The 120,209-nt window shown below is 38.7% G+C and overlaps 3 protein-coding genes across 18 annotated transcripts in view; 2 read left to right on the top strand and 1 right to left on the bottom strand.

Annotated features, from left to right (window-relative positions):
* The window catches only part of acap2b (ArfGAP with coiled-coil, ankyrin repeat and PH domains 2b), a 65,450-nt gene extending 37,608 nt beyond the window's left edge, over nt 1-27,842 (top strand). For 2 of the 11 annotated variants that reach the window (XM_087302124.1, XM_087302128.1), the window contains 14 exons: nt 4,057-4,169; nt 4,501-4,552; nt 4,636-4,736; nt 6,381-6,486; nt 6,658-6,872; nt 8,015-8,084; nt 8,340-8,434; nt 8,645-8,829; nt 17,432-17,524; nt 19,864-20,060; nt 20,302-20,411; nt 20,637-20,747; nt 21,204-21,265; nt 25,106-27,842. In XM_087302124.1, the coding sequence (XP_087158250.1) occupies nt 4,057-4,169; nt 4,501-4,552; nt 4,636-4,736; nt 6,381-6,486; nt 6,658-6,872; nt 8,015-8,084; nt 8,340-8,434; nt 8,645-8,829; nt 17,432-17,524; nt 19,864-20,060; nt 20,302-20,411; nt 20,637-20,747; nt 21,204-21,265; nt 25,106-25,185 (1,590 nt within the window). In that variant the 3' untranslated portion in view covers nt 25,186-27,842. Of the gene's footprint in view, nt 1-4,056; nt 4,170-4,500; nt 4,553-4,635; nt 4,737-6,380; nt 6,487-6,657; nt 6,873-8,014; nt 8,085-8,339; nt 8,435-8,644; nt 9,502-10,770; nt 10,852-17,431; nt 17,525-19,863; nt 20,061-20,301; nt 20,412-20,636; nt 20,748-21,203; nt 21,622-24,576; nt 24,914-25,105 lie in introns of those variants that run through there. The other 9 variants (XM_087302120.1, XM_087302125.1, XM_087302122.1 and 6 more) reach the window with 6 other exon arrangements.
* Nucleotides 27,843-41,133: 13,291 nt separating this feature from the next.
* On the bottom strand, nt 41,134-117,436 carry psmd1 (proteasome 26S subunit, non-ATPase 1). Of its 5 annotated transcripts, none has more exon segments than NM_201184.2 (25): nt 41,134-41,306; nt 42,865-43,028; nt 45,144-45,320; nt 47,540-47,626; nt 47,714-47,806; nt 49,493-49,662; nt 58,260-58,362; nt 60,384-60,500; nt 65,564-65,678; nt 92,937-93,001; nt 94,941-95,036; nt 97,165-97,361; nt 97,859-97,970; nt 99,163-99,336; nt 100,424-100,502; nt 101,044-101,132; nt 103,063-103,191; nt 103,269-103,329; nt 104,738-104,964; nt 107,071-107,214; nt 108,649-108,857; nt 110,997-111,166; nt 113,351-113,424; nt 113,506-113,549; nt 117,238-117,436. In NM_201184.2, coding segments are annotated over 24 exon segments (2,895 nt in total). In that variant the 5' UTR covers nt 117,254-117,436; the 3' UTR covers nt 41,134-41,306; nt 42,865-42,881.
* htr2b (5-hydroxytryptamine (serotonin) receptor 2B, G protein-coupled) lies at nt 69,332-87,069 on the top strand. 2 transcript variants are annotated; one of them, XM_087303241.1, is made up of 4 exons: nt 69,332-69,836; nt 70,381-70,816; nt 79,892-80,092; nt 83,963-87,069. In XM_087303241.1, exons 2-4 carry the CDS (start codon nt 70,585-70,587, stop codon nt 84,859-84,861), a joined length of 1,332 nt encoding a protein of 443 aa, XP_087159367.1. In that variant the 5' UTR covers nt 69,332-69,836; nt 70,381-70,584; the 3' UTR covers nt 84,862-87,069.
* Nucleotides 117,437-120,209: the final 2,773 nt, after the last annotated feature.

The following is a 120,209-nucleotide window of genomic DNA, read 5'->3' as shown; positions in this document are numbered from 1 at the left end:
TGTTAAACAGAAGTTGGAGCTGCGATTTAAGTGTCATTTAATATTGGGTCAAATAATTGTGATAATAAATTGGCAAAGAAAGTAACTGGTGCTGTTCAATTTATTTATTATATTTATTTATTTACTTAATATTGGGTAAAACAATGATAATTATAAGTTGGCAAAAAAAGAACTGATGCCGTTTATGTGAATATTTATTTATTTATTTATTATTTGTTTTTTAATTATTATGATTATTTTTAAAATTATTTAATATTGGGTAAAACAATGATTATTATCAGTTTGCCAAAAAAAGTAACTGATGCCGTTTACGAAAATATTTATTTATTTATTTATTTACTTAATATTAGGTAAAACAATGATAATTATAAGTTGGCAAAAAAAAAGTAAATGTTGCTATTCACGACGTGAATATTTATTTCTTTATTTACTAATTTATTTATTTATTTATTTACTAATTATTAGGTAAAACAATGATAATTATAAGTTGGTAAAAAAGTAACTGGTGCTGTTCATGTGAATATTTATTTATTTAATATTGGGTAAAACAATGCTAATTATCAGTTTGCAGAAAATAACTGGTGCTGTTCACATGAATATTTATTTATTTATTTATTTATTTATTTATTTATTTATTTACTAATTATTAGGTAAAACATTCATAATTATAAGTTGGCAAAAAAGTAACTGGTGCTGTTCATGTGAATATTTATTTATTTAATATTGGGTAAAACAATGTTAATTATCAGTTTGCAAAAAAAGGAACTGGTGCAGTTCACATGAATATTTATTTATTTATTTATTTATTTATTTATTTATTTATTTATTTAATATTTGGTAAAACAATGTTAATTAACAGTTTGCAAAAAAGTAACTGGTGCTGTTCACGTCAATATTTATTTATTTATTTATTTATTTTCAATATTTAAATTCAATTATTATTGATATTAGGATGCTCTACAATAATTTATGCCCATATATACATTAGATTGATTGATAGATTGATAGAATTAATTTAAATTTAAATGTATGTTTAGTGACCAAAAAAGAGGTTTAGTGAGCAAAATGCTACTCTATAACTGTTTAATAAAATGGTTTTGTTCAAATGCAGCACTATAAATGATCTATATTCACTGTGAAATGCATACTAATATTCATTTTCAAAAGGAGGGGTGTACTCATTTTTGCTGAGCGTTGTATTTGTGTGTGTGTGTGACCTTCACCTACAGCTCTTATAGTTGTAATTGCTAATCTAATGGCACTGTTCTCTAGTTTTGTTAGCAGCTGTAGCTCAATCATTTTTTTCCTGGCACCCTAAATATATGTAGTGTGTGACGAGGCTCACATAGCAACTCATGGATGCTTGATCGGGTTACAGAGAAACCAAATCTTCTTTTTAATAACAGTTGGTGCTGTCATGTCTGTCCTGCTCATCCTACTGTAAACAAACAAACAAAGGTCACAGAGACTGTAGTACTTCACTATTGTGGGTGGATCAGTAGCCAAAAAGAGCAGCGTCAGCATTTATACAAGCTATTACTATGCTCAGTTTTACAGTATCGCAAATTAAATGAGTAACAGAAATGCCAAGATGTGCATAGATTTTTAAAATGTGCATGAAAAGGTATGAGTAGGCTACACTTTTAATCCAAAAAGACAAAGTGATGATGGATAAACTATGATGGAAATGCATTTAGTGCATAAACTCTTTCTACGTGATGCTATTTTTCAGATCATGGTCTGATTTAAATGTGTGTTTCAGGGACTTTGGATTACAGGAGTTCGCTTTCTATTGTTGCAGATCTGAAATGTTGTTGTGCTGATTGTAAACAGCTGTCAGTCTGTCATCACAGTGCTTCAGTATTATTATTGTTATTCTCTCCAGAACTGTCTTGAGCATCTGTCTGCGCTTCCAAAGAGCGTCTCACGTCTCTTAAAGCCATCGCAGTCTCTGCGTTCATTGCGTTTCGTCTTCCTCTTCTGAGGCACAGCTCATTGATTAGAGAAGAAATGACACCACAGTGGCAAATCCAAACAGTGCAGCAAAATACACTTCTCTGGCTGATATTTGCTCCAGTTTATTAGGATTAGGATCCTTATTAGATAGAAACGTTGCTTCATTCGCGAGTGTTTTACGCAATATTTCATCTAGTTTGAGTTCACTTCAGGCAAAACTCTCGTTAACCACTTTCAAAGCCCTGAAATGAAACACAACTCTCCTATTACGTGCTCTCCGAGTACCTGGAATGAAGTGTCCGCTAAATGGGTTAAATGGATAATTGGGTCATTTCCAATTCATGGGTAGATTTCTCCTCTGTGAACTGGAGATGATGTTAGACGAAGTCCGTTAAACAGAAAGTGGGGGAAGAAGCGTATAATTCAGGGCTTATACGCTGCAAACAGGCTTTTCTTACTTAGATTTTATGTCTTGTTTGGTGTCTAATTATCTAAACTTTCTTAGACAAGCAAAAGAAAAAAAATAAGCCAAAATAAAGTGAGTTTTCCCTTAAAACAAGCTAAAAAATCCCGGCATTAATAATAATAATAATAATAATAATATAAAATCATTATATTAGATCAAGTCATTACATTAAGTCTTGAATATTTTACTTACGCCTAGCAAAAATCATGTAGTTTTAGTAGGAAAAATGGGTGATGTGTGGTTTAGAGCAGTTTACAGAGTAAACCATCCTCATCTACTAGTGTGTCGCTCTTATCAGTCTTCAATTGTTTGGGGTTTCACTCCAGGGTGAAGCGCCGCAGGATCCAGTGACAGCTCAGCTCTAGTGTTACCAGGACTCTGCTAGTCTGAGCTCAGCTGAGCTGAACTAAACTAGTCTGAGCTCAGCCGCTCTCACATCACATCTACAGGAAGCTGGAATTAGGCAAAGCGTTTACAATGCAAAGCTTTTTGTGGAACCTATAGACTGTAAATATATGGACGTGGTATCCGTGACGTCACCCATAGGTTTCTGAAGAACGCAAAAGAAGCCGTCGCCATTTTGTTCGCGCATCATCACACTAACCGGGGGATACCAAACAAAGGCAAAGAGGCGAAGCTTAAGCGGAGCTACAGACGCCTGCTAGCATTTTGCTTAGACAGGCTTTTCTTTGGGAGAATGCTTAGTACTTCATCACCTGCGACTCGTTTGTGTTCTGACCACATGTGCTTGGTTGTGCACTATATTAATAAAGATTTGCAATGCACTAAGCCACTAAGCATTGTTCTGGAGATATTTTATACAGGAGGAAAAGGCAAATGACTTCCAAACACTTCAGATATAGTCTGTGTTAGTAAATGCTGGGCTTATTATGAAATCCAGGCATAACACTGTATTAAAATGGTTCAGATGACAGTTCTAGAGCCCACAGCTAATCAATCTGACAGATTCTGGAGTGCTTTACAGCTCTAAAAACATTATTAATGATAAATTATCCTAAATAAAACAAATACATGTATAGAGATGGTGTATAAGTATATAATTTCACTCACCTTGGAAAAGGAGGCCACAGGAATGGTTTGTGAGCACAATTAAGTGCACACCGCATGCCATATCATCTGATAATTGTAGGAAATAATCCCAAAAGGCAACTGACTGTGTAAATCGACATAAAACAACACAGAAATATGATGCATATATGCCGAGTTCAGCAGCTAATCAGCCGGAATCAGCTGAGGTGACGTGACAGTAAACAGCAAGGCCTAGCTGTCACTCAAGTGGCCACGCCCTTAATTATGCAACGTAATATAACCTAATATAAAGAAAACAGATGAGTTGTCACAGTTGTCATAAAGGCTAATTTTAGCTATATACACCAAAACCATCTTTTGTACATGTTTTTATCAGCTGTAATGGCCAGTTTAGCATTGCAGTCAGTAAACATCTGAAGTTCCTGAAGCCAGTCCCCAAAGGCCGGTCGATGAATTACAGTTTCAGTTACTTACATCTTCTATTATGAACTAATAATTCTTGCCTCTCCTTTCTGTATAATCAATATAAATAGAGATCGAGCTTCAAAGTGTTCAAATGACTAATAAATGTTTGTTCTGTTCAGGACTTTTCAAATGACGACACCAAGCTGGAGTATAATGTGGATGCGGAGAACGGGATCGTCATGGAGGGATATCTGTTCAAGAGGGCCAGCAACGCCTTCAAAACCTGGAACAGGTCAGTCACTGAACATCTGCAGCTGCAGCGACACAAACACAGTCAAACCAAAAGTAATTCAGACACCAGATATCATTGTGTTTATATTTGCGACCCTGGACCACAAAACCAGTCATCAGCGTTTGTTTTTGTTAATTTAGCTTCATATACAATATATAGAGTAGTGGAAGTAAGTATTGACCACAAATTGTTGATTAATTTGTTTATTTCATATATTATAATTCTTTTTTTAAAATATCGATAATATGGGAAACGTTGAAGGTGTCTGATTACATTTTGATGAATAAATTGCAGTGGTTTAGCTTGTTTCTCGTCTTGTTTTCCTTCGCAGGCGGTGGTTTTCCATTCAGAACAATCAGCTGGTGTACCAAAAGAAGTTTAAGGTAAAAGAGAAATCAAATAAAACAGCAATCAACGTTTCAAAAATGTCAAAATATGTCGAGCAATGCTCTTTCTTTGTTTTCAGGATAACCCTACAGTGGTGGTGGAGGATCTGAGGTTGTGTACTGTCAAACACTGCGAGGACATCGAGCGCAGATTCTGTTTCGAAGTTGTTTCTCCGACAAAGTGAGTGAAAGCACGTCCGGTTCAGTGTTTTTATTTATTATTCTTCCTCTTTACTTTCATGCGAAGTGCAGATGCCATTGTTTATCCAGAGACTGATTAGTATTATTATTATTATCTTTTAAACCCACTGCAACAAACTCTGAATACCTTGGCTAATATGAATATTGACAGTAACAATAATAACAATAGGAAGGACATGAGAAAAAAAACATAATAATAAAACGTAAAAATTTAATTGAATATAAAAACAAACAGCAAAATTGAATAAAATAAGATTCAATTAAATAAATAGACAACAATAAAGGGTGTGAGGGATATCGGGGATAGTATATATTACTTGGAATTAGTTCTGGGCCTGTTTCAGTAAGGAGGTTCAACCAACTCAGAGTTTAAACTTGAACTCTGAGTTTATTTACAGAGAGATTAAGGCATTCGCTGTGTCCGAAACCGCATACTTCCATACTATATAGTACGCTAAAATCAGTATGTGAGCCGAGTAGTATGTCCGAATTCATAGAATTCGAAAATCAGTATGCGAGAAGTGCCCGGATGACTTACTACTTCCGGCGAGATTCTAGAGTGCGCATCCCATGCACGCTGTGCTATCCCATGATGCCCTGTGTGCGAATTCATGAATGGGAGTAAAGCGACGCAATTGACGCAGGTAGGTCACGTGACCATGACAAAATGGCGGATGTAGTACGTCCGAATTCCATTCATACTTTTCACATTCATACTGTATAGAACGTAGTTTTCTAACGACCAAGTAGTACGTTTAAATTCAAATGCAGTACCTACTGAGTAGTAGGCGGTTTCGGACGCAGCCATTGTGTTTTATCAGGAGTTCATTCACATTTAGACACATCGCCGTGCTGCTGTGTTCGCCTAAATCCTCCAGATTACCAGCAGAGCTAATGGTTAAAATAGACAGGGCAAGAGACCTGCTGCACTGAGTCTGCATTCAGACCCGGAGATTGACGGGGAAGTCCTCATTTATAGTGTTTATATGAACACACTTATCTTTATAATGATATAAATTATGGTTATCTGTGTATGAAAATTACGAATAACAAATGTAGCAGGGCATTAAATTACTGTTTATCTTTGCATTTTACCTTTGTAAACTATAACATCATGCATCTGCTTACGGTTTGTGTCTTATTTTGTGAGCCGACTGACAACAGTTGTTCGCTCTCCTCCTCCTCCTTCTCCCCTGCTCTGCTGGCCACGCCCACTCCTGCCTCTGATCGCGGAGCTCCGCCCATTATCCTGCATCTTTTGAAAAAATTCTGAGGTAGACCTGAACCGAAAGAGGAGGCTGTCATGGCCCTTTTAATCAGTGACATCGTTTACAAACTTAAAAATTAAACAGTCAAAATCCTGGATTTTTTTGTTTTATTATTATCAGAATTGAAGTTGATTTTTTACAGGAAATATTTATCTGACGCATTTTTAAAGGTTTAACTTAGTGGATGTTTTCATCCTGAATGTAATGAAAGGGTTGTAGATGGGTTAAATAAAAACCCCCAGGCAGGAAAAGCCCCTAATAAGGCTACTGCCACATTTAAATAAATGCAGCATTGTTGAACAGTGTGACGGTATAATGACAGACTGTACTGAAAGCTGGTTTCGTCTCCACTACAGGAGCTGCATGATGCAGGCAGACTCGGAGAAACTTCGACAGGCCTGGATTAAAGCCGTCCAGAACAGCATCGCCACAGCGTTCAGAGACAAAGCAGATGATGCAGAGGTACACTTCACTCTCTAGATCCCATGCTTAAAACTAGGACCCGTCTTCTCTCACTCTACCACACCACAGCCATTATACTGTATATACTAGGGGTTGATAGATTTGTAAGTCATTTGAATAAAGTGTGTGTGTGTGTGTGTGTGTGTGTGTGTGTGTGTGTGTGTGTGGCAGAAGATGGACAGAAAGTCATCTACATCTACAGGCAGTCTGGACTCAGCTGGAGATGTGAAGGAGAAGGAGAAGTGTGTGAAGGGTGAGAACGCTCTGCAGAGGGTCATGGCCATCTCTGGGAACAGCAGCTGCTGTGACTGTGGCCAGCCGGAGCCCCGCTGGGCCAGCATCAACCTGGGCATCACGCTCTGCATACAGTGCTCCGGCATACACAGGTAATCAGCCGCTCACTGATTGGTGGATATTCCCTCTATCCTGACTAGTCTTCCAGTTCCTGCTGCTGCTGCATCCCCACAGCATGATGCCAACACCACCATGCTTCACTGTAGGGATGCTGTTAGCCTGCTGATGAGCGCTGCCTGCTTTTCTTCAAACGTAACGCCTGGCGTTCACTCCAAACAGTTCAGTTTGAGTCTCATCAGAGCAGAGAGTTTAGTTTCTGATGCTCTGAGAGTCCTCCTTTGGTAAACTCCAGGCGGGGAGTGTCTTCCGTCTGGCCGCTCTACCATACAGATGCCTGATTGGTGGATTGCTGCACAGATGGTTGTCCTTCTGTAAGGTTCTCCTCTCTCCACAGAAGAGCGCTGGAGCTCAGACAGGGTGACCATCGGGTTATTGATCACCTCCCTGACTAAGGCTCTTCTCCCCCGATCGCTCAGCTTAGATGGCCAGCCAGCTCTAGGAAGAGTCCTGGTGGTTAAACATCTTCCACTTACGGATGATGGAGGACGCTGTGCTGAACTTTCAGAGCAGCAGAAATGTTTCTGTAAGCTTCCCCAGCCTTGTGCCTCCACAATTCTGTCTCTGAGGTCTACAGACAGTTCCTTTGTCTTCATGCTTGGTTTGTGCTTCAACCCTGGGCTCTTATATAGACAGGTGCCTTTTCAGATCATGTCCAATCAGCTGAATTGAGCACAAGTGAACTCCTATGAAGCTGCTTAAACATCTCAAGAATGATCAGTGGAAACAGAATGGACCTGAGCTCAATTTAGAGCTTCCAAAGGCTGTCAATACTGATGTACATTAGATTTCTCAGTTTTTTTATTTATTATTACATTGTCATAATGGGGGATTGTGTGTAGAATGTTGAGGAAATCAATGAATTTAATCCATTTTGGAATAAGGCTGTAGCATAAAAAATGTGGAAAAGCTCTGTGAATACTTTCCAGATGCACTGTAAGTGCTTATAAACAGTTAATATTTTAATAACAAGTCGCTAGTTAATAGTATAGTCCCTACACTACAGTATTTAAATAACTAATATGACCATAGCTGATATATCGGTTTCCCTCTTTTTGAATATATTGTGCACTTAATAATCAAGGACTTATATTTAATTTTGGTTTTGTGTTTGTAGGAGTCTTGGCGTTCATTTCTCGAAGGTCAGATCTCTGACTCTGGACACTTGGGAGCCTGAACTGCTGAAGGTGAGTCTGATATACACGAGACTTCACTTCTGATATCGTCAACATCTGGATATGAATCGACAGATGCTCGTTTACGTATGTGAAGATGGGTCCAGATGTCTCCGAGAACAGCATCTCTTTCATCGTATACACCTGCTCATCCTCACATGTGCATTGAGAGATCATGTCCAGGCCTCATCTGTTCAAACCCAGTGAACGTGTTGTTATTAAAGTTGTTATTTGTGGACTGATTCAGTCTTATTTGGTGCTGTTTAGCTGATGTGTGAGCTGGGAAATGGGGTCATAAATCAAATCTACGAGGCCCGACGAGAAGAACTAGGAGCCAGGAAACCAAACGCAGGAGATCCCAGGTACTCTTAACTAGACTGGACTATTACTAACACTTATTAACGAGACTTTAATCTGAAGTGTTACCTACTGTACTTTAAAATCCTTTCGCAGTTTATTCTGAACATGTATTGCATTAGGTTAACCTGAGACTCCTTTCCACCTCTATTACTGTACATCAGCCTTTTCAAGAGTAGTTGTTTCATTTTGTGTGTGTGTGTTGTGGTGCGCAGGCATGAAGTGGAGGCCTACATCAAAGCCAAGTACGTGGAGCGAAGGTTTGTGCAAAGACGGTCCGAAGACGAGATCAGACAGAAGGTTTTATTACTGAGTAAGGAAGATAAACATCCCAGTGGCTGCTCGGACACACAGACGACAAGATCAGTGTCCAAATGCCGGCTAGCCTCCAGTTCCTCAGGTGAGCAGTTCTTCATCAGGTGTCAGGTCTGATCTTTCCTGCTATTAAACCCTTTTGACCTTTGCTCATCTTTCCGTGACTCTGTTTACTTGCTATTAGAGTGCTCCATTATGCTTTTTTATAGATATTAGTATTAGTTTATTTTCAAATATTGCCTATTGTGATATAATCTTCAGTATTTAATCTTAAACTGAGACCAGCCAGTCCCATCTGATCAATCAGAGTATGTCAGTGTATGGTCATGTGACCAGTCATAACAGAATAGAGCCATTTAACCAATCAGGACATGAGGAATTTGTCTAGTCCCAATTGAACAATCTGATCAGATTAGAGTAGGGTCATTTAACCAATCATAACAGAGTAGAGCTATCTGACCAATCAGGACGGAGCAATTTGACCAGTTCCATCTGACCAATCAGAGCATATTAGAATTATTTGACCAATCATAGCAGAGTAGACCCATCTACACAGTCTGAGCTAAATAGAGCAATTAGACTAGTCTGACCCATCCAAGAAAACTAGAGTTGGGTCATGTGACCGGTCAAAACAGTAGATTTACCCGGCCAATCAGAACAGAATAAAGCAGTCTAACCTGTCCCTACTAACCAATGTGAGCAGAATAGAGCAATCCGACCAGGCCCGAATATGAGTCATGTGACCAATCATAATAGAGTAGATTCATCTGACCAATCGGAACGGAATACAGTAATCTGACCAGTCCCAGCTGACCAATCAAAGCAGAATAGAGTCATGTGACCAATCACAACAGAGTAGATTCATCTGACCAATCAGAACAGAATAAAGCAATTAGACCAGTCCCATCTGACCAATCAGAGCATGTTAGAATTATTAGACCATTCAGAGCAAAATAGAGCAATTCGACCAATCCAAGGAGACTAGAGTTGGGTCATGTGACCAGTCATACCAGAGCAGATTTATCTGACTAATCAGAACAGAATAAAGCAATGTAACCTGTCCCTATTGACCAGAATAGTGAGCAGAATAGAGCCATTTAACCAGTTATAACTTTGTAGATTTGTCTGACCAATCATATAGAGCAATCTGACCAGTCCCTACTGATCAGTCAGAGCAGATTAGAGTAGGGTCATGTGACCAATCAGAACAGAGCAGCAGTTTGACCAGTCCAATCGGAGCATATTATTGTTATATGACCAATCGTAGAGTAGACCAATCTGACCAGTCAGAATAGAGATGGGTCATGTGACCAATAACACAGCAGACTCATCTGACCAATCAGAACAGAACGGAGCAACAATCCAGCCGTTCCAATCTGACCAATCAGAGCATATTAGTGTCGTGTGGCCAATGGTAGAGTAGACCCATCTGACCAGTCAGAGTAGAATAGAGTCATGTGAGCAGTGAATACAGAGTAACCATATCTGACCAATCAGTAGTCTTACCAGTCCCAACTGACCAATCAGAGCAGATTAAAGTAGGGTCATTTGACCAATCATAACAGTAGACCAATCAGAGCAGAATACGGAAATTCACCCAGTCCCATTTGACCAATCAGAGCATATTAGAGTGTGGTCATGTGACAAGTCATATCGAAGTAGACCCGTATGACCAATCAGAACATAAAAGAGCAATTCATCCAGTTCCAACTAACCAATCTGATCAGATTATAATTATGTGACCAATCATAACAGAGTAGACCTATCTGACCAATCAGAGCAGTATAGATCAATCCGACCAGTCCCATTTAGCCAATCAGAGTAGAGTTCAATCAAAATGAAAGTGTTTTTGACCTAGTATGGATGTGAACCTCCTGTAGGAGAGCGACAAAACAAAAAGAGAAGCTTTTAAAGCAGGCAATCAGAGACACTTGAGCAAGCGTCCTCACACACAGATGGATGTTGTTGTAGTCAGTGTGTGTTTGCGATGCTGTTAACCTGCTCCTGCTGTTGTGTTGTGTTGAAGTGCACCTCGAGTCTCTCTTCTGTGTAGATGAGCTTGACTCTCTCTTCTCCTACTTTACCTCCTCCGGCCAGACGCGCTGCTGTAAGTACTGCTGTGTGTGTCTGCAGCTGTGTTTCCATCCACCTCTTTATGCGCATTTTGGATTATTGCATATGAATGCTTGATGGAAATCCCAAAGTGTTCATCAATTTCCTTTCATCAAATAACCTGTGCGCACAATTGAGAAGGAGAAACTTATTATCTGATAAAAAATGCACATAAACTCTGATGTGAACACATGTAGTGAATAAACTCTGCGCATGCGCATCATCAGTTTCTGTGATGTGATTTAGTTATTGACAGATGTAAATGTGCATGATGGTCAGGGCCGGATTAAGAACACATTGGGCCCTGGGGCTATCCAAATCCAAGATTAACCTCACAAAAGTACAGATACAGGGTGGGTCATTTATATTGATACACCTTTAATAAAATGGGAATGGTTGGTGATGTTAGCTTCCTGTTTGTGGCACATTAGTATATGTGAGGGGGCAAACTTTTCAAGATGGATGGTGGCCATTTTGAAATCAGCCATCTTGGATCCAACTTTAGTTTTTTCAATAGGAAGAGGGTCATGTGACACTATAAAATCATGCGTCTGCTCACGGTTTGTGTCTCATTTTGTGAGTTGACTGACAACAGTTTTTCGCTCCCCTCCTTCTCCCCTGCTCTGCTGGCCACGCCCACTCCTGCTCATTGCTCGTGGAGCTCCACGCCCACTATGATGCATCTTTTGAAAAAATTCTAAGGTAGACCTGAACCGAAAGTGAGCAACAAAACTATCGCGACACTGCTGCTTCAGAGACGCTCTTGCGCTGCTGTGCTGCTTTTGCGTGCAGTATGAAAGCTCTAATGCTGCATTCACACCAGATGCGAAACGCACATCAAGCGCGAGTGATTTACATGTTAAGTCAATGCAAATGCGCAAATAGACATCCTGCGGCGCGATACGCGCAAATGGTGCGGCACGAATGACGAATTACACGAATGGTGCTGTGCGTATCGTGCGATACATGCGAATGCCGTGGCGCGAATTGAGCGTTTTGCGCGTTTGACACGCTTAACACGTTTCGCGCGAATCACTCGAGATCGAAAATCTAAACTTCAGTGGACATTCGCGCCGTGTCAACCAATCAGGAGCTTGCTCTTGTCGGGGCGTGATTGTGACGTAGAACCTGTTAATGGTGTTCCAGGGGAAATCCTCCAGCCGACACCGACAACAGTTCATCTAACTGGCAGGGGTGATAGCGTTCCGGCACCACGCCGGATTTCCGGCGTACTGTGGCTGCGGGAAAAAAAAAATCAGGTTCACGCATATTGATCTGTCATTTCTCTAGATTCACAGAATTCACTCACTGCTGAAAGCGCCGGATTGGTTTTTATTAAGTGCCATTTTGTGTGCTCGTGAATCATCTTTTGAGTGTAGACGCCATGTAAATAAAAGATTAATTGTGTAATTTAGAGAGCTTTATAAATTATAACGGATCTTTGTGAGATCTCTATAAACTAAGATTAGTGACGCTTTTTAGTGATAATAAGAGGAGCGTGCTTTGCACTTTCCAGGCTATAATCCATTCAGAATTTGTATGAAACTTTCGTTTTCGGCACATATACGCTGATATGTTTTGGGAATGACATCTGCATATTTACGCTGGGTTTATTCTCGAAATAACGGTGAAGCAATAGACGGGACAAAAATATATTTCCCCTTCTCCTTAAACAACTTAGTGTTTCAGCTATGAAATAGTTCAGTTTTTGTATGTAGCCTAATGGCAAAGTGTTTATCCTTAGTTTCGTTTTTTATTCAGCTTATTTAGAAATACGTTTGGAGCAGTTTTTATTCGTTAAAAATAAGTTTTTTTTAACGAACAGCGCCCAGCGGAAGACCATCATTGTCTGTTTGATCAGTTTGCCTTCTCAGATCATCACGACTTGCCTAAAATAAAAGATATAAAACAGTTCAAGTATAAAACAATGGTAGCTTAAACGTTAAAGAATGTGTGCTATTAGGCGCATAGTTTGCTTATAAAAAGCTTGCAGGACATCGAGGCGCCAGAGCAATCACTTGCATTTTTTCAGTGGGAGCAATTTAAAGTTATCCGTCATTTTTGCTCACAAAGTACGAGTAATACATCAAAAAACGTTACAGCGATTTTTATAAAATAAAGAAAACCAAAATTATGCGCTTTCTGACGTCTGGTTTTTGAACAGGAGCGCTTAACAAAATGAAGCAAAATGTATATGCCTCACAGACATAATAAATATATTTATAGAAAGCTTTAAATTATTACTTAACGAAATAAAGCAAATCGAAAACAAAAAAACTCCTTCATGTAATCCGTAAAGATGAATTTCTAAAGGCGAGTCCAAGAGGAGATTGCCAGTCAGGATCTTTGCGACACTGACTCAGAATAAGTTTATTAATAAATAATAAGATATGTCCTTACTCCTTCCTCGACACATTCATTGTTATTTGTTTTTGCCGGTGCTTGGGGCGAGTTTTAGCTTATTGTGTGCGCTTGAACGCGGATTCACAGTAGCAGTTTTAACATGGAGTGACACGACATCTGACGTACAGATGACACTGGCACATGCCACTGAGTGTAGTGACACTTCCGGTGGCACGTCCGGGTTTCCACTGTCATGTGTCACTCGCTAGTGGCATGTGTAGTGACCTGTGTCACTCAGAGTGTCGCGCTGCATGTCACTGCAGTGACATCGACACCCGGCGAAGCTTATGACATTAATTAACACGAGCAAAACCATATTTAATCATTACGCGACTTTTAACCTAATTTATCGCGTCGCAAGTTAGTTTATTTGCTGAGCTACTCCACGATGTTTTAATTTAAACGCATTTATTTTATGCATTCGTAGTCATACTTCCGTACGTAATATAGTCATTTGACAGTACATGTCAGTCAAATTTATTGTGGCATGCTTATGTATGGGAGGGGTTACACTTATCTGTTGTACTGTATATTATTGCATCCTGGCAGTTCCTTTGTTCCCTACAATATGGACTTTTCTATGTTTTTAATTCATTCATTTATTTTATTATTTAACTTATTTTCATTTAAAGGTATTTTAAATAATATCCTTTAAAAAGTTATAATAAAATGCATGTTGAAAACTCATAACATATATGCATGTAAGATAACAGGTGTCATTTGCCTAATGATTTTTAAATATTAAAGCAAAGAGACTTATAAGATTAATGTGCTTATAACGTGCTTATACTGACACCTACTGGCACATGTCACAAGATCACTGACACTGGCATGTGTCACTGACATTACTGGCATGTGTCTAAAAAGAGCCACTTGACAATAATGATGATCAGGGTTACACATAGGCTGTTAATATATTTGGGCCCAGGGGCCCACAAGTTATGTGTTAAAAGTGCGTTGCATACATAGTACCCCCACCCCTACTCACCTCAGGGGCAAGGAAAAAAAGTTCAGGCTCAGGAATTTTTTCCGCTATCAGCCCTGAACTGGGCTTGGCTCAGTCAGAAGCACCCCTGAAAGCCTCCGTCATCCAGGTTCAGTTTCTGGAGGAGTTTATGAGCTCTTAGAGCTGGATGCACCTCTGAATAGATTTAGTGGACTCAGACACGACCCTAAACGTATCGAAGCTGTCTTTCAGCCTTTATAAAGCACATAAACAGTTATTGTCTTCATAAAATCCATGTTAGCCATTTAGCAATAAAGCTAAAGTCACCGGGCAGACAGAAGCCCTGCCCATCATGCGAAACCGCGTCTGTTCTGAAGTGAATTTGATTTGCGAATGAAGCGGGGTTTGACGCGCGAATGAAGCAAGTAAAGTCAAATGTTCATGCGGCTATTTTACGTGCGAATATCGCAATTTATCTGCACGTTCTGCGTGTGGTGTGAACGCAGCATAATCTGTTAACATGGACGCTGAAAAAACATGCACGACTCACACTCTGCTTACACTTGTGGTGTGAAACAGGCTTCAGATGGAAATTATGTTTATTCGCAAATATTTATGTGATATTACGTTTTAGACATGCGCATAAAAAATCAGGTGATGGAAACATCATGATGCACATCAATTTTAAACGTAAGCGCATTACTGAGTAGGATAAACGTATTATTCGATAAGAACAGATGCGCTTAAGCTACGATGGTAACACTTTTACCGCACAAATTTCAGTATGCGCATTAAAACAGGTCATGTGATTTTGTTATGAGAGATCATGTGATGATAAAAATGTATGTTAATGGACAAACCAGCAGGCTGAGCACTCTGTAAACCATCTGAAATGTTGTTTTGGTCATTCTGAAATGCCTTACCGTATCAGTTTTAGTGTTATTATATTATTAATGACCTCCAGAACTGTCAAAAGCGTCTGTGCTCTGCATGTCATGGCTTCAAACGCCACCATGCGTTCATTGTCCATCAGCATACTGTCTTCTGAGGTGAAAGTCATTTATTAAAGAAAGAAAAGATTGACGCAGCTTTAAAAAGTGAGGTTTTTGTTCTCTTTGACTCGTTGGTTGGAAACGCTGCCTTATTCGCACATCTATCATGCAATAATCCAGTTTTGCGCATAAATTGAATTCACATTTTTGGATGGAAACACAGCTACTGTCATGCTGGAGCTCAATTCAGAACTCGCTCACTTTGGCCCCGTTTACACTACAAATGTGACCCAATTCTGATTTTTTTGCTCATGTGACACTGATCGGATCTGTTCTATGAGCGTGTAAACACGAAAAAAATGCATGCATTCGGATATTCAGAGATGGGTTTCAGGCCTCCTTCATATGTGGAAATAAATAAGATGGGATTTGTGACAATGCGACTGTCATGTAAACAGGCAGATCGGATTTATTGAGGCGTTTCGTTCTGTTCATCAATAAACTCGCAACAATGTGCTGCTTCTCCGCGGTTTAATGACGTAGAAGGAAGAGCGTGAGTGGAGATACAGACACGGTAAACAACAATAACAGAGGAAACAAGTGGTCAGTCAACACAATTTGCTTCCACCAGACCTGAGATCTCTCTCGTACCCACACTTTCCTCTGAATGGTGGAGGACATCATACAGCACATAAACCATAAGCGCAAGCTGCGATGACGTCTCTTTCCCTCCCCTGTCTCAAAATCATTTTAAAGTTGGGCGAACTTCGTGTTGTAACTTTTGCTTTTTGTCGCCAAACATAGACCAACTTTAATCTCTCCAACAGCAGTGCGCACACAGGCAAAGGCCACATCTTCCAACCACACACACATCAGGGCCATACCATTACATAAACTGCGTGGGGGTAAATCTGGACTAAACCATTCACTGCTTATACTACACTTCGTATATTTCGCAGAGCTAAAAACAAGACAATTTCTTCCATCGTGGCTAGTGTGGCACTGATGCTAAAACCCGCCTTTACGCTTGCGCGACATCGTTAATTGTATAGGAAGTGTAAACGCATGAATTTGATATGGGTCACAATCAGGGCCGGCACGTCCATAGAGGCGACCTAGGCAGCCGCCTAGGGTGGCAGTATAGAGAAGGCGGCGTCTGCGACACCTCCCTTACCACCTGCATCCTCGGTTATGTCCGCGACACATATTCACGCATAAGCGACAGAATAGAGAGGGTGGCGTCAGCGACACCTCTATCAGCATCCGCGTGTCCTCAGTTATATCAGCGCATAGGGCGGCAATATAGAGGTCCGCCACACCCGTGCGTCCTCATTTATATCCGCGCATAGGGCGGCAGAATAGAGAGGGTGGTGTCCGCGACACCCCCCTTAGCACCCGCGCATCCTCAGTTATAGAGGTCTGTGACACCTCACTTCATTTTCATAACCGGTCACTTTCGTTTTCACATTGGGGTTGAGGGCGGCGTGATCGTCCTCTGCCTAGAGCGGCAGTTCAGCTTGCTCCGGCCCTGGTCACAATTAAAACAATGTGTAAACAGACAGGCAAACAAATCAGATATAGGCAACAAATCGGAATTGGGCATCAACACCTGAAAGTGTAGACAGGGCCTTTACCTCATTCCAGCAGTGTGAGCTGAACTGGTCTCTGATTCTGCAGGATGAGGCAGGTTTGGCCTGAACAGTAATGATCGTGCCCAGCAGAGCCTAGTTCCTCTCGAGGTTTTTTTTTCTCTCTTCACTTTGTCAATTGGGGAATTGAATTTCTGTTTCTCGCCAGTCACCAGTCAGGACTCGTGGAGCTGGGCATGGATGGATTTGCTCTTCAGTGTTTGGACTTTCAGCAGTGAAATTAAACCACAATGAGCTGAACTAAACTGAACTGAACTCTGAAAATTGAACTTCACTAGAACTATGATAAGCTGCTTTGACACAATTGTGAAAAGCGCTATATAAATAAACATGAATTAAATTAAATTGATGACTCGAGCTGCCTCAGTCTCTATTTTGACCAAACATGTCTTGAATTGAATGAAAGTTCTGAAATTGGCTCCAGTCCGCACCATGTGGGCTTTTGCATCTCTCCGTCACTCTGCATGTCTCTCGCACCCTCATGCTCTTCTTCTGCCGTGGAGGTTTTGCTCTGTTTTCTGCTGGCGTTTGTGTTTCCTGAGTGAGTCTGAGATCTGCTCTACTGTGTGTGTGTGTGTTTGGCAGTGAGGAGTTCAGATGGAGAAGCTCAGACTCTCACAGAGGAGAGCAGAGAAACGGTCAACGCCAGCGCATCGACCAGCACAGTCAACCACACCGGTCAGTCTGACACACAGCACATCTTTTTGTTGCGGTTTCTGTTCTTGTTGCTGTTTTGTTGTTCTGTTGTCACCATTGTTGAGGAGTATTACACAAAAGTGGAATTAAGAAAGCCAGGTTAACAGCAAAGCACATCTTGACCTAGCTTAATCGGGTACTTATGAAATATTTAATGTTTCACAGACCTGTTTTTTTAGTCTGAAATGCATTTTACTGAAATGCAATAGTACTGAAGTGCCTTTCATTGGCATATTAAGCACACTGGTGATATTTTTCATGAGACATGTTGAATTAATCATAGTTTAATATAAGCTCCAGAGCCTGCATCTCAAATGTAAGGAACAGACTGAAGGGAATAATACAGTTTGTGTTTGGGTATTAACATTAACCCAGTATTTGTTGCCTCCGTTTTATGTTATACTCCGTTCATGTATACTTAGACTTTAAAAGGCTATCTAAGGGGATAGACCTTCATCTCTAAACTTATAATACTATTTAAATCATATAGTGATTGCTCAAAGTTACTAATAGTTTAAGTAAGATTGGTCTGCTTAATTCTATAGTAACGATCATGGAATGATGAAATAGTTTTGTTCTGATTTAGGAGATAGCAGCTCTATGGGGACTAATCTGAGTAAGCAGAGTTCTGCCTTTTTAGGGTAGCGGTTAATCGCCACTCTTTAGTGACCAAAACTGACACGCTTGTGTTTAAGTGATTGTATATACTCGGCTGGTGCAAGACTCAGGATGTTATTGACCGTTTTCTTGGAACGCAAAATTACCCATGATGCTTTGCGTGTATGCGCAAGGAGAATGCGAAGACCTTCCGGTCGGCAGCTGATGCGTGTAAACAGTCACATTTGGACAGCTTTGAAACGATAGTTTTAGTCTATTTTACCTGCTTTTATCCTCTTTGAACTAATCCTGTTGTCCATCAGCAGCATCTCCTGGACTGATCATTTAAAGAAATGCGATCTAATAGGATGGAAATCAGCTGCTGTGAGGCGTTTTCCCCTCGTTGTCAGACGGCATCTTCTGCAGTTTAAATGAAGCCTCGTCATCGCTAAAGTCAACATTTTCTCTTTATTTCAAATATATAACCAGCTCAAACACATGTAATTCACCAAAATGTTTGACACACACACATAGCCTGTACTGTGCCACTGACACACTGATTAAATAACTGTGACAAAGTGAAAATATAGGCTAGTGTCATTTCAAAATGACAGAAAACACAAACAGTGGTGAAAACAACACACCAAATAAAACACAAACGGCTCATTTTTGTAAATTGCACGACTTTCATTCCAGTTAAGTTTCATGCTAGAACTCTGGTTTGCTCTCTCTCTCTCTCTCTCTCTCTGTGTGTGTGTGCGCGTGTGTTAAAGAGCCACTGAGCTAACAGCTGACAGGCCGGGAACGCACACACACACTGTATTTCTGACGGCAGACATGTGAACTAGGAGAACGTTTTTCTCCTATTTCTGACGTGCTTGAACCACATGTAACCGATTATAACGGCTTTAACAGACACAAGTTGTGTGTCACAAAAACACTCTGTTATCCATTAAAAACGTTATTGAAACCCATTTTCGGAGTGCAAATTACCAGTTGTAAACGCTGTAAACGGAAGTTTTTAGCCTTCTACCGGAAGACGCTGGTCACTATGGCGCCCTCCATGCAGCAGCCATGAAAAAGGAATCCAAATAAACGAGAATAACAAACTGAAGAGAATAATCTTAAGTAATAATAAAAGAAACAAAATAATCTTATCAATGTTTTATAATTGGAGTCAGATAAAACGAGGATAAATATATTAATATTCTAAACCACCTCATACTAAAAGTAAATCAACATTGTGCACCTTCATCCACCAGTAGACACCGTCATTGGACTAACTGGCTGGACCTTACAAGGCCAGCAGCCATCCGTCCTGCCGCTAGAGTTGCTGTTTGTTGAACAGAGTTTTGTTGCTGTTCCAGCTGTTGTTGCTGTTTTTTTCTGTTCTATAGTTGTTACTTTTGTTTCTGTCGTTGTTGATGTTGTGGTTGTTTACACTGTTGTTTCTGTTAATGTTGTTCTGTTGTTGTCACTGTTGTTGGTGCTGCTCCTGTTGTGGTTGTTTTCACTGTTGTTTCTGTTTTTGTCGCTGTTATTGCTGCTGTTGGCACTTGTTTGTGTGGTTGTCACTGTTGTTTCTGTTGTTGTGGTTGGTGTTTCTGTTGTCTGCTGCTGCTGTTGTTGTTGCTGTTGCAGTGGTTCAGATGCAGCTGAGCTCTGATGTGTGTTCGTCTCTGTGTGTGTGTGTGTGTTCCTGACTGATCTCTGCTGTGTTTCAGATGAGGAGAGCTGCTGTGGGAAGGCTGTGGTGGTTTTCTGCAAGCCTCAGCAGGCGACTGCGGGTCTGCAGCTCTACTGGGCGTCCTTCAGCCGCAGTCTGCCTGATATGGCTGAAGCTCTGGCTCACGGGGCGCAGGTCAACTGGACCAACACAGAGCAAGACAACAGGACGCCGCTTATCATGGCCGTCCATGGGGTCAGAGACTCAAACACGTCACACCACATATCAGAAGCTCACTTCCACAATGCTTTACTGTACAAGCATTTCTATATATATATATGCAGAAAAGTTTTGTATTTCTGTATTCTAATTAGCATTTTTAAGACATATAAGCAAAGTTTGGCTTAAAATGAACATGTTCACTAAGAAGATCCTGTTAAATATCTCTCTATGTGTGCGTTGTGTGTGTGTGTGTGTGTGTGTGTGTGTGTTACAGGGCTCTCTGGTGACCTGTGAGTTTCTGCTCCAGAACTCAGCCAGTGTGAACCAGCTGGACAGTTGGGGTCGAGGGCCGCTTCACCACGCCACCATCCTGGGCCACACCGGGTCAGTCTCACTGCTTTATTACAATAATATCTCCACACTCTGCTAGATTTACCAATTAATTAATCAGCTAGAATTGATTGTTGATTTAGCCTGATCATCCAAGATGTATGATCATATATTTCGATGATCATATCATTTTGCAAACTTTGCCAAATCATGTTGAATGTTTTAAGTGAGATACGAAGCTTGTGGGTCTAATGTCACCATTGTGTGTTTGCCCCTCAGGCAGGTGTGCTTATTTCTGAAACGAGGAGCCAATCAGAACGCAGCAGACGTGGAGAATCAGACACCGCTTTCCATCGCAGTGGAGGCCGCCAACGCTGATATCGTCACTCTGTAAGATCATCTCGGTTCACATTGAGCAGGATAAAGATAATGATAATGGCGTCGTTCTGAATGTAAAAAGAAGTTCAGAGCCCAGCTATAATTGTTAAGATGTAGAGAATTAATATATATTTCAGAGTAATTGTTCTACGGCTCATAAACAATACAAATCTGCTGAAATATAAAGGGCTCTCGCAGTTTAAAGCTGCGGCTGACATTGTGGAGACTTTCTGCCCTTTTGCCATAGATTAATAAAAAACAATGACTGTCTAGAAAACTCTTGGTTTCACTCAGTGTTGGGGAAGATGTGCTAGAAAGACACTGAGGACACCTGATGAATACCTCGGGTTAATGCGAACAGAAAAGCATAATCAGAGTGGAGACAAATATATTGATCGTTATATTGAGAGTTATGGTGCTTGGTGTGAGCAGGCCTTGATATGTTTGTATTCTGTTTTGTGTCTGCAGACTCCGGCTGGCCAAGATGAACGAGGAGATGCGTGAATCTGAGGGTCCGTACAGTCAGTCAGGTCAATATCACTCCAACAGCCCCACTGAACTGCAGTACCGCAAGTGCATGGAGGAGTTCATTACTTTACAGCTCAGAGACTCCTAGTGTTTACATCTGTCCTGCTGCACATCCACACACACACTGATCAACACACACACACTGATCAACACACACACACTGATCAACACACACACTGATCAACACACACACTGATCAACACACACACTGATCAACACACACACTGATCAACACACACTGATCAACACACACTGGACTTCTGCAATAACCCAGCCTTTTATATACACACACATATTCGTATCTGTATTAACCTGACTGAACACAGTTTTTATCAACACATTCCTATCTATCTATCTATCTATCTATCTATCTATCTATCTATCTATCTATCTATCTATCTATCTATCTATCTATCTATCTATCTATCTATCTATCTATCTATCTATCTATCTATCTATCTATCTATCTATCTATCTATCCATCATCCATCCATCCATCCATCCATCCATTGTTCTTTCCATCCATCCATCCATCCATCCATCCATCCATCCATCCATCCATCAATCAGTCTATCCATCCATCCATCTATTGTTCTGTCCATCCATCCATCCATCCATTCATCAGTCTATCCATCCATCCATCCATCCATCCATCCATCCATCCATCCATCCATCCATCCATCTATTGTTCTGTCCATCCACCCACCCATCCATCCCTTGTTTTATCCACCCATCCGTCTATCCATCCATCCATACAATCATCCATACATCAATTGTTCTGTCCATCCATCTATCCATCCATCCACCCACCCATCCATCCCTTGTTTTATCCACCCATCAGTCTATCCATCCATCCATCCATCTATTGTTCTGTCCATCCATCCATCCATCCATCCATCCATCCATCCATCCATCCATCCATCCATCCATCCATCCATCTATCTATCGATCCATCCATCCATCCCCCCACCCACCCACCCACCCCTTGTTTTATCCACCCATCAGTATATCCATCCATCCATCCATCCATCTATCCATCCATCCATCCATCCATCCATCCATCCATCCATCCATCCATCCATCCATCCATCCATCCATCCATCCATCCATCCATCCATCCATCCATCCATCCATCCATCCATCCATCCATCCATCCATCTAACGATACACAAGTACCACTATTAACTATATATCTAATTGTTTTAATGGTACTTGTGTTTAATTTAAATTGTTAACTATCTTAACAGTTTTATTAATATACATTATTATACAGTATATTATATATAAACTGTGTAAATGTCTGTAAATGTGCGGTGCAGTGAAATGTTTTCGGGATATTTTTAGCTATTTATCATTAGTGCAATAGACATGTTCATTCTGACAGTCTGAATGTAGTGATGGATGTATTTTGTGATATATATTATTTATTTATCAGCTGATATATTGCGAGTGTGCACTGTGAACATTATGTATTGTTGCAGTGTCGTTCTCAGCCACACAGCGGCGCAGTAGAGCTGGCCTTCACTGCTCCACAAACACACACTCTTCTGCTTCTCTTTCCTCCTCCACCTCTTATGTCCTCTCTGTTTACATCATCTCATATAAACAAGTCTTATTTTTATCTCTTATGCAGACGCTCAGGTTTATGCATATGCAAATCAGAGGTTTATATAGGCGTTATGAAGACTGTTTTGTGTTATGTATGTTGATTGTGCTCTTCTTTTACTCTGTTGCTCTCCTTTACTGCACTGAGGGGTCTGAATGCTTGTTTTAGCTGGGGGATTGAAATTACAATTCTGACCTCTGTGTCTTCTTTTTCTATTATTGAAGACAGAATTATTCACCCTTATGTGATATTTTTAACTGAGGTTTATTTCAACACGTTTCTAAACAAAATAGTTTTAATAGCTCTTTTATTTTGTCTGCCATGATGACTGTGCTTCATTTTACTAGATACTAGTATTCAGTTTAAATTGCAATTTAAAGAGGAAAATCACTTTGTTTAAACACTGATGTGTGGCCGCAGTGTTTGAGTATAAGGCCCTGTTTACACTAGTGCGTTTTAGTTTGAAAATGGCGTTTTATATCAAAAACGATCCGCGTCCACACTAGCGTTTCTGAACATATCTCCGTCCACACTACGCCACCAAAAATGTATATCACGTGACCATTCGCGCACTCTGGGCATGCGCGTTCTAGTATAAACAGGAAGCATGCGCCTCGCTCTGCATTTGGTTATTGTTAGTCAACAAACATCGGTTGAACAATGAACGCGATGGCAAAGAAAGCAAGAGAGGTATTTTTGTGGACAGATGACGAGGTCGAGTTGTTATTAACGTAACAAATCAATAACTGCACAATGGTGCCTAAAACAGACAATAGTGCAAACAACGCTCCCATTTCTGTGTCCATGTTGTTGTTTACAGTGAAGGCTGGTCTGCTGTCTTCCGGTAGCGTTAAAGTCATGTGTTATAGTCATGTGATAGAGCATTGACCAATAAGGGAAGGATACGCAATGACACAAAAGCCCCAATCAGGTAGCGAATCTCAGCAGCCCCGCCTCCGTTTTCAGATGTCTCCGTCTTCCCCCATCCACACAATCGCTGCGTCCAAAACCGCATACTTTCATACTATATAGTACGCCTAAATCAGTATGTGAGCAGAGTAGTATGTCCGAATTCATAGAATTCGAAAATCAGTATGCGAGAAGTACCCGGATGACTTACTACTTCCGGTGAGATTCTGGAGTGCGCATCCCATGCACGCTGCGCTATCCCATGATGCCCCGCGAGAGAATTCATGAATGGGAGTGAAGCGACGCAATTGACGCAGGTAGGTCACGTGACCATGACAAAATGCCGGATGTAGTATGTCCGAATTCCATTCATACTTTTCACATTCAAACTGTATAGAACGTATTTTTCTAACGGGCCAGTAGTACGTTTAAATTCAAATGCAGTACCTACTGAGTAGTAGGCAGTTTCGGACGCAGCCAGACGGAGCAGCAGCATTTCAGAATGAAAACAGCTTCTCTAGCCTTTCTAAAACACTCCGTTTTCGGTGCTCGAAAACTCCGGAATAGTGTGGACGGATAGCGTAACCGTAGCAAAACTTATGTGTTTTCAAACTAAAATGCGTTTGCACTATTGTCTGTTTTAGGCGCCATTGTGCAGTTATTCATTTGTTACGTTTAGTAACAACTCGACCTTGTCGTCTGTCCACAAAAATACATCTCTTGCTTTCTTTGCCATCGCGTTCATTAACCGAATGCCGAGCAAGACACACATAGACACAGTAGAACGCGCATGCCCAGAGTGCGCGAATGGTCACGTGATTTACGTTTTTGGTGGCGTAGTGTGGACGGAGATATGTTCAGAAACGCTAGGTGAAATGCTAGTGTGGACGCAGATCGTTTTTGATCTATAATGCCGTTTTAAAACTGAAACGCACTCGTGTAAACGCGGCCTCAGTGCCGAAAACGAACTTCATGTTTGCTGTTATACTGATAGAAATCGACCTATTTTCTGTAAGAATCATGCACCAGATGCCGTCTCTAAAGCTCTGTATTCATTTATACGCACAACTATTATTCACAATCTTCCGAGTTTGTATAGTTATGATGTAAATGTGAATAAAATCAGTGCATCTGCTGTGATTGTGTGTGTGTGTGTGTGTGTGTGTGTGTGTGTGTGCGCGCGCGCTGTTCTTCAGCTCTTGCTCTTTCGCTTTTCTGCTGCTCAGTCTCTGCTGCAGGTATGAAGCTCTTCTCTTCTTCTGATCGCAGCTAAATAGAGCTCCATGTTTAACACCATAACCAAGCTGGATTTATTTCTCTTTTCCAGGAGACGAAACCTACCAGGACATTTTCCAGGACTTCACCCAGATGGCATCGAACGACCCAGACAAACTCAACCGCTACTGAGAAACGCCCATGTGGAAATCTGATATATGCAAATATATGCAAATTACATGCATCACATAGAAGTTTATTTTTGGATTTATATAAAATACATATAAAAACATGTGTGTTTGTGTATAAATGTATGTACATATATGTATGCATCTATATATATATATGCATGTATATACGTACATACAAATATATATATATATATATATATATATATATATATATATATATATATATATATATATATGCATACATATGCACGTTTTATATATATATATATATATATATATATAACCACAAATATATACACACATACATACATATTAGTAATTTCAGTGGTTAAAAATTCTATTTTTGCAATAAGACCCATGTTGCATATATGAGATATTCTATATATATGAAGATCAAATATGCATGTCAAATATATAATTTGCATATATCAGATTTCTACATGGCGATGGACCAGGTTATGGACGTTTTTTGGCACGCTGACCTCCTTATTACTGGGATGTTTTTCATTAGATTATGTGTTTATATTATACCAGATGTTTTCATAATTGATTATATGATAAGGATTTTTATGAAATCAGAATTTCTGCCCACGTAATAATCTGGGTGACTTGAATTGTATTGCAGTTTTGACCTTTTTTATTGTAAATGTGCACACAATCATTTCATGTAGAGTTGAACTGATGAGGATTGATTGAGTTTCTGTGTCAGTAAACGTGCTCGGATATAAAAAAAGAGGAATGTTTAAGCGATGGCGCTCATTTCTAAAATGTCCAACATTGTAAATGCCAATTATTTAGCAGTAATTTAAGCGTGCTCTTGCAGATTTACTTCTGATAGGCGCAGGATCCTAATGAGAGATCAAAATGAGAGCAAAAGTATACAGGGTGGGTCATTTATATTGATACACCTTAATAAACTGGGAATGGTTGGTGATGTTAACGTCCTGCTTGTGCCACATTAGTATATGTGAGGGGGCAAACTTTTCAAGATGGGCGGTGACCATGGTGGCCATTTTGAAGTCGGCCATCTTGGATCTAACTTTTTGTTTTTTCAATAGGAAGAGGGTCATGTGACATGTCAAACTTACTGGGAATTTCACAAGAAAAGCAATGCTGTGCTTGGTTTTAACGTAACTTTATTCTTTCATGAGTTCTTACAAGTTTCTGACCACTTTCTGTTCATTGTGCTGCCCATTGTGTTGGATTGTCAGTGCAACCTTCTTCTCGCACTCTTCACACACTGATAGCAACACCACAGGAGAAATGCCAGCACAGGCTTCCAGTATCCGTAGTTTCAGGTGCTGCACATCTTGTATCTTCATACCATAGACAATTGCCTTCACATGACCCCAAATATAAAAGTCTAAGGGGTTCAGATCGGAAGATCTTTGGGACCAGTCTTGGGGGCCATTCAACTGGCCTACGACCACCAATCCACTTTTCAGGAAACTCTTCATCTAGGAATGCTTGGACCTGACACCCATAATGTGGTGATGGAAAAACTCAGGGAACGTGCCAGAGGGAAACATCATCATGTAGCAATGTCAAATATCCAGTGGCATTGAGGTTTCCACTGATGAAGAATGGCCCCACTGTCTTTGTTGTCTATGGTGTGAAGATGTGCAGCACCTGAAACTACGGATACTGGAAGCCTGTGCTGGCATTTCTCCTGCGGTGTTGCTATCAGTGTGTGAAGAGCGGGAGAAGAGGTTTGCATTGACAATCCAACACAATGGGCAGCACATTCAACACATTTTATAACTTGTAAATAACTCATGTAAGAATAAAGTTACGTTAAAACCAAGCACACCATTGCTTTACTTGTGAAATTCCCAATAAGTTTGATGTGTCACATGACCCTCTTGTTATTGAAAAAACAAAAGTTAGATCCAAGATGGCCGACTTTAAAATGGCCACCACCCATGTTTGCCGCCTCACATTTACTTATGTGCCACAAACAGGACGCTAACATCACCAACCATTCCCATTTTATAAAGGTGTATCAATATAAATGGCTCACCCTGTGGATCATTTCCTTTAAAGACAGATGTGATGTTTTTAATTGTTTCACTGATTGCATTATTGACGTTTTTATACTTATCATCATTTCGATTTTTATCCTACAATTCAGACTATGTGAGATATCAACCATTGGGAATAAAGGAAACCATTTACGTTTTTTTTTTTAATATCGTGACTTACAGTCGTTCGCTGCGTTTCAAAGATGAGGCCTGATTTTTAGCGAGTCATACTTTTTATTGAGTTGTTTTGTTGGCATGTGGAGCGAAACTATTCAAGTTTACAAAACAAACACACACACACACAAACGTCCAATGTATTTTCTGACTTGATATGTTCTTAATCATGTTTGAAAGAGGAAAACCGTATGTTATCCCATCTTTATATGCTCAAACATTATTATATATACAAGCGAAACAATTTCCACTGCGGTGTAAAGGGTGTAAATTGTGTATATTCTGTACATACATCATCATCTTCGTCATCGTGGGCTGGGTGGGATTCATTTGTGGTACTTTAAATGTTTGTAATTAGCATCACTGTAATCATCTCTCTCCATTTTTAAAGATTGTTTTATCCTCTTGCGAATGTCTGACTGAAAATATCTGGAGTGATGGTATAAATTGTTTTCTCTAGAAACCTTTTGTTTGTTTTACTTGACGATTTACAGCGCCTGTATTGTCTCTCCAGTGCCAGTCTAAGCCTGTTTTAAACCGCCTCATTTCTGCTGTACACTATCAGATCGTGTGCAGAGATCTGTGATCTGTGATCTGTGATGTGTGTGTGTGTGTGTGTGTTGAGCAGGATCTGATGTAAACACTGCTGCTGTCGTGTCTGGTGAAGGGATGAGCTCATGACACATCACACACACACAGTTTCAGGAGATTTATTTATAGACCTGACCAAGCGAGAGTCCTCAAGTCTTACATAATGACATCTCAAGCCAAACTAGGTAACATACACACACAGACACACATTTGTTTTTGTGAATTGTTTCAATTGTTTTAGACTGTGTCTTCATTTGGCCTAACCCCACCCTAGAAGCTTTTGGAGCATGACTTGCCTAATTACCATAACTTTACCCTAATTACCCTAGTGAAGCCTTTAAATGTCACTTTAAGCTGAATACTAGTGTCTTGAAGAATATCTATTCAAGTATTATTTACTGTCATCATGACAAAGAGAAAATAAATCAGTTATTAGAGATGAGATCAAGCGGCAAAGTAACTAAAACTGCAATTTATCTGAAATTCCGCTAGTCCTGGCCGCTCCTGACTCCAAAACAGAGCAAATTTCAATTGAGGCCACTGTTAGAATGGCCAACTCTACAGCAGAGGTGTTTACAGCCTGATACAAAAAAAGGTTTTGGTTAATACAGCTAATATTACCCTTCATGACAACTGTGAGGGGTGATTTTTTTTTTATAACTCTTCCGTTTCCTTTATATTAAGTTATATTAAGTTTGCATAATTAAGGGCGTGGCCACTTGAGTGACAGCTAGGTCTCGCTGGTCGCCGTCACCTCAGCTGAATCCTGCAGATTAGCCACTGAACTCGGCATATTTATCGTATTTCTGTGTTGTTTTATGTGGCTTTACACAGTCGACTGCCTTTTGGACTTGTTTCCTACAATTATTAGATGGCATGGCATGCTGAGTGCACTTAATTGTGCTCACAAACCATTCACGTGGCCTCCGTTTCCCATGTGAGTAAAGTTATATACTTATATACCATCTCTATACGTGTATTTGTTTTATTTAAGATCATTTATCGTTTATATTTAGAGCTGTAATGCACTCCAGAATATGACGAATTGGTTAGCTGTGACATCTGAAGTGTTGTCATACAGTGTTATGCTGATTTCATCAATAGTTTTACATTAACTAACACAGACTATATCTGAAGAGTTTGGAAGTCATTCGCGTTTCCTCCTGTTGACAAACGTCATAAGTACAATGTTTAGTGGCTCAATGTATTTAGCAGTGTTTTTAATAGTCTAAACACTTTATTGATATAGTGAACAACCAAGCACAAGTGGTCAGAACACAAACGAGTCGCAGGTGATAAAGTATTAAGCGTTCTCCCAAAGTAAAGTGTGTCTGAACCAGGTCCAAGCTAAATGCCAGCAGGTGTCTGAAGCTCCGCCCACTCTCCGCCTCTTTGCCCTTGTTTGGTATCCCGTCGTGGGTGTGATGACGTGCGAACAAAATGGCCACGGTTTGCCGCGCCTACTTGTGGCTTCTTTTGCGCTCTTTAGAAACCTATGGGTGACGTCACGGACACTACGTCCATATATTTTACAGTCTATGGATGAGATATTATAAAACTATTATGATTAGAAATGTGTTAAAGGAAAAATTCTTTCTTCCGCTAAGAAGAAGTTGTATTTGTGTAAGTTTGAGACCCTTCTTCAGCTCTGAGAAACAGAGACTCATCTGTGCAGGACTGCAGGTCGTGTCCTTCTAGATGCACCGGCCAAAACACTGCACTGAACGCTTCATAAAACTGAACCGTACCCGTGGCCTGGGATGGCTGAGCGTATAAAACAAATCCAGCAATGTGAAAGAGCTTCAGCGGCGAGAGACTTCAGTAAAATACTGCCGTGTCATCTTTTCCATGTGCATTCCCGTCGTCCATCTTGGCTCTGCGGTGGAGGAAATCTGCGGTTGGCTTCCCACAGAGAAACGGAGAGCCACCGCTTGAGTCCTTCTCCCTTCATAAAAAAGGAACGTTTGCACAAAAACAGAGAGGTCGAGCTCTGTTAATAAAGTCTGTTTGATTATTGCGTCCAACCCTCGGAGTTCCTGTTATTTTAGAAGTCTTGTAAAAATGTGAGCAGCCAAGGTCTGCTAATGCTAGCATCAGCAGCGCTTCCATCGCCTCTTAGAGTTCTCTATACACGATTCACCCTTTAGGTCAAAATGTCCAATGGCACAGTCGACTTCTCTGGGCTCGTAGTCATCTGGGATGGACCATCACACAGTGGAAACGTGTACTGTGCTCAGATGAATCAGTATTTTGAGGAGAAATGGACACTTTGTGCTCTGGACCAAAAAAGAAAAGGATCATCCAGACTGTTTCCAGCAACAAGACCAAAACCCAGTCTAGAGATCTGCGCAGGACTCATTTTTTAATCTCGCCCGCTCCTGCCAGGTTATATTCCGCACCTGTCTGATTTCTCGCCGACCTTTCCTGCTAAATATAGATCATATTTCAACAAGACAAGGCAAATCCACATTCTGCACACATTACAAAGTCCTGGTTGCAGAGGAGGAGGAGGAGGAGGATACAGGTATTGACTGGCCTGTCTGCAGTCCCGACCTGTCTCCAATACAGAATGTGTGGCATATTTTGAAGCACAAATGCAACAACCAAGACCCCGTACTGTTGCCCACCTTTAGACTTGTTTGCAGGACGAATGGGACAAAATGACACCAGAAACACTTGATCACTTGCTGTCTTCGATCCCTAAATGTCTCTTAAGTGTTGTGAAAAGGACCGGCAACATTACAAAGTGCTTAACGCTTTACGGATACAACTGCGTTAAAAAGTGTAGCAAGAACTAAAATGGGGATACCTGATTATTTTGAAAACATCAAATAATCATTAGGAGCACGTTAAATAATGTTTGTAGTATTGGGCCCTATCATATACCCGACGCAAGGCGAGACGTAATTGTTGTTTGCTAGTTTGCATGCACATATGTGCACCCATAGGCGTTCTGGTTTAAAAAAAAAAAAAAAAAGAGGCGTGTTGCTATTTCAGTAACTTAAGTAGACGCTTCAATAGACCAGATCAAAGCACGTCTATAGTCCAGCGCAGAGCGCGTTAGTTGTGTGCCTCGCCGGTCCATTTTTTTGGTCGCGAGGGCCTGTGTCCCTAGCTGCTTGCACTCCTAGCAGTCACACTTTTTTGGTTAATTTATTTGACCATAGCCTCACTCCTGTTTAGGGTAATGATGATGTAACTATCAATCAACCCCAAACAGCGGCACCTTAGTGAATATAAGAATTAGAATAATTAATATTATTGAATATTACACCTGCTCAATGAAAATCAGATGATTCACTACATTAATAAGTCTGACGTAACTTAATCAGAAATCTAAAAAGGGGAGGAAAAGACTAAGCCATCAAGAGAAAGTAATACTGGGGTCAGCACGTTGTCGACCCGAGTTCGAACGTCAACCGAGTAATATTAATTATTATTATTTGTATTGTTAAGACATATAACACTGTTAGGGTTGTTGAACATTTGAAGTTCTAAAACAGCTGTGTCCTTGAAAAAGACGTGACAGTGTCATTAGAAACTGAATTGAAAATGACCTTATTTTAATATAGTCAGTCGTGAAGCGTGAAGGCTTGAAACTCCAGGGCTGAAAAGGAGTCCCACTCCGGCCATGGGATGTACAGCAATATGCAAAATCTTTAAAAATGAAAAAGAATTAAAGGATTAAAATATTACAAAAATGATTATTTTCTAGCCTACATTAATTTAAACACCACCGCCTCCATGCCTTCTTCATCTTGGGAGGCTTTTTCAGTTCTTTCATTTCGTATAATATTATTATTAGCAGTATTATTTATTATATCCATATTTATATTTGTTTTATTAAAATCAAGCTTAGATTTGTCCACCTGTCAGGTTTTAGGCCATATGGGGCACAGCATGTGTATTAGTATAACTCAGTGTTTTGAGCACACTTCATTATTATTGTTCATTTATTCTTTTGCTGGAGATTAGAACTGAATTTAGAAATAGTTTTGAAGCAAATTTTTGTGCTTCACAAACAAAATTATGTATAGGCTAATGGATATCTGCGGTACAACACGTTTCCCTATCCATCAGAGTGAAAGTAGATAATAAGGAGGCTCAACTCTCATTCTCCCGCTGCAGATGCTCTGTTTAACTGATTTCTCTCTAGTGAAGTGTTCAGTTTTTCCACGTACGAAGTCGCCATGTAAATAGCAAATGCACTTATGGTGTGATGCAACTGACTCTTAAAGGGAATGGGAGATGACACTCTGATTGGTTTATTCTCAAAACACACCTATAACTCATTAAGAGAATAAGCTCAACCCTGTTAGACCATGCGCCACGGTGGATTTTTCCGTCCTTAAATTAGCAGAAGTGGATTCAGACAGGCCCTTAATGCGTTTGCGCCCTGCGCTTTAGACTTTGCGCATGGATCATCAAAATAAAGCCCTTTGTCTGCAGTGAAATATAGTACAATTAGACATCACAACTTAAAGTGTCAGATTACTGTCAACAGTTTTGTGATTTTATAGTGACATAAATTTGACCCGAAGGGCAGCTGTTGTAATCTAAATGTGTTCAGCCCTCATGACAATAGAAAATGATTCACTTTTTTTTAAATCTAATGTTAGTGTCATCTTATTAAAAGTCATTACATTTCAAGATGGAAAAAACATTGTGTGGTCACTTTATTTTGATGGTCTGTTTGTTGAGTTTAAGTTGCATTGCATCTACACGCCAACTAATTCTCATTAGATTATAAGTAGACTGTTAGGTTGGTTAATGTACTTGTAAAGTTTCTTATAGTCAGTTAAATGTCTGTTTATCAGCAGATATAAAGCAGACAGTCTACTAATACTCAAATGCACCATCAAATACAGTGTTCCCCTCCATGAGGTCGTGAGCTGTTTTTACAGCCAGCAGTTGCTCTAGCTCCTCTAATTGAGGACTCGTTTTCCAAATGAAGTGAGCTGCTCTGAGTTTGAGCGTTCAGAATTGACTCGTGAGTTCACCTTCAGAGAATGAGCAGCAGGCAAGCATGGAGAATCCAAACAGTCCATGTGGGATTACTCCTCCGACAGTCCTGATGAATATAGAAGGAAGCCAAGACTGCCAGGGAGACATCATGGCTGGAAGACTGTGGATGTTTGTTGTCCTGTAGCACGCGTTTACCCGACCCGCTCGCTGATGTTCATCTCACTTCCCAGAATACGGAGGCCCCTGTGCTTTTCTCTGTGGAGACGCTTTTAAGAGCAGAAGCCCAAGGGTCTCATCATCTACACTTCAATGCCTCGCCAGCGGACGATCAGCTGGAAAATCCACTGACAGAAAATCTGGCTTCCAGCTGTGCTCAGACGGGTTATCCCAGACCCTGACCAACACAAGGAGTCTCTGTCCTCGAGGTCAGCTCAATCTGCAGCCCGAATATCAGCATTACCAAACGACTGTGGTAGATCTGCTGTGGTGGTTCTTCAGCATCGCTTCACTTTACCTTTGTGCTGTCGAGCACTTCCAGCATCATGGATGTGAGGAAAAACTTTACGTTTTATTTATGGTGCACTTTTCTTAGTGCGAAGGCAAAGAGTAACAAAGCAAAACAATTAAAGAACAGTAAAAACCCCACAATAAAATATGAACAATAAAACTTCATGATTAATTTGACAAAAATAACCCCACCGAAATCTTGAGATGCGGCGTTCCTGATGCGGATGGGTAGCACCACTCGCTGTATGAAGAAGCTCCACCACCCATGGTCTTCAATTTACAGCGTGGCTACGGCAGGGTTTCATTCTCCATCAGCTTATCAGCCACAGTGGGATGAACCACCAACTATTCTAGCATATGTTTTACACAGCGGACGCCCTTCCAGCTGCAACCCAATACTGGAAAACACCCAATACACTCACATTCATACACATACACTGTGTGAAGTTTCACAAACTACTTTCAAAAGGAGCACGTGATCTGATTGACCGCAGCTGGTCTCTCATCTACAATCATAAGTCAGCCAATCAGATTAATCTAAACGTACTAAGGTGCCCAGCTAAAACTACTCCCTTTGTTTTCCGAAGAAAACCCCCCCCTTCCACCCCATCTCCCCCTTTCTTTTACCAGGGGGAGCTCTTGAGGACTGCCTGATCTTGGACTTCCCTTACAGGCTTATCTACCAGGCGGGATCAAAATCTCCAAGCTCAGGGTTCTCCCCCAGGACAGTATGCCAAACCTGCTATCATTATCAAACAGTAAGTGTGAACTCATGAATGCACAGAAATGACAACAGGCCCAGCCGAGACTCAAACCAGTGACCTTCTTTTTAAAATGTTTGGCCTTTATTAGACAGGACAGTTGTGAGACAGGACACAAAGCGGGAGAGAGAGAAGGGGGTAGAGTTGGGAAACGTCCTCGAGCTGGGATTCGAACTCAGGACGCCCTGATGTGCTACTGCACAATATGTCGCTACTTGGCCATTGAGCTGACACCAGTGACCTTCTTGCTGTGAGGATTTTCTCTAAAGAAGTAGTTCCTCCATCCCGTTTAGTGCATCATTATGGACGTTTTACGTTATAACCAGGGCCAGACGGAATCTGCGGACGTTTTTTGCTGTTTCTGCGGAGAATTTTGGTAAAAATCTGCAAATTTCTGTGGAATTATTTTGGGAGTTTCCAGCGGAGTATCATAACTAAAACCTTAATATATTAAATAAAAAGTAATAAATTACTGAATAAAAACTGGGTAAATTCAGATTTACACATTTACTCAAGTAAATAAACAGAATTAATAATGGGCTAAAAATCTGCAAAATTCTGTGGAAAATCTGCGGAATTCTGTGGAAAATCTACGGAATTCTGTGGAAAATCTGCGGAATTCTGTGGAAATTCTGCGGAATTCTGTGGAAATTCTGCGGAATTCTGTGGAAAATCTGCGGAATTCTGTGGAAATTCTGCGGAATTCTGTGGAAAATCTGCGGAATTCTGCGTGCGCAGATTCCGTGTGGTCCTAGTTATAACTAACGTGACTCAAGCGATGGATCTGCGACAGAGAAACCACGAGTTTTGGGAAACACTCGTCACCGCATCGCTCATTTCCCAAACGATTGTACCATTGTAGTTCAGCCTTAAGTTGCGTCTTTGTTTGGGAAACGCACCCCGTTTGGTGATGAGCTTGGCTTTACCTTAAAAACCCTGAGAGAGAACTGAGAGCTCCGTTATTAACAGTTAAAGGCATTTATTCTGGAGCGTCTCGATTAGGACAGTTGTTTGACAGTAAACTGTTTGTTCCTCTGATTGCATATCTTTAGTGTCCACATCCAGGAACTACGCAGGAGGAATTGGGTTTATATAAGAGATGAACCCATCAGATAAGCTTCTATCAGCACAAACATGACCCAGTTCCTTTCGGTTTCTACGGTATTTTTGGAAATATTACGGAGCTCCTTGAAACACAAGATACACCAGAGAGCGTCATCTTTCAGGTTTAGCCCCTCTGTAATTTACAACAGTGTTTCCAAAAGTGGGGATCGTGAGTTAATGTCGATTGATGGTTGATTTTCAAACTGAAATATCATACATAAAATATCATTATCAAAGTATACATTCCAACATGGTCGAAAAACCTTTACCTCTTGTAACATAAACCCCCCCCCCACCCCCCCACCCCCCAAAAAAAAACAAACAAACAAACAAACAAAAACAAACATAGTTTTGCAAATATCCATTAAATAACATTTCATCATACCTTTCTTATTTAATCCTTTTTCAATCACCGTCATCATTATATTCATTTAGTAATATATTTATGCAACTTTTTAAATTGATTATTATACTGAGATTGTTTTAAGAGCAGCTATAGTGAACAATCTACTTCAAGCTGTTTGGACAGACATGTGTGTAGGTATAGTGTATAGAGCGTCATATTGGGGCGATATAAACGCACCCAGTCCTTTTTTTTATTATTTAACAACATAAAAACGGTGGACCAATTGGAGCGGTTTTCAGACCAACCGTAACTTGAGGTAGGAGTGTTTTCCCTCCGCCCACCAATATTGATTGACAGCTGCGTATTAACATGTCCCGGTAGTCACGTGTATAATCATATCAACAAGAGAAGCCGAGCGCAATCACTATCTGTTCACTAGCTACTACAGCAGTGGAGCTCTCTAGATCTAGCAGAGCTCAAACTCCCCTCTCGCCTTGCAAATGGGAGGGAGCCCCGGGCTCAAGGGTCTTATGAGCTCAGGGCTCTCTCCTGCACTAACTTACTACTCTCACTAGGAGCAGCAATACTCTGTGCTTCTTTAATCCACTCATCCTCATCCCTAATCCAACACATACAAAAGGCAGCAGGCTCTCGCCCCCACCCCTCCAGAGTCGGGACCCCCATCATAAACCTCTCTCCAGCACCAGTCTGACCAGTCCGCTGAATGACCAGAGCAAAAGAAGAAGAAGAATCTGTCATCAATAGTTACTCAGTAGGGCAGCAGCAGCAGACTGTGACTCCACGGCAGAACGGCATGCAGGTATTTATCCACCAACGGGTCAAAAACAAACACCCCATCATTCTACAAGTATTCACTTTGACCCTTCAGGGCCACAATAAGAGCCGTCTTTAGATAATGATCACCTTCTATGGTCATCTGAAGGAAGGATTTGCGGAGATATCAACACATAATAAAGCTCAATGACATACAGTCGTGATCTCATGCGCAAATCTTCTGCTTTACCACCGTCCAGGACTGGAGATCTTTCAAATTCTGTTCACAAGGTCACGGCCCATTAGGAGAGGTCGATGATGGCTGTGTTTTAGCAGAGACTGTAAAGCATTTCTTTGTTTTCTTCGTCTCCTATTATGCTGTAAAAAGTCGTTTTGCATTTACATGCAGTTTGTGCAGGATGTGTAAACGTAACATTCTGTAGATCACAGGTGTCAAACTCAGTTCCTGGAGGGCCGCAGCTCTGCAGTTTAGTTCCAACCCTAATTAAACACACCTGATCAAACTAATTGAATCCTTCAGGCTTGTTTGAAACCTACAGGTAAGTGTGTTGGAGCAGGGTTGGAACTAAACTGTGCAGGGCTTCGGTCCTCCAGGAATTGAGTTTGACACCCCTGCTGTAGTGCATTTAATTATCTTCCTATATTTGATCCTTCCAACTTTCTTCCATTCTTTTTTGTGTCCTTTATGCATTTGTCCATTCCTTCCTTCATTTGTTCGCTCATTCATTCATAATTTTCTTCCTTCCCTCATTAGGTCCTTTGTTCGTTCCTTCCTTCCTTTCTTAGTTCAAGTCCTTCCTTGAATCCTTCCTTCATTCATTTGGTCCTTCCTTTCTTCATTAGTAAGTTCTTCGTTCAGTCCTTCCTCTCATTTTTCATTTGTTCCATTTAGTAATTGTTTAAGGCTGTTTGGTGATTTTTTTTAAATACAGTTGACATCTATTTTCTCATCAGTGACATCCAGTTTATTAAAAGTCTGCATCGATGTGTGTAAAGATTTTTAATGCTTCTGAAAGGTTTGCTGTATTTGATAAGACAGGACTGATTGTTATACTTTAGCCAATCACCATTGTTAGATTTTGCTGTATTTGGCTTAAGCGTTCTTGGGTGGCTCGCCAATGTATTAGATTACTCTAATACATAAAATAAGTAAGCTGACCAAAGTCCTTATGGAGAGAAGACTTTATTGAAGACAATAGTGCAGTTCCTCAGCAGTGATGTTAACTCGTCGGTCTTCAAGTAACTTAACCCAGAGTACTGTCTGTGAGCCAGAACATTATACTAGCATCAAACAAACCTTTCTGTTTACGAGGCTCAGCAGGACCCTCTTCAGATGTTTCAGCTGTTGTTTTGCTAACACCCTTTGAGATTGTAAAAGGGTCGCTTAGTTCACACCTATCAGTTTGTGGCGGTCGAGGCACAGGTCACCCTATCATATCACATTAGAGTTTAATCAATGTAAATGCAACTGAACTAAAATAATAGTAATCTTTCACTATAAACAAGGGGAAAATGAAGTAGTGACAGCAGGTTGCAGGACAGGAGTGGAGTACAAGTGCAGATACAGCACTAAACATGTACTCAAGGGAGAGTAAAAGTGCACATGTTTAAAACTACTTAGTAAATTACAATTGCTGAGAAAAATGACTCAATTACTGTCATTTGAGTATTTGTAATTAGTTACTTTACACCACTGCTGTTACCACAGGTGTCAAACTCAGTTCCTGGAGGGCTGCAGCTCTGCAGTTTAGTTTCAGCCCTAATTAGCTAGGGTTGGAACTAAACTCTACAGGGCTCCGGCCCTCCAGAACAGAAATGACAACCCTGCTGTAATCACTTTATCCTCCACATACGATCAGGCGCAGCCATTTGACTCGAGACTTCCGGTCTCATTCACTTCCATTCATTTGTAGATGTTTCAAACAGCTCGCTCTGCTGCTTGATGTTGCACACTGATATTCTCCTTATTATATTATTCTGCTTGGGCGTCACGGTGGCGTAGTGGGTACCACGATCTCCTCACAGCAAGAAGGTTGCTGGTTCGAGCCTCGGCTGGGCCAGTTGGCATTTTTGTGCATTTTCTTTTTGGCTAATCTGGGGTCGCCACAGAGGAATGAACCACCAACTTATCCAGCACACGTTTTTACGCAGCGAAAACACCAATACACATACACTACAGACAATTTAGCTTACCCAATTCCCCTATAGCACATATGTTACTGTGGGGGAAACTGGAACACCCGGACGAAACCCACACGAACACGGGGAGAACATGCAAACTCCACAGAAATGGCAACTGACCCAGCTGGGGCTTGAACCTGGGACCTCCTTACTGTGAGCTAGCCACTGCGCCACCATGACGCCCTTTAAGCAATTGTCATAATGCGATAATCCAAAAGGACTAAACACCAGGACGCAGAGTTGTCTCCAGAGCGGGATCACAGACTCCCCAAAAATGATTAGGAGACGCCGAGACGTGAACAATTAGCAGCAATTGTTCGACATTTAACTGTTATAGGAAGCATAAAATGATACGCGAGTGTCTTTTTCAGATTCTGTGCCAATTTTCCTGCAGTCAAAGTCCAAACGTGTCCCACCCACACTGTAAAGACATACGGGAAATTAGCGCTTCGACAAAAATCCTTTCCTTTTAGGGGATATCTGAAGGAGGGAGGGAAGTGTGACTAAAGGCTTCCTCCTGTCAGCTTGGTTTAGGTTTCTGGAGCACCTCTGACCGCATGCTGTTACATACACGCACACACTGTAGCTTCTATACCTCAAGATGTGCAGCATATAGAAAACACCGCTCGCTTATTTAGATAGGAAAATATTACCAACATGATTACTGTGAGTTTGCTGGTATCTGTACTCCAGACAGTTTGAGATCAGATCCATCCATTCATTCATTTTCTTGTCGGCTTAGTCCCTTTATTAATCCGGGGTCGCCACAGTGGAATGAACCGCCAACTTATCCAGCAAGTTTTCACGCAGCGGATGCCTTTCCAGCCGCAACCCATTTCTGGGAAACATCCACACACACACTCATACACTACGGACAATTTAGCCTACCCAATTCACCTGTACCGCATGTGTTTGGACTGTGGGGGAAACTGGAGCACCCGGAGGAAACCCACACAGGGAGAACATGCAAACTCCACACAGAAATGCCAACTGAGCCGAGGTTCGAACCAGCAACCTTCTTGCTGTGAGGCGACAGCACTACCTACTGCGCCACTGCCTCGCCTGGAGATCAGATCGACAGATTAAATGTTTTGCGATATTTAAAATAAATGTAATTTCCCAGAGATGGGTTGCGGCTGGAAGGGCATCCGCTGCGTAAAAACGTGCTGGATAAGTTGGCGGTTCATTCCGCTGTGGCGACCCCGGATTAATAAAGGGACTAAGCCGACAAGAATATGAATAAATTAATGAAAGTAAATGTCATATACTAATGAAGTGAATGGGTTAGGAACAGAGATGGCAAAAGTACACACATCCTTAAGTAGAAGTACAGATACTACTGTTTAAAACGACTACAGACTTAAGTACTGACTACACTTTTGCACTAGTAGTTGGTGAAGTTTGCTCCTCGCCGCTGGCTTGCTTTGACATGTGGAGCTGTGCACTGATGGATTTGCTCTTCAGTGTTTGGACTCGCAGTAGTGAAAATGAATCCACACTGAACTGAGCTTCAACTCTGGACTACTAGAACTTTGTTGTAGGATGTGAAGCTGCTTTGACACAGTTTACATTGTAAAAGCGCTATATAAATAAAGATGAATGGAATTGAGTATTGAGGATGAAATAAAATTGTAAAAATTAAACTCAAATTAATTAGTTAATTAAGCCCCCCTAAAAGGTTCTCATACCTAAAATAATTTCCAGTCATTCCCACGTTAACCGAAAATCCAATGTGGTTGTTATGACTGAAGTTTATTTATTTGTTTATTACTGCGGATTGTACTCTTTTTCTTTTGTCCGGCCTCCTTGCTGTTTTTCTGTTGTCTTATAGGCTCCCACGCCGGCGTGATTCCCTGCTCTGATTGGCTGCTGGTCTCCGAGGCCTGTATATAAGGGAGCTTCCGGCAGGAATCGTGGAGCTCATTTCTGTGCGTTCGGTGTTTGGAGTGGAGCTCCTGGGTTTCCCTCACCCCTTCGGCCGACGATCAAACACCAACCAACTTTGAATTGATGACCATCCTATGCTTGAATATTTATTGAGAGTTTGAGCGTGTAGGGGTGACCTGCCTATTTATTTGATTACTTTTGACTTTGTTTATGTTAGGGAGTAAGGTAAGATTCTTGTAATTTTATTTAAATAGTAATAGGTAATTTAGTGGATTTATTTTATAGATTCTTTTGTTTGTTATTTTGGCCTGTGGTCACCCTGACGAAATGCTCATTTATATAAACCCTATTTTTCTATAATGAATATCTTCATATATACTCTCAATTGAGTGTGCGAGTTTGGTTGTCGACCGAAGGGAATCTTTTGCTTTAAGTTTTGTTTAGTTTGGGAAATCCACCACCCCAACACATTTGTTTTTTTCTTCGTTTATTATGCCCTTTTTGTTTCCCCTAGACTTGGTGCGTAATAGTGGTACTTCTACCAATAGTAATAGGAAAACACTCCTCTGATGCAAAAGCCCCCACAATGAAGATAGAGCAGAACAAAACACCTGAACCTCAAGATCAACATTGATATTTTATTGTAATGGCCGAAATGCATCATGTAAAACATGCCTTAAGTGGCCAAGTGGAGGAAACAACGTAAAAAAAAGGAAAGGGTCGAGCGTTTAGAGTGGATACAAGATGTGGACAACTGCAGGTTACCAATACGGTGGATTCCCAGCACCACCTGCAATAGAGAGCACAGAGAGATCAGACATCCCTCCACTGAATCTACACCGCTTTACATGCATTTGCTGAAGTTCACTGTGTGGAAGTTCTATTGGAAAGCAGTGTTTCTCAACCCCAGTCCTCACGCTGCACATTTCTAATGTTTCTCTTTTCACGTCAGACATTTGTTCTAATGCAACAAGTGCCCTTAAAAGTGGGCTCCGCAGAATATTCTAAAATGCAAAGTGTGTAGGGAACGTGTCAGTCAGAACACAGTTCATGCATGTGTGGAGTAAAAACAGTCAACAATATTCATTCGTTCATTTTCTTGTCGGCTTAGTCCCTTTATTAATCCGGGGTCGCCACAGCGGAATGAACCGCCAACTTATCCAGCAAGTTTTTACGCAGCGGATGCCCTTCCAGCCGCAACCCATCTTTGGGAAACATCCATACACACACACTCATACACTACGGACAATTTAGCCTACTCAATTCACCTGTACCGCATGTGTTTGGACTGTGGGGGAAACCGGAGCACCCGGAGGAAACCCACGCAGGGAGAACATGCAAACTCCACACAGAAACAACAACTGAGCCGAGGTTCGAACCAGCGACCCAGCGACCTTCTTGCGGTGAGGCGACAGCACTACCTACTGCGCCACAGACTCCAGGTCTGGCAAAAGCACTTTTAGCTTAGCTTAGCTTAGCACAGATCCCTGAATCAGATTAGACCGTTAGCATCTTTCCCAACTTTACAACAAACAAAAAGGGAAATGAAAAGTTGTTATTTTCTAGACTGACATGGATATCAACTATACTCTGATTCTGGCGTAATAATCATAGGATGTGGCATATTACGTATGTAATGTAGCTGGGGGCTGTTTAAGGACACTACAGTCTTAAAAATAGCAACTTCTCATCATCCATCAGTCTCAGTATACAATAAAACCAGAGAATACTGCAGCTTTAATTGGGAAAACTGTCAAAACTTTGATCATTTTGGAGTGGCGTCATGATGGCGCAGTGGGTAGCACCAGCAAGAAGGTCGCTGGTTCAAGTCCCGTCTGGGCCAGTTGGCAATTCTGTGTGGAGTTTGCATGTTCTCCCATGTTGGTGTGGGTTTCTCCCACAGTCCAAACACATGCGCTATAGAGCAATTGGATAGGCAGAAATTATCCATAGTGTATGAGTGTGAATGCACAAGTGTATGGGTGTTTTCCGGTGTTTGGGTTGCGGCTGGAATGGCATCTGTGTAAAACATGTGCTGGATAAGTTAGCTTTTCATTCTGCCGTGGCGACCCCTGAATAAAAAAGGGACTAAGCTGACAAGAAAATGAATGAATGAATGAATGAATGCATGTATGAATGATCATTCTGGAGTGAGATGCTAACAGTCTAGGCTAAAAGTGCTCCCGTCTGACCATCTGAATGAATTCAATAATGGTGCAACTCAACCGTTCAAGCAGTAAAATTAAACTTTTTTTAATTGTGCAGCTATGGGACACCATCTAAGGCCAAAAACATTGAGGGAGGACAAGAGGAAACTCTAGTAATGAATGTTGATGTGAGAGCAGTACCTGTAGGGTGGCACATGTCACTCATCGATGTACTCGAATGGTTCTGGGGCCTCGGGCTCCTGTTCCTCCTCCTCAATCTTGGGTCCGTGAGCTGACACCGGCTCCACCAGCTCCTCCTCCTCCTCACTGGTGTCTTTCAGGATGATGATGCCTCCCGTGTGTAACTGGGGACACGATGTGGATAAAGGGGATCGCTATATTACCATCAACCCTCAAGGACTTTCAGCTAAACAGGCTTCTGCTGGTATTAAAATCCACTGTGATGAATTGCTGAAGCTTTTATCACGGTTTACAGCACCATCACAATATTGACCTAAGCCGCAAAAATGGTTTCTTTAACAGGTAAAACAGATATACTGCGTCTCAATTCACTTACTTGTACTACATCCCAGTGTAAGCTTATTTTTACTAATAATATTGAGCTGAAAATGGTTTTAAAAAGCTGCTGTAATTCTAGCCGAACTAAAACTGATAAGAATTTCTCCAGAAGAAAAAATACTATGGGAAATACTGTGAACAATTCCTTGCTCTGTTAAACATCATTCAGTAATTATTTGAGAAAATAAATGAGTAAATTAACAGGAGGGCGAATAATTCTGACTTCAACTGTTGAGGGTTACAGAAAACCTTCATATGACTCTTAAGAGATTCGTCACAATACCTTCTCTGGTTTGTTTATTTGGATAATTTTTTGAAATGGATGTGTTAGCACAACATGAAAAATTAATTTATACAACTTTAATTTTAGCAAACATTAGACAAATAAACACCTTTATATATTGACTATAGGTTAAATTTGTTATTGAAGCAATAGTCAATATTTAAAAGTTGTGTAGTCCCAGGTCTATATATACACAGACACACACACACACACACACACACACACACACACACACACACACACACACACACACACACACACACACACACACACACACACACACACACACACACACACATATATATATATATACACATATATATATATACAACAGTTCTGTCTGGTTCTTGAATCTGATTCGCTTATAGCCGTGCAATATTTTGCCAGTAACATCACACAAAGGCCTCTTTACCCTTGACCTGTGTGTATTACTCCGCCCACAAACAGTCAGCAACAAGCAGAGAGACACTCTACAGTCTGACAAATATTACTGCTGTTGGACAACAAAATTTATTTTTGAGGGTTTCTTTTAGTGGAGAAGGTAGTTGTTTAGATTGCAACTATGCCGTTTATTTATAAGAATAGTGCCTATTTTAAAATATTTACAATTTCTGAGAGATCTCTTCAGCTGCCATTAACCTGCTACAGAGTAGGCCAAAGACGGTTGATGTTTTCTATCTACAAGTTGGCGACAGAACCGCATAAGCCCTTACGCTTAGAAGATTATAACAGTCTGATTTCTAACTACAGCTCATCAAATCATTATTAAACTGGTGAGCACACCTGCCAACACTCCCGTTTTTCCTGGGAGTATCCCGTATTTCAGACCAATCTCCCGCAACCACCCTGTTTATTATTTCTTCCGGAAAACTCCCATAATTTCACCTTCCTATTATTTGGGAAAAGTTAATTCTATTTTCGAACACTACACAGGAGGAATAGTACACAAATTGGGATGCAGCATTAGTGTGTTGCTCGACTGTAGAAAAATACTCAGATTACACAAAACTAACTAAATTAAATCAGGACTAAAATAAAAACGATAAGCATAAGTTACTATGTAACATCTATTTAATGAATGAACATAATGACTTGCAATCAGGTTACGACTACGATTTTAACAATATTAGCCATCAACTAAGAAATAATCAAAGATTTCAATCAATATTTCAAAATGTTTAAGGCCAGATTAGCATGTTTAAATTTTTTTATTTAATTATTCAACTAATTGTTCATTACGGTGCCGAATACTTGGCGACCTAATTGATTAACCACTGCAAATACAACGTGAATATTCCCAAAGAGCACTCTAAACGTTTAAATAATGAATATTCATTCACAGTATTTTGAAGTGCCTATGATATAAACATTGTGCTTGTTCATTATCACGATATATTATTGATCATCGGCATGCATCTACACCTAAAACACTTTTTTTTTTTTTTACTAAAAAGCAAAAAGGACTATTTGGACTGATGCTAGTTGACCTCAGCAGCTCTTTGCGCTGTTTGTGTGGAGCCATTAGACGAGTGTGTGTTCACTTTGAAGTGTTCATCTTTTTTTCTAGACAAAAGCTGGTCAAGCATTGGCAGGCCTGAATTACACGAGTCGGACTCACAGGTTTGAAGGGCTGGTATCTGCAGCTGTCCGGCATGGTGAGCACCTTCAGCTGGGCGGGCAGGGCTCGGGCCGGGTTCTCCATCATCTGGAAGTTTGGCTCTGGCTCTTTCTTCTTTTCCTTTTCTTTCTCCTTCTCCTCGTCTTTCTTCTCTTTCTCAGCCTCCGCCTGTGTTTCCTGCAGATAAAGAATTCGTCAATGCAGCTCATAATTGGGTTTCGGAAGTGGTCTGGGATTTGGACATGCATGCTAGGACTGAGAGATATCGACTGGGAGATATGACAATGTTTAGTTTGTATGCAATATACAGGTAAAGTCAATATTATTAGACCCCCTTTGAATTTTTTTCTTTTTTAAATATTTCCCAGAGCAAGGAAATGTTCACAGCATGTCAGATAATATTTTTTCTTCTGAAAAAAAGTCTCATTTGTTTTATTTCGGCTAGAATAAAAGCAGTTTTTAATTTTTTAAACATCATTTTAAGGACAATATTATTAGCCCCTTTAAGCTTTATTTTTTCCTGATAGTCTACAGCACAAACCATCGCTATACAATAACTTGCCTAATTACCCTAACCTGCCTAGTTAACCTAATTACCCTAGTGAAGCCTTTAAATGTCACTTTAAGCTGTATAGAGGTGTCTTGAAGAATATCTAGTCTAATATTATTTACTGTCATCATGGCAAAGATAAACTAAATCAGTTATTAGAGATGAGTTATTAACACTATTATGTTCAGAAATGTGTTGAACTAATCTTCTCTTCATTCTCACCGTTCCAAAATTTGGGAAAAAATAAGCAGGGTGGCTAATAATTCAGACTTCAACCATATTAAATAAGAACAATGAGCATTAAAGAAAAAATCTAATTAATTTATCTGGAAAATATATTAAATTGTCTTTTAAACATCAGCTTAAATGCCAAAACACGCATTCTTGTCTTTGCTCAATTTTAAAAAACTTTTTTGATCCAGTTCAAATGTTAAATGCTATAGTTATTTCTCTTTACAAAATAACAAAATAAATCAGTTATTAGAGATGAGTTATTAAAACTATTATGATCAGAAATGTGTTGAAGAAATCTGCACTCCGTTAAACAGAAATTGGGAAAAAATAAACAGGGGGCGAATAATTCAGACTTCACTGTATATTGCGATATGAATAATTTCACAAGATGACTAGGGCTAGACAGAATCTGCAGACACTTTTTTGCTATTTCTTCATTGTATAAATGATTGAATAAAATTAATTGTTGTTAAAGCTTCAATCTTTATAACCTGGTTTAAATTAGCTATAAATCTTCCTCATTCCAAGGTCTTAAAAACACATCCAAATGTAATTCTGTCATGCTATTTTAGGGTTGCGACTGCACTAATCACGTGTTTTGCGGTGGCTGGTTATTAAAGGGTTCTTACACCTTTCCCCACTTCAAATTCCAGGACTTTTCAAGCACTTTCAATGTGCATTTGTATGCTTTTCCAGCACCTAATAACCAAGCTTAATTACGTTTATATATATATATTGTATGTACTTTTTCACATTTAAATCTATTGTGCTATTTAAAAAAAACTAAAATTGTTAAGCACTTTAGAGCATGAATTTATTGGGATAAATTACCCACAAATGATTAAAAAATACATTTAAAAAAGTTTAGTTTTTGGATGAAGTATGTTTGAAGTATGAAGGTTTGATCTCTTTCTACCTAAAGTTGATATCTCAGGAAATGAGCTTACAGTCAGATTTTGTTTGGGTGTAGTCCCAAACTTTCATGTGCAGTGTTTTTTTTCTTTTTACAGTCATTATATTGTCGTTTCAAGTTTAAAAAAATGTCTATAAAAATCTTAAAAAATAAGTTGTCTTAAATTTCAGATGTTCAATAATCAAGTTAAGAAATGCTAATTCAAAACATTTCTAATAGGACATAATCCGTATTATTAACTTACAATTGTTAATAATTCAGTTTAACACAATTCAAATTGAGATTGTTTTGGCTTATTATTAGCTCCATAAATGCGCGCATGCGGTGAACATTTTGCAAAGAAAACTGGTCGCACGACAACAATTTATGCACTCGCACATATGCTCCCAAATATATTTGGGATCACATATTATATATGTAGGTGACATAAACAAAATTAAAACATATGTTGAGGTCACATAGACAAAACAGTCACAATTTCAAGCCCTGCAAATTCAAGCAGGTTCAAGCACTTTGTCCAAAATCCAAGCACTTTTCTAACCTTGAAAACACTATATTAAAAATCAAGCATTTTCCAGGATTTCCAGCACCCGTAAGAACCCTGTTATTATAATCCCAACTCGAGATCCTGTGCTGTGACTATTGCAGATTCGCACATTGCCATATTGATGCTAAAACGATATATTGTGCAACACATACCACTTCCATCTTTTCCTCCTCCTTCTCTTTCTTCTCCTTCTCCTTCTTCTTGGCTTTAGCAGTGATGGACAGGACGGCGGTGGACACCTGACAGGAGAAGGGTATGACATGGTAAGTCATGATTTCTGCCACTTTTTTTGCCTTCAAGTAGAAATTCAACAAGCACACACAGACCTTCTCCTTTTCCTTCTCCTTTGGCACTTCCAGGGGTGGAGGGTAGGCAAAGGTGGAGGGTTTACAGTTGGAGCGATACTGCACCTTCGGCATCTGTTAATGGGACAGAAATTGCTCATCTCAAACTGAAAAGCACTGAATAATAATAAAAAAAGTTTGATTATTTTGACTATGTTATTACTGAATAGTATTGAATAGTACAACTTAAAGGAGACCTATTATGCCTCTTTCTACAAGATGTAAAACAAGTCTCTGAAGTCCCTAGAGTATGGAATAAAATCACTGTCATAAATATTTTGTGCGAAAATAACATTCACGCATCCGTAAATATAAAATCGTAAAGGAAAACGGAACATACTCGTAATTTTCGCTTGTTTATTAATGCCTGTGACAGCAGTGACGTAATTTTGACAGTGGAGTGTCGCTGTTTGATTCGTACTCATAATCAGGACTTTGTGTTCGTGGTGAAACTGCGTTTCGTGTTTGTAAAGTAATCCCATCGTAAATGTATTAGTCATATACAAACAGACAAAGAAAATGTCATATCTGTACCTGTTCTAATCGCAGGTTTTGGAATTGTACCTTCGTAAAATTACAAGTACGTTCCGTTTTCCTTTACGATTTTATAATTACGGATGCGTGAATTTTATTTACGCACGAAATATTTATGACAGTGATTTTATTCCATACTAGAGTGTATTTTGTGAAGTTTCAGCTTAAAATACCACACAGATCATGTTTAAACACTCTCTGAAACTGACCCTTTTAGGTGTTGATCCTAATTGTGGTATTTTGGTGACTGTTGCTTTAAATGCAAATGAGATTGTGCTCTTTTCAGAAGAGGGAGGAGCTACACACGCCTGTGTGTCAGCATAGTGGCAGATTCAAAACAAGACTAACGTCCAATGCTAATGAGGGAGAGATGGTCACAAGTGGGCGGGGCTTTCCTCCTCTGATGACACGTACAAAAGGGAGAATGTCAATCAAAGTGCTTCTGAAGACCGTTTAAATCAAGTCTGATTATAAACAATACAATTAATACACTTTCACCATTAGAAGCTGCTTATATTCACACTCTGCTGACACACAACTGTGTTTAAACCCTTTATAAATGTGATTTTTTTTATAATAGCTCCCCTTTAATGTCACTTAGACAGTAACTGATGTTAAAACTAAACACTGCAAGACAGTTGCTTTCCAGGAAAAGGTTTGCACAACCTGTGCCAGACATTAATGGCTTTGCAACTCATTGGATAAACAGGGATTAGATCCCAGAGACCAGACATCCTACAACAACCATTTCTCTTAGATATTCATGCATAGTGAGATCTCACTGTGTTGCAGTATCGCTTGGGTTAGGAGTAGAGGTGTCAAGTACATACTCTCTTTAACATTTGAGATCTGTTGAGCACGTTATTAAACGCTGATTGGCTGCTGTGTTCACCTCTTTAAAGGGATATGAATGAGATTGAGCATGTCATCATCGCTGTTCACCAAGCGTAAACGCGGATAGACGAACACATGAGCATTTGAAAGCCGCGTCTATCAGCTGAACAGTCAGCTCTGATACAACTTTAAATGTTCCAGTGTCCATGTATCTGTGTTTGCACTTGGTGAACATGTGGTGAAGTGATGACCTTTTCAGCCAATCACAGTCATTTCTGTTGAGCATGTGAACACAACGGCCAATCAGCAGCTTTTAGGAACATGAAGCATTTACATTTCATTACTGATTGGTCCTGAAGTCAACTACCCTAGTTAGGAGATACTCATGTTTACCTTTAAATCCTTGTTGAGGCCAATGATGGCTGTGGGTGTGAAGGCCAGAGACAGGAAGTGAGAGAGTGGGAACCAGAACCAGAACTGTGTGAAGACCAGCAGACCCACCACTGACGGCATGTGTGTGTGGCCCGTGCGGGACTGGAGAGAGATCGTCACGTTACGACCACCTGAAAACAATCCAAACGGCAGAGTGTCACCAACCAGGCCTGCTTTGCCCAAATAACAAAGGGTCAATAAATACACAACATAGCAATGCAGGAGGCACAACTCAACTCCTCTGAGTTCAACTCCTCCAGAACACAAGCTAAATCTACATTGGGAACATTTAATAATGTGCTTGCAAAATAAAAAAAACCCTGAATAGACGGTAAAATGACTAGATTTGAATAGGATGGACCATAATGGCATGCAACCAATAAGTATTCAATAAGGGTGTCACGATCCTCCAAATCCTCGATTCGATTACATTTTCGATTCTAAAGTCACGATTCGATTCGATTTACGATTATGAATAATTAATTAATTAATTAATGACCAATTAATTATTTGTAGTCTACCGTTTGAACTACCTGACCTGCATGGTCTTTGTTTTACCCATAAACAAATCATACAGTAAATGAATAAGGATAAGTTACACACATAATTACCACCTGTCAATCACTTTTTTCTGCGGGACTCGTGAATAGGCAGTGATCTGTCTCGTTATAATGGCGTCGGTAAAAAAGACACACAACCAACAGGAACCAGCCAACAGTATCTGAGGTGTGCGCTAAAATGACTAAGTACAAGTGTGAAAGTAAAAGATGGAAGCAGTCTACTGACCCGCTGACTGCCTTGACCCGCTGTCTCGAGCGCATGACAATGTGTGTGCATCTGTATCTGTGTGTGAATGAGTGTGTGTGGTCACGTCATCCCAACCGTAATACGTACATAGCAGAGCTTGCAAACTGTGTTTTTTTTGTCGACAACACGAACGTTGTCAACATAACTAACTGGAAATCCAAAATGCTTCCACACCGGCGACTTCATTGAAAGAGGAGAGGGTTTAAGTTCTGTCGACGGGTCTCCTGCGTCTACAGTTTAACAAGCACTTCAACAAGCCTGTTTTTTTTCCCGCTTGGCAAGCCAAGCTAACGTGACATGGGGGCGTGGCAGCATCGACGATTCTATTTTTTGATTCGATAAACGAAGTTGAGCATAAATTTCGATTAATTTCGATTAAAAATAGAAATCGTGACACCCCTAGAATTCAAATTTAATTTCAATTGTTAAGGTGGTTTTAAAAAATTCCTTCCTTAATTATTTGACAGGGTTAGTTCAATTCTGTTTCGGTGAACCAATGTTCTGCAGAATTTACCTCTAACCAAGCCCAACACACTTGTAGCACATGGGAAGAAGCGTGAGGACTTAAGTTATGTGAATAGTCATTTTCGGAGTGTTTGGGAGTGATAGGTCGTTTATAAACGATATTGAATCTTCAATATGACTCGGGAGCAACGAGTCCTCTCAGGGAGTGATTCGTTTATCCGCGTGTGCGCACATTTGTGCAGCTGGTATCATATATTTCAAGTCTTTTGAGTTGTTCATCGCGGAAAGGCATAAGCCAATCATATGCATTTAGAGCCGGAAAAGGAATTGATCCGTTCATCTCTCGAGTCCTCTATCGGGTCTGAGTCATTCGTTCCTCACGGGCCAATCATATGCGTTCAGAGCAGGAAAAAGAATTGAATTAAAAGGTGAACTAATTATCATGGCTCCTATCGACTCAGACTGTGTACATTGGTTAAGATTATATGTGACCGTCAGTGTAACGTGAACGAATCATTGACATTAGAAGACACAACAATACCTTCATAGACAAAAGAGCAGGCAAACATTGAACTATTATTTTCTTCTTCTTCTAGTATTCTATTTATGACTTATTTGTCGTGTGTTTGGAAGCAATTTGTAACATTTTAATAATATTTTGGCAAATTGGACAAATGAACGAAATGACTCGAAATAAGATTCGTTCCTCTTGATGAACGAGACTCAAAATTCCGAGTCAGTAAAATGATCCGAACTTCCTATCACTAGTGTGTGGGAGTTGTTGTTTTGGTTGTGAACAGCCATGGCGGTCAGGCAATAAAAGAGACAAGTTCAAAATTGCTGCTCTTACTTTGTAGCAAATTGGTGGCAAGGAACGATTAGCAATTACAGAGCTCCGCGGAAGTTATGAAGAGGGGAAGTTATTCAAAAGCTGGAAGAATAAGGTCGGAATATGGACTAGTGTTAGAGAAATTTAAAAGATTGCCATTAAAAAAAAAAAAAAAGATTGCCATTGCTGTGGCGCTAGCAGGAAGAGCAAGAGAGACGGCGATGGAAATACTGGCTGATGATTTAAATAAAGAGAGAGGTGTGTCAACTTTACAAGCCTGATGATTTGTTTCTCAAGGAAGGAAAGGGCTGGACTTATCAGGTGTATACGAGCTTCGACAGTATTGTGAAAGACAGTAAAGTTTCCATGACGGATTATATAGCTGATTTCAAACACTATTCGCAAGTCTGTAAGTATAAAAAGGGACTTCATGATGCAGTCTTAGGGCTCTTTGTTTCTAAAAACGTGAGACACGGTGCTCAGAAATGGTTTTAAAAGATGCAAGCAATATTATGAAAGAGGAAGGCGACGCAGTGGCGCAGTAGGTATTGCTGTTGCCTCACAGCAAGAAGGTCTCTTGTTCGAGCCTCGGCTGGGTCAGTTGGCGTTTCTTTGTGGAGTTTGCATGTTTCCCTGCGTTCGCGTGGGTTTCCTCCGGGTGCTCCGGTTTCCCCTACTGTCCGAACACTCGCGGTGCAGGAGAATTGGGTAGGCTAAATTGTCCGTAGTGTATGAGTGTGAATGAGAGTGCATGGGCGTTTTCGCTGTGTAAAAACATATACAGGTTAAGTTGGCGGTTCATTTCGCTGTGGCGACCCCTGATTAATAAAGGGACTAAGCCAAAAAGAAAACAAATGAATTATGACAGTGATGTAATAACGGGACCATTAGAAATAGGTATGATAATGAAGATACATTGCATAACTCAGGATGTTCTGGAAGAAGACACAATGGGTGCCTCCTCCGCCATGATATAGTGGTCAGTAAAACCGTTGTATTGCCAATTTTGAACTATGAACAGCAGCTCAAAAGGGTTGCCCCGTCTTCTGATTGCTCCACTGCTTTTGGACCTGACAGTGATGAGCTGTGCTGCATGTGAACGTTAAAGATCAGCATTGACGTACATGAAACTTCAAAAGATGCCAGCTTAACGGTCAAACAAGCAATGCAATACTAATCGTCCAGACCTTTCCTTCCAGAAGTTAATTCCAACATTCAATTATGATTGAATAACCCTGTTCTATAGAAATACGCCCTGCCTAATTCTGGATCTGTATTGTTAATCCATATACAGTATTTCAAGGCCACACAAGTGTGATGCTAATAAGAGCTGGCCCAGATGTGCACCCGTAATGTCTTGATTAACAATTGACAACCATTCCTGTCGAGGTGTACAGAACATGGAGCCAAAACAAGATTGAGCTGCTAAGATGAGATGATATGAAGGTCGAGGGCTAAAGGCGAATCCACCCTCCGGCTGCCTGATGGGCAGACAATAGCAGGAGTGAGGGATGCGGAAATGTCCGAAACAACGCACTTTAAAAGACGAATGGGGTTTTGGAAAGGCATCATCAGTTTAGAGGATGGAGTTGGCTCTGAATGAAAGGCACCGTTGAATTATTAGACTGCACGTTTCCTGTTGGCATCTGCTGCAATGAGCATATGAGAAATTATGGCCTGTATTGTTTATTTTGACTACAGTGACTTAAAACATGACACGATTTGCGACAACTAAAAATGCATGCGTCTAAAGGCTCTGCCAAACCAGGCCATGAATCACGCTGCACTAAAAGTTCAAAACGTTAGCGGAGGGTCATCATTTCAACATGAATGCAAATGTTTAATTAGCTTTAAGAGCTCTCCACTGTTCACTGGGATGAAAGTCAATATGTCTGGCACATTTTAAAGGGATAGTTATAGGCATGCTGTTAATTTATACGCAGGTCATCTGAGATGTAGTTGTGTTTTGTTCTTCGGCAGTATATTAAAGAAGATGTAAACAAAAACAATGGTCCCAATCTATTTCCTGTTTAACATTTTTAATTTCTAAAGCTTCCAACTATCCAATAAGAGCCATATATTGATAAACAATGTTATGATAGGTGCTTTAACGTTAAGTTATGATTTAATTGCTGTGCTCACACCAGATGCAGTAAGCTCGGATAAATCGTGCTATTCACGTGTAAATAGATGCGTGAACATTGTGTTTACTCGCTTCATTCGCGCATCGAACTCACTGAGCAATAGACACAGGTTTGCAGGGCTTCTGTCTGCCTGGTGACTGGGCAGTCATCCAACATGGATTTTATTGAGAAAATAACGTATGTGCTTTAGGAAGGCTCAAAAACAGCATCATTTGGAGTCGTGCTTGAGTCCACAGGCGGATCAAGATCCGTGTTAGTTTCGCTCCTTCAGGCTGTTCACTCTCGCTATTAGGGATGTGCGCAATTAATCAATTACTCGAACACATCAGCGACGATCGAGCATGAAAACGATGATCGATTGGCTCTACAATTAAACTACTTTCATTCTTAGTGTTAAAATGGCATTTTAGAACGAAAAGGATCCACATCCACACCGTGTTTTACCTAGCATTTCTGAACAGCCCTCCGTCCGCTGAAAACGCACATCACGTAACCACATGCACACAGCCACACACTTTTATTCACTCGTCTGAGCTCCGGAGAGTAGTGCACGTCGGACAGCTTATCAAGGATTTACCACTGGATAGCGTCTCACTATAGTTGTTAAACGTGATATTCAGACACAGGAAGTTCCGGAAGTCTCTATGCATTTGCGGGACTTATTATGCCCGCAAATGAGTGATAATCTCATGTAAATCATGCGTCTCCCTCCCGGTCCTCAAATAAGTTGCGCATCCTTCTCACCCTCGGATCATACCTGTAAACCCTCCCGTTTTTTCCGGGATTCTCCCGCATTTTAGAGTTCTATCATCCTATAAAGGTATTTCCCCTATTTCTCCCGTACTTTCAGTGTTTCTCTGAAGGGTGGCAAGAAACATTAAAGAGCCGAGCCTCTCTATACGCAACCCATACCGCCGAACCAACAGGGGCCGCCCCTCGCTCTTAAATGCGAGTCTGTTCTGTGCTTTCGCTTTGTTTAGGCACAAAAACACTTTGAAATTAATATAAAAACGGCGCAATTCCCTTTCCTTTTAAATACAGGTGCCGTCACCATTCCTATGCAATCCTCAAAACAGTCAAATAGCGGTGCGTGACCGTGACCGATCAGCTGACGTGATCCACAGTGATAAATAGACGCTGTTTGCCAAACGGATTCTGTACACGCGATTTGAGGCGGAGCGAAAGTCTGGGTTTTGGATGCGTGTTTAAACAGACATTTACACATAATTAATAATAATAATAATAATATCTAAAGATGTCGATCTTGGCGTTTTTTTTTTTTCCCCAAACACAACTAATTTCATCTTAAATGAGCATAAACAATTAGGAAAGCAGTCGAATGCCTTCATTGTATTGTTAGATGTGTGCATTTTTAAAGTGACACCTGTTATTTTTATGTAATCAAACGAAAAAAATCTAAATAAATTAATCATTCATTCGTTGCTCTTCAATCAGAATGTGTAAGTTATACAGTGAAGAGACGGCTAATGAGATTTGATAGCTTGATTCTATTTCATTATAACAGCTATTAATTTTAATAAGCCGAATTGTTTGCTAATGTATTTGCTGCTAATGTATACTATTTATTTTTTCTTTTGTAAATAACAATAATAAAACATATTACTTACTATATAACTGTTTATTTACAACGAAACAGCTCCAAATGAACATATTTAGTAATTTGGGGATTTTTTTAAAGGAGGAAGGGGGACAAATCCCTTATTTTCACATCCCACTGTTGACAGGTATGCCCCGGATCCCTCCTCGCTCTTCAGACACCACTTCGACATCGCCCAACCCTAATCTACAGTCATATGTGTGAAGCTGTTGCATTGTCAGGTGTTTGTTACCCAATAAATGTTTATTGTTCATTGAATTGTTCTGTAGGCATTTTTTTTCTAAGCATAGCACAAATTGTATCATTCCTTAAAACTGTAATGCATACCGAACTGTGAGCACCGTTGAACCGTTGCACCCCTTATATAAATGTTCTAAAAACATCTGATATATAACAAAAATCTGTAAACGTTATATTTGATTTACATGCATCATTTACCGTAGAATATTTCAAAAAAATGCCTAATAAACATTCAAATTAATGTAAATACATTTGTCAGATGTAATTAAGCCATCGAACAAACCAAATGAAAACAGGCAAAGAGAAATATATAAACAATGAAACAAACAGCGATGTTACAGCAGCTCATGGATATCAACTGATGTATTAATTCTGCTGCTAACTTCATTGTACACATTGATAGATTATTTTATATAGTGCAGAGATTTGTAAATATCCAGTTGGTGTTAGAAATCTTGCTGTGCATTTATCTTTTGCTAATGCAGATGCAGTACAGTATACCCAAATTCATTAGCTGCAGCGCTAACTTCAGATCAGATCATTAGGATGTGACATCACTCCAGAGTTCTAATTCAATTTCTGTAGGCAAAACACTTTGGTACAGGTCATATATTCATAATAACCTGCTCTGGGATGGTGCTATAGCTGGGGGCAAGAGCATTCTGAAGGTCCTTCAATATAAATAGGCAATCTCCCTTGGGATTGAGTGAATGATATTTGCCTGTAGTGACATGAAAACGAGCCGCTATCATGTTTCTAATGCCACATTCTTGTCACGATCCTATCAGCATTCGGTCATATGGCTGTAAACAGACCTACCTGCCTTGACATGAATTGGAAGGTTCGTTTTCACCCACGCATTTTGCACTGAACACGCAAGCAAAGAGTACAATGAGACGTTTCCATAAGAAACAACCAGTGTTGGGGAAGTTACTTCATAATAATTAAGTACTTGTTATATCATTACAATTTAAATTATTATTCTTAGTTTCTCAACGAGTAGTTTGATCACTTGAATAAACACTAATTCACATTAATCCTAATGCATAAACAACAGGGATTCAATAACTAACACTTCATTAAAAATGTTTACCATGTTTCAGACATTGGCATACATTTAAGCTTTGTGTTTTTTTTTTAAGCACGTAGAGTTGTCGGACAAATCAGCAATGTGATAGGCTGAGGACAAAAAAAGAAGGAAGACAATATGTGCGTGTGTGTATTTAAACAATAATTAATAATATAAATAATAAATTTAAAAAATAATAACCAATATTCTTTATATAAATATTTAATATTGGCCACATAATTTAAGTTTTTTATTTTTTATTTATCAGTTTAAATGTTTAACAGTTTAATAGTGACCTTAATAACGTTTATTAGGTTTATAATTGTCAGGACAGATCCACACCACCACTAGATGGTGCTACTAAGGCTGCATTTCCACAGCAGATCTTGATGGTCAATTCCGATTTTGCGACTGTATCTGATTTTTTGCTGACATGCTTACATCATCTTAAAAGTGACTCCTATCCGATCATCTGCATTTACACAGCACAAGGCAAAGGCGCAATGACCAGGAAAAAATAGAGCGGGCGCTGACTAACAGCTGATAACTGAAGAGTGCTCTTTTCTCTATTGCTGTATGTAATCTTTTGACAAGCTGTTTCACAATAGTTTATAGTTTGTCATTAAATTCCGTGTCTTTGCCTCGGAAAGTCGACTTCTCGTGACAGTTTTAACTTTGTTCTGGAGGCTGAAGTCGCGTTCTGCTGCCACACTGGAGACCGGAATCACTAGCGCCACTTCAGCCAGCGGTGACAGAGAGGAGACGAAAGAAAAGCAATCGCCATCAGCTGGACAGGAGTGGGAATTACAGTTAGCTACAAATTACAATAGATCACCCGCAGCATAATCCGTCAAAATGACGGATCACCTTCAGATTTTTCGGTCCCTGCTGAAAAAAATTCGTCAATGACGGAAAATATTCGGTTAACGGCTAATCTAAAATTAGTTAAAAGTTATACCCAAAATCTAAAGAAATAAAAACCATGTAGGGGCGATGTATTTTGTGTTTGTTTGAATGGCTGAATCTACATCCTGTTTTGCTTTATTTAGATGTGTTTAGTCTGTATTGCATCAATTTTAAGTCAAACCTCCACAGAATTAGTTTGAAATCAAACATGCCAAAGTCTAAATACACACCAAAAGCCATAAATAAATCATGTACAAGTGTAAATGTCATCTTAAGGGACTCTTTTGGTCCTAATTGTGGCGATTATGCTTTAAATGCAAATAAGATTGTGCTCTTTTCAGAAGAGGGCGGAGCTACAAATGCCTATTTGTCAGCATAGTGGCAGATTCAAGACTTATGCTCTATGTTAATGAGGTAGAGATGGTCACTAGTAGGCATGTCTACCATTAGAAGCTGGTTATGTGCACACACTGCTGACACACAACTGTTTAATCCCCTTATAAAAGTGATTTCTGCATAATAGCTCCTTTTTAAAGTGAATTAACTGAACATAAACATAGGAAGCAAAGAAAAGTGCATCCATGTTTGCATCTGGACTCTTCATATACTGTAGTTTCCAGAAACCTGAAATATCCATATCTGGTACTGACCTGCATCCAGAACGCCCTGAGCCAGGATGGCCCCAAATTTGGCCATGACATCATCATGCTTGTCATTGATCACCTTTGAGTAGAGCTGGCGAAACTGGTTCACCTATGGATGCAGAAAAGACTCCATGACTACTGCAGACAGACTTTTTACATGAAAGATTTGATTAAATGAACACACTTTCATTTTAAAAATGGGGATTTGCCACAGAAAATGACTTGGTTTTGTAAAAACAGTTAATAGTTTTCATTCCCAGACTTTTTTTTCTTCCGCCAGGCACATAAAACATGTGGCCAGCGGGAGTCAAAGTGTGCACGCTCTGGATGTTTAACAAATGAGTGCCATTATTACAACTCCAGCTCTTTATTACACCGTAAAACAGAGATTTCGAATCAATTCTGCTTTCATGTGGCCGTAAAACTTGCAGACAGGTAATAATCGTGTGGTGAAATTGAAGGAAAAATCAGCCCAAGAAACAAGCAAATGTACCGTGACTACAAAACCACACTGTAGAAAGACAAGAGGTGAATATTTATAGCTTTGGAATCTATAATAAACAGTTCAATGACAGACTATTGTTCATTTTTTAGTCTGTGTGGACTCGTAATAAAGCCCACTCCCTCTAACTAATGTGCATGGATTTAAGTCAAACCTCATTGGTCCAACAAGCAGTCCACAGTATTGTATAATACAAATAATAATCATGATTTGAAGATCTGTGCCAAATATGGACCTGGCGATGACTGGAAACTTGGAAAATATTTCTAGTTTATACCATGTTCTGCTGAAATTCTTGATTCGGATTGTCTGGAAGATGGGCAATAAGTTCAGTACAAAATAATCCAGGCTGATGTTATAACAGAATAAAGCATTGACAAGCCGATGTTAATAATCCAATTCAGAAATCCTTGCAATGCAGTAGCTAACATGTTACTAGGAGCTATCAGACATGCCAGTGTCATTTACATGCACGCATAATCTCCTGCATGTGTACTTTCTCTCTCTGTGATTGCTGGTAAAGTGCAGAAACAAGCATGTCATGATGACAATTATATGGTATATGATTATACTGCACTGCAAAGAGAAAAACTCATTTTGACTTGTCTATATCTTGGCAAATGCCCACAGAACTAGCGCTGGATGATCGACAGCATTTTGAATGCACTTTGTGTTGGGCTGTTCTGCGTCTCAGGGGAATTTAGGTAAGGAATAAAGTACATCCAGATGTTTGTTATTGCAGAAAAAAGCAAGACTAAAGAGCTTTATTTTCCGAAAACCACCGCCTGAATGTACTTTAGCCAGCTTATTACATGGCTACTTGTCACAAAATGTGATTTTGATTATGAGGATTGTAAAAAGCGCAATACAAATGCACTTAAATTGAATGTAAAAATTGGACAAAACTTTGTTCTGAGCCGTAAAAAGGCAAAGCTGACAGAGATGAAAACGCCTGAATGGAGCATATACTAACCTACACATTATTCAGTCACAAGATGGCACCAAACAGTCACGGACAGCAGTGTGCATATAGATAAGCATGTGAATGTATTCAGTGATGGTCAAGATGACTCGAAGTACCCAGATTAGCCTGTGCTGTTCGATTCAGTGGTTGTTATCTGGGAATATCATACCTTAGAGCACGGGTTCCCAAATTTGTAGTCTACGACCTCTAAAATAACAATGCCAATGAATTGCGACCCCCGCTATCATCTGAAGTGGTTAGTAATGTACAAAGCTTGTGTGCAACGGCGCACGAACACCAATAGGTCCAAGTAACCGATCCACCAGAAAAGTAATAATAATCAAAAGGCTGATGGCTTTTTATTTGCATGCTTTAACGCAACTATTAACTACTCATTTTACCTTGTGTAGGTTATAGATAAAATAGGTTCATTCTGATAATTTAATAAAATAAATTAGATTTTTTGAAATCACCAAGTGACGCCCACCCTCCTCATTGTCCTGTGACCCCCACTTTGGGAACCACTGCCCTCAACTGACCAATCAGAATCAAGTATTCCAGACAGCCCTGTAATGAAATCCTTGGCGATCTGTTGATTATCACTTACATATTATAACATTTTTGGAGGGGGGGGGGGGGGTGCAAACACCAAACTAGCACTTACCTTCGGACAGGTGACCTCGGTCTGCTGGATCATGATCAGAGCTGAGGCAATCAGAGCGCCCTGTCTTACGTAATTGACCGGGTCATTGGTCATGGGCTCCAGGAGATTGATGGCCTCCTGTTGATGGAAATAATCTTTGTGAATATGGGAAAAAAATCCTGACAGCCTCCAAATTAAACCACCAGTTCACCAGCTCCCCAAGTATCCCATCATCCTAGATTATTTAAACTTTTGAGAGTTCAAGGGGACACACTACAGTAGAAATAGTCCTGATAAAGACCATGTCCTATTAAGTTTGTCTTTTGAGAGCTAAAGTGGCAGTCTTTTTAGAGCTTTTCTATCATGCTTGGCTTGATCGAGCACACGCCTTTAAAAGTTGTCTAGATGTGGTACACTAAAAAATAAAGGAGAAACAAGCATGTTTTGAACCACCAAATTTAATGAATCTGTAATTTGGACGTTTTAATTATTGAACACCACTGAAGTCCACTATATGAAGGAATCTCCCTGCGAAATTTTTGCTCAGCTGAAAAAACAAAGAACATCTTTGACGTCCAAGCAAATTATAAGTAAATATTTATTCTGAAGGTAAACTAATCAATAAATTGACCAACTAATGGTTCGGCTTTAGTCAGCGTAAGTTCTGATCTTAAAGGGATAGTTCACAGAAATTTCTAAGTAAGAGTTCTTATGCAGCTGCCAGAGTTCTTAGCAGGTCTAGAATATATGATCACATCACCCCAATTTTATCCTCCTGCCAGTTAAGTTTAGTATTGATTTTAAAATATTGCTCCTTACCTATAAAGCTTTAAATAATCGAGCTCCTGTTTATCTAACCAACTTTCTGTCTCGCTACAATCCAACCCGCTCTTTAAGATCTCAAAACTCAGAGCTTCTGGTAGTACCTAGAATAGCAAAGTCCACTAAAGGAGGTCGAGACTTCTCATTTATGGCTCCCAAACTCTGGAAAAGCCTTCCTGATGATGTCTGAGGCTCAGACACACTCTTCCAATTCAAAACTAGATTAAAGACCTGTCTTTTTAGTATAGCATACACTCAGTGCATCACTTAGCGGTATGATGCATGAGTGTGCTCCACACATCTCGTTTATACACACTTTGAACAGCAGCTACGCTAATTATTCTCTTTATCCTGAGGCCCCCAGAGATTATGCTGTGCCACTGATGCAATCCAAGACTTGTGAAGAGATGATCCCAAGGTTTCCATAATCCTGGACCAGGCCGTATCATAAGCAGATAGAGAGCATGCGTCTGATTCCTGTGACGCTCCGGGGACAGACAAGTCTTTGTTGACGTCCAGCGTTCTCCAGCCCTTGTTGCCTAGACTACAGCTCAGCACAAAACGTTTGGCCAGAGGCGAAATGGTCGTGCCCAACTGAGCCTGGTTTCTCTTAAGGTTCTTTTAATCTTTCACTTTCGCCAATTGGTGAAGTTTTTCCTTGCCGATGTCGCCACTGGCTTGCATAGTTCGGGACTTGTGGAGCTGTGCATCGATGGATTTGCTCTTCAGCGTTTGGACTCTCAGTAGTGAATATTAAACCACACTGAACCTAAACTCTGAAAACTAGACTGACACTGTTACAATTCACTATAATCTTCTATGTGAAGCTGCTTTGACACAATCTACATTGTAAACGCGGTATACAAATAAAGGTAAATTGAATTGAAATTTAATTCTGTAATCATTTACTCATCCTCCACACTTGTACCAAACCTGTTTGAGTTTCTTTCTTTAGTTGAACACAATTGAAAATACACTGAAGATCGTCAACAACCATTGACTTCCATAGCATTCGTTGCTCCTATGAATGTCAAAGGAGGCTTTTGCATTCAACAAAAGACAGAAATTAAAATAAACGTACAACTATTTGAGTGAGCAAATGATGAGAATTGTCATTTTGGGGCGAGCAGTCTCCTTGAGGCTGAAAGTAAAACCATGCTTTTTAAATAACAAGTACACTGAAAACAGATCCCGTAATAGCAAATCTGGCACACAGATAACTGAAAGCTAAGGTAACATTACACAACATACAGCATCTCATTATACATACTTCTGCCATCGAGTCAGCAGTTGTTTCATCCTAAATAAAGCAGTCAGTGTATGTAGGCTGAGTCTGTCTGACAGATGGAGCCCAAAAAGGGTCGAAGCAACTGTACTAAGCATTATATGTGGCGTCCCAGCAAGAGCACAAATTATAGTGCAGTAAAAACACACAGGTATATAAATCACAGAATTGGTGACCCATTTTTAAAAAAGTGTGGGAAATCTTGGCTCTAAAGAGAGTCTGATTTCCCAGCATCGTCACAGAATGACTGTATTTGGGCACCTGAGAGGGATTTGGATTAGAGTTGTTAGAAGTTAGATGGTCAAGACCAATCTTCATTTTGCGATTTTTTTTATTTTTTTTCAGCTCAAGAGTCGAGTGGTAAATGGCTAGGACATCGTCCAAGGTTTTCCCAATTTAATCTCATCTCCACTCAAGTGGCAAATGCGCCATCTGTGACTCTTCCACTGGTAATGCAATTAGTTGCAGAACCAACCTGAGCATGCAAAAGAGCCAATAACATCACTCAGGAGTGCTGTAAGATGGCTCAAAATGCTCTCTCCTGGGTCCAGCTCAGCTGCCTCATGGGCTTATTCAATCATTTTTAGCCAGCTAACATTTAAAAGTCACATCAGACCTCCAGACTGTGACTAAAACGGTCACAAATGCAACAACAACACCACCACAAATTGGGTGGAATAATGGTTGTGCAACCTATCCGGACATTAATCTAGATTTAACTTAGTTAGTATTTCTGTTTACAGCCATACCAGCTTCATTGGCTATTGCATTATTTAATAAAATATAACAATAATAAAGAAAAAGTTCACTCAATAACAAAAAAAGTTACAGCAGAATTTACTCTCCCTCATGTATGCTCAGGGTATAGGACTTTCAGACTGTCATATGAACACAGTCGGAGTAGTTTAAAGTGTTGTTTTTATATTATTTATTACTTGTTAGATGGTTATCAGCGATTAGTTTAGTTATACTCCACTATTTATGTATCATCTTGACTGGCAGCTGCTCAGATTTGAGAAACTTACTTTATGAATATCATAACATTATATCATATAGCGGTTATATGCACGGAGCATGATTGGAGAGAGAGGAAATTATGGGGAAATTTCATATTTGGGTGGAACTATTCTTTTAACAATAGTACATTTTAATTTAATTAAAAAAAATTAAAAACTAGAAAAAATAACTAAAAGAATAGATAAATGACAGCTTTATAAAGGATTATTTAACCAAAATAGGTTTGACTCATTTATTTAGGTTAAATTGTGCTTCTGACATCACTCCAAGCTATTTTTGAGGACATTTGTTTGCTTGTTTTAATCATAACATACACAAAAGGACAACTTTCATACACTTTTATTAAGAAGTTAAAGATACTTTCAATAATAACTGTAAAGGCTTTTCCTGGGTGCACTAATCTATTATATTACCGTGTCATTTTGTCTTGAAACAATATATTAGGAAGAGCGAAAACTAGAAAAAGGTCGACACCTTGCATATACTTGCTTGTGTCTTGATTTAAAAGAACACATGCATTTAGATCCAGAAGTTTTCATTTATTGTACATTACGTGATAAAGGGCTAAAAGGAGTGTGTCCTTTGAAACGGTGCTAAAAATGCACATGGTAGCATTGATAAATTGCTGTATTATTCAACCTAGCCTTTCTCATCTGACTTTGTACCTTGTGATTTGGCAAAATTAAGCAAACAGAACTGTGAGAAATTAAGTTGTAACTGCTGGCAGGTCAAACAACTCGCACTTGTGAGCCATAAAGCTGCAGTTCTGAGAAGAATAAAAATCAAAATTGTGAGATTTGAACTTTGCATCTTGCAATTTTAGCCTAACTAAATGTTGGAATTGTGATTGTTAGCCTGTAAGCTCACATTTGAGAGATTTTTGCACTTCTAAGAAAATATCCGAACTGTGAAAGGAAAAACTCAGTATTATGACTCTTTATGACTTTGTTTAAAAGTCTAAAAAACATCAAAAAGACAACTTACAGATGTCAAATAGACATCAAATAGTAGACGTCAAGTAACAGACATCAAATAATTGACATCTAATAGACATCAAATAGAGATCTGACATCTAACATATCTAACAGACAAAATAAGACATCTTATAGACAATCTAATACACATCAAATAGAGATCTAACAGACATCTAACTGACATAAAATAATATACATCTATTAGACATCAAATAATAGACATCAAATAGAGATCTAACAGACATCCAACAGCTATCTAACAGACAAATAATTGACATCTAATAGACATCATATGATAGACATCAAATAGAGATCTGACATCTAACAGAAAAAATAATAGACATCTAATAGACATCAAATAGAGATCTAACCGACATCTAACAGACAGATAATTGACATCTAATAGACATCAAATAATAGACATCTAAAAGAGATCTGACATCTAACAGATATCTAACAGACATAAAATAAGACATCTAATAGACATCATCTAAAGGACATCAAATCGAGAGCTAACAGATATCTAACAGACAAATAATTGACATCTAATAGACATCAAATAATCAACATCAAAAAGAGATCTGACATCTAACAGAGATCTAACAGACATAAAATAAGACATCTAATAGACATCATCTAAAGGACATCAAATCGAGAGCTAACAGACATCTAACAGACAGATAATTGACATTTAATTGACATCTAATAGACATCAAAAAGAGATCTGACATCTAACAGAGATCTAACAGACATCTAACAGACAAAATAATAGACATCACCTAATAGATATCAAATAGATATCTAACAGACATCTAACAGACAGATAATTGATATTTAATTGACATCTAATAGACATCAAAAAGAGATCTGACATCTAACATATCTAACAAACATAAAATAATAGACATCTAATAAACATCAAATGATAGACATCAAATAATATATATCAAATAACAGACATCTAAATGGATGTCTTGGCTGAAAAAAGACCATATATTAACTGTCAGTGACAATCTAAAAGAAGTATTTAAGAATAGCCCAAATCTATTCATCAAACGCACAGGGATGCCAAGCAAATCTACAGATTATTTTTAAAAGCTCACCTTGTTTCCAGTGCCAGCGCAGCAGATGCCCAGAGCCATAGCAGCGCCGTAGCGGACGTGAGGATTGTAGCTCTCAGACAGCAAAGAAACCACACTGGGACATTGTTCTGGAGTCCTGCAGACACAAACAGAACGCACTTGAAGAAACGACCATCCATTTCTCAAAAGTGTTTATTTTCTCTGACAGTAAGCCTTTGGATGGGGTGTAGGAATGCGAGGCTTTAGTTCGTTGTTCGGCGTTTATGCAGAGGAAACTATTACAGTGATGCACAGACTCTAGTCACATTGTCAAACCATGCTAAATGGATAAAACACTGCAGGACAGTCATTTTTTGTTTTCCATTAGTTAAGTACATGTATGTGTGTTTACTATGACAAGCCTTAAAATATGGAATGGGAACGTTAGGCCTAATGAGATTACATTATTTATAGAAAAAGACAAACGTCCTTGAAAGATTTCACACCATGTAAAGCTTCCGATTAGGTCTGCAGGAGTGGTAACCGCAATAGCCTGAAGGTCTAAATGCCCATCTAGGAATAAAATAATTAAATAACAGCCTCATTTTCCTCATCAAGCCATCCTTGGAGACTAGGTTTTAAGACGTGCCATAGCACGAAATCACTGAAAGAGGGGAAACCTAACCATTCATTTAGTTTAAGTATGAACTAAATTGGCCGTAGTGTGAGAGTGCATGGATGTTTCTGAGTACTAGGATGTGACTGTGAAGTGACTTGAAGTCCAGATTAACAAGAGACCTTTAGCGTAATCGGGTCTAATAGCATCATTCCCACAACCAAACCTTCTCCGTGGGAAGCTAATCCACAACTTAGCGCTCGCATACAAATGTCAACGGCCAACAAAAACGGATTTGACTTAATCTTTCATCGGGCTGGAATTAACGTGTTGCGCTGGATATCAACCCAATTTGGCAGGCTGGGAAATGCAGTTTCAATGTTGATGAAGTTGGGAACCTTCTGAACAAATACAAATCTTACCTCGGGTCTTATGCCCATCCGCTGCCATTTATTCAAGCTAATCCTGACCACTCGTTTGGCTTTTAAGAGGCTTTTTTTTCTCGGATTTGCCTTTAATATGCTCTTTTTAATGCTGCTAGACCAATTCAGCCAATCTATAGACCATGAAATCTATAGCCATTCAAGGAGAAATCAATGTAGTACGATGAAAAGCACTAATGCATCTGGAAAAAGCCCAATATGTACAATTATAAACAAAATTGTAAAATCGTATGCAAAATAGGTATTTTAAGGACTTGAAGCAAGGATGCTAACCCCTACATATGACCCCAATACGAGATCAACGTAGCGAGATTTGACGCTTTCGCCGCCGGAGCTGAAGGCAGACAGCGTTGTCGCCAGGGCGGCCAGAGCGACCTTGGACGCTCTCGCCGCTTTCGGTGTGAACGTATGGTAATACTCAAATGCACCATCAAAATAAAGTGTTTCCCTTAATTATTTTGTCGATCAGATTACTTGATTGAAAATAAACCTCTGTACTTGTTCATCCTTACTCCTGATTTTGATTGCAACTGAATAATCTGAGCATTTTGCAAAGCAGCTTTGGAAGGATAATTATTGTAAAAGCTAGGCTAATAAAGGCTGACGCCAAAAAGTAATCAACACATATGTAAAACTAGAGGTGTGAACCTATACTGGTCTCACGGTTCGGTTACGATTATCATGCCATCGATTCGGTTCAATTCGATATCTCGGTGCATCACACATTTCCATATATATGTTATATTTTAGGGGGGGGCTATAACAAGCTGTCTGTATAAACACACAGACACACAGCAACACACTGTCTCTCATTCAAACACATTCACAAACATAGACAGCATCAAACAAACACACACACAAACACACTTAAGCCCTTGTAACAGGGAGAGCTCGCGCGGAGCGGAGCAGAAAAACGGGAAAGAAAAAAAAAAACCGAAAAAATAAGCACTTTTCCGACAGTGCCTTACAGAGAGCTCCTCACAGCGCGAGCTCTGCCGGCTAAAGTAAACGCAGACTGCAAGGGCTTAAACGGAGCAGTGCTCGTAATGTGAGCGAAAAAAGAAAGACAGCTGTGAAACATAACCAGCTTTGTCTTTCTGTAGGAAACACACTTTAGATCTTTTTAGGGTAAGAGTTTTTTGAGTTATTGCCGTCTATAACTGAAAGTGTGTCAGGAAAATCGAAAACAAAAACAACTGAAGCGTGCTCATTTCTGGCGCCCCACTGGATATACAGCGCCCTAAGCATTTGCCTATGGTGCCTATGCCACGGACCGGCCCTGAGTTGGCTGAGTGTTGTAAATAACGGCGCTCACCTCCCTCGCGACAGAGCGCATAGGAGATAAATGACGTCACTACATAATAACCGGTTATGATTATTGCTGAATCGATACCGAATTGTCCGCGTCTGCATCGCGGTTCACCGAAGAAACAACTAATTTTGACACCCCTATGTAAAACCCTTACGACCTGTGGTGTCTTCGCTAATACCTAACAGCCTTTTAAAACTCTCACTAAAAGCTCCCTCTGAAATTTGTTTTGTCTGATTTAATTTTTTTCTTGTGAACTTTAATAAACAAAAGACGAAGCTTGACACACTCCAGAAGTGAACGCGCAGAGTTGCCCTTATCCAGATGTGATCCGACAAACCAGCAAAAGAAGAGGACAAAGACCCTCCAAAAACATCTCTTTTTTTGTCAACAGCACAATTTTCACACTTGCATTCATGGCTAATTTAAGTTTGGATTATCCCATCACTTATAATACAGTTTCAAGCAGTCGGTGTGTTCAGACTTCTGTCTCCTAATGTGTGCAATATACAAACAGTTTTTGCAGTTCTCAGCTTTAACCTCTGACTTCACCATGGCAAGGTGGAAAACAGATGTGTCTAGACCTACACCGAGCATACAGTGGTAAAGAAGAGGAGGAGGAGAAAGGTTTATGTGGTGAATCCAGAATAAAATAAGTTAATGCAAAAGTGGGAGTCATCCTAAATGGATGAGTATTAAAAAAAGGATGTCCGTCGTCCACTGAACCTCACCTCTCAATATCCTTTAATGGACAATCCTGCAACATCTGGACTTACAGACACCTGAAGAATATTAGCTGGGTGCTTCAAGGTTCAGGTCTGGAGAGAAGCTCAATGGGCTTTTGAGTTTTATAGCTTAAACAGGAAGAGCAAGCCTTTTATTTTTTACCGAGGGCAAGTTTGCATATTTCCGATGAGAGTGTTGAGAAGGCCCTTAGTTGCTAACAATTTGATGGCAAGCGATTTATAAAACACAACTCAGATTTGTGATGTCCAGCCAAATGTTTGGGGACACCGGTTTCACAGTATTGAACTCCGGTGTTCAATGACTTCCATGTCCACAGGTGTATAAACTCATGCACTAGGCATGCAGAAGCTTCTACAAACGATTGTTTGAATTATATTAGGGCCTTAGGAATTAAGACTGGGATGTTAAAGGTCTTGTGACCAAGTAAAACTTGACCAAATAGCCTTTTTTTACTCTGAAATCCAAGAGAGTCAAAAAGAAAAAGTCAGAATTCCAAGGAAAAAAGTCAAAATTGTGTGATAACATCTCTGAAATAAGAAAAAAGGGTCAAAATTACAAGAAAAAAAGCCAATGTGAACTCGCTTATGAAATAATAATATCAAGGAAAGTCCAAATTCTGAAGATAAAATCACCTCACCCCGCTTTTCATTCCAAAACCAGGCTTCCATATACTACAAAAAACCAAGCCGGTGGCTGACAACTCTAAACCGCAGCTCAGTTGCACTGCAGAAAATGACCCCCCATGATCACTGGCAACACCCCGGTGTGGAGACGTTCATCTGCTTCTCCAGGTTTAACTCATCAGAGAGAGAGAGAGAGAGGGAGAGAGAGAGAAGGAGGGAGAGCCAGAGCCAGTCAGCGTGCAGAGGCAGAATGAAAAGCACGGCTTACAAGACATGTGGAAGTTTCAGACCTCTGATCACAATAGGTGATGCGGAGACGATCTGGGGATTCGTCCAGCTCCTTCACGACAAGGAAATTCCTCAGTATGAGAACGAAGATTGAGATGATATCTGGATTATTTTCCCACCAAAAATTTGGACACCACAATGTTTTCTTTGTACTTTGTGTTTATGTATAAACGGCGAGGAGACGGTTTATTGTGACAAAGTGCTTGTTTCACTTAAGAAAAACCAGCAAGGGGAATTAATAATATGGAATTAAGCTAATGTGGAGAAAACACTCAGATTGGAGTTCAAGGTGAGTAACACATCAATTTCCTCCATTATGTGAATGAGCTTAAACGTATTTTTGCTTTTATAGTAATAACATAGAAAGCAATATAGCTTATATACAAAATAAAAAACTAAATAGATAAGGGGGATGGATAAGCTTCACAGAGCCTCCTAAATATAAGTTCCTGCTAATTCTCTACAGCATCAACTTCCTTTCTATAACACAAAGTATGGTGAATATTACATACAATCGACAGCACATTGCACATAATAGTTCATAATTCACATTACGTAACGTTACGCCAGAAGAAGCAGCTTCAGAGAGGTAATGTAATTATGAAAGCGTAATCATTTCGAAAACAGAAATGTTGTTTATGAAGTCTTCTGCCTCCAACTGATTGAGCTAGATAGGAACACAAATGACTGCGCATGGTCAACATTCACAGATCATCCCTGATAGCTGCTTCCTTGCTTAATTACGAACATGCTCTGGAACACGTACTGCTAATCAAATGACATCAGAATCATCATTCTCAGATTCCTTTCACTATAAATGTTTACATCTGCAGGACGGAGCAAAAATGGGCAACACCTCATCTACCACGTGACTCTGATTCCATCATTTCTGGAGGAATTCTATGGAAACTCCTTTGCTCGATGAACTGGATTTTCGCTAGCAAACAGAAGTGCTTCACTTGCCCTGAACGAAGAGAGTCTGTGACAATGCTGGACGAGCCCTCAGAAATAATACAAGCACAACTTCCCAAGGCAGAATGGCTAACGTCAGGCAAACAGACAGTGTGGATTGGCCTTCGCATTGGGCAGCGCTGCTCATTCTTCTGGTCATCGTTCCCACCATCGGCGGAAACATCCTGGTCATTCTGGCAGTGTCGCTGGAGAGAAAACTCCAGAACGCCACTAACTTCTTCCTGATGTCTCTGGCTGTGGCTGATCTGCTGGTAGGACTGCTGGTGATGCCCATCGCTTTGGTCACAGTGCTTTACAGTAAGTTAACGTACAGGAACACTCCAGCATTATGCTGAAATTTACACTTTAGCCCAGACTTAAATGGATAGTTCTCCCAACAATTACAATTCTGTCATCAATTACACACCCTTTACCTGTTCCAAACCTCTTTGACTTTGTGTTGAACGCTGATTTAGTGAATAAAGGTGTAAACCTGTAACCACTGGCTTCTATAGTTTGTGTTGTCTGTAATGCTATTTAGATACATATACATTATTATTCTAGGAATAAACATATCGACTTCTAATGCACAAAAACTGTATTCTGTATTACTGTTTGTTGCTAGATCTTTTCCAACTGGTCTAACGTTGAGTTTTCCAAAAACCCAAAAGCTTGGAAAAATTCCATTAGCTTAACATGAGACCAAACTTTGACCCATCATAACTCTAAACAAGCGATTCATAGAAACACGCAATCTTATTTGAGAAGGTTGTCGAGCAGTGTAAAACTACATAATAAACTGGGGTGTAAGTTGCATCCCTGGGACAGAAGAGCAACCCAAACTTTTGCATCGACTTACAATGGTGAAAGTCCCTTGGAAAAATTCCATTAACTTAACATGGGACTGAAATTTGACCCATCATAACTCCGAACAAGCTATTTACAGAAACATGTGATCCAAAATAATTTAAGAGGTTGTCAAGCCGTGTAAAACTACATATTAAACTGGGGTGTAAGTTGCACCCCGGGACAGAAGGGCACCCCAAACTATCGCATATACAATGGTGAAAGTCCCTTGGAAAAACTCCATTAACTTAACATGGGACCAAACTTTGACCCATCATAACTCTGAACAAGCTATTTACAGAAACATGTGATCCTAAACAATTGAAGAGGTTGTCAAGCCGTGTAAAACTACATATTAAACTGGGGTGTAAGTTGCATCCCTGGGACAGAAGAGCACCCCAAACTATCGCACTTACAATGGTGAAAGTCCCTTGGAATAAATTCATTAACTTAACATGGGACCGAAATTTGACCCATTTAACTTTGAACCAACTATTTACAGAAAAACATGATCTTAAAAAAATGAAGGGGTTGTCAAGCTGTGTAAAACTACATTTTGAACTGGGGTGTAAGTTGCACCCCTGGGACAAAAGAGCACCCCAAACTTACAATGGTGAAAGTCCCTTGGAAAAATCCCATTGACTTAACATGGGACCAAATTTTCAGCTTCACCAACACCACCCCTTGCTGAAGCGAGCTGATTATCTGGCACTGTGTATCATCATTCCAAAGTTCCTTTTGTAGTTCCTAGCTCAGGGGTGGCCAACCCGGTTCCTGGAGAGCCACCTTCCTGCAGATTTCAGCTGCTACCCATATCAAACACACCTGAACCAATTAATTAGGACCTGAACACCACGTGATAATTACAGGCAGGTGTGTTTGATATGGGTAGCAACTGAAATCTGCAGGAAGGTGGCTCTCCAGGAACAGGGTTGGCCACCCCTGTCCTAGCCTTTTCCGCTTGAAAAATAGCTACTGATTGTCTATTGGTCTTAGCAACTGATGCAGTCACGCTTTAAATAGTAAAAATATAAACTCTGGTCATTATTGAGCAAGATGCTAATGGTTTTATCCGATTCAATGATCTATGCAAAGCCAAGCTAAAAGTGCACTCGCCAGACACGAAGATCGCTTGAACACATTCAAAAATGGTCAAACTCAACAGTTTAACTCTAGCATAGCTGTAAAAGGAGCCTTTTTGTATTTTAAAGTGGAATGTTGCTTTAACTATGATTGCTGAAGTTTCAGGATTGTTTGACAGTCCAATTTATTATCCAGATGGAATCAATACCCCGCAAAAGTCAAAGTTTCCAAGGGTAGCACTAAAAGTACATTAAACAGAATGATGGAGACCATGTTTCATGTCCAGACAAAGCGAACACACACGGCAGTCAAACACTCTTCAAAACATTTGTGGAGTAAACACGTGTCACCACTTTTAAACTACACAACATCTGCCAAGGCACTTCTTCTGCTGTCATTCTTACGGCAGCCCGGCGTTCAGTCGTGATGCCAGAACGCTCCAGTTGGTCCATTATTCCTCATTAATTAGACTCAATGACATTTATTGAACCTCCGTGTGCTGGTCTTCACACTGCTTAAGGTGAACCAGAACTTGTGTGCCCTGAATTAGCAATCACTTTTTAGCTCTCCAACACTAAAGGAACTGATTTGTGAAGGAATGACGATCAATTCACAGATGCTTCCATGAAACCTCTCATAGGAGTTTTATAATGTGGGTGTTTAATTAGAGGTAAAATAATGTCTGAGATTAAGTTTTTACAACATAATCTGCACGACTAGGTAACCCAAAATGATAGCTTTACAAATACTTGTTACAAACCAGTTTGACTTTCTTCTGTTGTACACAAGGAAAGATATTTTGATCAATGTTGGAAACTAGTAGTCATCGACTCCCATCAGTATTTGTTTTTGCTACTATGACAGTCGATGGCTATTGGTTTCCAACATTCTTCAAAAACTGTTGTGCTCAACAAAACAAGAAAACAATGGTTTGGTTATTAATAACATATTAGGAATTTTTGTTGAACAACTCAAAGTTATAAATCCCACTGTAACCCAGGCCAAATTATTCCTCAAAAGTTTTAATTTCCAACAAAGTGTTGACCTTAGTCTTCCACATGCCTTTGAAACCTTACTGACTCAAGACTTTCAATCCCCTCCATTGACACTTAGCTGAAAAACGATTGTTATGCTTCCAGATGTTGCACACTTGTGTGTTTTTTTTTTTTAAGAGTATTACTTTTATGTAATGTCATAATTGTTTGTAGAGCAAGTAGCTTGACAATTTACAGCCGTTTATTATTCCTAGTCATTTCACCATGGGCAAGACATTAGGAAGTGCAGAATAAGTAAAATGGGGTGCCTGAATTGCAAAATTGGTAAAATGAGGTGCTGGATCTAGATCCGGCTTGTTCCAGCACAAATTAAACCCTGCTTAAGACACAGTTGTATACTTCTGCGTTCAATTTGAGTCAAGTTTTTCCAAAACGATATTGTGTTTTATTTAATTAAGTTTAATTTAAGACATTGTGAAGCACTTTGGTCAATGATGGTTGTTTTTAAATGTGCTATATAAATAACACTGAATTAAAATCTCTAAGACTTTTGACAAACATTTGAGAGGTTAGAGGAACAACAAAACCCAATGTAAAGATAACAAAAGTGGGCTTTTTAACTTTACGTTTTTGCCAAAAATAAAGTTGAGGCTTAAGTATTGAGTTAATTCTAACATTAGCCTCTTTCACACATACAGACCTTCACATAAAATGACTGTCAATTTTCCGGAAAGGTCTGTATGCGTGAACAGGCCCTTTTTGAAAATACCGGTATATTCGTTCCGGCTATTTTCCGGAAAGAGAAGTTGTAACATTACCGATAATTTGAACGCAGAAGGAAGATTGCCGCAAAGACTGCGATCACGTCTAGAACGTGCTGACGTAAGACGTCTACTTTAGCCAATCAGAACACTCCGACGCATTCATGTCTGTGCGGTTTATGAAAATAAAAGCCTTTGAGAATTTTTCCAGACACATTTAGCTGCTGTATACTAGTCAAATAACGTTTATACCTTCCTTCTTAATGCCAACTATGTAAATAATTATCAATAAGACGCTTATAAGCCGTTGTTTGTTTACCTTCAAGCTCTGCTTTCTGCAGTTGCTTGATACGTAGCGTATGCACATAAAGCAACTGGTGAGTGCCAGCACACACATTTTATGAACATCTCAACATGCGAAAGTGTTAGAAAGTCGAAGTTGTTCACAATACTGATCCATCCACAGAGTTTGTAATGTAGTCAAATGTTTACAAATACAATCGCAGCCATTTAGAGCTCATTTCTGGTCAATAACGTCAGAATTTACCGCTATTTTGGAATGGATGTGTGAACGCTCTTTTACGGAAAAATTGCGTAACGTGCTCGTCCGTATGAACAGCGCTTTTTTAAATTTACCGATAAAATCGTAAATTCGTAACATCGAAATTTTCCAGATATTTACTGCTATCACTGTGTGAAAGGGGCTCTTGATGGCATGACAAAATGAAAAAGGAAAAAAAAAAGCCCTCCAAGGCTAAGAAAGGAAGCAAACAGGTCCTAACGGTGACCATGAGTACTATTTGTTAGAAAGTCAAAGAAAGATTTCACCAAACAGTTGAAGCTGACATTTACCAGAAGTTATGAACGCTGACAGGTAATTAAATCCTCAGGAGGAGGGGGGTACAATAATACACACTGTTCGAGTGCAACAATTTATTGACCAGGACAGCGCGCACACACAGAGACGGCCGTCTGCTTCACCTTAGCAGTAACTCTAGACATTAATGCGCAAGATAATAACTTGCAATTAAATGTAATCTTCAAAATAAAAGCAATCCTTACAAATTAGAGACATTCAAAGGTTTCACTGCTGTGTAGGGACGGACGTGCTTGCTAAAACAGTATACGCAAAAAGGCCACGTCCACATCTGTGGAGCAGGTGAAGACGGGGACTCAGTTAAACTACAGATCGACACACTGCTTGATAAAGAGTCTCTGCAGGGATAAAAACAAGAGCTGACTCTGAGAGCACACCACAGATGCACTTCTCGGAGAAAGAGGGAAATATTTACATGAGGAAGTTGAGACTTGGCAGTGCAAACCTAAAGTGCGGTAGAGCAGAGTGTCTCTTTATTTTACTTTTAGAAAGAGAGGGTGCGTTATACCTGGAGGTCTATATTGGGAACAGAATGTATGATGTCAGAAAACGAAGCAGTTTTATAAACGCTCGTCAATGATGTTTCTTACAGACAACATGAGATCAGACAAAACTGATTCACACTGTAAAAAGCAACTAGTTACTTTCCTTAAAAGTAAAAGCGCTGCCTTAAAGTTGACTTTGCGAGTAAACTATTATTGGAAGTTTTAATCTGATTTTAATTTTAAAATGTAGGCACATACTTTATTTACTTAATTGTAATTTATTACATTTTTAAAGTAAACTAATTGCCTTAAAATCAATGGGGCTTACTTAATCATTTGAGCAAAGTCAACTAATCGCTTTAAAATCAACAGGTTTACTCACTTTTTTAAAGTAAAGTCAATTAATAATTGATTAACTAAACAGGGTTTACTCACGTTAAAACTCAACTAATGGCTTTAAAATCAACAAGTTTAGACTCTTTAAAGAAGTCAATTAATCACTTTTCAATCAACAGGTTTACTCACTTTTTAAAGTCAACTAATAGTTTTAAAATCAATGGGTTTACTCGGCTAAAGTAAATGAATTGCTTTAAAAGCAACAGATTTACTAACTTATTATACGTCAACTAATCACTTTACTTTAAAAAGTGAGTGAACCTGTTGATTTTAAAGTCAACTAATAGGTTCAAAATCATTGGGTTTACTCATTTAAAATAAACAAATCGCTTTAAAAGCAACAGATTTACTCACTTATTATAAGTAAAGTCAACTAATCGCTTTAAAATCAACAGGTTTACTCACTTATTATAAGTAAAGTCAACTAATCGCTTTAAAATCAACAGGTTTACTCACTTATTATAAGTAAAGTCAACTAATCGCTTTAAAATCAACAGATTTACTCACTTATTATAAGTAAAGTCAACTAATCATTTTAAAATCAACAAATTTACTCACTTATTATAAGTAAAGTCAACTAATCGCTTTAAAATCAACAGGTTTACTCAATTATTATAAAAAAGTCAACTAATCGCTTTAAAATCAACAGGTTTACTCACTTATTATAAGTAAAGTCAACTAATCGCTTTAAAATCAACAGATTTACTCACTTATTATAAGTCAACTAATCGCTTTAAAATCAACAGGTTTACTCACTTATTATAAATAAAGTCAACTAATAGTTTTAAAATCAAGAGGTTTCTCCTCTTAAACTAAACAAATCACTTTAAAAGCATCAAGGTTTACTCGCGTTTGAAGTCAACTAATCGCTTTAAAATCAACAGGTTTACTCACTTTTTAAAGTAAAGGCAACTAATCACTTTGAAAACAACAGGTTTATATTGGTTCTTATAAATTAACAAATTTAAGACTAACAACGGAAAGGTTTTAACACATTTTGTTTGTTCATTTACACAACAAGCACTGTGGGGGCTTTAAGAATATTGGAAGTATTGGAAAACATGAATGTTTTTGTTAAAATATTAACATGCACATTTTTTTCTTGCATGTTGAGTCTACAGATGCATATCCAGACCATGTGCATTTCTATTGAAATAACTAGATTTTCCGTCAAACAATGGAAAATGTGTTTGAACAATTTTGAGATTAAACATATCGAATCTATTAAGCAACAACAGTTACATAAGATATGAGTGTTAAAAATATGACCGTCATGCTGGTTACATTAATTTGGATCTAAAATAACAGGAACAAAAAAAAACAGCTGGATTTGGAAAACTTCAAAAAGCCCAGCTGGCAATGATGCACCCCTCTCTGTGGAGCTTCTATGGGGATCTGTTTAGTGAAGAGGGTCGATCTGACTAATGCCGGTAACATCTGCTAACAAGCTCTCCAAACCACAGATCCAGGTTCATGGATACATTATTGTTTAGATCCACTTAAGCTAAAATGGTGTTGGAAATGTACACATACAGTACTGAGCAAAAGACCTAAGCACTACGCCAGCTTTGCTAGCCTCAAAAATTTGGCACAATTTAAAATCAATCAGTCTCTAATTAAAACAAACAGAGAATATAGGAAATATTTACCAAAAAAAATGTTTTTTTTTTTTTTTTTTTACATGCATTTTTTTTTCTCTTTGCTGTTTGGGCTTATTTGAACCCAATTAGAATAAAAACCTTAGTATCGTCTTTTGATATGATGTATTTTAGAGAAAATATGTCCATATATGTGGACTCGTGGTCTGAATTTATATAAAATACTTTTTCCTGACTGTTTTTTAATGCATATTTAACATAGAAATTTTTTTGAACATGTTTTGACTATCAGAGAGTAAAAACTATTTTTTTCCCCATTTTGGAAAGTTAGAAATAGTGTTTGGGACATTTCATTTGCTGCAAAACAGTTGCAGGATAACACTGTATGTCTGCAACAAAATATAAAACATTCAAAGTATTTTAAATAGCCACTTCAGAGCTAAAATTCAGGGCACGTATGTGGCCACTAAACCCTAGAAGATTAAGCAAAAAATCTGTTTAATGTGGCGTCCCTTGGCACTGTTTTGTTCTAATTATCCTGATATTTCCTCAAATAATGTGCTGTGTGAAACCAGGCTTCTTTTAGCACTCACCAGGGCTTATCTTTGGGTTTAGACTGTCATATCTTTCTTTTTCTGTCCAGGTGATCCCATAGGGCCTCTATAATATTCAGGTCTGGACCCTGTGGAGGCCATTCCATGACTGTCTGTGTTTTTCATCAGCTATTTTCTTGCTCCAAAGAGGATTTCACTGCAATCAGCAGATCATTATCATGCTGAAACCTGAAATTTAACCTACTACTATGGCCACAGGGAATCTGCAGACGTTTTTTGCTATTTCTGCAGAAAATTTTGATAAAAATCTGCAGATTTCTGCCAAATTATTTTGGGAGTATCATAACTAAAACCTAATATATGAAAAAAAAAAAAATCTTATATTTTTAAAATGCAAATCCAATTAGATTCACTTTATTTGGTAAATAAAGCAAGTTTGTCATATAATATATCTAGTAAAAGACAAAAAAAATATTACTGCACAAACTGCATTGTACAGAAATCAGATGAACATTTTCACATTAGTCAATAATATTACTGAAATTAAGTAAAAGAAACTGAATAAATATAGATTTACCCACATTTACTCAAGTAAACAAACAGAATTAATGATGGGCTAAAAATCTGTGAGTGCAGATTCCGGGTGGGCCTACCCTATTATCACTGAAGTACTTTCCAGAAGGAACGACATAATGGATTGAAACCTGTAAACATCGGTACTTTCAAGGTTCACAATTAGCAAATATAATTAACAACACTAGTAGAAATGCAGCTCAAACCAGGACAAGTCTATCTCCAACACTGTCTTTAACATGTCTAAAATAAAATCAAAATAATTATTTTAAACAAATTGACAAATAAAAAGTACACTTCATGTGGTAAAGGGTCACATATATCCATTATACCATGAGTAAAACTACAGATTAAATGTTTGATTGATGTAGATTTTTACCAAATTTATTACATCAACACTCTACATTTATACTGTACTACATTGATACTATACTTCTGAACCAGTTTCAATTGAACAATCTGGAATATTTTAGCTCTTCTTCATCCATGTTAAGATGCTTTAACTCAATCTACATTGTAAAAGCAATAGAAATATAGACAGACTGAAATTTCACTATGATAAACATTGAATTACCATGAGGTCTATAATTTAGTTCACCTATTCTGCTGGAGCATGAAAAAGACCATCCGAAAAACAGCTGATACGAAAACAACAACCTCATTTAAAGACTTGCAACAACAGCTTTTGGGATGAAGACCAAGTCAAATATCCACCATTTCATCATGTCTGCCACTAAAACAAACAGAGACACTGAAGCGCTTGATGAATCGTCCAAAAGCCCCCAAGTGTTTAATCTCTTGAACTGTTTATTTTTGCGAAACTCAAGCTTGCACCGATTTATTTAATAAATGTTGAGACCCACTAACATGCGAGATGAGATGCAAAAGTAATGCATTTTTCTAACATCCATGTCCAGCATTTCTTTTCGACATCTAAATGCGTCAAGAATCCTAAGTTGTGGCAAAGGCACAATCTAAAAAACATCAGCAAAAAAGCCTTGGAAGATCTGTGATATAGAGTATTTTAGTAAGAAAACAGTTCTCTGAAAACACAGCATGGCTTTCATCAGGGTTAGCAAGCCATTTGGAGTGAGCGTGCATGATATAACGCTGAAAGGATGTCTCAAAAGTGTTTGTTTCCCACCACAAGAATGACTCTGAACTGCTCCCATTTGCATTTCTGCTAGCCCACTGATTAATGCTTCATTTTCTTTTGATATTTCAGACTCCACATGGCCCCTTGCAGATTTCCTGTGCCCGATCTGGCTGTTTCTGGATGTCTTGTTCTCCACTGCGTCCATCATGCACCTGTGTGCCATCTCTCTGGACCGCTACATAGCCATTAAAAAACCCATCCAGCACAGCCAGTTCAAGTCCAGAGCTAAAGTGCTGGCTAAAATCGCACTTGTCTGGCTAATCTCCATAGGTATGTTAAAGATCTAGCTGTTGGTGCATGGTGAAGGACGGCATATTGCACAGGGTTTCAAATTTAAAGTCAAATTTAGGACTTTAAGACCATTATGAATGACTTTTTAAGGGGTAAAACGCTTAGGATTTTTTTGTATCGGCTAGCGGAATATTTGTTACTTGCCCCATTAAAATTAAAATTCAGTTATTTCTGTAAACTCTTTTAAAAACTATAATAAACTAAATTATTCACAACATCCATTTATACATAAACACCCAAACAAATGTAATTTTGAGAATGTAAGAAAGACAGTTAAACCGTATAGGCAAACAGAGCTGATCAATTTACTTTTGTTAAACGGATTGTTATTCATACTGTGAAATGGATATATGGCCAAACCCTAACCCAGGGGTGGACTGGCCATCTGGCAATTCTGGCAAATGCCAGAAGGGCCGAACCATTTATTAAATGTGAGCTGGTCGTTTAAAAATAAATAAATAAATAAATAAAAACTATATTTATTTATTTTTTTATATGGAGGGAGCTTTTATCTCTTGCAAGATGTAAATATTATGATGATAATAATAATAATAATAATAATAATAATAAATGTTAAGCATTTGTCCCAATCGGCGAAGGCCGGTTGGTTTCAAAATATACATCAGAAGTCGAGCACTTCCTGAATCTCGCTGTTTTGCAGGCTGGAAATGTCACCAGTGGCAGAGATCGTGGTCACGTTTTTTATTTTTTTTATAGTAATTATTATCATTTTTATTTATTTATTATTATTATTATTCTTTTTTAGAGTAAATACCTTAAGTATTTTTGAAAAAAAATTTCAGTATTGGATTATGTTTATTGTTGTAATACCATAACAACTATAAAATTTCATCTTTATATAATAGACATTAAAACACGATAGTATTGCTATAAATTACTATTGTATTTTTTAATATGGAAGTGGATGCAACTTAAAATTTCACAGAATTTACAAAAAGATGGTCACAATGACAGAAGATGAACAGCTCATTACTTAAAAGAGTGTATTTAAAATATAAATCTGTATAATCAACAGCAAGCCTAGATGTTAAAAGAATGTCAAAATAAACAGCTTATACAGCAAGAAAGGTTTCAAATCTAATTTGGCTACATTATAAATTAAGTAGCAATAACGAGATGCTTTTGAGTGACAGGCCGGGACGTTTGTTTAATAGTTTTGCTAGTAATGTCCCTAAAATTTGGCATTTTATTGAACAAGTGGTCCATTTCTATAATAATTTCAGACTTCCTATAGAGGGCACTAGAAGGTATAAAGAAACAGCACACGGACTCTACAAGATTCACAGACTGTTTTTACTGTATATATACAGTTTGTTTTTTTCCAGTCACATACATTAAGTGTTCAAATATCTATTACACATGACATGGTACTGCCTATATTATTTCACCATCTGTACACCAATATAAGTACTGAATGTGTGTGTCCGTGGGTGGGGCTGTGTCGGTATGGTAATGTATGCTGGTGTGGCTACAGTGCCAGGGCTAAATTTTAGCCCTCACCCAGAGGATGAAGACTTAAAAACGATCTTAAATATACAGTTCCATTACTTGCATCTAACAAACTGCTATATAGAAACTGTGGCATATCAGCTCAGTCCAGAAACTCCCCAGCGATTGATGATCTCAGCACTCGGAGTCTCTGGAAAAGTCGCAAACGCATAAATCTCCTTTATCTCATGTCATCGACTGACCATTTATACAGGCGCAGCGATTTACTTTTAACAATTAGGTCTCGGTTATACGTTGACGTTGGCTTGTGGGGGGGTGGACTGAAGGTAAACACCTCGAAATTTCAGCTCGTTAACATCAGTGGAGAAGATTACTTTGGCTGTGGTGTTTGGATGAGCTCAACGCACGGTTCTGGAGTCTTGAAGCCGATTCACCACCATGAAAGGCAGGCCACGTGCTCCGTTTTCAGGAATACACAGGGATGTGGTGCTCATGGTCTGTGTTGAACTGACAATTTCGCATATTTCCATTTCTGACAAAGCAGTATTACTGAGAGAAAACAGGCAACAGGACCTTAGGGTTACACTCTAAAAAATTGCTGTGTTGTATTAATCCAACCATAGGGCGAATATAGGCAAACCCAATCATTGGGTTTTTGGAAAGAGTGTTTTTAAATTCAGTTAACTTTACTAACATGAACAAACAATAAACAATACATTAATTGCAGCATATGTTTGTGTTAGTTTACATAATGCAAATAAAGTTGCTCATAATTAGCTTATGTTGACTCAGAGTGCGCAAATTAAGGATAACAAGCATGAATTTGGATGTCAATAGTGCATTAGAAAATGTTGAACTTAATAAATTCTGAACAAATATTGTTAATAATTAGTTCATGTTAACCAAAAATGAAACCTTATTGTAAAGATTGACCAAAGATATTAAGCCCAACATTGGATTTGTCCATATTTGACCCAACATAGGGTGTGACACAGCATTCTTTAGGGTGCACGATGAGTTTTGTGTTTATAAATTCCAGTGTTCAATTCCATAACACGGTCCTGAGGAAGCTTTGAATGCTGCAATAATCGATCAACCAGCTGTTCTGGCAACCAATCAACTAGTAGAATTTCATTCTTTAAAAAAACCCAAGGCCGTTGCCAAAACAAAACTATTTGTGTTGGAGGAGTTTATAAAAAGGAAAGACTGACAATGACCAAGTCCAGGAGTGTCCAACGGAATGTTCATCTCCAACCAATGCTGTAGTAGAGTTGTAGAGCCCAGGGAGGAGTAGGTTAAATCAGAACCATGACAGTGACCCCAAAAAAAAGAAGAGTTGAGCAGAGTAACTCAAGACTGAGGGTCTGAGCAATTCAGAGAATGTAAATATTCTTTCCGTTGTGGTGAATGAAGTTCAGTCTTGAGGACTGCAATGCTATAAATCATCTTGCTTCAACACACCTGGCTATATATGTTAGAATAGGACTTAAGACCAGGACACGGCTAGCTAATGGTCAACCATGGGCAGGGCTAGACGGAATCTGCGGACGTTTTTTGCTGTTTCTGCAGAGAATTTTGGTAAAAATCTGTGAATTTCTGCAGAATTATTTTGGGAGTATCCAGCGGAGTATCATAACTAAAACCTTAATATATCAAATAAAAAGTAATAAATTACTGAATAAAAACAGAATAAATTCTTATTTACACATTTACTCAAGTAAATAAATAGAATTAATAATGGGCTAAAAATCTCCAGAAATCTGTGTAATTCTGCGTGCGCAGATTCCGTGTGGGCCTTGCCATGGGGCAGCATCGGGACTTTCGCGATCGTCTGTCAGGATGGTTTGTTCGGTGAGTTCAAATTCAGCTTGTAGAACAAAGTCAGGCATCGCCAGCTCTACAGCAACAAAACAGAGCGTGAGAACAAAACTGAAGTGATGAAACTAAGAGGGAACAAGACGCTGTATGTAATTTAGCTGCATTTCTCAAACATTTGCCAATGACATGGATTATTAGATTATCAGACACATTTGCATGAGTAAACCCCTCTTTGGTAAATGTCAAGTACTTTGAAAAACAGTACTAAATGCTGCTTTCTTTAAGGTTTGTATGTTTGTACATACAAAAAAAAAATCTTTGTGCACAGTAATTACAGTCCTTTGCTGTTCGTTTGGTGTGTTCAAAGGTTTTGGACCGGACGCGGCTGACAAGTTCAAGTTCTTAGGAGTCAGCTTTGCGTGTCCCAGATTTTAGCTAAACACTGTAGGACAGTGAATCTCCAAGAAAAAGACTCAACACTTCCAACTTAGTCAATGAATGTCAATGTTTTATTTAAGTCCTGTTCTCTGCTCAATTTAACGATTGGTCTTTCTCCAACAGGTATTGCGATACCGATTCCAATCAAAGGGCTTCAATTCTTTGATCATCCGAACATCACCTTCAACAAAAACCACACCTGCTTGTTGTCGCCGGAGGGCTTCAGGGACTTCAAGGTGTACGGGTCTTTGGTGGCTTTCTTCATACCCCTCGCAATCATGATGATCATTTACTTGCTGACAATCCAAGTACTGCGGAAAAAGGCCTACCTTTTAAGATCGAGAGCTGCGAGGCCCTCCATTTCCACGGTCTTCCAGCAGGAACTCTCAGTTCTTGCTTCACCAGAGAAAATGGTCATATCGAATGGAATAAAAAGAGACCGAACACTGAACCCCGTCAATCCCATCACAGGAGATGAGGTCCCTCTGCGCAGGATGTCCACCATAGGAAAGAGGTCCATGCAAAACTTGACCAATGAACAAAGGGCCTCGAAGGTTCTGGGGATCGTATTCATGCTGTTCGTTGTGATGTGGTGTCCTTTCTTCATTACTAACGTGACTTCTGTGCTCTGTGAAAGGTGCAACGGTAATCTAGTGGACCAGCTGCTGGATATCTTTCAGTGGGTGGGCTATGTTTCGTCAGGCATCAACCCGCTGGTCTATACTCTGTTCAATAGGACGTTCAGACTGGCCTTCAGGCGCTACATCACCTGTAACTACAAGAGCGTGAGGACTCCGAAACTGCAACGGAGAAGCAAAATCTCCTTTCGTTCATCAGTGACCGAAAACTCAAAGCGGTTTATGAAACACGGTATGAAGAATGGCATCAGCCCTGTAGGTTATCAGAGTCCGATCAGGCATCGATCAACGCAGCTGCAGACGTCTGCAAATATCATGTTAGACACGTTGCTGTTGACAGACAATGAAGACTGCAAACCTGATGAACACGTAAGCCACGTGTAGAAGATCTCATGAAAAGCCAAGAAAGAGATGTGCGATAGTCTTTTAGTGGCCACAAATCTCACCTGAGAAAATGAAATATGGCAACACTAGGATCTTGCACCCAATGTATGAACGTTTCCATAGTTCCTATAACTATTGATGGATGTGCACTTTTTTGGCCAGGTTTGTGCATTACAGGAACTGAGAATATTTCAAGCTTTTAGTACCATTAAACACCATTTGGTGAACTAATTTCAAACTAGAATCTATCCTCCAGGTTCCTACAGGTGGTGTGAGTGCAACCAGAAACATGCCTTAAAGGGGAACTTGAAAGGAATTTTGTTGTCAGAGGTCTGGTGGCTAGTTCCTGTAACTGTTACCCATTCCAAAATAAAAATTTAACAGGACCATATATAAAGGTCAGAGGTTTGTTATCCATTGTAGCAGTTTAAAACCGTTTACACGACAACGATGTAGCAAAAAATGCCAACATTTTTCTCACTTTCATGCAAGAATCCACATTTACACATCCACAAAAATAACCAAAACCACAATATAATGTACGCCAGGCCACTATTTTCCACCATCACTTCCCTATAGATACTGTTTACTAACAAGATGACAATTGTCTCTGCTGTTAGTTGTAATGTAAAGTAAAACCACACTTTGCTGAAGAAGCATTCGCAAACACTTGAGCAACAACAATAGCACATGTTCCACCACTGTTGTGCGAGTTTGTTTGTGCTTGCCTTTAATCGAAACCTTCTTAAAAACATACTAAACTCACATATGACATCATCATTTTCAAAGACTCATTTTCGCCAATAGGCATAGGCCGGTAAAAGATTCTGACGGTATAATAACCTTGGATAAAAATATTAAGGTTTGACGGAATTGTGATTACTGCTCTAAAATAACTTCATTTTAAATGTCTGGGTAAAAACAATTTCGCCCCCTTTGAACACAATATATTTTATTTTGAGAAACTTTTAAAATACAGTAAACATGTCAGACTAAATAATTATTCTGATGTCTTCATTAGTTTTAAAAACACAGATTTCATTACAATTTAAAGCAGGATCTTGGATTTCTTTTCTGCTGGAGATACTGTTGTCCTAATAAACGTAAAACAAAACAGAACAAAAAAAAACTTGCGAATACCGTACGAACGGTATAGCAGAACATTTTGGCGGTTTTAAAACCTGGACTCTTCCAAACCGTGATATACATTGAAAACGATTATCGCTCCATGCCTACACGCCAATAGCAGTAACATTACAATTCCACCTTTATTCAAGCTTCATGCGTTCTCACAAAAATGCAGCTGACATGCAAACAAACAGGCAAAACACACAAAAAGTATCAATTTTTTGGCAAAAAAAAAAAAAAAAAACATTGTCGTGTAAACAGCCTCTAACACTATTTCAAAGCATTAGATTGGAGCATATAATGCCACTTAAGATGACTGTCTAGAAACCCACCAAAGAGCAAGCATTTAGGGTTGGGCGATGTCGACCAATTTGGCACTGTATGATGTCTAATGTGAAACATCACGATCGCCATCATGTGAAAAGATGGGGGGGCTAGATAGAGTGCGCGCAAGGTGTCTGAAGAGCGAAGAGGGATCCGTTGGTGAAAAGGGTGCGCAACTTATTTGAGGACCGGGAGAAAGTCGTGCGATTTCTGGGAGATTATCACTCGTTTGCGGACATTAAGAGTCCCGCAAATGCATAGGGACTTGGGATGTCTGAATGTCATGTTTAACAACTATAGTGAGACGTGATCCAGCTGTACATCATTGATAAACTGTCCGACGTGCACTACTCTCTGCCTGGAGCTTAGAGGAGCGCATCACAGTGTGAGGCTGTGTGTGTGTGGTCACGTGATGTGCGTTTTCAGCGGACGGAGAGCTGTTCAGAAATGCTAGGTAAAACACGGTGAGGATGTGGATCATTTTCATACTAAAATGCCATTTTAACACAAAGACGTATTAGTGTAAACGGGGCCCAAGTGTGTATTTTTTGCAAGCGGGTTTGCGACGGAGGCGGAGGATCGGCGATGCCGGCTCAGCATCGTGTTGTCTATCGGCCCAACCCTACAAACATTGGGGATCAAAATGGTATAACTGTCAGCATTGGAGTAAAGAAATAATAAGAGCAGTACTTTGAGGCATGAGACTGTCATGCACATCCCAAAGGTCGTAGACAAGCTCTACAATGTGAAGGCAAATTATGAGACTTCTCAAGAAAGATAAGCACAAGTATCTCCGATACATCACACCTTCATAGAAAAATAACAAAATGCTCACAGAGAAATAGGAGGGCTTCTTTTATTACAGTAGACTGATCTTCAATGAAAATCAAAAGCTTTTGTACATGCAAGAATGATTTATATGTAGATACTGACGTTATTGAAGATTCTTTGCCAAAATCTTGCCAAATAAACTCTTCTCCAGATAAAGTGTTGATTCATTATGGTTTCTGAAAACAAATGTACTCATGAACTAAACAATGGTGCTCCTTTGGTTGAAGGTTCAAGAAACCCTCAAGTACTTTTTTTTGAGATGTTAACAGATTTGTGTGTGTTGAGCATCAGTTAAGACAATGTTAGCACCTGTTAGCTGTAATTGTAGGTAAAACTGGATAATTCCCGGGCTTCCGGGTTTAAAATGATAATTGGGGCAGATCAAAAACGGTGACGCAGTGTATATGTGCGATGTAGTGGAGTGATGACACGTCGGCTTCTCATTATTATTCAAAGCAGAGTTTTCTTATCCTATGAGAAGAGCCAGCTTCTTAATTATTCGTGACTGTGCGTGCTGTCCAAAGGCAAGACAAACCTGCAAGTGCCAAGCTGTGAGACCTTATGTTGATAACTGGGTGAGACAGAGTCCACGGACCTACGGCACACAGTATTGAGCTGTTCATGATGGGTCGTATGTGTTTGTTTCCATGATCCACGGGGGTTTGTTGCATGTTTTTCCCCTCAATGCTGTCAGGGCCAATATAGCAAAGCGGTTTATGTGCAGCAAGCATTTTTTTTGTTGGGAGAGCAGCACGAGAATAGGAGAATGGCGGACGTTGTCTTTTATCAGGAGTTCCTTCACATTTAGACACATCGCAGTGCTGCTGTGTTTGCCTAAATGCTCCATATTACTAGCAGGGCTAATGGTTGAAATAGACAGGGCAAGAGACCTGCTGCACTAAGTCTGCATTCAGACCCGGGGACTGAGGGAAAAGACCTCATTTATAATGTTTATATGAACACCATTATCTTTATAATGATATAAATTGTGGTGATCTGTACATGAAATTATGAATGACAAATGTAGCAGGGCATTAAATTAGTTAATTTATTTGCATTTTAACTTTGTAAACTATAAAATCATGCGTCTGCTCACGGTTTGTGTCTCGTTTGTCGACTAACAACAGTTGTACGCTCCCCTCCTTCTCCCCTGCTGGCAGCGCCCATTATCATGCACCTTTTGAAAAAATTCTGAGGTAGACTTGAACCGAAAGTGGGGGATGTCACGACCCTTTAAAGCCATAAGTTCACGCAAAAATTATAATTCTGTAATCATTTACTCACCTTTAACTTCAAGACCTTTGAGTTTTTTTTTCTTCTTTTAAAGAACGATGGAAACCGTAAACCATTGCCTTTCATAGTATTTGTTTTTCTACTATGGAAATCAGCTTCAAAATATCTTAATTTGTGTCCAACAGATGAAAGAAAGAAAGTTTGGAACAACTTGAGTGAGTAAATGTTCAAATTTTGGGTGAACTATCCCTTTAATGCACTCCTTTAAAATAAAAAAAAAAATAAAAATGCTATTACAGATATATTCTCATAGAAAGCACATTTCACGAGTATTTTTATAGCATGAGATCCATCATCAGCACCCTGAGGAGGGTGTGCTGTTTGCGTGATTTGCATGTTTAACATGGTTAGAGGGTCTGCGGGACAGACGACAGAAACCCGGTGAATTGTTGCGGCTCTGAGCGCTCTCTAAACACAGGAAGGATTTACACTGGTTTTATTTTAACTGACAATTGATCATGGGAATATCGCATGGCCTTTTTAGGTCTTAAAATAGCTCCCCCAGTTCCTCTACTTGGCCCGGAACCCTAAAGGGACGTCGGAGGAGGGAGCTTACTGCCATCGATTAAAAAACAAATGAAAAAAGCGAGCGCAAAATGAAAGAAGATAGATTCATGATCAGGAGTGCTTATTGGAGTCTGTTGTGGACTTAAAAAATAAAGACTTTATAATAAATGCAGACTATTAATTATTCATTAAGCACTAGCAAATAGTTCATTATTTGTTAATCATTAACTTTACAGCAATTAGCAAGCTGGTTCTAAACACAGCTACAAATGCTGCATTCTTGACTTATAAGCACATGTACAGTTGAAGTCAGATTTATTCGACCCCCTTTGATTTTTTTCTTTTTTAAATATTTCTTAAATTATGTCTAACAGATTCAGGAAATGTTCACAGTATGTCTGATAATATTTTGTCTTCTGGAGAAAGACTTATTTGTTTTATTTCGGCTAGAATAACAGCAGTTTAAAATTTTTTAGAAACCATTTTTGGGACAAAATTATTAACCCCTTTAAGCAATTTTTTTTCGATAATCTACAGAACAAACCATCATTGTACAATACCCTAATTACCCTAACCTACCTAGTTACCCTAATTAACCTAGTTAAGCCTTTAAATGTCACTGTAAGCTGTATAAAAGTCTTGAAGAATATCTAGTCTAATATTATTTACTGTCATCATGGCAAAAAGAAAATAAATCAGTTATTAGAGAGTTATAGTTATTAAAACTATTGCGTTTAGAAATGTGTTTAAGAAATGTTCCCTCCATTAAACAGAAATTGGGGGGAAAAAATAAATGGGACTAATAATTCTGACTTCAACTTTAAACACAACAGTTCTGTCTGGTTCTTGAATCTGATTGGTTGATAGCCGTGAGATATTTTGCCAGTAACAGCACAAAGGCCTCTTCACCTTTGTGTATTACTCCACCCATATACAAGCAGACGACGCTCTAGAGTTTGACAAATATTCCTGCTGTTGGGCAACAATGTACTTTTAAGGCTATTTTAGTGGAGAATGTTGTTGTTTAGATTGCAACTATGCAGTTTCTTTATAAGGATAGTGCCTATTTTAAAATATTTATCATTTCTGAGAGACTGCGTGCGTTTCTGAGTGCGTCGGTGACCATTAGTCAAAGATGGTTGACAGCATAATAAGCCCTTGCTTAGAAGATAAAAACTGTTGTATTTTCTTGAGCACGAATAAGAAGCTGAAAAACGGAAGCGTCGCGGTTTTTAAGGTGGACCGGATTGAGTCAATAAGAAGCTAGGAATAAGAAGCTGGATTCAGCTTCGTCCCTCCTTATCGCAAACACAACAGCAGTCTGGTAGTGATTGCGCTGCTTTTTTCGGGGTTAATTATTCATTAATAAATTAAATTGTTAATTATTATTGATATAACGATCGCTTAAAGCTTGATATGAATTGTGTATAAATGTCATGTAAAGAATATATGCAGTTGAAGTCAGAATTATTGGCCCTCTTCGATTTTTTTTCTTCTTTTTTAAATATTTTCCAAATGATGTTTAAAGAACAAGGAAATGTTCACAGTATGTCAGATAATATTTTATCTTCTAAAGAAAGTCTTATTTGTTTTATTTTGGCAAGAATAAAAGCTGTGTTTAATTTTTTATGAATCATTTTAGGGACAAAATTATTAGCCCCTTTAAGCTATATTTTTTCTCGATAATTCACAAAACAAACCATCATTATACAATAACTTGCCTAATTACCCTAACCTGCCTAGTTAACCTAATTATTAAATGTCACTTTAAGCTGTTATAGAAGTGTCTTGAAAAATATCTAGTCAAATATTATTTGCAGTCATCATGGCAAACACATGAGTTAATAAAATTATTATGTTTAGAAATGTGCTGAAAAAAATCTACTCTCCATTAAACAGAAATTGTATATATATATATATATATATATATATATATATATATATATATATATATATATATATATATATATATATATATATGTATGTAATGAAAAGTAACTACTAACCATTTACTCTAATAATTTTTTATTAGATACTTTTTTACTTTTACTCAAGTAACTTTTAAGGTTGTTACTTTTACTTGAGTAAAAATTTCCGCAGGTACTTGTACTTCTACTTGAGTATAGATTTTGGATACTCTACCCACCTCTGGTTGTGATGATATTACATTGTCATTCTGGCATTATATAATGAGTGGCATAAAATGACCTTAAAATGACAATAATATTGTTTATCGCAATATATTTTGATGCAATATATCCTACAGCAGAACATGCATAGCGTGATAAGCCCAGCTGAAACCATTTTATCTTGACAGACTGTCTAAAAATGCAGTGCTCTTGTGAGGAGCTGCAAAAGATGCAAGTCTAAAATGGTCACGCACATCCGTCAACCACGTTTGCATATAAAAACAAATGGATATATAAGAGTCTGTCTCCTCTCGCGCTCACACAAGTCTAAACCCTTTCTCTACATGCTCAATATAAAGGACATCAGGTCAGTGATAGCATTTGCATTAAAAGAGATTTCAGTTTTGAAGCTTATGCACAATGCAAGTTGTTCTGTTGTTAGGAGAGGGTTGGGCTCAACCCTTTAATATTGAATAGGCAGTTTCCTAATTTTAACAAACATTTTAATTTTTATTATAGTCTTTATTTGGTACTTTTGCATCACAAGTACACTGTAAAAAACATATCTGTTAATGAACAGTTTCAGTATTTTGTGTGTTTTCAGTTTATTTACGGTTGTGAATTGCATTATGAGATGTTGATCTCTGCTCTATTGCCTTCTGATGGTGAAAATTCAACTCTGCAGTTCAGCAAAGTGACTTTTATTGACATTTTAGTCATTTGAAATAATATAAGGTATAATAAATTCATTCATTTTCTTGTCGGCTAAGTCCCTTTATTAATCTGGGGTCGCCACAGTGGAATGAACCGCCAACTTATCCAGCAAGTTTACGCAGCGAATGCCCTTCCAGCCGCAACCCATCTCTGGGAAACATCCACACACACACTTATACACTACAGACAATTTAGCCTACCCAATTCACCTGTACTGCATGTCTTTGGACTGTGGGGGAAAACGCAGGGAGAACATGCAAACTCCACACAAAAATGCAGACTGAGCCGAGGCTCGATATAAGAAATAATACCTAAAAAGAATAAGTGTGTAAAATAACAGAAAATGTGCTGGCGGTTTATTACAAGGTTTTTGTAGGGTAAAATACCTCACCAACACTGACAATACAGCACACTACACTATTAATTTTAATAATTTGAATTTTAATAAATTGTAATAGGTCAATTTCTTCAAACATTTCAAGGTTAAAAGCTGTTAGAAGAAAGATCAAGCTCCCATAATGCAACTTAAAGGCAGAAATAAACGATAAGAATTAAAAATAAAAACTTGAGCTACAAAAAAATGATAATTTACAGACGTAATTTACAAACAAGCTTTACAGTTCTGTAGCTGATTGTGACAACACACATCTGCCTGTTTAAAATATAAAAAAAGGCAAGTAATGGAGATTGATTTCTTATTATTCCGGTTGTACCCTACTCATACCGAACAAAATCGAGGTACAGTACATACCACACTGTGACCTCCGTCCACTATTACAGCCATAGTAAATAGTGATTATCCTTTGGTTGAACTATTGCTCAGATCAATCTAAGGTCAAACACCGATGCAGGAAGAGTCTTAGAAGCAAAAGATGATGCCAAAATGTGGGCAAACTCTCCCTGGCTATAACTCGGGGGTGTAAAAGGAGGAAGCGATTGATCTTGAGTGAAATCAACTGGGGCAACAAGCACTTCAGGCGACACGTTTGGAAAAGTGCACCAGAGCAATGGGAACGGGAGGAATCTGCTCTGTGTATACATTAAGAGTTGATTAATCAGGGTTTCTGGCAAGCCTTCTGAGAGCGGCTGAGGTCTGTTTATAACCACAGCGAGGGATAATGAGAGGGAAAGAGACAGGTGAAATCATACCTGAACATGATGAACCCGATGGACTCCACCGCAGCCCTCCGGACGTCATCGTTTACATCACTGACCTGACAGAAAGAGGACCAAAACACTCAGCACAATGCCAGCATTGCATTTTTAAAGGGGCGCAAAAATGAAGTTTGCTCACTATTTACTCGCCATCAGTTGGCTATTAATACCCTTTAGGAGTTTATTTCTTCTGTTAAACACAAAAGAAGATATTTTGAAGAATGTTGGAAAACTATTGACTTGCATAATAAGTTTCAACATTCTTCAAAATATCTTCTTCTGTGTTCAACTGAAGAGAGAAACTTGTATTAGTTTGAAACAATTAAAGGGTGAGTTATACATGACAGAATTGAACATTTTTGGGTGTTTAAATCATTACTTTTGGACTGCATCTGCTTAATTTATAGCTTCACGTGTAATTTAGTAAAAACTATATACATGCAAGTCTCAAATTTGAATTAGAGGAGTTTCTCAACAGTATACGTATATTACATTGGCATATTCATGTTTTGAAGCTCAAAAATACAGCAGAAGAGGGAAAGTAAATTTGCCAGACGTCAAATAAATAACAGCAATGTCGCCCCCTGTAGGAAATACACCAAAAATAGCTTTTTTTAAATAATGTGCAGCTATTTCGTGTAAAAGAATAGTTTTTAAGTCTTCATGGGTGAATACTGGAACTGTTTCTTCTTTCGTTTTGTTTTATTTGGTTATTTTCTTAGGACTGGGGTGTCCACACTCGCTCCTCGAGGGCCGGTGTCCTGGAGAGATAAGCTCCAACCCTAATCAAACACACCTGAACCAGCTAATCAAGCTCTTACTAGGTATACTAGAAACTTCCAGGCAGGTGTGTTGAAGCATGTTGGAGCTAAAGTCAGCAGGACACTGGCCCTCCAGGACCGACTTTGGACACCCCTGTCTTAGGATATGTCTGCATTCATTCTGCATTCATTCATTTAAAAACACTGCTAGTTTAGAAAATCACATGAAAACTCCTTATATTTTAAAGTGTTGTTTATTGCTGCTCAGTAACCAAAAAATACGACACAAAACAATAATAAAAAACAAACAATAGTCCAATTCCCTTTGGACTTAAAAATAAGTGAAAAAAGTTTTGGCATTTAAACATAAATAATAATTTTACACTAAAAATAAATGTCAATAAATATATATGTTTTAAATAAATAAATAAAATTTAAATAAATGAATTTAAAATAAATTAAAGTTAGATAAATAAATTAAATTAAAAAAGATTAATTAAATAATTTTAAATAAATAAAATAAAATAAATTACAATACATAAATAAATTACTATTTAAATAAATGAACATTAATTTTAATAATTTAAATAAATTAATTAAATGTAAATAAATGTAAAACAAATGAAAATAAATAAATAATTTTTAATGAATTAATTTAAAATTTATAAATAAATAAAAAACTTATTTTTAATAAACTAAAATAATAATTAAATTAAATTAAATTAATCAAATTAAAATTCTTTAAATAAAAGAATGAATAAATCAATAAGTAGTATTTGTCTAATGTAAATCTAAGTTACATAATAGCTAAGTATTTCCCTTTTACAGTGAAGAAATGTAAGGCTGCTGAACCTATCAACTTTATAACAAAATACTTTGATATTTTTAATATGGGAGAAATACAGGAAAATATCTTTACAGGAAGATAGCGGGATATATTATGTTACACCTCTGAAAGGATCTAGCAGACTCGGACACGGCTCCAAACAAGAGACGAAGTCAGGAGGACCTGATTAAACTGGGTCAAGTCGCACTTTTTCTCTTATCGTCACTATAATGATTCCACTTTTGAGCAATACCCCTCAGATCACAAATATTTATTGAAAGCTATGAATAAAATGGCTATGAATAAACTATGAAAAAAGCTCTCGTCTGTAACTGAAGTATGAGCCTCATATTTGTTTGCGTCTAATAATAAAGTGTTAGTCTGGAATATGTGCGCTAGAGTGAGACTCACAGCCACGTGCAGCAGGCGTCGGATGGCTTTGTTGTTCCCCGAGCCGCAGTACGCCATAGCCACTGTGTACATTCCCGAACGGCGCAGGATGGGGTCCTGTCGGGACAGTGAGATAAAGCAGAAGCTCAGGGTAACGTCTGAACGGAGCAGACATCAGCAAACCACACGGTTAACACATTCACAAAATAAACACAGCATTCTGGAAACAGTTAAGGCTACAAAGAGTTTATTCTGCCTGCTGAGAGACTGAATTAGCATGAACGCATAGCAAAATAACCCAGAAAAGTTTGTATGAAATAATGTAATACAAAGCATCTAAAACAAAAGCAAAGCCGACCGCTGAAGCACAAAAGATGAAGCTAACATCTGACTAAAGTCTCAAATTAAAAACATGAATTATTATAAAAGAATCGATTCTAACAATGAGACAAAACATCATTTTTTATATTTAATTAATTTATTCATTTTCCTTTTCGGCTTAGACCCTTATTTATCAGGGGTTGCCACAGCAGAATGAACCGCCAATTACTCTGGCATATGTTTTACACATGCTCTACCATACATACTCATTCGCGAACAACCTCAACACCCAAAATTTATCACCACCCAGGCAAATTCTGACATCAAGTTATATTTATTTTATTATAACTTATTTATATTTCAACGGGAAACGACATCGGCTTGTGCCAAAAGATAATAAGATGATGTACAAGAGGCATCCTTGTGCAAAAATATATTTCTTTAAGCAAAGACTTTTCTAAGTAACTTTAAGTCTGAATTATGGCCAGGAGTATATAATGTCAGGGCGACTGTGCATCAAAAATGAACATTTACCATCACTTCTGGAGTGAACAGACCCTTTAGGCCTTGAAACAGTGTGAAGTTTTACTTTGAGCTACTTTTACATTAAGATAGTGTTCAGAAAAAACAAAACACTCTTGAAGAAACTCGACAGAGAGGAAGTTAAAAACCTACTGCCAAATCTTGCATTCATGCTGACCAACAAATGATCAAAAGAAATTTATTAACGCAATTCAAATATAAAAAATATGAATTGATGTTTACTTTAAACTTATTATAAATATTTAAATTGTTCAACTATGATTTAAAAAAATAAAAAAAAATAAATATATATATTTGGCTAAAATGAGAATCACGATTTTTTTTTGCTTATAATAAAGATCACGATTTTCTCACGATTCTGTAGATGTAAAATAAAGGTTAATATGAGTCAGCATTTATTATAGTTTTTTCTCAAACATATGGTAAAACAACAATAATAATATTATGTGTAGGTCTACTGGTTTCTATAAATAATTGTATTCTACTTGTATATCTCAAACATAATTTCACATCAGAATTATTATATGCTTGCAATCTGTCAATGACAACATTAGTAGACCATTTAATTCACTGGTAAAATCAACATTATATAGGCTAGAGTAGTTATACTGACATTGTAAACATTTATTTTCATGCACAACTTTGGGTTCGCTATGAAAGAAAAAACGTATCAAATGCTTGTTGCAGTCATAACTCTAAAATGCGATATGATTCTTTAAATGAAGTGCACACTTTCAGTCTTATTTTCACCGCTAGTGCTGTTCATACTTCGCGTGCGGCTCTCGAACGATCACTCTTTGCCACAAACTGAACATTATTTACAACTTTATTACCTGTAACTCACAGCCTACGCAGGTTCTGTTCACTAAAGTAGACGCCCGCGCATCTATCATCAAGTAGAGCGCGTGCCTGCCCTCTATGTGATAACCGCTCACGTCACACGTAGAAATGCTGGATTAAGATCGTCTAGGGGGTCGAATCGAGATCGCCATCTTTTTTCAATTAATTGTGCAGCTGTAATATATATTTTTGGTATTGATTCAGCACCGGTATCGAAATAACCCCAAACGATACCCAACCCTAGTTATCTGTGCTGAAGTGACGGCACTTTGTATTTAGCTTTTTGCTTGTACGTTGACTCTGAACTTTCAAAACACCTCTAAAATGCCTTTTCAGATACAAAACAAGAAAAAAAAAAAAAATAAGTAAATCAAACCCGGTTTGAACTTTTTTTTATGACAGACGTAAGTCGAATTTATTTAACGTGCAAAAATTACGGATGAAAATTTCGGATTCAGTGTGCAATAACCTTCAATCAGCCGTTAGCCCAACACCTTCGAGCTAAAGAGAACTGGGATTGTGTGTGAACATCTGTGCTCACCTTGTCCCTGCAGAGACTCTCGATGAGCGCGTCGGCCTCCTCCATTCTGCCATACATCACCATGGCGATGCCGACCGCAAGACCCCGCAGGATCTTCTCGTGCTGCGTCTCCTGAGCGTAGCCCACCATGTCCTCGATGGCCTGAGCTGACTTTGAGCCCAACATCACCAGTCCCAGAGCAAGACCGGCCGCTTCACCTGCACAACAACAAATAAAGACCACCGCAGTGAGACTAATATACATACTACATACATACATAACATACTAACATACAAACACGGAGAGGGTGGGGCATCAAGTAGCCCCTCCCCATTCTAAAAAACAGCCAATAGTGTAAAATGGAAATATCTTTAAGCCTTGTGTTCTGTTGTTGATGTTCTCATTTTATTTTAAGTCTTAATTTGGCCAGAACATAGTCAACTAATAGATATTATTGAAGGAGCGAGACTGAATCTTGCGAGAGCAGGACTGAAATCATCCCGAGCAGGTCTCTAATTTAGAAACAATTGACTTAAAGCATGTATCAATGTAAATATTAGAAGTATTTGATTTCCCAGTTCTGGGTTGTGGCTGGATGGGCATCCAATAGGTAAAAATAGCGAATAAAAAAATAGCTGAAGTAGTTGGTGGTTCATTCTGCTGTGGCGACCCCTAATGGGCTAAAGATAAATGAATGAATGCATATTTGACATACCGGTTACTGCATCATCCTGATAAAGGTTTGATTTGAGCAGATCATAGACGTCTTGGCGAGCGGTGCCCAGCGCAGCTAAACCCAGACCCAGAGCGCCACCATGACGGACAATCTGAAAAAGAGAAATAGACATTTCTGCAGATGCAATGCTGCACAATGCTGGAAAAATACGTGTTGTTGTTGAGTATTGCGATAACGATATTATATTTACGTTTTACGTTTTTAATTTAAAAAGTAACATGTTTTTCAGATCTAATTAATCGTAATTCAGACAAAAAAAAAACTTAATAACATTATACACGAGTGAAAACCTGAGCATATATGCTGACTCTGATCGGCCGTTGTAATTTTCACACTCTAGCCAAAGGCAGAACTGCAACTACTAAAAAGGCGGGGCTAAAGATAGTAAGACCTGATAGTAAGGTAGACATTATCTAAATCTTAAACGTAAACACTATATTGCTTTTTGGTTCCTTTTATCTGATTGGATGCTGTGAGCACGTTTTTTTTTCCACAACCTGGTAAAAACCAGTACAGTGAAGAGACGGCAACATGACAGCAACATCAAATTATGAGGCTAAAAGAAAACGTCTGTTTCTAACGTTGTGGAAACAGATATTTACATGGGTACAACAAGACAAAAAAAAATTAAGTGATGTTTTGCACAGTTTTTTTTAAGTCCGCCACTTTTTGTTTTGCAATAAAATACCTGCACATTTTCCATACTGCTATATTTTACTGCGAAATATTTTTACATTTTAAAAATATTTAAATTCTAGATTCACAGACATTATTTTTGACACATTATTTAAAATATTTGGCTATTTTTATTTATTTATTTATTTTGGTGGGGCCAGTGAAAATTTTGGCAGGGCAAGTAAAAATCTGAACTGCTGGTACAGTCGGGCAAGTAGAAAATGTCCTTAGTGTTGAACCCTGTTGATAATTTGGCTATATATTATGAAGCCCTACTGTACAGCTATATTACACCACTATACTCTTGAGGCGATATTGATAATTTGGCTATATTTGGTGCAGCCCTACTGTAAACTATATTATACTACGGCATACATGCTTATTGCGATATTAACAACTTTATTATATAATGTGCAAAACTACTGTACAGCTATATTACGCCACTGCATATACTCATCACGATATTTATAATCTGGCTATATATTGTGGAGCACTACTGTACAGCTATATTACACCACTGCATATACACTTATGGTGATATTGATAATTTGGCTATATATTGTGCAAGCCTACGGTAAAGTTTTAACTGAGCGTGATTGTGAACGTACATCATTGCTGGCATTCTTCAACTGGCTCAGCAGGTAGTCGATGATGTCTCCGCCGTGATTAGCGTGGATGAGCCCTAGCGCATACAACCCTCCGCCCTCCTGATAGGCTGATCCAGGTGAGGTGTCTTTGGGCAGATACGTCGCCATTAACTGCAGCGCTTCTTTTTCATGACCCTGTATACACAAGTAAAAAAACACTACGTTAATGGTGATGAAATAAAGTTAAGGAATTTAATACTTCAAAATAGCTAATATCTGATTAGAATGAATGATCTATGGTTAGAGCTTAAAAATATATATGATTAAATTCAAAAACTAAATCAAACTTTTTGCGGTGTTTAACTTGTTACGGATAACCATAATTATCATTTTTTAAAACAACAAATAGCGTATAATAATCCTTTAAAGGAAAAACAAAGATATTTCAACAAAAAATCTAAAAACAAATCACCATCTAAAGCTAAACTCCTGAAGGAATACAAACTACAAACCTATAAAGCAAAAACTAGCATTTAAAATCAAACTAATAATAAAACAACAACATCTAAATACTAACACAAGCTATCTAAAAACTAAACTACAAAAGCAAAACAAAATACAGCACAAAACTAAATAACCAAAATAAAAAAATAAACAAAAAAGTACAAACTAGAAAACAAATAAACAAGCACTAAATATTTCGAGTGAATATCTAAAACAAACCACTAGCTACGAACCTATAAAACATAAAGCATTTAAAATGAAAATAACCAAAATTAAACACTAACGCCCCATTCACACACGGGCCGTCAGCGTCAACGCTTCCCATTCACTTTGAATGGTTGATGTCAGGTGTTGCCAAACTGCATTGTGGATCCGTCTGCGTCACTTCAGAGGCGTTGCTCGCTGCAGAAGTTGGGACTAGTTCAACTAGCTCGATGCCAATAGTATGCCAATACACCAGCTAGACAGTGGCCTATTACTGACTGAATTTCATTGGCTGACACGTCTATAATGTTTGCGTTAGCCCCAACTTCAGACACGCCTTCAGTCAAGCGTTGACACTGAAGCTCCGTGTGAATGGGGCATAACAAAAACATATACACAAACTAACGAACACAAATCCATCAAAAATAAACATTCAATAAAACAAAAATGGAAAAAAACAAGCAGATGTAAACAAAAATATACCTAATAAATGTCAAAGATCTAAAACAAAAACATTTAAAATTGAAACACCTCTAACAAAATATGTAAAAACATTTTAATCACTATCTGAGACCTTGTGAATGACGCCGAGGCTGGCTGTCGCTGTGAATTTGGCCCAGTTTGTTGCTCTTGCCAGCCACTCCAAATTCTCTCTGCAAAATAAAAACACAATTTACTGTCACTATATACACTCAACTAAAACATCTGGAAATCAGCAGTTTTCTGTATTTTGTGCTTCATGTTTTTATTTATCTATTTATTTCCACTTTTCAATTGCATCATGGGATCTTGATCTTTCTTGCAACAACTTTTAACTCTGAAAACATGTAAATAGAGACTTTTATGAACATTGTTAAAAAGTGCTATATTGTCTGGGTCGGTGTTGTATATTACGCTACAATAACCTTGTAATAAATTGTTTTACAGTACATTTTACAGACTCCTTTCGCTGTATATTATTTCTTATACATTATATTAGCTCAAATGACTAAAACGTCAATAAAAGTCACTTTGTAAAACTGTAGAGTTGAATATTCAAGCCCAAAAGTCAACATCACAATTCAATTCACAATCATAAATGAACCCAACACGCACAAAAGACAGTAGCTGTTTATTAATAGACATTTTTAACAGTGTAATCAGTAATAACAGGCCAAATTTACACTAGCGATATATAATGTAAATGTGGCTTACCGTAGAAACTGGTCACTCGTTGTCCCCGTATGCATGAAGGAGTTTGCTATGACCGTCGCTGTGTGACACACTGAATTTCGCACCGCATCCTGAAACAAGTCCCATTTAGGCTATAATTAGCTTGTGGAGTATTGTGATGATTTTATTCATGATAAACTCACAAAGACTAATAGACTCTTGAAGAGACAGTTTACCTAAAACTATTTAAATTTAATTCAATTCAATTCAACTCAGCTTTATTTGTATAGCGCTTTTACAATGTAGATTGTGTCAAAGCAGCTTCACATAAATGAAGCTTTAAATTCATTTGTTCATTTTTTTACAAACCTGACTGAGTTTTTTTTTTTTCTTCATAAGGGCCATTTACATTTTTGCAACATCTTTTAGGGCCCATACAAAATTATAGGGCTACTCGATTATGGGAAAAAATCATAATCTTGATTATTTTGGTCATAATTGTAAAGATTGTTGACAATTATTTGTTTTCAGAGTGACCGCAACTTGAAGTAGGAGTGCAGTCCCCCCGCCCACCAACATTGATTGACAGGCACGTCACCTAATCCTTAGTTTCAGCATGCGAGTCAAAGCGATGTCACTAAAGGAACACCCTTGCTCTATTTTTAGCTGTAAGGCTCATTGGGCTCAACGCAAGATCAATATTCACATGATCGCTCTCATCGGAATTATTGTTTGTAACATTAGGTAGGTTTGCAAACATGTGTACTTTTCATTGCGTCCACCTTAAACTTCAGCCGTTTGCATTTCTCACATTTAAGATGCTCCGTGTGATCTTAACTAGGTGCAGCTGGAAAACTGCAAGCGCGTTGCCTCATGTGCACGTCTCTCCATTGGAAATAAAATAACAAACTTGCTTCCAGGTTGCACACCAGAAGCACCGCTCTGCGTGGCGCGACGCTGACGCAGCGCCATGCATTTTAGAATTCTGGTGTGGGTTTCTGTCGGGGTGCACGCGGTGCCGCTTCAAGACTTGGGGCGTTGTTGTGTGTGCCCTGATGGAAACCTGTGTTTAGAGTTCTAAAATGCGTGGCACGACGATTTGGGACACTTCATATTTCTGCTGCACCACAGAGAGAGTCTGATGTGCCGTGTCGTGGCTTTGAGTGGCGCATCCGGTGCCTCAGTCAAAGTTAATTTAGTGTGCGTGGTTATTAGTCTCAGTCTACAAGCTCGGCACTTGAAACTAGCACACAGTTGTCTGTAAAACTATACAAAGACACAAATAATTTTGTACTCTCTGGTCTGTGTCCGAGTCGTACATGTACAGCTGAATGCTAATCCTAGTTTAGCTTCTCTCTGTCTGCTGCAAACACAGAGCGGGTGAGCTCTTGGCTTCGCCCCTTGTTACATTGGGCGGGAAGCTGAAACAAATTTTCATGTGAAGCAACACGCCCCTAAGACAGCGAGCTGTGTGCACACGCACAACATAACACCTTTAACACATTACAATAAACAAATCTGAACTGTGCTTTAAACTGAACCTAAACTGGCACACACAGAACAACCATAGTATTAAATCATAAAAAAGGTGTAAACTATGCGCCCTTTACAGTCGAACACTAGTATCTTGAAAAAAATCTAGTCAAATATTATGAGCTGTCATGATGGAAAAGAAATCAGTCATTAGAAATGAGTTATGAAAACTATTATGTTTAGAAATGTGCTGAAAAAAATCTCTTATTTTAGGTTCAACAGAGGAAAGAAACTCAAGTGGTGCTCACTGCAGAGCCACTTGGGCAGAGCTGAGCTCTAGCAAGGGGGAGCTTGAGCTCTAGCTCCTCCTTCCTTGCACTTCTTCTACGAGTGATGTCACTGGGGGTTGGGGTTAGGGGTGGGTGTACGCATTAAAACAGCTTATAGGAGCTCAAGCTCCCCCTCGCTGGAGCTCAAGTGGCTCTGCAGCGAGCTGTGTCACAAGAAACTACTAAAGGTTTGGATCCACTTGAGGGAGAGTAAATGTTTATTTTTGGATGAAGCAGCTCTTGTAAACCAGCCTCTCACCTTAGTGTTTTTGAGGATCATCAGGTCTGTGTTGTTGTTTCGGATGAGGAACTGAAGGTGCAGCTCGATGGCCATTTCTCCGCTGAGTATCTTGATCATTTTTGAATTCTGATCTTTGGGCTCGTCCTTCTATAGCAATTGAGATCAATAAAATAAACACCGATTTTCATACAAGCACTGCATTATGTGAAGAGTTGAAGACTCACAGCGTCTGCCGTTTTCCCAGCAGGAGAACTTCCAGCTTTATCCTCTGTCTCCATTGAATCACTGAAACGATATGAAAGCATTTATAAATTTAACATGTCAAACATTATGATTAAAAAACAGCATATCCCAGTCTTTGTTAGGAATAGAGGAACATTTCTCTTTAAAGGGCCATGAAACCCCCTCGTTTCAGCAGGGTGTTTTCACACCTCTACTTTGGAAAAAGTCAGAAAAGTGGGCGTGTCCAGCTCTGTTTAGGGGGGAGTGTCGGAGGAACTAAAGGGGGATGGAGTGGGAGTGTCTATTTGGGCACGCGCTGAGGAACTGCACTAAGTGTGTATTTTTCATGCAATGTTTGATACCGCAGGGCGAATGAGAGAAAAAAACCCTCTGCATTTCCCAGAAACTTAGATGCACATGGCAGGTAGCGTCAGAAAGCCGCGTGTGTTATTCCGGTCACAAAATGCGGTGAAAATCCTACATGAGGTTAAAGTTTGGTTGTGGTGCTAACATGTTTACACTCGGTGCAATAGTTAGTTCGATACGAACAAACTGAAAAAACAAAGAGCACTGGTCGCTCACTTACCAAATATGTAGAGACTAGAGCAACTAGAGCTGCGTTTTTAATTAAGAGGAGACGACAAGCGAATCCGGATCACAGCGTTTGCAGATGAGAACAGCTCTCAGGTAAACAATGTTCCTCCTTAGACATGTAAGTTATTGTTGTCGAGCGTCGCGTACACTTAATCCACACGTGACTCCAGCTGAGCTCTCACAGAGAGAAAATGAAAACAAAACTGTGGCAAACTATAAAAGCAACACTTCACGCTTGTTTTGCCAACACAACGTGGCGTCTCTGTCGTCTAAACACTGTGACAGTAATGAATATTAATGAAGTTGCACAACAGAGCGCGCTGATTGGTTTGAACCAAGCCTTACTCATGCATTAATGCAGCACACTGTAAGACGTAATAAGACACACTCTGGCACAGACGTCCAGTCTGCACGCTGGAATACACGCTATTATGTCATGGCCGTGACGCAGCTTCAAAAATTTGTTTCAAACCGGAAGTACGAATTTGCTTGAAATAACGCAAAAACAACCAATTTACACTTTTTAGTGAAATATAGGTGTCCTAATAGTGTTTTTAGCAGTGTGGGACACATATACCACTGTCAACAGCTCAACACATGTGTTCTGGTGTTTCATGACCCTTTAAAGGGGGGCCTATTAGGCTGAAAATCCATTTTGTAAGGTGTTTAAACACAGTTGTGTGTAATTATAAGCAGCCTCTAATGGTAAAAGTGTATTAATAGTGGTAAGAACAGTCTGCAGAAACACTCTGATTGACATTCTCCTTTTGTACGTGTCATCAGAGGGGGAAAGCCCATCGAGCTGCACCTTCAGTTCCTCATCTGAAACAACAACACAGACCTGATGACCCTCATATAAAGCATGCGAGTGTCTCACCTGTCTTTGTCTGGCGTGGGTACAGTGCCCGTGTTGGTAGATCCGGGCACTGCAGGGATTGGTGTGCCGACAGTCCGTAGGTTCTGGATGACGGAGGAGAGGAACTGCTGGCTGGCACTCTCATACAGGTCAAAGCAGATCTGGTAGGCCATCAGCAGGTTATCCTCCTTCACCAGCTTTTCCAAGATGTCGCTCACAGCTTGAGGATCATCCAGGAAAATCAGACACTGCGAGGAAGAGGAACACAGAGAGAAAGCTCAGAGGGAAAACTCAGACATTTCAAGAAAATTAATCGGTATTACTTGACCCCAGTAAGACTGCATAGGATGGGATTATTGAAAAGTAACCACTGTTGGAAATTCTGTGGGCACCTTTGTACATTTAATGAGGAACTGTCATTTGGTGGCTCCATTCTGGACAAGAGTTATTCAAAACGTGGAGAAATCCCTGGGACAACCTTTACCTTACTCCCCAAGAGTCTGTCTTCTTGGTGATACGTCCACTTTACAGAACAGAATATCTAAAGCACAGGCTGGGCTAGTCATCGTCACCTCGTGGTTTAATCCCAAAGAGGAAAGAAATCAGTTTTGCGAACGCTCACGTTCAATCTGCCCAGTTGGTGAAATGAACTCCCTAACTGCATCAGCACATGCAGAGTCACTCGCTGTCTTCAAGAAACCACTAAAAACTCAAATATTTAGTCTCCAGTTCACTTCCTAATCTGCAATTGCCTCTCTGGATATACCACTAACTGTACTCAAAAAAAAAAAAAATAAAAAAATAAAAAAATGTACTAATACTTTCCTTCTTAGACTTTACAGGTCTGAAACTTGCCTATAGCACTTATTCATTGTTGCTCTTATAGTTGTGTAAATTGCTTGCTTGTCCTCATTTGTAAGTTGCTTTGGATAAAAGCGTCTGCTAAATGACTAAATGTAAATGTATTATTGCTGTGAGACTGGTGCTGTGAAATTGGAAGAACTCCGATACTCCCTCTTTTAGGGAGTGGGTTGAGCTGATGACTTCTACTGCATCAAATGAACGTATGTTGGCAAGACTTCCGGACTCCACTCATACTTTTATTCAGAAATGGGGTAGCTTTTTGCAATATTTGGAGAGCACATAGAAGGAAAATTGAAGGGTTGATCTGTTGTATCGTTTGTATTGTTTTATATTTGTTATCGTTTTTGTTTTGCTATCATTTTTATTATAATTTGTTTACATTATTTTCCTGAATGCTGATTTTGTATTGTGAATTTCAGGTTGTGTGGGGTATAAAAGTTCTAAATAAAATAAAAAAGTTCAATGACAAAGAAAAAGCGCAGAGGAATACAGCTGTATTAGATATTTTTATTTAAAGGGCTCCTATTTGACCTCTTTTATAAGATGTGTCTTTGCTGTCTCCAGAATGTATCTGTGAAGTTTCAACAAAACACTATTGTATTGTTTATTATACAATGCAGAATTGGGCCATTTTAGGCTCAAAGAACAGTGTAGATATTTTTGTAGCCTGTGCCTTTAAATGCAAATGAGCTGGTTCTCCCCACCCACCTTTTCCACATGTGTTTGACTCTCATGCATAGGGCCAGAAGGAATCAGCGGACATTTCTTGCTATTTCTGCGAAGAATTTTGATAAAAGTCTGCGGATTTCTGCTGAATTATTTTGGGAGTATCATAACTAAAACCTTAATATATGAAATAAAATATAGTATATTTTTAACTTTTATTTAATGCTTAAAATGCAAATCTAATTAGATTCACCTTATTTGGTAAATAAAGCAAGTTTGCCATATAATATATCTAGTAAAAGACAAAAAATAATACTGAACAAACTGCATTGTACAGAAATCAGATGAACATTTTCACATTAGTCAATAATATTAATGTAATTAATTAAAAATCTGAATAAATATAGATTTACACACATTTACTCAAGTAAACAAACAGAATTAATGATGGGCTAAAAATCCGCGGAAATCTGCGCGCACAGATTCCGTGTGGGCCTAGTCATGCTTTACAGCAGATAAACAGCAGTCGGTGACAGAGACAAGACACTGATGGAGCAGAGATCCGGTTAACGAGTCAAACATACTAAGTAAAGTTATTTGATGTAATTGTTGTGGCGTTTAACCTGGTGTATTTTATCGTTCATCAGCCGGAGAAAGATCCTTTTGAAAGTGATCCCAATTATATTGTTCCTTTGTGTGTTTATCATTGTAGTTGTGCTGTGACCTATGCTACTCTTTGAACAATCTTCAGAACTAGATCCTTCTCGTTATCATGCTTGATGTGAGCGGCCCTTTAGTGTTGTATGCTGTACGGGACAGATCACCTGGCAGACGTTGATGAAGTCGGGCTTCTCCAGGTTCATGTACAGCTTGACCAAAACGCGCAGAACTTCATTGCGAAACTTCTTGTTCTGCATGAGGGACATGCAGATCTTCAGGCTGTAGGCCAGCAAACCACCAATGTCATTCTGCAGGAAAACAACAAGAAGTTACAAAAATGTGTTGTCTTTAAATTGCTGAGGTTATGACATCACATTCACAAGCTCATTGACATATGACAGCTACGACTTACTCGACGTGGAGGACAAACTTATAACCCTGTCATGTGTTATGTCTATTAATATCTAATTTTTAAAAAAAATAATTGTAATTTAAAGAGTGATAAAGTCTAACGCATTTCTAGTAACTAATTTCTTCAACAACTAATTTCAGTGGTTAACAAAACATGTCTTTTTTTATTTTTTATTTTTAAATTATTTCACTTAATCAGACATTATTTTTGATTGCTGTAAATTAAATATTAAAAATGTAAAATGAACATTACTATGAAGCCCAAAGTGGGGGAAAAAAAATTAAATACGAGACAAAATTGGCAGAATTCGAGAAAAAAAGTGATCCCGTGCATTCAATAATAATTTATTTATGAATAAATTACATATATATATATATATATATATATTTTTTTTTTATAAGAAATCAGCACGCACGCACGCACGCACGCACGCACGCACGCACGCACGCACGCACGCACGCACGCACGCACGCACGCACGCACGCACGCACGCACGCACGCACGCACGCACGCACGCACGCACGCACGCACGCACGCACGCACGCACGCACGCACGCACGCACGCACGCACGCACGCACGCACACACACACACACACACACACACACACACACACACACACACACACACACACTATAGGGTATATGCTGAAGCATGCTAATAGGACTTTTAATTTGCCAGTAACCTGGATTTATTGTTTCCGGTGAATTGTGTGCTAATGCAAAATCAGCCCGTTTAAGGTCTGTTTTCTTTAAAAATCAGTGATCTCCACTGGCTGAATGATATCTGATATAAAGTGGGTCTCAGATTGTACAAGAAGCACTGCATTACAATACATTTCCCCCTGCCATGTCTTTATAATATGAACATTTATTTTACCCCAGTATATTCAGTGGAGCTTCTGCGCTATCCTGCCGATTCTGACGGGCGCATGCGAGCAAATGGTCTCGTTTTACACTTGAGCAACTAAATGAATGCTAAAGTCTGTTTAACTTGTTTTGTATTGTATTTTGATTGTATTTGAATTACATTACAACATCGATGCTGTAAAAGGAACCGTATAAAAATGGAAAAAACATGTTACTGGAAGTTTATCAGTATGGGAAACACACTAGCTCGGCATATACCCCATTGCCCACAAAACCAAAGATGCATCATGCAACCAACATACACAGTCAAGCAAGAGAAATAAATTCTAGTGAACTAAAAATACGGCTACATAAGATTAAAACCAGAACAAAAACAGACGCACACTTCAACCTTACACACTGTCCCAAACAACACAATGAATCAGCAATATGTAATGACGACGCTGCAGATGCATGACATACAGACTCCAGGATGGTTTTCTCAAAGATGTCCAGGCGTCTGGTCTCCAGTGCGATGCCGATGGCCTGTTTGTACTTGTGATCTCCCAGACATCTCTGGAACATCTTGTTGACGATTCCCTCCAGACGAGGGTCGATGTCCTTCTTCTCCTCTTCCTCCGGCAGCTCTGCGTTCTCAACACGCTGCTTGGTGTAATGATCGATGCACTTGGCTGATGAGCAAAGAGATTAAACGTTAGTACATCGAGTAGTAGACTTCAGTAATGTTTTTTTTTAACAGATCAAATCTGTGATCATTTAATTAAAAAAAAACGGTAAGACAAAATTACTATGATATTAATACAATTTCTAAAAAGGTGTTTTTATTTATAATATATACAGTGGTGGCCAGAATGATTAAGCACTTATTTAACCCTTTCACACAGGTTTCTAAATTCTCCTGAATGAGTTTGTTTGTATTGTGACCATTATTAGAGCGCTTTACTTTTTCAGGAGACACACCGCAGCCACGAGGGTTCAGTTGTTTTGGGGGATGCACCAAAAGTTTTGCAGCCAGAATTTATAGAAAATTACTGAGAGAGAAAAACAGGCAAAAAGATGAGCTGAAAAAAGGCCATGCGGCAGCTTTCACAGCAGACGCTGAAAATGCTGCGCTATGAAACCCATTCATTTCAATGGCTTTCAAATTATCTCAATACATGACCGGAAATGCAAAGTCCACTGACAGGACATTGCTATGTTGTATACTTGTTTCAGCTGTTAGCACTAACACTACTTTGTTGTCATGGCAACACTAGAATAATGATAACTCCTGACTCATTCACTGTCAGTAAACTTTACCGTCAATAAAATTAAAGTATATAATTTAAAGTCATTTGGGCTCTATTTTGACGATCCATGCGCAAAGTCCAAAGCGCAGGGCGCAAAGCATTAAGGGCGTTTCAGAATCCACTTTTGCTATTTTAAGGACGGAAAAATCCACTTTTGTGCCGTGGCGCATGGTCTAACAGGGTTGAGCTTATTCTCTTAATGAGTTATAGGAGTGTTTAGAGAATAAACCAATCAGAGTCTCATCTCTCATTTCCTTTAAGAACCAGTTGCAGCGCCATAAGTGCATTTGCTATTTACATGGCGGACTTTTTAAGTGTAAAAACTGAGCGCTTCACTAGAGAGAAAACAGTTAAACCGAGCATCTGCAGCACGAGAATGAGAGATGAGCCTCCTCATTCTTTACTTTCACTTTCACTCTGGTGGATAGGGAAATGTGTTGTATGCACAGACATCCATTAGCCTAAACATAATTAATTTAGTTTGTTAAGCGCAAAGATTTGTTTCAAAACGATTTCTAAATTCAGTTCTAATTTCCAGCAAACTAATAAATGAACAATAATAACAAAGTGCGTTCAAACAACTGAGTTACATCCTGTGCCCCATATGGTCTGAAACCTGACAGGTGGACAAAACTAAGCTTGTTTTTAATAAAACAAATATACATACGTGTATAATAAATAATACTGATAATAATAATAACATTATACAAAAGCAAATTGTCATGAATAAACTGAAAAGCCCCCCAAGATGAAGGCATGTAGGCGGTGGTTTTTATATTGATGTAGGCTAGAAAATAATGTTTTGTAATATTTTAATCCTTTAATTCTTTTTCATATGTAAAGATATTTGCGTATTGCAGTACATCCTGTGTGTACTAAGCAATTTGTAAGTAAGGCGCACAACTAAAACGCTCTGCGCTGGACAATAGACCAGCTTTGATCTGGTCTATTGAACAGTCTATTATAGTTTCTCAAAATAGCAACGCGCCAGCAATGCGCCTCAACACGCCTCCCTTTTTAGACCAGAATGCCTATGAACGCACATATGAGCGCAAATGCATTTGCTATTTAAACAGCGTGCTGCAAAACGACTCTAGCGCCGAGCTGAAACTAGCAAACAACAATTGCATCGTGCCTTGCGCCGGGTGTATGATAGGGCCCATTAAGTTAAAAGGTCTTAAAAAATTACGTTATATATTCAAAGACGAAACAAACATGATTGCTGACACTACAATAATGCTAGCAATTAAGTCTTTAGAATAGGTATGCAGCGATTAATACATTTCACAATTTACCATGCTTTAATTTCTCACGGTTAATTAATGGTACAGTTTTAGACAGACATTTGAACGTTTCAAAGCCGTGTAGATCAGCTGGTCTACAAGTGATCTGCTGATGTCATTTATTACTGTAGTTTTCAGCATCATTACTCCAGTCTTCAGTGTCGCATGATCTTTCAGAAACCGTTCATATGTGTTGATTTAAGCTCAAGAAATACTTGTGAACATCATTAATAGTTACCAATAATGGTCTCCACATATTCAGAGTCGTCATTGACATTGAAGAGATCTCCAGCGCCCAGTGCGTAGCTTAAAGACTCGTCGAAAGCGCCGAGGTGGTAAAAGACCTTTGAAGCCACCAATGCAGCAAACTCCCGGCTGCGAAACGTCTCATCCTCATACAGGACCTCACTGAAAGACAAACACAGAGCGCATAATAGCAGCATAAAGCACTCTAAACGCACAATTAGCCCTAAAATATACATTTTCAAATATTTACCAACAGATATCTTGCGAGTTTTTTTCAGCACTTTTTTAAAAACAATTTCTTTAATAACTCATCTCTAATAACCGATTTATTTGATCTGTCATGATGACAGTAAATAATATTTAACTAGATATATAGAGACACTTCTATACAGCTTAAAGTGACATTTAAAGGCATCACTAAGTTAATTACGCTAAAGTTGGGTAATTAGGCAAGTTTTTGTATGACAGTGGTTTGTTCTGAAGACAATCCAAAACAATAGGCCCGTTTCCGCTGAGTGGTGCGTTACGGTTTGGTACGCTTTTATGGCCGTTTCCACTGTCAAAAGGCATACCAAACCAAAACGTACTGTACAACTTTTTCAGCACCCTTTCGAAAGGGTACCAAACACGAAAAAGGGTACCAAAAGGCGGAGCTAGATGTAAAGCTGAGTGCTATAGGTTTAGAGAGATACGTCATTCGCTTACGCAATAAGTGAGAATAAAAACAAAAAACCCGTCATGTTTAAAATACATATACAGCCGAGAGATTACAGCGGAATTATATATACATATAATAACAAGCCATGGTCGTCTTGATGAACAGCTACAAACCCATGGAGTAGTGCAGAATCTACCCTGTGCCTCGTAGATTTTTACCAGCCTGTCTGAAGCGCGAGCGGTTTCGCTTTCTTGCTTGTGGTTAGCGCACGTCTATATCTGAAATAACAAACTTCTTGAGCTGATGATAATAACGTGCGCTTGATTATTGACCTGCTTTTGAAACCTGATTCTGTCAGACACTGACAAATGCGAGAGTAAATAAAGGAAAAAAGGAGCACATTATTTCTTCAGCAAACGTGAACAAACTGCCTTGTTTTAATATTCATCATCACCTTTTTGGACTAATATGAACTGAGAATGATGGAGTGACTCTCTAACAGAGGCTGCACGTGCTGCTGAACATTACACACACAGATGAGAGATCAGCTCTGACTGTATGCTATATTTTGTGTTGTTTTGAACCTAAACAAGGACTAAATGTCTGCTGTGTGCAGTTTTTCTGTAGTTGGTAACATATCAGTGACGGTAAGGGGCTGTATGTGTACATATATGTTCATTTATTTAATATAATTACAGAGGTTACAGTAGGCTATTTCGCACCATCATTGATCTGCAGTTATAATCAACTCCTGTTCAAAGAAAAGTATTTGTGTGTGTAAAGCATCTGTTTTGTGAGAAGTGCTTTTCATATATGTAAGTGACCTGTACAGCTTTATTGTAGACATTTTCTCGAGCAAGAATGACGTTGACTGAAACTTTCTGTCATACACTATGCCCACCAAAAGGGTACCCTTGGTAGTGGAAACGCAAGACTGATAAAGGTGACCCGTACCGACCCGAACTGTACCAGTCAGTGGAAACGAGCCAAAATATAGCTTTAGGGGGGCTAATAATATTGACATTAAAATGGGTTTAAAACAATTAAAAACTGCTTTTATTCTAGCCAAAATAAAACGACTTTCTCAAGAAGAAAAAATATTGACCTTATTCTCCGCAGACGAGCGGGCGCTGCCATTTGAATCTTTTTGGCACGAGACTTCCGGTCTCATTCACTTCCATTCATTTTTAGACATTAAAAACTGCTTGTTTCGCTGTTTGATGTTGCAAACTGATATTTCCTTGTTATATTATTCTACTTGGTCTGTATAGTCATGCAAACATTTGTTTGTAGAGCAAGTAGTTTGACCGTTTTTTGCCGTTTATTATTCCTTGTCATTTCTCACATAGGCGACTGAAACGGAAATTCTAAGACAATCGCGAACACAGGAGCACTTCCGCATTTTAGAATAAGGTCAATACTATAGGAAACATTGTGAAAAATTCCTTGCTCTGTTAAACATACTTTGGGAAATATTTGAAAAAAGTTCAAATACTGTTCTGACTCCCCGGAAAAAGTCAAATTGCAATATTCAGACTATCTTGTGAAACTGTAATCATAACACAATATTTATAACAGAAAAATAAAATATTGCAAAGTCAGATTTCTACACTATCGTACAGTTCTACCTGTCAGGCATGCAAACAAACTAATTTACCATAAAATAAGTCACAAACAGTGTCGCTTACATTTTACCCACAGACTCTGAAATCTCGGCCCAGAAGTCATTGACAACCGAGTTCAGTTTGTGCAGCGCAAACTCCTGCAGAGGAATAACAACAATGAGAAATAACCAATGTCGATACAATAAGTATCAGAATATTTGCTTGAGTTCCTGCTGTACCTTCAGCTGAGGCTCGTCTTCATCCAGGAGGGAAATAATTCCAGCTAAAAAACAAGAAACAATCATTTGACAACCAGTACAGGGTTCACTTACTGCCTACAGACCCATTTATAGATATATCTAGGGGTGCACAGAATACTTTTATATTAGATTTTATACTTTGTTAACACAATAATAGTATATGCATCCATAATCCAAGTGTTTGTGTTGCATTATACATAGGTTATTAATCCAAATGTTACCAATCAAATGATGCCTTACATATTATACTTAATTATATTAATTATATTATACTTATATTTACACCCGTCTCAGTTATGCTATTGAGTATTGTGTTGTCTCAAGTTGCCCCAGTCCAATTTTTATGCCCTTCACTGTTCATCACTGATAATGCTACACAAGTGTCCACTACTAGTGGAGCATCTGAATGGGTTTAAATGAAACATCCTTAACCATTGAGCACTTGGGAATTACACTGCTGTGACGTGCAGAATGCGATGTGATGCGATTGTGGACAAACAGATGCTGGATAGGACACATGAAGCCAACTTGCTCCCTGTGACGACCCCAGGACTTCAGTATGGATGTGGCAGATCCTGATTGGGTGCCTGGTTGTCACTAATTGGCTCAAACCATATAAAAGTGTTTTGTGTGCTAGCTTCTGGAGGACGGTGTGGCTACGGGCCGTCCTCGTGTCAAGACCATCTCTTCCTTTCTGCAACCTTATGGTTTTGTTTAGCATTATTTATTTGTGTAGTTAAAGTAGTTATTTTCTTTATTTTCCCCTAGACATTTGTTTGTTTGTTGATTTGTTGTCCTATTTAGTTTTATGTATAATAAATAAGTTGCATATACATTCTTTTGTTGTCCGAACTCTTTTGTGTTGCGACTCAAACGAGGGGGTCAAAATCGAGTAGTCACAGGTATGTCTAAGTAAAGAGCACCCCTCGTTCATCTGGTAATGAACAAGCAATGGGAAGTTTACGAGTGCATATCTAAAAGTGGATTGGAATGCAGCCTAAATAAGCCAACAGTCATATCACCCTGCAGCCCAAGAGTGGTTACTCACTGATGCTAACGCCCCATTCACACGGGGCTTCAGCGTCAACGCTTGACTGAAGGCGTGTCTGAAATTGGGGCTGAAGCGATCGTCATAGCAGCTTCAGCCAGTGAAATTCAGTCAGCAATAGGCCACTGTCTAGCTGGTGTATTTGCATACAGTGATCTGATTGGCTGACGCTTCTGTCAGCGCTTGAAAAGTTGAGCTAGTCCCAACTTCTGCCGCGAGCAACGCCTCTGAAGCGGCACCAACGGATCCACAATGCAGTTCGGCAACACCTGACGTCACCCATTCAAAGTGAATGGGAAGCAGGGGGCGCTCAACCTACGATCTGTGTGGGTCCTAAAGCCCCAGTATAGTAAAGGAGACTGTATAGTACTGCTCTATGAACTCCGTCGCTCAGATGAGACATTAAACAGAGGTCCTCTGTGGTCATTAAAAAAAAAAAACACTTCTCATATAATGCAGGGATGCAATGCCTGCAGCTGGTGTGTGTTGAAAACGATATATTACTTGCCTATTTTACAATAATTATTACATTTAAAAATAAAAAAGCGTTTCTCTAGGAACATGTTATATAACAAAAATATTAATCGCAAGACAACAAATCATATTTTACAAAAACGTTGCAAAACCTTTGACCATTGAGGTCCATTGGTATTTGTTTTTTCTATTATGAAAGTCAATGTATTCAGGTTTTCAGCTTTATTTAGTGTTCATCTGAATAAAGAAACCCATAAAGAGTAGGAACCACTTGAGAAAAAAAAAAATGTACATTTTAATTTTGGGGTTAATTTTCCCTTTCATTTTGTAATCTGTTGCTTATATGTATCGACCGTGACACGACATATGTGCTAAACATCAACCTCAGACTCTTATTTTAGTCAAAACTAACACATATATTGCTTTTACATAATACTAACAGAATGTTAAAAACCGGTAACCATTGAGTACCATTAGAACCTGTTTTCCTATTAAGGATGTCAATGGTTATTGGTTACAGTTTTTTTTTTTTTTACATTCTTCAAGCTTTAATTTGTGTTCAACAGAAGAAAGAAACTCATAAAAGTTAGAAACCACTTGAAAAAGAATACATTTTAATTTTGGGACTAATTATCACTTCAAATTTGTAATCTGTTGATTATATTTATTGACAGTGGCACAGCATATCTGCTAAATGTAACGGAGGCCAGCTAGTGTGTGCTGTGCAGGTAAACCTCACTCCTCTGACCTCTAAAAGGTGCTCTAGCGACTGACGCTAGAGGCCATGGTCTTTAGCCTCCTTGGTAGAGCGCCCGACTCCCATGCGGAAGATCGCCGGTTCGATACCAGCTCGGAGCAGGTTGGGTGGCGTAGGACCGGCGGGGTTACATTGGTGCCGTGACCCGGATGGGAGTGAGGTTTAGGGGGGTGAGTGTAACGGAGGCCAGCTAGTGTGTGCTGTGCAGGTAAACCTCACTCCTCTGACCTCTAAAAGGTGCTCTAGCGACTGACGCTAGAGGCCATGGTCTTTAGCCTCCTTGGTAGAGCGCCCGACTCCCATGCGGAAGATCGCCGGTTCGATACCAGCTCGGAGCAGGTTGGGTGGCGTAGGACCGGCGGGGTTACATAAACATCAACCTCAGACTCTTTTTTGGAGTACATATTTAATTAGGAGTTAATAATCAATTTATTGTGTAGGTTAATTGTTAATTATCGTTATTTTTGTTAGCAGTGATGCTGCATATCTGCTAAACATCAACCTCAGACTCCTATTTTAGCTAAAACTAACACATATTACATTATACTAACAGAATGCAAGAAACCGGTAACCATTGAGTTCCATTAGTACTTGTTTTTCCTATTAAGGAAGTCAACGGTTACAGTTTTTTTTAGCATTCTTCAAGCTTTATTTAGTTAGGAACCACTTGAAAAAGAGTATATATAAATTTTGGGGTCAATTATCCCTTTATATTTGTAATCTGTTGTCTATATTTTTATTATAAGTGACAAGGCATAGCTGCTAAGCATCAACCTTAGACTCTTATTTTCGTCGAAATTAACACAATAATATAATTTATATAACACTAACAGAATAATAGAAACCAGTAACCCTTGAGTTCTATTAGTACTTGTTCTTCTTACTATGGAAGTCATCGGTTTGTTTTTTTTGTAGCATTCTACAAGCTTTAACTTGTGTTCAACAGAAGAAACTAATAAAAGGCATATCTGCTAAACATTAACCTCTTATTTAGAGCACATAACTAATTAGAGGTTAATTATCCATTTATTGTGCAAGTTAATTGTTAATTAACGTTATTTTTGTTAGCAGTGACACGGCATATCTGCTAAACATCAACCTCGGACTCTTATTTTAGTCAAAACTAACACATATATTGCTTTTACATAATACTAAAACAATCAAAACCATGTTGAGACACATGTACAGGAAAAAATAAGCCACGCTAATGTCATAATTTACATTGCTAACGTAAACAAATGACCGATTTAAGACGTGACTTGTATTTGTGAAATTTACACAATAAGTACTGTTGAAGACGCATATGTAGCGTTCATATACAATTAATTAAATCCAAATTAAACGTAAATAAAGAGTTAAAGCTGATTGTAGTGAGTGGCTGTGGTAGCCGCTAGCTGTGTGACTCAGCTAAATCAAACTGTCATTCACTCACCGGCGGAGGTGATCATGTTTGTTTGCGAGGATCAACACTTCTCCTCCAGCACGAGGGTTAAGTCAAAAAGCAGAAATATGAATAAAAATAAAGACTTTTTCGCTGTTAATGAAACCGTGAAGGGCTCGAGCGATCAACCGCTATCACTGCAGCAGCGGCTCAAACTCATCTGACAATGAGCGATTCTGCGCAGGCGCTGACCGTGATGCCTGAAAATGTAAAGTGTTATTTATATGTTATTGAATTCATAAGATATTTTGATTGTACGTACGTGTATTTATATTATTTATGGTTGTTATATTTGATTTTTTTAATGAATATGTGTTCGGTCGGATTGTAAAAAGTGGATGTTTTCAGACAGGCTTTGAAACGGTTGGCCCAATTCAGCGGGTCTTCTTCTCTTGCTGTCTGGTAAAGAGCAAACGGAGCTGTTGATGATTACGACACTCTGTGGTTCAAGCGGGAATTAGTTAACCTAAATTAAATTAATTTTCATTAGACAATTAAATTGGGCAAAATCAATGAATTAAATAGTAAAAGATAAAAAATAATAATGCAAATAAATTAGGCGACATAAAACAAAACAAAGTGAACTACAAAAAAACGAATAAAACAATAAAATGTCAAAAGTAGAATGTAATAAAAAGGTAAAATAAAATGTTTAAAGATTTAAAAATTAAATAAAATGAAACGCCTGTCCAACTGCTTGTTAACGCAAATTTCTAATCAGCCAATCAGATGGCAGCAACTCAACGCATTTAGGCATGTAGACATGGTCAAGACGATCTGCTGCAGTTCAAACTGAGCATCAGAATGAGAAAGAAAGGGGATTTAGGTTGATGCAAGAGGTCAGAGGAGAACGTTCCAGCTGATATAAGGCAACAGTAACTCAAATAAGCACTCGTTACAACCGAGCTCTGCAGAAGAGCATCTCTGAACACACAACACGTCCAACCTTGAGGCGGATGGGCTACAGCAGCAGAAGAGCACACCGGGTGCCGCTCCTGTCAGCTAAGAACAGGAAACTGAGGCTACAATTCACACAGACTCACCAAAACTGGACAATAGAAGATTGGAGAAACGTTGCCTGCTCTGATGAGTCTCCATTTCTGCTGACACATTCAGATGCTCGGTTCACAATTTGGCCTCAACAACATGAAAGGATGGATCCATCCTGCCTTGTATCAGCGGTTCAGGCTGGTGATAGTGGTGTAATGGTGTGGGGGAGATTTTCTTGGCACACTTTGGGTCCATTAGTTCCAGTTGAGCATGGTGTCAACGCCACAGCCTACCTGAGTATTGCTGCTGACCATGTCCATCCCTTTATGAGCACAGTGTCTCCATCTTCTGATGGCTACTTCCAGCAGGATAACGCAGCATGTCATAAAGCTCAATCATCTCAGACTGGTGTCTAGAACATGACGATGAGTTCACTGTACTCAAATGGCCTCCACAGTCACCAGAGCTCAATCTAATAGAGCAGCTTTGAGATGTGGTGGAACGAGAGATTCACATCATGGATGTGCAGCCGACAAATCTGCAGCAACTGTGTGATGCTATCATGTCAATATGGAGCAAAATCTCTGAGGAATATTTCCAGTAGCTTGTTGAATCTCTGCCACGAAGGATTAAGGCAGTTCTGAAGGCAAAAGGGGGTCCAACCTGGTACTAGTAAAGTGTACCTAATAAAGTGGCCGGTGAGTGAATATTACTGAAATAAAATTTAACCAAAATAAATTTAGTACATTGAAACATAATAAAAATGAAATTACAATAAAATAAAATTTTTAGAAAAGGAAAATTAAACTGAATAATATCTATTAAAGTTAAATTAAATAAAGTAAAAGAAAACTGTAAAATTAAATTACATTTTATTGGACAATTAAATAAAGCAAAATCTATCCAGTAAAATTAAATTAGAGTTAGACAGACAGACAGATAAATGGATAGACAGATAGAAGTAAACTTTTTAAGCAGGAATTAAACTAAACTAAAATTAAATAAAATTTTGTTAGTCAATTAAATTAGGCAAAATCAAATGTAATGAAATTAAATTAAATTTAAAAAGTAGACTACAATAAAAATTGCAAAATAGGTAAAATTATAAAAAAAACTAAGTAAATTACATAAAAGTTAATAAAACACAATAAAATAAAAAAATTAAGGAGAGTGAAATAAAAGGTAAAATAAAATGTAAAAAAATATATATTAAAATGAAATAAAACATAAATAATAGACAAAATATAAAATGAAGCACTTACCAAAATTAAAGTAAATTAAAACACAATAAAATAACAAAAGGTGGTACAACAAAATAAAACCGTCAAGTAACATTTAAATATGAAAAAATAAGCAGATTATTTAATTCGTTTTAGTTATATTAATAATAGTTATATTAATTATAAGTTACATTCATTCATTCATTTTATTTTCGGTTTGGTCCCTTTATTAATCCGGGGTCGCCACAGCGGAATGAACCGCCAACTTATCCAGCATATGTTTATTACACAGAGGATGCCCTTCCAGCTGCAACCCATCTCTGGGAAACATCCATACACACTCATTCACACTCATACACTACGGACAATTTAGCCTACCCAATTCACCTGTACCGCATGTGTTTGAACTGTGGGGGAAACCGGAGCACCCGGAGGAAATCCACGCGAACCCAGGGAGAACATGCAAACTCCACACAGAAACACCAACTGACCCAGCCGAGGCTCGAACCAGTGACCTTCTTGCTGTGAGGCGACTGCTTCACCCAAAATTAAGTACAATAAAACACCATAAAATACAATAAAAAAATAAGTTTTATAAAGTTAATTTTAATAAAAAGGAAAAAACAAAAGAGTAAAATTAAATAAACATCGATATTTTTATGACACTGTTTTAGGTGACACAATAAATTAGGTGAAATCAAATACAGTAAATTAAACTTTATTTAATAAAATGTAAATATTAATTATGCAAAT

Source organism: Danio rerio, chromosome 22 (genome assembly GCF_052040795.2).
Source record: "Danio rerio strain M-AB ecotype USA chromosome 22, GRCz13ab, whole genome shotgun sequence".
Classification (NCBI taxonomy): domain Eukaryota; kingdom Metazoa; phylum Chordata; class Actinopteri; order Cypriniformes; family Danionidae; genus Danio; species Danio rerio.
The sequence above is the reverse complement of the archived record's forward strand: the minus strand, read 5'-3'. Positions and strand labels throughout refer to the sequence as shown.

Coding starts and splice junctions, on each gene's coding strand:
- psmd1 (XM_087302753.1), bottom strand. Junction 100,503..101,043: donor ACGAGTGACCAGTTTCTACG/GTAAGCCACATT, acceptor TTTATTTTGCAG/AGAGAATTTGGAGTGGCTGG. Junction 97,971..99,162: donor TGAAGAATGCCAGCAATGAT/GTACGTTCACAA, acceptor TCTCTTTTTCAG/ATTGTCCGTCATGGTGGCGC.
- htr2b (XM_087303241.1), top strand. CDS start 70,585: ATGGCTAACGTCAGGCAAACAGACAGTGTGGATTGGCCTTCGCATTGG. Junction 70,817..79,891: donor TTTGGTCACAGTGCTTTACA/GTAAGTTAACGT, acceptor TTGATATTTCAG/ACTCCACATGGCCCCTTGCA. Junction 80,093..83,962: donor TGTCTGGCTAATCTCCATAG/GTATGTTAAAGA, acceptor TTTCTCCAACAG/GTATTGCGATACCGATTCCA.